The sequence below is a fragment of the Echiichthys vipera genome (genome assembly GCF_963691815.1).
Source record: "Echiichthys vipera genome assembly, chromosome: 15".
Lineage (NCBI taxonomy): Eukaryota > Metazoa > Chordata > Actinopteri > Perciformes > Trachinidae > Echiichthys > Echiichthys vipera.
In genome coordinates, this window is record NC_139840.1 from 6,174,002 (window position 1) to 6,295,865 (window position 121,864).

General features: G+C 42.2%; 3 protein-coding genes across 6 annotated transcripts; all 3 read right to left on the reverse strand.

The window, feature by feature from the left end:
• Positions 1 to 24,802: 24,802 nt before the first annotated feature.
• On the reverse strand, positions 24,803 to 38,645 carry LOC310957840 (uncharacterized protein; the record flags this gene model as incomplete). Its single annotated transcript, XM_083928574.1, has 8 exons — positions 24,803 to 26,197; positions 26,401 to 26,603; positions 27,293 to 27,788; positions 33,506 to 33,631; positions 35,100 to 35,205; positions 36,187 to 36,788; positions 36,995 to 37,197; positions 38,189 to 38,645. 8 exons carry the CDS (start codon positions 38,643 to 38,645, stop codon positions 25,589 to 25,591), a joined length of 2,802 nt encoding a protein of 933 aa, XP_083784700.1. The 3' UTR covers positions 24,803 to 25,588.
• Positions 38,646 to 42,347: 3,702 nt separating this feature from the next.
• LOC310957589 (supervillin-like) lies at positions 42,348 to 91,795 on the reverse strand. Of its 4 annotated transcripts, XM_083928218.1 has the most exons (41): positions 82,846 to 83,135; positions 79,759 to 79,822; positions 78,688 to 78,779; positions 78,524 to 78,581; positions 78,263 to 78,411; positions 77,336 to 78,161; positions 72,284 to 73,612; positions 71,607 to 71,777; positions 71,396 to 71,433; positions 71,197 to 71,258; positions 70,788 to 70,924; positions 70,452 to 70,550; positions 68,182 to 68,470; positions 67,548 to 67,613; positions 65,344 to 66,082; positions 62,944 to 63,460; positions 60,758 to 60,890; positions 59,539 to 59,595; positions 57,823 to 57,900; positions 57,165 to 57,312; positions 55,995 to 56,090; positions 55,726 to 55,806; positions 55,432 to 55,609; positions 55,144 to 55,334; positions 54,789 to 54,944; positions 53,996 to 54,132; positions 53,003 to 53,150; positions 52,314 to 52,459; positions 51,662 to 51,837; positions 50,757 to 50,904; positions 50,096 to 50,375; positions 49,373 to 49,524; positions 48,956 to 49,061; positions 48,302 to 48,509; positions 48,025 to 48,158; positions 47,376 to 47,534; positions 47,118 to 47,261; positions 46,710 to 46,831; positions 46,258 to 46,413; positions 45,575 to 45,596; positions 42,348 to 43,215 (listed from the first exon to the last, which is right to left on the reverse strand). In XM_083928218.1, the coding sequence occupies exons 1-40, from the start codon at positions 82,904 to 82,906 to the stop codon at positions 45,585 to 45,587; spliced, it is 8,043 nt and encodes a 2,680-aa protein (XP_083784344.1). In that variant the 5' UTR covers positions 82,907 to 83,135; the 3' UTR covers positions 42,348 to 43,215; positions 45,575 to 45,584. The 4 variants fall into 4 exon arrangements, with proteins under 4 accessions (XP_083784344.1, XP_083784345.1, XP_083784343.1 ...); XM_083928219.1 differs by lacking the exons at positions 45,575 to 45,596; positions 82,846 to 83,135 and adding an exon at positions 91,309 to 91,795; XM_083928217.1 differs by lacking the exon at positions 45,575 to 45,596 and having other exon boundaries at positions 55,162 to 55,334.
• Positions 91,796 to 99,834: 8,039 nt separating this feature from the next.
• On the reverse strand, positions 99,835 to 109,000 carry jcadb (junctional cadherin 5 associated b; the record flags this gene model as incomplete). Its single annotated transcript, XM_083928575.1, has 3 exons — positions 99,835 to 99,869; positions 102,935 to 106,803; positions 108,675 to 109,000. The coding sequence occupies 3 exons, from the start codon at positions 108,998 to 109,000 to the stop codon at positions 99,835 to 99,837; spliced, it is 4,230 nt and encodes a 1,409-aa protein (XP_083784701.1).
• Between the last annotated feature and the right edge of the window lie 12,864 nt (positions 109,001 to 121,864).

Sequence of the window (121,864 nt, forward strand, 5' to 3'; positions counted from 1 at the left end):
TGGTTCTGCACATTTTAATCCTTTAACATTAAACAGACTGAGAGATTTCTGTTTGTGTTTGTGAAAAAAAATGTCAGAAAAATGTGAATACTCTAATTTTGTTGGTAATCTTCATGCCTAAAGTTTTCGTTGAACAGGAATTCACTTTAAGCACTGTGTGATTTGAAGCCTTAAGTGCACAGAACAGTAATGCCTGTATGTCAGCGATAAAAGATAGATTTTACGTTCATTCATATTGATTTTCATACCTGCTGAAATGGAAACTATAGTCTGCCTGGAAAACACTCACAGACTAATATGGATCCAAGCCTGGAGCTGCAGTTCACCTCTAAAACTTCCTCTGATTCTCTCAGTCCCAACTGTAACAACAACCTGTCGTTCCCATGCCCTCTCTCTTTTCCCTCCATCTCCACCTTCATCTTTCTGTTTCTTTAATTCTGCCTCTCTCTCCGTTTAAATGCTGCTGAGGTGGAGTCTTCTGTCTTTACGATGTACTGGTTACGATGCCTCGGGGCGCACCGTCTCCATGTTAATCCTCTCCCCAAAACAGACACAGACCTGCATTGCCGAGCACAATATTTAATGGCGGTGCTGCATTACAATACCTGCAGTTAAATTCAAAACACATCAGCATGTAGAACGCTATCAAAAAGAAGGAGTGTTAGTGTAACGCTCAAGAGTTAGTGTAAGATGCCTGCAGCAAACAACGTGGAGGGAATTCAGCAACTAAACTTTTTATTCACTGTGGGTAATTCCCATGGGATAAACTTAACATTTTACAGGGGCAACTTCAGGCTTTTCGAAGGTGGGAAACAGACTCACAGGGCTGACAACACCACTGGCACTGTTCAATATTATGGTTTTTAATAATACAAAAGCATGATAACAGTTGAGATGAGAGGCAATTGAGAGGCAGTCCATACAAGTTGGTTGCACTGGAGTTCAGTTCAATACTGACTGCCTCTCAATATGGACGTAGCCGGCTGCTAAGGCTTGTAGCATTGTAAAACAGTCTTTTTTAATAAAGTCCGGGTTCACTAACTATGCTGTTGGTGCTTTGTTTCATCTGTAGGGACTGCAATCGTGCTACTGCGGTCTGGTGCAAGTTTGAGCAATATTAGTGGTTAAAAAAAGACGTTTTTTGGACGGTTCAGCGCTTCCCCCCGAGCTACTCAGTCAGTGCGTTTACATGCAGTTTAAATCCCGATTATATTTGGGTTAAGGGAATACTCCGGTTTCTCAAACATCATGAGAACACCCTACCCTCTCATACCCCACTTAACATACTAGATAACTCTGATTATACTACCCCGATTATTCGTGCATGTAAACAGCTTAACCAGAGTATTATTGGGTTTTGCGTATGCGTATGCTCCATGGGTTATAACTCCCCCTCCCCACTCTGCGGCAGTGGCTTTTGACCTTGAAATAGAATAAACCAGGAAGCAACGGTGCCAAAAACACCGTGAAAAAACCAACAACACAAGCTTTACCTTCGCCACGGCGAGTAACATCACTACCAAGTAGACCTGTTTCTGTCGTAATTCTGCCCAGAAGTCGCCCATTTCCCCCCTGCTTGTGATTTTGACAACAGTGAACTGAAAAAAAAGCCAATGTTGGCGGAGCACCACCTACTGTACCGGAGGTCGAGTTACTCCCGTCATTTTCCCATTCAACCCCCTCTCATGTCTAGGTGGGGAACTTCAGTTATCCGATTATCCCCTTAACTGTGGTAGGACCATTTTCAGGATACTGAAACGTATACGTAGCATCTCCTTCGGGGCCCGTTCTCTCAACTTGATCCAATCGTACTCTCCTCTGGGAGCCGCCATTTTGTTGGACTTTGACTCCTCCTAATTACTATCATTACTACTAGCACTGTAATACTGGTCATACTACTGTACTGTGCTACTACTACTCTTCTACTACTGTTATGGTTATGGGTACTACTGATACATAGTTAATGCTATTGCTACTAGTGCTTCTTCTACTGCTATTGTTATTACAACTGTCAACACTACTGAATACAACTGCTTTTACTACTGTCATTACTGCTACTGCTGTTTTTACTCCTACTATCATACTATTAATTACAGTATTTGGCACATTTTTATATGCGTATTGTTAACTACCAACATTTGTACTTCTACTGTAATCCTTTTACTGTTGTTACTACAACAGTCAGCACTACTATCAATACGGATACGACTAGTCTTGTACTGCTATGGTTAGTACTGTTATCACCACCTATTGCTAATTGCAAGAATAAGACAAACATAGCACTGCAGAATGAAGGTGGGTGTGAACACTGCTGCTCACTGATGGTCAATGTTTTGTACATTGAGCTTTGTGAAAAATGTATCAAAGAATCTCAGGTACAGTGGGAGGTGGGGTCGGGGGGGGCGGGGGGTGCTCTGCAGTAACACAGGGAATTGCCCTGCCTCTGAATACCTCACTCAGCTAAATATAGCCGGGAGATGCATGTCTCTCAGCCTCCTCCTCCCTCCCCCTTCACGTCCCCTCAAGCCCTTATCTTAATTATTTCCAGACCTTTCAAACACACACACACACACACACACACACACACACACACACACACACACACACACACACACACACACACACACACACACACACACACACACACACACACACACACACACACACACACACACACACACACACACACACACACACAAACACACAGCTGATTAAAAAAATAAACCAGAGTTGTGTTTACAGGGCTTCCCGCTGATCTAAGTCGAGAAGCATATGCATGACAATCTGTAGGATAGGATATTTCAATTACACACATGTACTGTACATACAAATGAGGAATACATCAAACTTTCTCATCATCTTTTATTGCTTTCCCTTCATCACCAATCACAAAAAAGCATGAGAAAATTCAAGTATTTTAAAGGACAATCTCTGTATGTTTTCAAGTTTTATATTTGTTAACTACAACTCGTGCAAACATGACATTTTCCTTTAACTTTCCAGTCACTGTCTGAGCAATTTCCTCTTCATATCAGCTATCATACTCTTGAAACTTGCTTGAGTTACATTACCCACAATGCAACCGGAGTGCCGACAGTTCAGTTGGAGATTCTTGCTATTTGCTAATGTAACTTCTAGAGCAGTGTTTTCCAACCTTTTTCTTTAAGGGCCCCGTTAAGTTACAACCCCTGACTCAGTGACTGACATCTTTCATGGATATTAATCCAAACAGAGTGATTTGGATGAATTTTAAGTATTTTAAGTATTTTCCTGTGAATCCTCCATCACAGATGAGTTTTACTTGTTCTGTTGTCACTACGGGCTTGTTGTTGCTAGAGCATGCTGATGATGTCATACGAACAGCACCGTCGAGAGGCACTGACGGAGAGTAAATCTCATATTTATTTACTATTAAAAGTGTTGAAATACATAAATATAAAGTCTGTCGTGATTAAATACAACGTGCAAATTGTTTCTATCGATACAATAGATTATTTTCATTGCAGATCGATTTTTTATTTCGATTCGTCCCCCAGTTAAGGACAACTTGCCGAGCACCTATCAATAAAGTTGGGTCGTAGGAATATAAATCGATACATTCAGAATCAGAATCAGAATCAGGTTTATTGCCAGGCAATTTTCATTGCAAGGAATTTGACTTGATTTGACAGTGCCTATATAAATATAAACATGAACACAAGCAAACTAAACATATAGCATTGAATTATATACATGAAATATAAGGGAGTGTGTTTGTATGACCAGTGCAGGTGGTGCAAGTTAAAGTGTCCAGTGAAAAAGGGGGGGTGATATAACACCTGTGATTTGGGTGCGTTAATATAACGTATGAGTTCCAGATGTCGTTAATATAACAAATGGCAGTTAAGTGATGTAGTAGATGCATCAGTACACCCCTACTTGCGACCTCCCGGGTAGCTTTGGCAACCCCTAGCAGGGATTGGAACCCCAGGTTGGGAACAGAGATGAGAAGTAAGCTACAGAGGTCTGCAAACGTTCTCTCCGCTCACTGTTAACATACTAGAGCTTTGCTGAAGAGCTGGGTCAAATATAAGACACACAGTGAGGAATGAGATTACTTTTTAAAGCAAGTTAAACGGAAATAAAAGAGGAAAGTGCATTTTAAGAAGCTGAAGCAGAATTTCATTGTGCATTGCGATGGATTACATAACTCACACCGTTTTAAAGTAGCAAAAATACAAGTAAGTTTTTCAGAATGGTTAGCTGTATTAAGTATTTTAGTATGTAAGTAAATAGCTAAAACTTGGTCTGGTCTTTTAAACTTTTAGACATGTTAGATATGCAAAAGGGTCGCAAGGTCTTTGTCAATGCTACAGCTTCCACCCCCATGCCTTAAGCACACTGGTACTTCCTGGTCATCTCAGTTAACATACTCTCATTATTCATTGAAATAACTAAATTCATTAATACTTTCCTACTACATTCAAATCATTTATTGGCCACATTTGACTTTCATTCACAAAATGTTTGTTAATGGGCTCCCACCTATGTTACCTGCTGGTCACGGGTTCAAACTGCAAAACCGGAAGTGACAGCTTCCAATGGACTTTAGAGGGAACTCAGGTTGTACCATGTTGATCAGAGTCAAATGGCGATCGGATTTTCCTCGCTTCAGGAAATAGTCTTGTGTTTTTACATAGAAATGTGATTTTATTGTCTTAATTTGTTAAATGTGGTTTGTCTGTAGGAGGAGCTTCCTGTTTTTAGTCAAGGGGTAGACGCTAGTGATGGCAGGATGAAGCCTCATAAAACATTAAAGCTTTCCATCCAATTGGTTGACTCATGGGCCGAAGCTCCACAGTGCTTCATTTGCTCTACTGTGCCATCAGGTGGACAATTAAGGTAAAACAGGCAGTGATTGTGACTCCATGGCTTTAGTGCGTGAAGCTTTGAATGACGCTTGAGTGATAATGCCAATAAACACAATGTGGGTAACTCATTATAATGTGTCTGTTTTTTGATTGAATGATGGCAGGGACATTGGGGAAAGTTGAAATAAATTGGAGAGAGGGTTGCGATTGAATGTGCTTGTGTCCCTAGGGACAAAGTTTTATTCAATTTTTATTCAAAAAACAACAACTTTTCCACTGTGCTGGGCTTGAGGCTTTTTATTTTTTGGGAGGATTTTGCCTGCTTTGGAAAATACCCTTTCACAGGGCACAGATAAAGCTGGGGTACAGAGAGCACAAGAGTAAGTTTGTACGAGCTGGGGTAAACATTCTTGTGTCTCTCCTGGTAGTCCAGGGGGTTCTCCAGTCTTCCAATGTTTGGCTCTCCCAGGTATGTTGGGACCTCCATGGTTGTGTCCGCAGTGACATTTTGGATCCTCGTCCGCATGACTGTGGTGTCCAATCGATGCCACAGTTTGCAAACTAGGATAGACAAACAGTCTGTAAGGGACTTCATAGGCCTACAATAACACAATTAGAATGTATTAATTACCTTGAGCCACAGGCTAAGAAAATTTGGATATGTGCGGTCGTGAGGATGATGATGATGATGTGAAGGAGGATGAGCAGCACATTCTGAAGTGAGCCTCTTTTCAGCATTTGCTGCTTTGTTGGGTCTGAAGATGCCAATCTTTATGAACCTTGGATCGAGCTGCGTCGTCAGCGACATGATGCTCATGTATTGGAAAGTGTACAGCTTCTCCTTTAATCGTCTCCTCAGACTCTCAGCCACTGCTGTGGTTTCTGGAGTTTGGACACTTGCCATTACCTCTTCCTCCTGTGCGTGGTGAAGCATTGATAACAGAGGGATAACTTTCGATCCTGTCACTCCCTTCTCCCCTGTGACAACTTGACTCTGGCATCATCATTAAATGGGGACAGCGATTTAAGACACCCTGCCGTTATTTCATACTGTTTGGATAATAGTGGAGCAATGTCAGTGCTTAGGCCTGCCAAAGCTGCTCCTACAGGTCCATGCATACGTTGAAGCATATGATATGTGCTGTTCCAGTGTGTATGCACCTCTTGAATGAGCTTCATTGCCGGCCGGTCTATTTGCTCCTGCAGGCTGACACAGGTGTCAGCCTCTCCTATAACATTAGGCAACAAAGAGTGATTGATTTAAGTGTCGCTGCAGCAGCAACTTAAACAAAACAGTGTCATTTTGAATGCTGCGATGAAGTAAGGGAACTCACATCAGCAGTGGTGCTGCTCTTGAAATAGCCCACTGTCTTGCTAGCTTTTGCCCGGATGCCCGAACACAGTGCTTTGATGAAGAGCCTTTTTAACAAGCAATTTGAGAGTATGCACCACACAATTTGTGTGACGCGACTGAAGCTCCCTGGCACAAGCACCCATGTTTGTTGCGCCATCAGTCACAAGGCAAGTGACTTTGCTTGTAATACCCCACTCTGACATAAGTGCTGCTTTTACTTGAGCCAAGGTTGCAGCAGTATGTGCCTCGGGGAAATGCAACACCCCTAAAACAACCGAATGCAAAGAGTTGCTCGCATCTATAACATGGCATGTCACAGCAAGATAGGCATCAGTGTTGATAGATGTCCACATATCTGGTGTTGAACTAACATCAGACAAGGACTTTGGCTTTCTCCTTGGATTCCTTGTATCTGTCCTCCACCATAGCTTTCAAAGCCTAAAGGAAAGAAGAGTTCCATATTTGCACTCTTGGGAGTGCAAATATGGAAAAATGGGGGAAAACTGTTTTATGTGCTCACATACGAACCTGCCTTGTGTGACAGTGAAGGGATGGAAATACTCAATCACCATATTGACCAAAGCCTCATCCACATCATTCTTCCCTCCTGATGACTAAAAAAGGCAGAATTCTATTACAGATGTCATTAATCCCACATTTAAAGTAAAATGTAAATGTATGTTGTTTCATACAAGCGTGCCATGTCATTTTACGATTGTAAGCTGTCTTATCATTGCATTCTAAAATGGCTTACCTGAGCTTGGTCCACATTGGTTGGCCTCCTTGTTCTCATGCAGGGCTCTGTGATGCCTCAGCATAGATGAGGTGTTATTGTTTTATCCCAGTTCTTTGAAACACAACAGACACCTCACCATTTAAAATACCAGAAGTTAGAAGAAATAAATTAGAAGGGATATGCTGTGTTGTCACATTTATTCACATTACACTAGTTATTAATATGTGCATACCTTCATTATGAGACATCAGCTCAAAATGTTCCCAAACAGGTGAAAGCTCCTCTTCCTTGCAGGTTCCATCACAAGAAACGAATAAGCTTGAATACTTGGCAAACAAACGTGCAACAAAGTCCCAAATCCACAAAATGGGACATAACAGGGCCACTCTGTTGCGTTTCGATGCACCTTATATTTCGAATGGTGCGCCAAACCAGGCTTCAGACGTCATCACATACGCTATCGATACAAGCCTCGATACACGCTCCACACAAATCTTCCTGGATTACTCGACGCACGCTTCGAAGCCTCGACACGGAAGGACACATCACCAGTGGACCTCTTCAAGTAGTTCATTGTTAGAGTTGTTTCATCTCAGGTGAAGACCTGCTGGTGGCTTGCTGCTAGCTGCCCAATAGCTTCTATTTTTTTTTCACCAAAACAGCCTTAACTGGTTGTTGCTGTTACTTCCAATCCTCACAATGAATTTTAAATATTTCGGTCAGACAGTGTCGGATCTATAAAGCGTGTGTGTCTCCAGGGTAACCACAGAGTGTGTGGAAAGGGACGTGTGTGTGTGTGTGTGTGTGTGTGTGTGTGTGTGTGTGCGCGTGTGTGTGTTAGTGATTCGATTATAACTACTGTACACCCAGGCCGACCTACACCCACCTCTGGAAAGAGCTCTGAGCAGTGAGGTGTGAGATCCACTTACCAAACCTGATTCTCCCAAACACCTGAGGAAACGCTCCAGCACGTTCAACGCATAATGTTGCAGAGTTATGACTGCTGCTGTGTCCAAACATCATGTCTGCAATACGGAGAAAATCAGCCTTTGACCAAAGTGCCTTCCAGCAGCAGGGGTGCACACTCAGATATGCAATTTCATGTAATTGTCTACTCATATTTTCTGAATACCCGTTGATTTTTTTCAATTATAAAATGCTTTTGAATAGCTGTCATCGGCCCCACTCACGGTTGTGTGTGTCTTCAGCTCCAGCAATAACATTAGATGAAACTTTAATGACCTCAGTGGGGAGATTAGGCCGCAGCAGCAAAGAATAAAACGATACCTAAAACACACAAAAAATATGTCAAAATGACTTTCAAGCAACTTTTGCCTCTGACAATTTTGGCAAATCCCATCAATAATTCATTACATGCAGATAATTAGCCACGCTTTTAAAAAACACTGTAAATGTCAAACACATTTGAATAATTGATACGTCTGTGTCATAGTAAATTAACACACAGGAAGTTCTGGATACTGAAAAATGCTTACAAAACCGAATGATGGAGGTAAACTCAGACTCAGACTCAGACTCAGACAACTTTATAATCCCACCAGGGGCAAATTAATTAGGGAATGAGTCCTTACCCCAAGTGAAGGAGTTCAAGTGCCTCGGGATCATGTTCACGAGTGAGGGGACGATGGAGCGTGAGTTTGGCCGGAGAATCGGAGCAGCGGGGGCGGAGCTGCAGTCGCTCTACCGCACCGTTGTGACGAAAAGAGAGCTGAGGAAGAATAAGCTCTCGATCTACCGGTCAATCTTGGTTCCTACCCTCACCTATGGTCATGAAAGCTGGGTCATGACCAGAGAACGAGGTCGCGGGTACAAGCGGCCGAAATGGGTTTTCTCAGGAGGGTGGCTGGAGTCTCCCTTAGAGAGAGGGTGAGAAGTTCAGCATCCGTGAGGAACTCGGAGTAGAGCCGCTGCTCCTTTGCGTTGAAAGGAGCCAGTTGAGGTGGTTCAGGATAATCTAGTAAGGAACTCCCTAGGGAGGTGTTCCAGGCACGTCCAGCTGGGAGGAGGCCTCAGGGAAGACCCAGGACCAGGTGGAGAGATTATATCTCCACACTGGCCCGGGAACGCCTCAGGATCCCCCAGTTAGAGCTGGTTAATGTGGCCCGGGAAAGGGAAGTTTGGGGTCCCCTGCTAAAGCTGGTGCCCCCACGACCCGACCCCGGATAAGCGGTTGAAGATGAGATGAGATGAGATACTGGCACAGTAGAAAAACACAATACACACAATAATACACAAGTTTGTTGGTCACAAAAACTGGTCAGGTCCCTACATTTAACTCCTGTGATCTTGGAACATGTTTTTATAATGCTGTACAAACTGTCATCTCTTACTGATTTCACTTGATCTTCCAAAGGAGACATATCGTGGACAAGAGGAAAGCAAATGAAATGAATACAGAGTTTTAAGATCTGAAATGGCTTGCTTGTGAAAACTTAGCAACAAATAATATTATTTTATGGATTCTGATTATTCCACTGTCATTCCTTCAGATGTTTACTGATTTCAGGTTTCATATAGGGCTGCATATAGTGATGATTAAATTATTTTAAATCTTTGAAAAATGAACTTTTTTATCTCTTAAACTGCTTACAGGAAAGTCGAATGTTGAAAGTGAGCAGCAAAGTGTCTCTCTAACTTCTAACATTGTTACCTTGTGTCCTGTGCGCTCGGTGGATGTGTAGACTGGATATTGCCAAAATGCTTAAGCCCTGACTTCGTGCTATCGTGGTAAGCTAGTTTGGTTTTACAGTAGACACGCTGTACAGAGTTTTTGTTTAGTTTTAGCTTGAAACGATCCTAAACTTTGGACGCTTTATGTTGTTTTTTCTGGCCCGTCTTATCTCTTCACCCCTCGTTATTTTCTCTCTTCCTCAGTTTTGCGATCTGTGAGCTCAGAAGTGTCCACAGCGTAAGCCTGTTGCACTGTTCAAATGAAGCTTAAGTTAAGTTACTTGAGTAACTTGAAGAATCATTTTGGCCCTAATATCTAACATAATATTTACTGTTTCATGAGGTCATTTATTGATTTCTCTGCCTATTAAATAGTTGCTAGGTTGATATGAATCTATCTATCGCTCTGGACCTGGATGTTCTCAAAGCCGGCCTCTCCAAATCACACATTTAGTGAAGAAACTGTAACTTTATAAAAATGTTACGGGAATCCAGGGACACTCACATCACACTCTTTCAGCTTCGCTTTTATAAAGCCAGTCAAGCTTGGGAGGTGGTAGCACCCTCCCTTGACAATGGAAGGAAAATAAAATGTATTCTTTCCACTTCCAATGATTCAAGTGCTTTGCTGCCCGCGATGGTTTTATCCTAATTTGTTCAAGAACACAAAATCCCAAAAGAGATTTAGTCATTTCATAGTGTCATTGCCATTGTCCCCCATTATGATCACATTATATAATGAAAGGTTTTTCTCTTGACACCTCCTCATCTGTCTTTTATTGTTGTATGACTCATTACATAACTGCTTTACTCCCTGTCTCTTTTGAACTCTTGCCTCTTAGCTGTCACAAGCTCTTAGAATGAGGCTAGAAGTTCATCTGAGGCTTCTCTACACAAACACACACACACACACACACACAGTAATGTTTTGTCTCATGCTGCTGTCTCATGAGATGAAGCTACACTTTGCTTCACTTACTCCATCTATTATAGTTGTCGTTTGTAGTAAAACGTTGAGACATAAAGGAAGGTAACACGCATAGAAAAGGCCAGTCCAAAACCCCAGATTTGTACCACACAGCAATCTTTGCTTGGATAAAGTGTCTGCACTCATGTTTTGATGTTTAAAATATTGCTTCTTTCTGATGATACCATAGGGATAAAGGGATGGTGTTCCATAAAACGGTTGCAACAGCCTGAAAGGCAGGGTCACGTCGGGTTTTATAACGTGTTTGAGGGACTGTGAGTAGCTTTTGATCGGATGTACGAAGAGCCCGATTAGTTGTGTTAGGGAGGAGGAAGGTCAGTAATAAATTGGGGGGTTTGACCATGCGACGCTCTAAAAGTTAACACTAGTGTTGAATGTTGTTTTCGGAAACCCAACAGCAGAGCGTCATATATGTAATGTGTTTCCAATACAGTTATTAGTTCTGCGGCAATGACTTTTTCAAGCAGTTTGGACAAAAAAGGCAGTTTGGATATCATTTATTGGGAGGGTGGGGTCTAAAGCTTTTTCAGCAGGGGCTGAACTATTGCGTATTTTAAAAGGCTAGGGACGGAGCCAGTTGAGAGGGAGATATTGATCATGGCTACGATAGTGGAGCCAATAGAATTAAAAACATTTAAAAGCAAGGATGAGGGAATACTATCAAGGGGGGCAAAAGTAGGCCTAATTTTATACATCAATTTAGAGTTCTCCTGCAAAGAAACAGAGTAAAAGGAGTTCAAGATTGTGCAGTCGGGTATACCAAAGGTATTGCGGTTTGCTTTTAGGGGGAAATTTGCTCTGATGTCACTGACTTTGTCCACACAACATTCAAGCAGGTTATTGTAGTCATTGTTATAAAACCAGGCACATGTGGAGGTCCAGGAGAGACGACTTTGTTAATGGTTTTGTTAGATGAGATCAGGTTGGCAAAATAAGAGGAGGATTCAACTCGTGACAAAGGAGAGCCTGTCTGGGAGTGATTGACATTCTAAAGCTTGAACCAGGAACTGCCTCAGCAATATTGTGAACCAATCCCAACAACTCAATGAACTTTATTGCTGTATCAATTCTTTGTGAAAAGAATTTACCTAGGGGTGGTACGCTTGCCCGCCACGGTCCGTTTTGGAGAGGTGGGCTTTTGTAAAGCACGTTTGCACATGTACGAGCACAAGCATGCGCACGTGTCGGAGCACGAAGCCTACGCCGGTTCTGATGTCATTTTATGTGCGCCTGTTTGGACATAGAAAAAAGAAGGAGGGACCATGCGCGGACATTTAAAACAATGGCGGTGAAAGGTTCACGTTGGTGTGATGCGGAGGTGGAGTGTTTACTGCAGATTTGGTCGATGAAAAGATTCAAAAACAGTCGACAAGACGCCCAAAAACTCTGAGGTCTACGGAAAGATCTGGAAACAAAGCCACGCATCGTGATGACGTCAATCAATGCGTGTGACGTGTTACGGCGTGATGACGTATGGACAGACAAGAAGCATTCGCCGAGGACCAGGCAGTGTGAGTACAAACGGGCCTGGGCCGTGGGGGGAGAGGGAGGGGGGATAAGTACCCTAAAGCACGGGGCACGGTACAGATGGACAGTGTGAGAGCGCCCTCACATTCATTTCAAGTAAGTATTAGGGCGCGGTACGGTTGCACTCACAGTGGTCAAACGAACTAGACTTTAGCCGTGAAACGTGCTTGGGCACGGTACGGATGGACAGTGTGAGTGCGCCCTTAGATAATGCCCATATGCATGCATATTTAAACATAAAATTTCACAAAAACTTTAAACACAAAAATAATTGTCTTAAAAACGGGGGTTTGTTCATGTATAATTCAGCCTGATTCATACAGAATTTGACTTCTAAAGACATAGTTTTAAAAGCTGTTGCCAGTATTTTCTTTACAGAATGAAACATGGCTTTTGAACTAGGCTTTACTCAAATATCACATTTCTGCTCTGGAAATGTTTGCAAATTAGTGCAAATTCAAACAGATAAAGCCTCATTTCCATACATAAAAATTCAATTTCAGGAAACTTTTAAAACAAAAATATCTGTCTTAACGCAGGTAATCAACTGGGGTTTCATGTTAATATCATGTTAATTTGTTGCCCTCTTCACCTGTAGGTGAAGGTATAATGTTGTTTCTCATGCTCACCACCATCTTAGTTTAGCTATTTAACACTAAACACAAAGTACAGCTGAGGCTGAGTTTTTTTAGTTTTTGCAGGTATTTGGTAATAAAGTATTGGACGAACTAAAATTTTGGTCAAAGTGATTACAATTAATCTTGTGGGGGACAATGCTCAAATTTCATGGAAACATACCATAGTTGTTACCAATGTGCATGCAGGGCGGTGTCGCAAAATATCCTGAACGTAAATATAGCCTATTGTTCATTTAACATACTGTGAGGCATCAGTCACCTTCATTTCATCTATACATGTGCGCGCATTAACACATTTTCTTTGAACAGCTTAGTGCAGGGGTGTCAAACTGATCCAGTAAAGGGCCGTGTGGCTGCAGGTTTTCATTCCAACCAATCAAGAACACACCTGACTCGACTCATTCAATCACCTGAACTGTCTTCACACAGTTGATTTGTTGGACCAGGTGTGTTTTTGATTGGTTGGAATGAAAACCTGCAGCAACTCGGCCCTTTACTGGATCACTTTGACACCCATGGCTTAGTGCAAATGCAGAAAGATGTGTTGTGATGTCAATCTTTTTGCTCAGGGAAATGGTGAGTGAATCAACTCATTGCAATCAAGTGTGTGTGGGGCACTGATTGGCGTTGATTAAGCCCAGGTGTGGGGAGGCTTCATATACCCTGAGTCTCCATTGCTCTGTGCTGACTCATATTCTCACCATCAGAGGTAGTGAGAGGTTCTCCCTGTTGTGAAGTGTTTAAACAAACACTAGCTCAGAAATGTGTGTGTGTGTGTATTTGTTGTGCGTTCCCGTTGCTAGTGTATAGCAGTGGTGCTGGAGAGTTTGTTGTGTCTCCAGCCTTTTGTTTATCGAAGGTCTCCCCGGAGGCCTTTGTCTTTATTTTGTGTTTTCTGGGTCTCCTGGAGAATTGTGGTTTTGTCAGCTGCTTGGCAGCGCTGGTTGAGTTTATCTTCTTACTTGTTTTTTTGTTTTTTTCTTTGTCCCACAGGAAGCCTGTAGTGGCTCTTTACATTTTCATAGTGATGGGTAGAGGAGGCCTCATGAAGCGTTGCGGCACATTGACCAAACTGTACTGATACTGTGTCGGTACTGTGTTGCTTAATACTGACACCTGCTGGATCTTAGAAGTCATTACAGGCAACCGAGTTGACAGACCCAACTGACATGCTGATCTAATGACCTAATATACTGTATATAATAATTCAATTCAAGTTATTGTATTTTATATTGCATTTCATATCTTAATTTAAGTTTAATTATCTTTACATGCTGTCAATAAAAGTGAATGTTTGTAATAACCAATGACTGTATAGAGTATAAGGTCATAACGTGAAAATCAAAATGAAAGTGCTGTGAATGTGAGGATGCTTATGTACTTTTCCTTGAGGCAGGGAGGGGACTACATATATATATATAAATATATTTAAAGAAAATCAGATGTTCCACTGTTTTGGCATTCAGGCGATTCCTTTTTTTTTGGATGCGAGTTGTCCAGCTTCCGAGAACACCCGCTCAGATTGCACAGATGATGCTTGTGTGCAGAGAAATTGTAGGGACAGCCAGATGAGGTTTGAGTAGGTACTTTTTTTGGTTGTCCCAATATTTCAAAGGATCCTGGAATCTTGCGATGTTGCTCTCTGCCAGGGATCTCTGAACCTCAATTATGGAGTCTGCTGTGACGTTGGTGGTCTGCCTGGCAACTTCATTGTCCAAATGCTGCGACAGGTTATCTATAAAACAACAAATCGGCATTTTAGTTCATGATTTGCAATCAAATAAATTCACAACTAAAGCTGATTAACATGCCTGAAGTTGTTGCAGACCGCAGATGTGACGAAGGTCCAGCCTGTGGCTCAGTCGATGTGCGACCAATTACAGCAGCACATTCTACTGACTTGCCTCGCTGCATTTGGAGGAACTGTGAAACCTGAGTGATTTAAATCTGGGCTCTAGAAGTGTTGATGGGGTCAGCGCTCTCAATGACTCCAGATTGGAAGCACTGTCTGTGCTACGTCGCCTAAGGTGTTCGTGGAGATGTGTTGCTGCCTCTGTGTGCACATTTTGAAGCGTTACGCTCAAGTGCGTGATAGAGCATTTTCATCATGGGGATGACCTTTGACCCTGAAACTCTCTTCTCTTCAGACAACTCCACTGTGGCTTGATGGAACTGTGCCTCTCCTATGATGGTGTACTCATCAGCTGTTAGTGGAGCTATGTCTGTATTTAGTAAGGCAAGAGATACCCACACTGGTTCCTTCTCATCATGTAGCCTTGCCATGACTTTTTTACTAATGAATTCAGAGTGTGTGCAATGCAAATTGAATGGCAAATTTGGAAAGTTCTTGTGGATGCAATCATGTTTGGTGCAAGACACTTTACTTTATTGGTTATGGCCCAATCATCCATCATGCCCCTTTTGACTCGGGCCAAGTTGTCAGCAGTGTGACTTTGTTGAAAGTACTGCACTCCTGACGCAGATGTACACAACTGCATATTCTCCGTGATGTACTGACGGGTAAGAGCCAAGTAAGCCTCCGTGTTCACAGATGTCCACATCAGCTGTTCTACTCACTGCCACAGCTTGCTGTACTTCCATTTTCACTTGTTCACGTTACTCATTTTTTGGCCACCATTTCTTTGACAGTCTGAAAATTAAACCGAGTTAAACCAAAAGTAAATCAATACATTAAGATTACATATTAGACGAATTAGATATATCAACTACTTCTGTAAACATTTTCTATACAAACCTTTCTGATTGGGGAAACATATGATGGTTCAAAGACCTGAAGCAGTTCCCTGAACCCCTCCTTCTCAACAATGCTGAGGGGTTGGCACTCCTTCACAACGAAATTGAGGATGCCTGGTCCAACACTTGCTTCCTGGAAGCTTGATGGTCAAAAATAAAGTAATATGAATTAATTATCAATAAAGCAACCATGAGTAAGTTGTAAAATGTCTGTATAGGCCTACCTGTGTTATAACATCCGTTACAAAGTTGGACCTTATGAATGCCTACAATCTTGTGCGCATACGAGAGGGGGACGAGTGGAAAACAGCTTTCAACACTCCACAAGGGCACTATTAATATCTAATCATGCCCTTTGGACTTTCGGATGCCCCCGCAGTTTTCCAGGAATTTGTTAATGATGTCCTCAGGAGATGCTTGAACATTTTGTCTGTGTATTTGAAGTCCTATCTGGAGCATGTGTCTCATGTTGAGAGGGTTCTCCAGAAGTTGTTGGAGCACCAACTCTTTGTTAAGGCGAAAAATGTGTTTTCCATGACCCCACAGTCAGGTTTCTTGGGTACATTGTGGCACAACAGGGCAGTGTCAGAATGGACCTAAGCAAGGTCAAAGGGGTGCAGGAGTGGCCTCAACCTGACTCTGTCCAACAGGTTCAGCGCTTTTTGGGGTTTGCATCCGGGGCTTCAGTTCGATTGCCATCCCAATTTCAGCACCGGTAAAAGGTCCTCCTTCACTTTTCCGTTGGTCCCCAGAAGCTGAGAAGGCATTTACAGAGCTCAAGAGAGGGTTTACCACTGCACCGGTCCTGATTCGCCCAGACCCCTCAATACCCTTTGTTGTTGAGGTTGATGCCTCTTATGTTGGAGTTGGGGCAGTTTTGTCCAACGTTCTCCAAAGGACCAAAAGCTCCACCCCTGTGCATTCTTCTCTGGGCACTTCTACCATTCGAGAGAAATTATGATGTGGGTAACAAAGAGCTGCTCGCTGTGAAGTTGGCCTCGGAGGAGTGGCGCCATTGGCCAGAGGGCTCCGAGCATCCGTTTCAGGTCTGGACAGACCATAAGAATCTGGCTTATATCCAGCAGGCTAAACGCTTAAATCCTTGCCATGCCATGTTTTTCAATAGGTTTAATTTCAACCTTTCATACCGTCCGGTTTCTAAAAATCTGAAGCCAGATGTCCTACCTCGACGATAGCCCATTGTGCCCCTTGCCCACACCACTTCCTAAAAGGTACAAAGTTTCAGGGAAATTGATTAATTTTTTTTTTTAGAAGAAGAAGAATTCCTTTATTCGTCCCGCAATGGGGAAATTCAATTTTCACTCTATTTTATCATATTACACACACACAGGCCCGAAATACACACAAATGCACAGAAAGGACCTATATACATGCAACTAATGGAGAGATGTTAGAGCAAGGGGACCAGCCAACTGCCAGTGACCGGCACCCCGAGCAGTTGGGTGTTCGGTGCCTTGCTCAACAGCACCTCGGCAGAGCCCAGGAGATGAACTGGCACCTCTCCAGCCATCAGTCCACGCTCCATACAGGGACTCGAACCAGCGACCCTCCGGTTCCCAGCCAAGTCACCTATGGACTGAGCTACTGCCGCCCAATGAATGTCATCACATCTATGCAACTGCAAAATTGCATTTTCTCATTTCCATCTGATGTATGTATTTATGCATTTATGCACAGAATTAGCCATCAGGACTCAGAAAACTATCAATATATAAACTTCCATAAAGGCCTGAGCTCAGACGCATGTGGATCTTTGCAACTCATCCATTCCAAAGTCTCAGTGAACCTTTGCAGGTCTCACTGGGATCAGTTTAAACGACTGAACCCATGGGAACGACCCAGACATTTTTATGCTTTTACCAGAAACATGGAAGTCTTTGATCCGCTGTTTTCAAAGCCTGGCTCACACTGTTCTTCGTCTGCATCTTGGCGAAGGCCTGAGGAGTGCTGCCAGATACACAGGCCACTGAACCGCCGGGGGATTTGAATAAATGTTTCTGGAATCACTGCCTCCTTATGTCCTGGTTGAATTAATTAAATGGAGATGATACAGTAGCTTGACTTGTTTTGGATGCATGGAAAGGGGAATAAATGAGGGTCATAGATAGAAAATGTTTAGAGATGCTCTTCATTGTGTGAATGAAAAGGCACCTAATGTTGCTAGATGAATATAGTGGATCTGAGTGCTCTTATTTTCATGCTGATGCCCATTTATTATGAATTCAAAGGCGACAACAGGGATTTTCTTTATGGGTTAGTGCAGTTGCTGAGATAATGACCATGAAAGATAAAAAAGAAATCCAAAGTTGCAGCCAGGGCCATACAGTAGCTACCAGAAGCCACCCTGTTTCCCAAGAAATTGAGGTTTTTGGTCTATTTTCTAGACCAATTCCAGTATTTATTTATTTATATATTCTTTTTAGAAAAATGACATTTTCAAATCAGTTGATAAACAATAAGGATTCAGTGTTCCCCCACCAATACTGAATTATTTGCGGTGTGGAGAAAGCTGAAAGGGAATGCATTTAAAGTAGATTTTCAAATTAAGAAATAAAACCAATTCAATCAGTGACTAGTTTTGTCCGTGTTTCTTCAGTACAGGTTTGCTGCATTCATGTCATATCATTTAAACTGTGATTACAACTGTGTGAAAATCAAACATTCAAATTGGCCTCGAAGTTCGAACTTGGGAATACTGAGCAACAATGTCTCTCACTATCAAAGTCAAACTTTCTAAGTCTCAATGAAACTTCCTGCAAAATAAACAGCTAAATTAGCACACTGGCTAATCTGTGTGACGACAAAGCTGGCAGTATGAGTGACCATGTTGGAATGACAGGAGCTGCAGTCATCATGTCTTTAGCCTTGCTTAGCATTAACACAGGAGGCAGAGGGAAACAGCCAGCGTAGCTTCAGCAAAGGTGACTTCTAACGACTGTAGGTACTTTGGGTTTAATTGGATCAATAGTGACTATCAAATGAAATATTTGATAAGGAAAATTAATAAAGAAAAATTACTAAAAATTAATAACTTCAATTTATTAAAAACGTCACACGGAGAACCAATCAAATATAGTGCCTTGACTCACGGTCAGATTATGAGATTGAGTATTCTCAATAAACTTACCGTTAATCAAGTAAATATTAGTTATCACCAATAATTATCAAAGATAATAATAAAAATGACTCTAGTTAAACCAGAGTTCCTCGGGGCACCACCGTCATAGACGGAGTGATAACTAATATTAAAGTCTCATAAAATATATTAAACTACTAATTAAGGGTTAAACACCGATAAATGTAATAGTTTAATTAGTTGAAGGATTTAAAAGTTCTTTTCTTAGTAGAAGCTGGCTCATTCATCTTTGTGTAATATTAAATAATCAGACATATGGTAAACACAAACATTTATTAACAAATTAATAAATGCAACAAACAAAACACAATAAACTAACTAAAGCTAACAGCAAACGTATGTTTGTGTGTATGTGTGTGTGTGTGCGTGTGTGTGTGAGAGAGAGAGACAAAGAGAAGAGGTGGGGGCTCGGACCCCTGCAGAGAAAGTGTGAACACTTAAGTTACATGAAGCACCAAAAGCCTGATCTCTCGGTTCTTATAACAAAGTTACAATTGTTTCTAGCCGTTCATAAAGTCCTATAACATGTAGTAATGCCCAGTTGGTGATTAGTTACCAGTCCATGAGACGGGAGATGTTGCGTTGCTTGATGCCAGCGGCTGGGTGAAGAAGGGAAGTTGGAAGCTTGTCTTAGTTGCTCTTAGGCAAAAGAGGATCGCTCTGTGCTGTGTTCAGTTGAGGATAACCGGTTGGTTAACCTTGGTGGTGATCCCACACCATAGGCCAGGTCCAGGGCCGAGGGGACAGCGGGCAGCTGGTCTCCTGGATCTGCAGGATCGCGTAGAGTTGGAGAAGAGCAGGAGGAAGATCCGGTAGAAAGAATCCAGTAGAAAGAGAGCGAGAGATTGTGTGCTTCACTTTATATAGGCCCGGATGATGTCATCACCTGGGGGTCAATTCAGCCAATGAACAGTTTGGGTGCCTTGGAGGATTCACACCTGGGTGTGACCTGTTGTGGGGGTGAAGGCATTTTGAGGTCTTTGTTCCAGCAGGCTGTGGGTTCTACGTTTAATCAAACTGACAGTTCGAGTTAATCCAGAAAATGAACAATCATCTTTGGGCGCCGGTTGCACCTACACGACTAAAAATAAATCATTTGAAGGCTTTTTTAAAATGTTCTTATTTATTGGCCTGGGTCTGGTGACCACGTGCAGCATCTCTGAAGTCATGTGCTTTGGTAATGCCGACTTTGCCCCAAAACTCTGACTCACCCTGGCATGTATTGGAAGTTAGTTTGCTAACAAGTGCAAAATGTACACAACAGAAAATTGTAGAGCTGTTGCAGGGCTAAATTTCCTTTTCTGGTAGCAGCTAACTGCTTCTATGCTAGCTGATAACATCCTCCCTGTGATAGACTGGCGTCCTGTCCAGGGTGGACCCCGCCTCACGCCCGATGTCAGCTGGGATCGGCTCCAGCCCCCCGCGACCCCGACAAGGGACAAGCGGTTGAAGATGAATGAATGAATGAATGATAACTTCCTGGTTAAATTATACACAGATCCTTTAATTTAACTCAGCAAGTGACTTCATGTTTAAGGGATTTTTTTAATGTTGTAAACAGAACCAAAATGGTACATGCTTTTTAAACAGTGTGATCAACACGTGATCAAGGTCAATGCTGAATCTAATAATCCTCCAGTTGGACTATAATAAGTTCTTCCTTCCTCTTCAAGATAGGCTAACAGAAGCTGGAAACCAAAGGCTTGCTTTAAAGCAGCTTGAAGTGTTGAAGAAAAGGGGGGTTGACACGTGATGCATTATTGAGCAAAGTGCAAGAGATTCTTCTTAAGTTTCAGATAAAAGAGTTATGGCTTTCAAGAGTTACAGCCGTCTGGATATAAAGCACTGTGGAGGCTTTTCTAGTCACCATGTCCCATATGTTGATGCTTACATCAGTTCCAAAATACAGGATAGATGGAAACATTCACAATAATGCCTTTTTTATCTTATACAATCACTAAAGTAAATAGATACCATACATTTGCTCCACATGGGAACAGAGATTCTGCTCCCATAATCTCTATTCTGTAATATACTAAAATAATTACACAGTGTGGACTACATGTAGACAGCCTAATACATAGGTGATGTGATAGCCTGGTAATCTTCACACAGCTTAAACCAACATCGCTCTGCATCGCACCAGTTTCTACACTGCACTACATTCATGAAAGTACAGGAAGCTCCAGGACATATTTCCTTAATATTTTTATGGCATTTACTTGACTTGCCACTACCAGACACATATCTAGGCAGCCATAATTTAACTGTTTGTATTTTTAAAGCCCAGAATAAAATGAGTTAAAACAGTTGGAGGGACCCCTAATTAGTCATAGGTAAATCAAGATGTGATGTACAACTGTATTTCAGATATAGAGTGGCCGTAAACAGTTGACTGGTGCTTTCATTACATTGTGTTGCTTATTTGAATGTTTTAATGTTTTAATATGTTTGTCATGGCTTCAGTGGTGTTTAGGGGAGGATGATTATGTTTAATATACCTATATTTTTAGCTGATGAGTCATGATGAGGGAAAAGGGCCAGTGGGTACATCATAATGATGTATAAATATAATATATAAAAAATATTACACAGAAGAAATTGTGCTCACAAACTGTGCTGCTTGGTTAAACAAGTGCATATCATCATTATAAAAAACAACCTTGTTACAGCATCAGGAAGTTTGCGCTTTGATGATGTTTCTCTTTCAGCAATGCTTCCTGCTTCTTTGTCGTTATTGCTCATTAAAAAAATACAGCAGTTATAGCCTGTGTACACACGGTGCCTGCAGCCACAATCACAAAACACAGTGTCATGATGGATACCCTCCCAGAGAATGGACCGGCATTCGTTCTCAATCACAAAAGAAATGTCAGGCTCCTGTGAGCTTTAATGAGCTTCAACAGTGAGGTTATATGAGTGTATAGGTTATTTTTATTCTGTTCATGCTGTTGGAGCGGCGAGGTTTATTATGCAGGTGTAGAGCACCACATTTTCCTAAACCTTCCTTATTTCTCTGTCTCTGGCAATAGTCACAACTAAACACAATGAGGAGATGAACAAAGTGAGTTAGAAGTTCAAAAGTGGGGCTGTAGAGAATAAGGTGCTCACATTTTACGGTTAAGTACAGATAGTTTGTTTAAAAATCAAAATCAAGTTAATTTCACAAATAAGCACACAAGTACAAGAATTTGACATTAGTTTTCCGTAGTTCTGTGTTCTTTTACAAAATACAAAGGATAAACTCATAAGAGACCAACTCGCACATACAGCTCAATAAAGAGGTAGGTAAACAATATAGAGCAGTAAATACAGCAAGTAGGTCAACAACAAACTCACACTGAGTTTAGAATATGCACTTAAAAAGGGCTGAACTTCATCTCTATAGAAACAAAACACATCCGCGGCACCAGAGGCTGCAACATGGGCTTTTAGGCCCGTTAGTCTCATCTTTAAAGGTCTTTAAAGTGCAAATGTATATTATTTCAAATTGACATTATGATACACGTACAGCCTACTTCATCAGTATAGTTTTGAAGTTTCAATGTGTGACACAAATCATGAATTATAGCTAGTTCTGAACATATACTTGTTCATTTTTTGATTTTGATATACAGTACTCAACCTTAGCAACACACCGTATAGTGCACATGCTTTATACAATAGCCTGCAGCTTGAAAAGTGCATATATGTAAGAGTGGGCATTTCCAGGCCTTTGTATATCTCTGGATTTACACATCTGTCCGATTGCTCCAAAGCAAGAAATGATTGATGAAATGAAATGAGATCAGTGTCGGATTTCATTTGTTTTAATGGTCTTAGCGCTACCAATACAACACTGTATGGCTGTGACTCTGAATAAATACCCCAAAGTAATCATATTTACATTCTTTCACTCAGTTTATGATATTACAACATGCAGGTTTGCAGTGGCAATGTCTATTACAAGAAAAAACACTTTATGACCAACATCAGGGACAAAGCAAAGCAAACTTACAAATCACAGTTCTTCATGTTACAGTTTCTATGCTTTTGCTCTGTTGCTATGCCATCACCCTGTATCACACAGATATAACGCAGGAGCTCAAATACAACCTCACGCTTCTGCTGCAGTCGTGGAACAACAAAATCCCAGCCTTTCAAAAGCCAGAGGCTGATGAGAGCTCTGTCGAACTGAAATGACAGAAAGGGAGCAGTCGTATTCATAAACCCAAAGAACAGAGGATGAGCAGGGAGAGACGGCTTCTTCTGAAATCCTGTTCGATAAATCGAGGAGGCAGATCAAGGCTGGTTCTGCTATTTGGAAGAAATCGCACTGTGAAAGCCTGCTAGGAACAATGAAATGCACAGGATGCGAATAAGTCTTGTTTTGTTCCCTGCTTCTCAATGCTCTTATTTTATACGGTTGTTGCAAAGTGACGATCTGCTGGCTGTGGTGAGCCTGAACGAAAGGTTGAATGATTCATTTTATTTATTTATTTTATGGCATGGAAAACAAGAGCTAACTTTGCCAAAGCAATTACATAAAATAATCAAATAAATTCAATAAACATAGTGTGGAGTTTTTGCATGTTCTCCCCGTGTCTGCGTGGGTTTTCTCCGGGTTCTCCGGTTTCCGCCCAAAAATCCAAAAGACATGCACGTGTTCGGTTTATTGACCACTCTAAAATCGCCCGTAGGTGTGAATGGTTGTCTGTCTCTGTTCGTCTCTATGTGTCCTGTGATAGACTGGCGTCCTGTCCAGGGTGGACCCCGCCTCACGCCCGATGTCAGCTGGGATCGGCTCCAACCCCCCTCGACCTCCACAGGGACAAGCGGTTGAAGATGAATGAATGAATGAATAAATTGTTTATATGTACACATACAATTACAAAACTAGGAATATAAACTAAACAACGTGTGGTCCTCACGGGCTCTGATCAATTTTGCTGCTATCATCTCACAACCCTGTTTTTCTTCCAGTAAATATGGGAATTAGTTTGTGTGAGTGTGTGTTTGGGTATGTTTAAACTAAACTAGGACTGTTTTGGAGTGTTTATGTTTACCTCTTTGAAAAGGTTGATAGTCAGGACTTTTTTTAAGCTGACGCTTTCAACAGTCCTCAGGTAATCCGCCATATGTATTCTCTATATAGGGCCAAATAACATTTTCATTTTCTCTGTTTTTTAGTTGTTTTTTCTAGTATTGAATGTACTTTTCTTTTTGTTAGTTGATCATTTCGTGTGGTCGTTAGGTCGTAGGGGGGCGCTGTAGTCCTGAGGCTGCCCGGGCCTGGTGATGTAACGTGGGTTGAGCCTATGGAGCAGCTTGTTGAGGGGACTTTTGTCTGGCTTTAGCTCTCTGCAGCTCAGGGTGGGGGTGTGATGGTAGGTCTGTGGGTCACTGGTTTTTAGGTGTTGATCAAAGTTGAGTGCTCTTTTTTTAATTCTGAATATGAGGGAATATTGGCTAAATTCTGCTTTACTTACATTTGTTCGGGTCATTCTCTGCACATGTAAGAGGTTCTTACAGAACTCGGTGTTAACAGTTTCTAAAAAAAATATGTCCCATTGGTCCCAGATTCAGTTTTGCGCCCCATATTTCACTGCCATACAGAATAAATGGTTCTAACGTGAATTTGAGATTTTTTAACCAGATTGTAACTGGAATGTCAAATGTACTACTTACTTACTGTTGAATTCCATAGAAAGCCCTGCTTGCTTTGTCTCTCAGATCTTTTTACGGCCACGTTGAAGAGTGTGGAGCTAAAGTTCAGGCCGAGGTATGTGTAGTTTTTTGTTTTGTAATTTTGAGGAGTTTTTTTAGTTGTCCGCCGCAGTAATAACGTTATAACGATGGGTAATCAATTAGATTACTCGTTACTGGGAAAAGTAATGCCCTTAGTAACACCGTTATTCCCATCACTGCGTGAAAAACAACTTATCAAATGGCTACAAAAATGAATTTGTTGTGTTCGCGTCCGGTTTTCAGTTTTCAGAGTAAAGTGTTACACAACCAGGCCCAAATACCAAATATAATAGATATGGAAATAAAATGAATTGCATAATATCCACAAAACTTTTAATTGCTGAATTACTGAATAAAGGTATATCTAGTTGTTTTTTTTTTAAATGGCAGAGATTCTGAGAAATAAGGCAGTGTATAATTTTATTTATGTTAATAGCACTTTTATTTTTGAAGTCACTGAGAATTGAGATGTACTAAAAACAAATTTCTAAGTTAATTACATTTGGTCATAGATTTGCCTTTGTGTGTTTACATTGTTGCAGGCAGTTTATACATTTGTCATCAAATCTTACACCCAAAGATTCCCACCCCAAGTAAATACTAAAATAAAATCGTAATTGGTCACACACAATGAAGGTCCTAAAATTCACTGGTTTGTCTGAAATCACTCCTTGTTACTCTTCCCTTTCCTAATAAACATTCAATAGCTTGCCCTGTGGTAAGCACTACATTTAGAGTATGAAAAAAAATAGAAGAAAACAAATATTGTACAGTAAGTTGTGGATAATATATGATTTAAAAAAACACTTACATATGACCTAGATACGATGTTACAAATACACGATGTCTAGACCACAGGTGTCTCAGATGTGTTTTTCGCACATCAGACACACTCTCGTTCACCCGTCACCGGCTCCGTCAGGCTTGTGTCTCGAGGGTGTAAACAGGAGTGTTTATTTCAGCTTCAAGTAGATTTTTTTCAACAATACAGTTCCTTCCAGAACTACTGATTACACTCAGGCGCCGGATCATATATTTGTCGGAGCAAGAGAGATGGCGACGTTAGGCCTGTGGTCAAGACATGCGGTTAATTCCAAAGCATTACATCAACTTAAATCAGCTCACTTTGTTGCAGTGTATGTTATGTACCTGTATTTTAATTGTATCTACAACTTGGCTTTAGTCTGTGTAGCATCACAGCTCAGGTGAGTTCGGAAGAACTCCTGGATCTTCTTCCACAGGAGGACTTCAGCTGCTGCATGGGACTTGGCCTCACCCCCCCACAGGAGTGGTTTTCCCACCACCCAATGAAAACTGGAGGGGCAGTAGGGTCCATAAGGTGGCTCTAGGTAATGTCCCGCTCCAGAGTAACACACACTCTCAAAGTTGTCCTTCCCATGATGCTGCAGTCTCTCCACCATCACATCCATATAAGTCTTGCTGTCCCAGTTGAGGTCGTCCTCTGAAGCCACAAAAAGGAAGCGTCCCTTGGCTTGTTCAATGGGGACCAGGGTGGCCTTGTTCTCCTCTGCCAGTGGATCGTGCATACCATACTTGCTATTGAAGGCCCCTGACTCGGTGGGGATCATCTTGCTGAGGTCAAACATTAATGGAGGGAGGATTTGTCTCTTCTTATAGTGGAGGGGTAAAAGTGTATTGGCACAGCAGCCGTTGATCCACACTGTGGCCCCAACATCTGGCAGGTAGGAGGCTAATGATAGTCCAACATCTCCAGTTTTGGATAAAGACATTATACCAACTCCTTTGCTGCTCACCTGTGGAAAAAGAAACAAAGTGAAATGGTGATGTCATGCAGATGGGCCTTTCTGCAGATAAACATGAATTGCACTGTATCTGAGGCTTCCAGCCAAGCCAGACTGCACACCAGGGCGTGTGCGTTGCCAAACCTGTTTATTATATTACACTGTCGCAGACACAGCCAAACTATTAAATGTCATCAGACTTTCAGTAAACTCACCTTATCTTGTTTCTTTAAAAACTGTATTGCTTCCTCAAAATGATCCAGATGGACCCTTTCGATCTTCTTCGGCATGTCATCATAACCAAACACCACTACGGTCAGGACCACAAATCCTCGACTGGCGAGCAGAGCGGCCCTATTCTCTGACAAACCTCCTCCTAATATGTACAAATCCAACACGGCCGGAAATGGACCTCTTCCTGGTTCAGAAGACATTTGAGGATACAAAATGACAAACATCACATGCATGCATATTTGAATTAAGTTTCAGTTTACTGATTAGGAGAAATACCACCCAGTCTGTGAAAACAGCTGTATAAAGTCTTCTGTGCCTCTGAAAGCCACTTTCTAAAGTCTGAGTTTAAGTGTACCCTTAAAAGCTGCATTACAAGCTGGGGCTGGAGTCTGAAAGACAAGGGAAGGGAGGAAGGGGAAGATTTTTCTTCTCTTTCTCAAAATATTATGACTATTCATTGTCCAAATCTCAGAATGCAAATTGGATACGTTATTATTGAACATTAGCAGAGATCTGAATGTACATAAAAACTCTATAGAAAGCAGGAAATAGCATTTAATGCTCAAAACTTGAAGGACCCACAAACCCCCCCATTCAATATGTTGCAACGAAGACCCACACCCTTGACTCATGCTAGGAAAGTGAAAATATCTATGCACTATAATATTTTTTTGGACATTGACGTGAATCATTGGCCTGAATCATAAAACCAAATAAAATGAAACATCAGAAAACAGCTATATGACCAATTCATTGTTGGCTTGTTTCACTTTGGTGCACATTTTTGATCGAACGAAAAAGCATAACCGTAGCATTTTATTTAACTTTGCAAAGGAATTTATAACTGACAAAGAAACCAATACAACAACCAACCTGGGGGAGTGAACAGGACTCCACGGATATTCCCCTCTTTGATGGGGACTCGGCTGACCCCATCACCAATCAGAAGCCTCTCATTGGTCGCCTCTGCCAGCATCCTGTCCTCCCCCTCCTCCGCATGCACAGAGAACTTCACCAGGTTGGGATTTAGTGATTTTGTTTTGTGAAACCTTTTGTGTAAGGTGTCTGCCCTCATTGACCACAGCAGACCCATGGGTTCAACCCCGATGTAGCTCCCGCTGAGTGAGGGGTCTCTCTCCAGGTCGATCTCACCGCTTTCATCAGCCTTGTAGGTGGCCGAGGAGCTGAATACCGCTCCCTTCTCATCAGTTGATCTGGCTCTCATGGTGACCACCTGTCTGGACCTCAGGCCGGCCACCTTCACCTGAACGGGCTCATCAGACATGCATCTGGCTCTCGGCAGCAGCCTCAGTCTGACTTGGGAGGACATCTTTTCTGAAACTACTGTTCTTTTCTTCACAAGGATGTACTGTAATTGTAAAAGAATGAATTGGACAGTGGCGATGTTTCAAGGGATTTTGACATTGCGTAATTAATGTTAGTCGTGATATAATCCTTAAATATCACAGTGAGCAATTGCTTTTATAAACCTGTTACCAAGTAGAGCAATATTAAAATGATGGTCATATTCCAATTCCTGTGGGCGCAGATGTGCTGAAGTCATTCAAAGCTGTGGCCGCTACCCTTCCTGTTCATTTTGAATACTATAGCTCAAAGAAAACACTGTTTCTCTTCTGAAACAATGGTTACTTTAATTTTGATCACTGTTTTTTTTTCACAAAATAAAGGTTTTTGTTGAAGTGCCTTGGTTATTTAAAAGAAACATGCTACGACAGCAGTGGTATAGCCACAGAGGATATTCTTTCAAGTTTTGAACCGTGAAAAATAACAGTATTTCAAAATAAATCAAGTATTTATAAAAATTTGATCTCCAGTATATAAATAATTGGTCTTAAAACTCAGAAAGCAGTACAAATACCAAAATGGTCCTAAGTAGCCTAGGCTACATGGACTTGTCACAAAATGATCCGGCGACCTCGTGTTTTCAAGAGGTCTATGAAATATGTTTTACTAAATTAGGGTGACAGGTACATGGATAGTGGTGCACTGGGCTTTTGACTTTCATTTATTTACCCACAATGGCAACCTACGTGACACGTGTTTCCTCAAACAGGTTTTCAAAGACAAAAAGATTTATTTAGAAAATTAATTAGAGATAGATTTCATCAGGAAGAGCAACTCAATCTCTTCCTGTTGACTGTAACAAAAAGCAACGTACAGAATGTGACTGGTGGCTTTCTTTAAACAAAGCTAGAAAGACTGATCCGGTAGGTAACCACAGGTTATCGTCTACATTGAAAAACTAAAGATAGAGGCATACGCGTTTTCTTTTTGTTTTCTTCATCTGCCTTCACTACAACAACCGCGGACCCACTCAGCAGCAAGTCAACAGTTAACAGGGTAGGGTTACTTGTTAAACCGAAATGCTGGCACAGCTGATTGACATTTACAATAACAGAGAGCCTCGTAAGACATAAGGATAACCAATCACTTTATACATATGTTATATGTAATATGTGTTATATATAAATAAGACTTACGAATCATTTTATAAATATGTCAAAATCTTCTGCAAGTTTAAGTGCCTATGTAATCAAAGATGAAAGAGGAGTAATATAGAACTGTGACAAGGAATTGGACTTCATAGCCGTAATACACAAGAATTTTATCACTGCTATCAACCAATCCAGAAAAATCTGAAACATAGAATTCATAAAGGTATAAATGTGACTTACCTGCTCTGAAAATCACTTGTTCATGACAGATGAAAGGGATCAAATGTGTGTGTAAAAGGCATGGTTGTTTAACTGCCGCCTCGTCCTGTTTTATCTCGCGTGCCTGCACAGGATGTTCCTCCAAGGAATGTGTGTGCCAATACACCAAACAAACTAGAGCTGCAACTAACCATATTATAACTATATAACTATAAATGTACTTCCTGCAAACGTAGAAAGGCTTAGAGACTGAAGCTACACTGCAAAGCTACACTGCAAAGCTACTCGAATGTAAAAGAAAACAGTGAAAGTACAGAAAAAAAAAGTGAAAAATGGAAAATAGTGTGTGTGTGTGTGGGGGGGGGGGCTTAGTAAAAAGTGGAAAAAATGTAATCAATGTGAAAAAAGTCACAGTTAGTAGTGGAAATAAATCATAGTAAGAAAAAAGAAAAAGATTGTAATATTTTAGAAAGTATAGGATTCTTAAATGAACAGGAAGTGTAGAGGCCACAGCTTTGAATGACGTCAGCACATCTGCGCCCACAGGACATCAGTAGCTTCTCACACTACTCTGGTTTGATCTTGGTCCGTTCTTTCTTCTCTTATTCTTTTTTTTGCCCCTCAAACACATTTTATAGGCCTTCTGAGATTGAATGGACCCCCATTAAGTTCAGACTGCGTTAAACATTAAATGGTATCAAATTGACATGAGGGTTAAAGATCAATATTAGCTAAACAACTGTTGCTTCATATTGAAGTGAGGAACAATATGTGCCAGGGAGGGAGGTAGAAGAGGAGAGTGTATGACTACACATATAATTAAAGTTGGACATGCACCTGTGTGGATGAGCGTTTTGAGATTAAAGGAATAATCCAGCGGTGGACACATTTATCCGTATTGAAAGTGGGTCATATATATGTATGTAGTCGAAATGCAACATACATTTCTAATTTGGTGCCTTCATGGCAGAGAAGAAGCAGAAAGTGACTTTATAGCGCTTGTGGACTGAAAACAACTTTCCCAAAATGCATCACACTGCACACTTAGGCCGGCCACTCCCACTGGTCTAAAAAAGACAAACAACATAAAACCTCCACTGCCCCTTCTGAAAACTCATTCCTACCACCCAACTCCATCTCTCTCTGCTCTTCTGGGACACCTCCAGCTGTGACCTTTTCAGATTCTGCCACTGCGGTGTTTATACTGTGTATACTGTATACATACTGTGCAGACTGGGCATATACTATATATACACACACACTATATAATAATTTATTTTTAGCTAGTTTATATAAGTATACACATTATCCCTGTTTATTTGAACTTGTTTCTACCCATTACACGATACTTTAATTTGCGAACAATAAAGAGGAATGACTCACTCCTGCACTCCTGTCTGTCTACCCCCCAACTTCCACATTACAGCTTGAAAGGAGGTTATTAACTTACATTGCAATTTAGATTTGCAAAGTAAAAAATGATGTGGGTGTGAACGTTATTCTGCTATCATTGCCATCTAAGGCAGCAGTAGTTTAGTAGCTCCACTTTTTCTAATAACTATTTCTCTATTTCGCCTCACAGTGAGAAGGTTCCAGGTTCGCATCCCGGCCTGGGCCCTTCTGTGTGGAGTTTGCATGTTCTCCCCGTGTCTGCGTGGGCTTTCTCCGGGTTCTCCGGTTTCCTCCCACAGTCCAAAGACATGCACGTGTTCGGTTCATTGATGACTCTAAATCACCCGTAGGTGTGAGTGGTTGTCTGTCTCTGTTCGTCTCTATGTGCCCTGTGATAGACTGGCGTCCTGTCCAGGGTGGACCCCGCCTCACGCCCGATGTCAGCTGGGATCGGCTCCAGCCCCCAGCGACCCCGACCCCGGGATAAGCTTTTGAAGATGAATGAATGAATGAATACTTGGAGCAACACTACTAAGAACTACAACAACGGGAATTTGAACCATTTATTTAAAGAAATAACAACAACAACAACATAGTTGCTCCTGAGCTTCTTGGTGTCCGCAGTGCTGGTGTCAGGAGCTGGATATTTCTGTCGGTGGGCCTGCACGACGCATGCAGGTAAAACGACACGATGGCCTGTGCCCAATCTCTCGCCCTGCAAGACCCATTCCAGAAAGTGTAGATAGGCTGTTAGGCGATGTTTACAAAACATTGAACACAGTTAGCCATGCATGGTCTATGTTAGTGTGCCACAGTAGTTAGCACAACTGCTACGCAATGCAACCGCACATTATTTGTTCATTATTAGCTCAGATAATGCTGGAAAACACTGTGTACATACGCCAGGTTTGTAAGAGAAAGGAAATAGAACTCACTTAACAGTGAGACATCCCTTTGTCCCTGCAGGTTTTGGCTGACCGTTCCAGTTCACCTTGGGGATTCTGAAAAATGTGTCCAGGACGCCGCCATCCATTGCTGGCCAAAACTAGCACGCTCGACAGCACATACGTCCGGGGACTCCTCTGATTCAGAGATTGCGTCCAGCGATACCCAGATCAGATATTAGCTCTGATGTTGACTAACTAGCTGGATCGGATATCGGATGAATGAGGCCGATCCACAGTTACAGCGTTATTGTCACTTCAATTCTATGTTTGCAACACCGATTATGGTTTTATATTCCATTTTAAAATATCTGTTTGCAGTGCACTTTACATGGAAATATTATTTATTTTGATGCTATGAAGTGCATTTATATTTGTGTTCATTTGTTACCTTTTTTTAACAAGGCTAAATGTTTATGTCAAGCCTGATGCCTTCACTCACATGGCAAGGTATACGGTTCATCCATTCAACAGTAGGATCGGATCGTTATCAGGTATCACCAATACGCTCAGCCCAGGTATCGGTATCAGGTATCACCAATACGCTCAGCCCAGGTATCGGTATCAGGTATCACCAATACGCTCAGCCCAGGTATCGGTATCAGGTATCACCAATACGCTCAGCCCAGGTATCGGTATCAGGTATCACCAATACGCTCAGCCCAGGTATCGGTATCAGGTATCACCAATGCGCTCAGCCCAGGTATCAGTATCAGGTATCACCAATACGCTCAACCCTGGTATTGGTATCCGGTATCACCAATACGCTCAGCCCAGGTATCGGTATCAGGTATCACCAATACGGTCAGCCCAGGTATCAGGTATCACCAATCACCAATACACTCAGCCCAGGTATCGGTATCAGGTATCACCAATACCCTCAGCCCAGGTATCAGTATCAGGTATCACCAATACGCTCAGCCCAGGTATCGGTATCCGGTATCACCGATACACTCAGCCCAGGTATCGGTATCAGGTATCACCAATACGCTCAGCCCAGGTATCGGTATCAGGTATCACCAATACGCTCAGCCCAGGTATCGGTATCCGGTATCACCAATACGCTCAGCCCAGATATCGGTATCAGGTATCACCTATACGTTCAGCCCAGGTATCGGTATCAGGTATCACCAATACGCTCAGCCCAGGTATCGGTATCAGGTATCACCAATGCGCTCAGCCCAGGTATCGGTATCAGGTATCACCAATACGCTCAGCCCAGATATCAGTATCCGGTATCACCAATACGCTCAGCCCAGATATCGGTATCAGGTATCACCTATACGCTCAGCCCAGGTATCGGTATCAGGTATCACCAATACGCTCAGCCCAGGTATCGGTATCAGGTATCACCAATGCGCTCAGCCCAGGTATCGGTATCAGGTATCACCAACACGCTCAGCCCAGGTATCGGTATCGGATCAGAAAAAAGTGGATCGGTGCATCTTTAGTTCAGAGACATTAATACTAATTCAAACTAGTCCTGCAACTATTCATACTACTTCATACATACACATTCAAGTCACCATTGCAGCGTAGTGTCAGCTATTTGGCACTCATCATTTACACCACAATTTCTAGTTTTTAATAATACATAAATACAACAACATAAATAACAAAATATTTTACTGTACAGTTTATATCGTATAAGTGATTTGATTCAAAAATTCCACAGTGAAAAGTTATGTGAATATCATGCAATTATGATATTTCCATTTCTGGTATTTGGGCCTGGCTTTATTCTGAAAATGCAATTTGAACATTTCTCATGGTGTGTTGATGTTAGGTTAATACTTCACCTCCTCTCTGCAGGGGAGACTTTTACACTGCAGAGAGACAGTATTACGGTAAAGTTCCTTCATGTTATCTCTCTCTGAGCGGTTTCAATGCTTTTACCATAAATATCACATTAAGGGCGCACTGCAAATTTACAGGGGCGGCTGGTTTGACTACGAGAAGCGAATGAAGGCTCACTTGACCGCAGTCGCAGACGCACACCGGGTGTAACGTTAAAATAAATGTATCTACACAAATCAAATGCTACTTGTCACCGACCACGAACAGTTGCGCTTTACCTTAGCGATGATCTGGTGCACACAACACAGTGTGCGCCCACTTTTGGACCGGACCCGGATCATTCCTCTGGCGTTTCTGTAAATCCAAAGAGTCCTGAGCGTGAAACCAAAGAAACCAACTACAAGATTTCATTCGGCGCAAAAAACAAACTTTGGGAAACGGAAACAGCTGATTCTCGCACAGCGTTCTTCTTCTTCTGTGGAGTTTTATGGCAGTGCGGCATTTGTCATGACGCACTGCTGCCACCCTCCGGTGCCAATGCATTATGGTCCCATCTTCATATTAGATTCATTCATCTTCATTCATCTTCAACCGCTTATCCCGGGGTCGGGGTCGCGGGGGGGCTGGAGCCGATCCCAGCTGACATCGGGCGTGAGGCGGGGTACACCCTGGACAGGACGCCAGTCTATCACAGGGCACATAGAGACGTACAGAGACAGACAACCATTCACACCTACGGGTGATTTAGAGTCATCAATGAACCTAACACATGCATGTCTTTGGACTGTGGGAGGAAACCGGAGAACCCGGAGAAAACCCACGCAGACACGGGGACAACATGCAAACTCCACACAGACATCCTTCATAGGCTACTTCTCTTCCTTTCCCTCCTCACGCTAGCATTTTTTTTACTGTACTCATGCATGTCAGTTTTATGGAGCAAATCATCCAGTTGTGACCATTTTTATAAATGTTTAATTTTTAACATTTCATATCATGTTGGGCTCAAAGTAAAGTAAAGATGGAATCAGCTGCAGTATGAACCCCCAATGTATTCCTGTAACAACAGCAGTATCAGCTCATACATGGTGCACAGTTAGAAAGGCTAACACTGCTATCTAGTGGCCACAGTGATGATTGACAGGCTCCAGAGGAAAAGCTCCTTCATGTGACAATTCAGGCAACTAATAACACCATATAAGGAGTGTGGGACAAAACAAATGTAGAGAGACCAACTTCTGCTGATATTCATTAATTAATGTAATTATGGTATATGATAGGGACAGATACAATATACACAGACAGACTGAAAGTGTTTATAGTGCATGCTGGTTACCCTGAATCAAAAGTGCAGAGTGGCGTTCACAGTTTGGCTCACAAACAGTGGCTCTGCACCCCGGCGAAGAGTGGAGCAACTGAGGTGAGTCAGTTTCCCCTGGTAAAGTGTAAACACATCGATTTAACTAAAAGTCACATTTGTAATGAATGTTGTATATGCTAAAGGTGAGTTCAGCAATACTAATATGACATAATAACACCACATCTATTAATTATCAACAAGTGTATGTCCCTCGTTCGTGATTTGTAAGAGCATTTTGCCCTTTGATTAGTTCTTCCTAAAGCACGGGGCACAGTACGGATGAACAGTGCCCTTGTTCTTTGAGCAACTAAAAGCCTCTAAAACAGCATCAATTCTTCTAGGTTCACTTGCACACAGTTTTTGAAGGAACTCGGCTGGTAGGTTGTTCCAAACATCTTGGAGAATGAACCACAGATCTTCTGTGAATGTAGGCTTTCTCAATCCTTCCGTCTCTTCATGTAATCCCAGACAGACTGGATGATGTTGAGATCCGGGCTCTGTGGGGGCCATACCATCACTTCCAGGACTTCTTGTTCTTCTTTTCTGTCCAGACTCCTCAGGGCAGTAGATGGATGTACCTGGGTCCCACTGGTTTCTGCCAGTTCTGAGCTGATGGCACTGCTGGACATATTCCAATTTTGAAGGGAACTAAGCTTGATGTGTCTTTAATCTGCTGCAATACGTTTCCTTGGCCGATCACTGCGTCTACGATCCTCAACATTACTCAAAAAGGTTTGAGCAGCACATCTTGAAAACCCAGCCTGCTTTGAAATCTGTGTTTGGAGGGACTTTGCTGATGCAGTATAACTACACTGTATCCTGCTGTGTTCACTCTTGCCATGGTGTATGACCTGTGACATTAAACTGTCTCACACAACCTCACCTCAGTAGCCTAAAACTTTTGCACAGTAGTCTAGCTATTTGGACTCTGGGCTGGCCATTTCTTCTAGAAACTGCATAACCCGTTTTGCAGTGTGAACGAGGCATTGTCTTGCATGAAAATTGTGGGCTAATTATTGCAGTTGAGAAATTGCCAAATATATTGAATATTGCCAAAGGAGGTTCACATAAACATTTGCATTCACCCTGCCATGTAGCTGTACAAGAGGCCCAACTCCTGCTGCAGAAAACATCCCCCAAACCATGACACTTCCACCTCCAAATTTAACTGACTTCTTTACACACTTTGGGTTCAGTCTTTCCCCAGTCCTACACCAAACATAATGTTGCACATCAGACCCATATAAACTGAACGTCCTCTCATCACTGAAGTGAACTCTGGACCAATTCTCCTCTGTCCACACAACATTCTCCTCAGCAAAGGCAAGTCTAGTCTTTTTATTCTTTCTGCTGATGAGAGGTTTTGTCACTGCAGAATGGGCTTACAGTCAATTGTTTTAAACGATGAGACACGTGCCGAGACAGATCCTTTCCCTATTCAGGGAATTATTCTTCCATACTTTCACTGAAGTAGTATTTTCAATGCAAGGTTGTAGTAAGGTACTTTTACTTAGGTAAATGATCTGGATGCTTCTTCCACCACTGCTGGTGATGTATCAGCTCGTATGTCTTCTATAGCATGATAATTGTATCTATAACTTGGCTTTAGTCTGTGTAGCATCACAGCTCAGGTGAGTTCTGAAGAACTCCTGGATCTTCTTCCACAGGAGGACTTCAGCTAGTGCATGGGACTTGGCCTCACCCCCCCACAGAACTGGCTTCCCCACCACCCCATGAAAACTGGAGGGGCAGTAGGGTCCATAAGGTGGCTCTAGGTAATGTCCCGCTCTCGAGTAACACACACTCTCAAAGTTGTCCTTCCCATGATGCTGCAGTCTCTTCACCATCACATCCATATAAGTCTTGCTGTCCCAGTTGAGGTCGTCCTCTGAAGCCACAAAAAGGAAGCGTCCCTTGGCTTGTTCAATGGGGACGAGGGTGGCCTTGTTCTCCTCTGCCAGTGGATCATGCATACCATACTTGGCAATTAAGGCTCCTGACTCAGTGGGAATCATCTTGCTGATGTCAACCATTAACCCAGGGAGGATTTGTCTCTTCTTATAGTGGAGGGGTAAAAGTGTATTGGCACAGCAGCCGTTGATCCACACTGTGGCCCCAACATCCGGCAGGTAGGAGGCTAATGATAGTCCAACATCTCCACTTTTTGAAAGGGTTATTAAACCAACGCTTTTGCTGCCCACCTGTGGAATTATATGCACACTGTTAGCTGCTTTTCACTATTGCTTGTGATGCCACAATTGGCTCTGTTCGAGCTAAACATTTTAGCCTCTAAGTGCAGAACTTACTAACATTAGCACCCCTAGTGATGGTTTTAAAGACGACACTGGCAAAAAAAAAAAAATCAAGATTGTCAAGAGATTGGAACTGTACTGTTCAAGCAACTCACCTTATCTTGTTTTTTTAAAAACTCCACTGCTTCTTCAAAATAATCCAAATGGACCTCTTTGATGCTCCTTGCCATGTCATCATGACCATACAGAGCTACAGTCAGAACCACAAATCCACGGTTGGCCAGCAGAGAGGCCCTTTTCTCCGACAAACCGCCACCAAAAGTGTAAAGATCCAACACAGCAGGGAACGGACCTTCTCCTGGATCAAAAGACACATGAGAACACAAAATGATGGTATCCAAATGATGGAAATTCTACTAAAACCAAAAGAAGAATTGAGTAAAGAGTCTACACTACCATGTATTCACACATTTTAACACTGTCAAACATCGTGGTGGATGGGTCAAATAAGGGTGTTTCTAGGGGTGGCCTGGGCCCTGAAATCTGATTGGCCACCCCAGGTGCCACCCCAGTCAGGGACCCGTGGGGTCGTCTTAAGAGGCTGTGACAGGGTCTAGCTTAGGCATTGGGCCTTGTTACTGGATTCAAGGTATACCATGGTTTAAAAAAGGTAATCTGCTGTATGAGCTGTTTTTGTATGAGTCGTCAAGGACAGAAAGTGCAGGTCAGGAATCCTCCTGCCTGCCAGTGTGCAGGGTACAGTATCACAATCATCATTGTGTTGTACAGCGAATACACACACACTCACTCACTCACTCACTCACTCACTCTCTGTCCATATGTGTATGTGTGCATCAACATTGAAAAAATATTAGATATATTGCAGCATTATTTAATATCATTGATAGGAGTAGTCATTGTAGTGATTTTTTTTATCCAGACATTTCAGAAATATTGCTGTAATTGCAATACCGCAATACCGTGATATTTTATAGCCGTGATATTTTTGCCAAAGGTTTTCCATGCCTTGCGTAGCTTCAAGTTAGAGTGCATATATTGGTATCGTAAAAAAATGTAATGATTTAAAGAATCCATTGGTACTAACCACCTTGTGTTAGCTTGTCTGAAAAGGGGCTGAATAACACTCGACAGTTGGGCTAAATGCTGGCGAGGGAGAGACTGGCTTGGCCATTTTCAAAGGGATTCATTAACCTCTGACCTCAAGATAACCAAATTAAAATGGTCCTATGGGTACCATTTACAGATAGGTCCACTTGATGCTTATGATGACAAGTTTGGGGCAAAAAAAATCCAGAATGACCTAAAGCGTCGCAGAGACATAGACCAACCTGGGGGAGTGAACAGGACTCCACGGATATTCCCCTCTTTGATGGGGACTCGGCTGACCCCATCACCAATCAGAAGCCTCTCATTGGTCGCCTCTGCCAGAATCCTGCCTTCCCCCTCCTCAACATGCACAGAGAACTTCACCAGGTTGGGATTTAGTGATTTTGTTTTGTGAAACCTTTTGTGCAAGGTGTCTGCCCTCATGGACCACAGCAGACCCATGGGTTCAACCCCGATGTAGCTCCCGCTGAGTGAGGGGTCTCTCTCCAGGTCGATCTCACCGCTTTCATCAGCCTTGTAGGTGGCCGAGGAGCTGAATACAGCTCCCTTCTCATCAGTTGATCTGGCTCTCATGGTGACCACCTGTCTGGACCTCAGGCCGGCCACCTTCACCTGAACGGGCTCATCAAACATGCATCTGGCTCTCGGCAGCAGCCTCAGTCTGACTTGGGAGGCCATCTCTTCTGAAACATATTTATTAATTTATCATATTATTATTAGGCTTGTGAAAAGCTTGTGAAATATAATCATCATCATTTAAAATTGAACCAGTGGTTCCCAACTTTTTAATCTCGTGAGCCTTTATGACCTTGTTTGTAGTGGCCTACCTGTGACCATTGCATGTAGCTTTATATAGTATTTTATTCTATTTTAAAGAGCAGCCCATAAATACTTTCGATGTTGGAAAAACAATATTTTCAGCATATTATTGTACAGTTAGAATTTCCCTACAGTATCAGTTTGCTACATTATCATAGACAGGGTACAAGTATAACAGAATAACAAGTAGTGCATTTGCCACAAGGACGTTTTATGGGCTAAATTAATGAATGGATGAATTCATCTTTTTGTACAGGGATCCAGCCTAACGTTTTTCACTAGGAGCACTGAGGCCCCTAACTGAAAATTTCAGGGGCGCAACCAGACATTTAAGAGGCACACACCGTTAATCAACATGTTAACAAAATATATATTGTGGTGTCGGGGGTGGAGGTGTGTAGAGGGAAGAAGGAGAGATGGCTGCAGTGAGGGTGGGGGTGGGGGGGACAAGGGCTGGTTAAACCTGTTGAAGAAGTCATTCAGTCGAACACTCCCAAATGCGATGTCACAGTCTGGAGCCCTGATTTACATAAAACCATCTCTGAGGGCGTACTCACACTGTCCTTCCGCACAGCGACCCGGGCTTTAGGGTACTTGTCCGGCCAGAAGGACAGTGTGAGTGCGCCCTGAGAGGTTTTGCAAGCACACTAAAACAGTAAATCTAAAAGTAACAGGCCTATGTCATGGAGACCCCTCTCATAATATTTTCAGCACCACCCAAAATAGCTCCAACATCCTTGTTTGCTACTGACCACTACTGTGATGGAGGCCATGCATTGACATCCCTTTTCCTGTGATATTCCTACTCAGTGGAAAAACATCAGAGGGGTAAACATTCTTTTGAAATAGTTAAAAATATGTGAAAGCCATCAGTTGGGCATCTGTGGACTGTGGAAGGTGTGTCGACATCTGGTTTCTTGTCGCTTAGTAGGCCTATGTATGAATGTATTGTTTGTATTGCTGGACATTACATAAGTTGAGGTCAAATTCCACAGGGCAACAATCAAGACCTTGCATTGATATCTGGAGTTGAGTGGACTGAATAAGAAAATCATATCCGGGTGTAGTGTGAGTAAAGCACATGCATAAGATCAGTGATCTCCTAAATAGACGTGAGTAGTTTTCCAGATCTTCTGACAGTTTCCTGCTTATCACCAGTGATACATGGCATGTTGGGGCTTATTGTACATTGCCCTCTTGTGGCAAAAGGGACTAAAAACAGGCTCCTGAGAGCCGGCTGAATATTGTCTATGTATGCAGACCTGTTTATTCTGTGCCACAGAGATCCATTATCTAAACACATCAACTAGATGCAGCATTGCACTGCATGTTCCAAGTGTGTGTATGTGTGTGTGTGTGTGTGTGTGTGTGTGTGTGTGTGTGTGTTAGTGTGTGTGTGTGTGTGTGTGTGTGTGTGTGTGTGTGTGTGTGTGTGTGTGTGTGTGTGTGTGTGTGTGTGTGCCTGAAGAGAGAGAAAGTGGACGAAAGTGCACAGTGCTTTCCCTCTAATCTTGTTAATACAGTAGCTCGTGTTTAATCCCTGTAGGACCGGAATTATTTTTGTTTTTTCACTGTTTTTGTGTAATTTGATTTAAACTCTAACACGTGTAAAAGACTAATGTCTAATGTCTCAGTATGACGTCATATGATCATAACCGAGATAAGGCTCATAAACGGGATATTAATGCCCATGTAAATGCGCTGTAGAGATACAAGAAGAAACATGCCACATTAATTAAGACACACGAATACTCATTTGCACAATAAAAAAAGTTAATTAAGTAAACAATTACGTTTGTATTGTATCTCCAATAACAGCCTCTTGGTTAAGCGCACGTCACTTTCTAATATTTACTTATACAGGTTCCCCCTGCTCCGCTGCGCCTCCTTATAACGCACCTGTAGGAACCAGCACTGTGAGTCTGCTTCTGTGATTTTTTCCGTACTAACTACATCCATCCTCGCGATGCTTCAGAAACAGCCAACATGTCGCCTACCTTCGCGGTGTCGGGTGCTGATGTTCGCCCGGGCGCAGGTGCGTGTGGTCGGCTCGGCTGCCTCTCGGTCTCCTCATCTCACGGCCTGTTTTACTGATGGTCCAAAGGTAAGGTGGTTATATAAGTGGCGGACATGGATGTAGGTCAAATTCCACAACAGACCTCGTGTGGGTCTCTGGAGTTCAGCATTAAGAGTGGATTTAAAAAGGACAAATAAAATATATAATAATAATAATAACAATAATAATAATATATCTACCTGCAGTGTGACCAAAGCACAGGAATAAGTTGAGTGATCTTAACCTCTTGATTCTCCTAACAGTGTTCCCCCTGTACTGTGTTGAGCACCAGTGACACATGGCATGTAGGGGCCTTACTGTACATCACCACCTGGTGGTAAAAGGGAGCAATGACAGGCTCCTGAGAGCAGGCTAAATATTGTCTGTGCCTTGGTGAACAAAGAGAAGTAGGGATAAACATACATTGTTTTAGCACTCGAGGAAAACTGCAAGTCATAGAGTGAACAGAACAGTTGTTTTTGAGCATTACACTGAAATAACCATCAGTTTTAATCATCAACGTCAAATGCAAGTGGTTAGTGTGAAAACTGTTGACAACTGTGATTGTGGGCGGGCCAAAACAAGATATTTGAGACAAATTTGAATCTTTTAAGAAGAACAAACTAATTGCTTCGACATTTAACATAGGTTCATTGAGTTCATCCATCCATCATCTGCAACTGCTCATCCCTGATGGCATCGTGGGGGTCCTGTGGGAGTTCATTAAGTATTTCTTCATATTCAGTTGAGGCAATTCAAGAAACCTAACATCCCAATACAAATGCTGTCTGTTTAGTCTTGTTGTCATTGTTATTGAAATGTTTTAACGGATTGCTCAGTGCTCCAATGACCTAGAACAGATAATAATATTGTTGAAAATATAAGTGTTAGAATTCAATTCAATTCAATTTTATTTATAGTGTCGAATCATAACAAAAGTTATCTCAGGACACTTTACAGAGTAGGTGAAGAGCACACTCTATGACTTATTTATGATAAACATAGACCCAACAATTCCCCCGTAGAGTACGGTGGCAACGAAAACCTTCCCTATAACAGACAGGAACGTCAGACAGACCCAGCTCTGTGGAGGACGCACATCTGTCTGCACCGGAGAGAGGAAGAGAAGGAGAGAGAGAGAGAGAAAAGACACACAGATGGACAGAGAGAGACACACTTCCAGAGATGCAAGCAACAGTAACTATAAAAATATCTATAGTAATGTGAATATGACTCATATGTTAAGACAGTTAATGCAACAGAATAGTAGAAACAAGCACAGCTGAGGTGACAGAATATGACAATGATAATAATTATGGTGGCAAACGTGATCAATGATGAGTAGCGGCAATAGCAGCTACGATACAGCGAGACACACCACTGATGGTGTTTTTATGGTTACAAATGTTATAGTTTATTAAACTAGTGATAGTATATATGAGTAACAGTGATACTAGCAGCAGGAAGCGTCATGTAGGAATCAGGAGACACAGAATGACACGAGGTTTGATTGGAGCATTGTTGTGATTTAATTCACTATGTCTTATATCACAAAGGAAGTCTTTAAAAATGCAGACTAGAATTTCTGTATATAAACTGTACACAAAAAGCAAGGCACTATACATTCAGAGCTGCTGTTTCTCTTTTCTCGTACAAGCCAAACCTTTAAAATTACAACTCTTGCGCCTCAGTGAGTCGAGAGTCACTTCGGCAGTTCGACGCGGTGGAGCGACACGAGTTCCCTACGTGGCCTGACAGCATCCAGACACTGTAGACAGATAAGAGACGACTTTCCTCACAACATCTGACATTTTTACAGAGATACGCGCACATTTACACAAATGAACGTTACACACCAACATTATATACAATCACACGCGCATACATACACAACCACAGCGTGGCACTCCAAGCGTCCTCGTGTGCGCATTTTTCACTCGGAGGTCCGGGAGCAACTTTAGTGTTAGACTTCAGTGTTTGGAGGAAACTCCGAATGCACACAAACACCATGTATGAAGCGAAGCCAAGGTTGTTGTTACCTTTTCTGAACCTGTTTGAATTTCATTTTGTTATGTAATGACAAAGTTGAAAGGTAAAACATGACTATAAGCAAGGCGAGTGCATCTCCAGTCAAATCCTTCATGTACCTTTCCTTCGGTTTCAGATACCTTCTATCCCAATGTCCTCGCGTGTTTCCACAAAAACAGGTTCATGTGACATTTCCTGTGTCTCCATCTCAACTGTCTACTTCTTTATCCGCTTCCGATCTTCGACTTAAAAACGTCCTTAAAACAGTCCTTTGGCCTTCTTCACGTTCACTTGCTTCCACCCTGGTAAACCTTCATATTCCTCTCTCTTCATTTCCAAAGCTTTCTGCAATTCAAAAGAGAGACACGTGATAATTATCAGAAATATGACGACACAGGGAATTGGATTTAAACGCTGTTTCAGGGGGAGGTATTGATGTTTTAACTGTCAGTAGCCGCGGAGACGCCAGCCATTGGTCACTGTAAGACACTATTTAAGAACAAAATGACACAAAAATGCATTTTTTAGATTTGTAGAGATGTGTCCTTCACCTCAGAGAAGCTGTAATCGTTTCCAAATTGCAGTTAATCTTGTTTACTTATTTCAAGTGAGGATTTTTATGTTAAACAGCCTTTAAAACATGTCTGAGTGTTTCTCGATTCAGCACCAGAAAGTCTTATTACTGGGCATGTTGGATCCAAAAACTGACTGTAAAAGCACCACGAAATATCACCTGGTGATGAAGGTCTCAGGGCTGAAACGTGTCACATAAAGTAAATGTGCTTTCTTAGTCCTCCAACAGTTAGACACCATTGCTTAAATGTAGTTTCAGAGTCTACGTTCATAACTAAGTTCATAAAATAAAGCAATGTGACTTTTCTGGTACACATTTTTGACATTTACATCTGTTAATTCACAGTTTCTGCTGTCCGGTCAATATAAGATAGCCCACTCACTGGCGTCATGTTCATAATGTATCCGACTCTCTCTCTGTTGTTACTGTCGACCAAAACCTCAGCAAACCAATTCTATCTCACAAGGGAAGTTTAGTTGTTTCAGTGTTTTCATGCCTCTATTTTGTGCTCCACAGACAGGTGGTGAGTCAGACTGCAGTGTTGCTGATGGTGAATCATAAGTGCATCTATTTGAACAAAAAGGAAAGTCTCAGGTGTGTGTGTGTGTGTGTGTGTGTGTGTGTGTGTGTGAGTGTGAAGAGAAAGCGAAGCAGTAGCAAAGAGGTTTACAGGAGTAAGGTGTAGTCGTAGGTCTTGGAGAGGACCAATGGCTGCACAATTAAATGTCTTGATCATCACAATATCACAAATTGGACAAACATGTTTAAACACCTCATTTACAATCTCATTTGTTCATATTAGGAAGTGTGTTAAACTGCTCAACCCCAGTCCAATATTAAGGGCCCATTTCTGCTAAAAAAAATACTAGATAACTAGAATTAAAGAAACTCTGCCAAGCAGTCAGCGTACATACAGGTCTGTCCAGACTTACATAATATACTGTATGTAGTGAAGACTTTGAAGGAATTTAACGGAAAGGATTTAAGTGTATTTTTTGGTGAAACGTGGATGATTTACACCCTATTCAGATCTTTGCAATCAACACAGTTTGAATATTATTGCACCAACTCAGTATCAGACCAAATGTCTCCCCTTCTGTTGCTGATTTATGGTGTTGAATAATGGACAGAAACATTATGATGTCACAGTGAAGTCGACCTTTGACATTTTGTACCCGTAGGAATAAGCGGGCCTTGATAAATGCGGCGGCTGACTTCGATCGTCATTAACATGTTACGCCCTTAAATATTCCTGGTCCGGAGGCCTCGTCAGGTTTGCCAGGAAATGGTCGTACGCACGTTTTTCTGCAGTACGTTCGTTTGATAAATGAGGGCCCATGTCTCCAGCCCCGGCTATCGCCAGCACAGAGGCATAATAAAACATCTCCTAGTAACTGAACATGATGTAACAAAGACACGTTTTTGACTCACTATAGCCACAAATATCTACCTACTGATCAAGTACTCATTTTGTCTGTAAAAGTCTAATTTCACAGATGTGAAGTCTTCAGAAAGTCTGCGTCAAATATGTCAATAAAATGATACAAACAGAGAAAAGCAGCAAAGCTCACATTGGAGAAGCTCGGGCCAAATAATATTTGATGTTACTGCCTGATGAATGAAAACAAATTGACTATCAAAACAGATGCTGATTCATTTTCTATCAAAATGATGAATAGAGTCAAATAGTCAGGTCTTAACACAAATAAATAAATAGTGGTTGTAATATTTAAACACTGTATCTGTTTCTAATTTGATCATTCTTAATATTTCATCTGTTTTTTCCAAGCAGGAACGGGATCTAAGCTTTGGTCATGTGTCATTTGATGTTTGTTATGTGCTGTGCGAAGAAGCTGTGGACGCTAAATCCTCTGTGACTGCAGCTGATATGAATGACTGGAGAAAGTCAAATGTCCAACAGAGTAATCAGGATGATCGTTCTTTAGACAGAATTGTGCAGCCAAGTGTAAACTTTCCTCCTCACCAGCCCACACTTCAGAGACAGGAGTGAAACAGTGTTTTAAACCCACAGACAGAAAGAAAGAAAGAAAGAAAGACGCAGTGCTGACGTGCTGGAAAGAAGGACGGGTCGCCTGAAATGTGAGGAATCACACGAGTGGCTCTTCTTACCTGAATCCACCTACAACTTGCTCTGTGAAGTGAGAGTTAGATGGAGTTAGGATGGATGTTATGAATGAGGAGCTGCAGCTTTAGAGGAAAAACTCACCTTTGAAGAGTCTCACTATTTCATATGTAAACTATGATCACTTTCAACATGAGGAACTTATTATTTTGGGATGACTGTTTGCCATGTACTGCTCTTGATGTACAGTTCTCAGTCGTCGTGTATCTCTGCCTCTGACTGACTGACGATGGATTGCCTACAGTGGTGTTGGAGCAGCTTCCGGAAATATCTGGATGCAGCATTATATATTGCTTTGTCAGTTATCTATGAAATATGCCACTGAGTAATAAACCATCACCAGTCAGAGTTTTAAATGTCCTGCAGTGGATTCTTCCTATAATAAAACTAAAACTCTTTACCCTTGAATCACAAACCTCTTAATCTAATTTGTCTTAAATAATAAAACAAACGCTCTGTCAGCTAAAGTATTTACTGCAAAACAAAATGTAATATTCCTTTGGTGAGGAACTCAGTTTTATGCATGTGCATCTTTTTAAATTGGCTCTTTGATTGACCAAAATGTCCTAAAAAGGGCGCCAAACAGCCTCTCTAATCAAGGTTTTTTTTTTTTAAACTCTAAGTATTATTTAAAATAATCCGTTTTTTTGCAGCAGCTTTGTTTACTGACCTCAAAGTCCTGGTCGGACAGGTAGATCTCCAGGCGGAGCGGGTCGACTCCCTCCGGGAGCGGCCGGGCCTGCAGCTGAGCCAGAGGGAAGATGTTCTGACAGAGCCGGGCCAACACGTCCTCCACCAGGATGATCTGGTTACACACCTCCGCCTCCTGCAGCCAGAACAGAGGACACGGCGTAAAGTCATTTTCTAATGACACCAGCTGTTTGGACAATTAGGTTATAAGAATGTGTGTGAATATTATAGGTAAAGGTAGAAGCTGTGGTTGTATATATACGGTGTAATAATAGACGTGTCTGATTGAAAACCCTCTTGACTGTCTACTGACATCATGATTATATGATACAAATCAAAGTTTAGCTTCTGTAATTCAACAATATGCACAATCAACAGTGTGTGTGTGTGTGTGTGCGTGCGTGTGTGTGTGTGTGTGTGTGTGTTGCTGACCCTCTCGGTGATCTCAGCCACGTCCTCTCTGTGCTCCCAGCTGGGAAACATGTTGGTGAAGGTGAGCGGCTCCAGCCCGGCGTGAATCAGATACGACTTCTGAGGCTTCTTCTCATTCTTCTCTGAAGGAGAAAATCACCACGAGAATTCTGACCTCAAGTCGTGAAAGCGATCGATAAAAAGACTAAAATTTGCACCACAGTTGAGATTATCTAAAGTCCTATGTCCAATTCAGCTGTTTGATTAAAATGCATTCACTTCAATAACAACTTCTAAAAATATCCAGGTCTCTCTTTGACTGTTTTGTCTCCATTGTGCCAAAATCTGTTTCTTTTCCTGAAAAATTAGTTTGAATTACGTCAAACTGATTTCTTACCTCCCAGAACCATTACCTGTCATTATTCTTACCTTTGCAGTACTGCAGCACCGTCTCCATCGCACACTTTCTGTCTGCATCCCAGCGGATGCGAGCCGAGCCGGTGCACTCGCTGTCCTGAGGCCACCAGCCCTGCCACAGGTAAACCTCATGGAAGTTATCCACCAGGAACAAGGCTGTCAAGGAGAGGAATGATTATGTCACGGTACGATATATGCCAGTGTAACACATGCACACACCTCACTTTATTGTGGTGTATTCATTGCAATGAGTTTGTGTCCAGGCCTAACCAGGTTGTTGTGGTGCGTTGTACAGGTCTTCCTGCAGGAAGGGCAGTGAGCTGACCAGGTCTGGAGCTCTGGACGGGTGGAAGAACTCACTCGCCACAAACTCTCCAGATGTGCTGCCCAGCTGGAAAAGCCGCGGGGTGAAGTTGAATTTACCTGGATCTGAGGGAGGAAGTCAGAAACCAACGTGTGACAACATAAATCAATCATTTAGGTTTCGCCTGACAGTGTAGCACCGAGGTTCAGAGCTGTGTCTGTTACACCTCAAGACATTAGATTTGTTTGTCTAGGCCTTGTTCATTTGTCCATCACACATTGTCATAAATAATCAATTTTGTTATCTTTATAAAATATTGTTTTGGGGCGAAGTTTTTGTCCTGCTGTTTAACACAACATCGAACAAGAATAGATTTGAGTCTTTTCATAATGGTGCCATGTGTGCAGTGTACTATTGACACCAGTATCCATTCATACTAGAGGCCTTTCAATAGGTGGACATTTGACTGCCATCACTTTATCTGGCCAATTTTAAGTGCCATAAAATATGATCCCTCAGATCTTTATCAAATGAATTACAAGCTGTATCTTCGGTTAGAGTAAATGTACAAGTGCATATCATTAAGTAACCAAAGTACATGGGTAACGACCGTACCTTGCAGCATACAGTCGTAGGCCTTCCTGTCTTTCCCTCCCAGTGCCTCCCAGAAGCCCGGCGGCTCCACCCCCTCATCACACTCGTGGATGGTCACCTTACTGCTGCTGTGGAGACCTGCCTCCAGAGGACACCTGAGAGAAACAGGAGGGAATTCATGTTACATGGCAACCAAAGACCCCACAGCACCCAACACAGTGTGAATCATTTCAATATTTGTTGATTTATTAAATAGTGTCTCTATAGCCATCCTAAAATGTCCTTTATAAAAACTCACTGTTCTTTGATCTTGAGTGCGGCCGTGTTTCCCACACTGCGCGTGTGTAACTGCGTCTTGCAGCCGTGCCACAGGTAGATGATGGCCTTGTTGATGTTGAGCAGGATCATGGAGGCTCTGGAGCGCAGACTGCTGGAGTGACACGCCACTTCCAGCAGGTGGCCCTCCACCGACACCTCACCCCGCACACAGTACAGACGCCACTCACCTGGAGACACACGAGCAGTTGAATTTATCGCTCAGATACTCCATATTAATAACAACACATAACATAACATAACATACGCTTTCATAGCAGTAAGACTTAAAATAATTTACAAATCTCTTTATTTTAATTATCAAGAAAATGCCAAATAAGCGCAGACTCAAGAGCTGAATTATTGCTAAAGTTTACAAGATAAGAAACTTCAGCAGTTGATGTTTTATAAAGTCTTTAGTTTTAAACTGCTGCCTAAATTCAAAGCATATGCATGAAAAATACTGTTGGCATACAAAAGCAAACATTTGTGGAACCTATTCTGTTTAAAAAAAAATATTTTCCTGGTATAATAGTTAATACTTTGCATCATTAACTGAACAACCACTGCGCCGTGTAGAGAGAAATGTGATGAATCAGGAATAGCGTTAGATAAATAAATAGAATAAAATGTTTACTCTGAGTGTTCTCCTCCTCCTCCTCCCTCTTGCCGGCGTGGACGATCATTCCTCCGTTGAAGCACTGCAGGAAACATGGAGGTTCCTTCCCTTGCTGCACCTGCACCTGTAACACAGACACGGGAAACCAGTAATGAAGCTAATGCAAACGTAACACTACTTCACTGACTACATGTAGAAGGATGCTCGTAGGCATCTGGAGAATCTACCGCAAGAAACCAGCATTAAAAAACATCTGGAAATCCTCATTAACTTAAGATGCTACAAAATCAGTATTTAGATAAAAAATAAGGTGTTTCCCTCGATTAATATGAGAGTGATTGGGTTGTACAGGGAGTCTGCTGTGCAAGAGTGAACATGTCAGATAAGTCACATCACTCAAACAGTGAATGGTCCCCTGTTGACTCTCTCCTGTACCTGCGCCCCTCTTTCCTCGTCCAGCTCCACTGTCATCAGCGCTGATGTTCCTTTCTCGCTGACGGTGGAGTGTCGACCCTGCCAGAAGAAGTAGCAGCATTTCTCCTTCCCTGGACCGCTACTCCTCACCTCGGGGTTCTGCCTACGACCAACTGGGACACACATAGAAGAGAAAAAAGAAAAAAATAACAAATGTGCTATGTGAATAATTTATACGTTTGGCATTTGGGGCGTTTTTTTAAACTGAATTTAATGAACACAATCAAAACTAATGGTGCAGCTCACTTCAAGGCGGAAGTAGACATTGACTAGTTTACCAGGGTGATATACTTTTTGTTATTACTGCAGTGATAAGGGGCTGATTTGGTACAATGAGTATTATTACATTTAGATAGAAAAAATTATTTCAAATCCAACTGAGTTTACATCGCTGTCATTAACTTGTTCTTGACTCTCTTGGATCGTCCACATGTGGCAACCACCTGCTATCTGTGATAAAGTAAAGCTTTTGATTTAGTGAAGACTCCTTTAAAATATAAAGTTTTTTAATTTAAGTAATACATTGTTATCACGCTCTGAAACAGATACATTTTTATCATCTTAAAATGTCTACTCAAAACAATTTACTGTAAAGTTGATCCTAATGCATCTTATCTCCTTACAATAGAGGTCTTAATTTGCATCTACCAATAAACACAGGTGTTGGAGTCCACAGTGACTGACCTGAGGTGTTGACCATGTACTTCCACTTGACCACGTAGGCGTCTCCCTCGTGGAACTGGCCGATGCTCTGGCGTGGCAGACGGCTGTAGTCGAACTCCAGGATGTGCCAGACATCCACTGACGCCGTGCTGATCTCCTGAGTCCTCATGTGGTCCTCGGTCTCCACTGGGCCGTGGCCGCGTCCGACACTTACCCCGTCCAAGATGGTGGAAATGGAGGACTCGAGGACGGGCAGCATTAGGGTGGCGTCGTAAGGCTGGCACTCACGCCTCGGAGCCTCCTGAAAGAGTAAAGGGACAAAGATTAAAGATAGGATTTATAATGAAAGTGCATTTTAAGAAGAGATAATTACAGCCTGATCCAACAGGTTGAATAAGCCACTCCTCCTACAGTGCCATTTCATTTGTCAGTGGTAACACATGGACTCATTCTTCTCTCTGATGCTTTGTACAGCATCCACTCAAAGGCGTGTGCTTTTATTCTTGTTTCGGTCCCAGTGCGCAACAAAATGTCCCTGGCAACATTTACTGAGATTGAGTCTGATCCACAGTCCAATAAATAAACAGATGGGGAGATGGAGAAAACACATGAAGACTCTCTGATGTGTGTGTGACCTGTGTGAGTAATGAATTATCCTATGTAACAAGTGTTTGATCTTCACCTTCTGCTCGGGGACGAGCTCGCCGCCTTCCTTTGGTGTTGGCAACTTTGCTTCAGTCCAGTCCACGAACTTCTCTTTGAACAAGATCGTCTCGTTGTGCTCTGTCAGCCTGCCAAATATCGCCCAATCAGGACGGCCCTGGCCCTTCCTGTCAATGAACACACACACACACACACAGATGTCAACAATGTTAAGGGAATGTTTTATAGTAACGAGGATCCTGACAAAGTATAGAAATACAAATGTGTTTATGTGTGTGTAATAGTCATTCACACAGTCCCATTGTGGGGTCAAAAAGTTAGTCCAAGTGAGACAACCAATTGCTCATGGGTTAAGACTTGCTTTCAGGGTTACGTTTGATATTTGGGCTAGGTTCAAGGGGTAGTCAGGCTTTTTAGAAGTGGGGTTGTATGAGGTCCTCATCCATAGTCAGTGTGTTAGCATGCCAGCAAAAAGAAGGCCCACATAAAAAAAAAACATCAATATCAGTTTAAGTGTGCACTATATTTAGAATATTTTCACTGTGTACAGAAGAAGAACTTTTCCAGAGTGAGACTGAATGAGCAGAAGAGAGAGAGGGAAAACTTCTGAGGCAACTGGAGGAGGTAAAGTGGTGAAAATGTTCTAAATATAGCATACATTCAAACTGAAATGGATTTTTCAGGTGGCTAAATCTGTTTTGCCGCTGCCCCCCTCCGCAGCAGTACATGGCTTAGCTTCTATGTCAGTACTCCTGTTTTCTTCTCCAAAACGGTGATGTCCTAAGGGAAATACACCGACTACTGATAAGTAACTCATACAACCCCACTTAAAAAATCTGGCCTATCCCTGTACGGCTAGAGTAAGCATTTAGAGGGTGACTGAAAGTCAGTAAAATGTCATCAAAACAAGTGTGTGACTCCCACCTGGGAATGAGTTTGTTGCAGCCTCCGGGGTCTAGCGGGTTGACGTCACAGCAAGTGTAGTCAAATGTCCCGTTCCATAGGTGTTTGGCGAGCTGGAAGGCCACTTTCCTCTGGGCCAGATTCACCTCTTTACCGTGCCACACATACACCTCACTTCCAAAGTCAAACACCAACACCTGCACAATAACAATGTGAAAACATAGTTGAGTGTTTTTTATGCCGTAAGACTGAAAGATGCTCCATCATGTATATGCAAAATACGCAATGTAACTGCAGTGCACCCCTTGATGTTGGTCCTTGAGACTATTTATTTTTCAGCAGCAGCAGTGCACAGATGGATGAAGGAGGTGCTTGCAGTGGCACCTGCTGTTGCTAAGCAACAAATTAAAACCAGCTTGAAGCACAGAGCTCCATCTTAAAAACACTGAAATGTTATAAATATTGATATTCAGAGTTTAAAGGAGAAGTTTAGCATCAGATGCTCTTCAACCTAATTATATTATAGTATGATGTAAAGTTACATACTGCTGCCAACAGAAAAACAGTTAGTTCACAGTTAGTCAAAGGACAAATGAGCAGTGCCAGATTAAAGGCATCACTCCTGCTTGTAGTATATCATTTGATTTATCTAATCCAGGTTCAAAACACTGACCTCCTTGGATGCCAGCAGAGAGCTGCGAGGGACTTTCCCCCACTCCTCATCATCAGGAACCAGTTTGTCATCCAGAAGTCTGAAGATACAGTTAGTTTCCACAATGGCATTCTCAAACTGCTCGTCATCCTCTGGTGGACCCGCCGCTATAAGCACAATTAGACATATCAGTATGAATAAAGCTATAGCGAAAGTTCAGACAGAGAGTCTATCCTTTTGCATTCTCAAGCCTGCCGTTTATTTGCTGCTCACTAATACTCACTAATGCTTTCCTTGCTGTCATTGTCCGGCTGTTCTCATCAGCTGATCACATCTAGCCTATCATCCTGCTGCTGCTTCCTGTTTAAATATGACTTTCTCTCTCTGTCTTCAGTACGTTCATGCTTCTGTTATGCGTACCCCTCCACCTCCTCAGTCTTGATTGATTGATCAACTTCATTTCATCAGACTCAGCGGAACAATCAGCCACCAAAGAACCAAATACTTTCTGTCAAGACTTAATTATCACATATCATCTTTTACACTAAACAATTTACTTCATTTAACTTTCTCTCCTGATTGAACTGTCTGCATCAGAAAGTGACACGGTATACTCGTTTTAAGACGATCAGGACGGACTGCACGCAATTTTGAGAGCATTATCTATTACCTTTCTCTTCAAATCTGAATATTAGGGGCTCATGTCTTACGTTGGTAAGCAGTCTGTCCTCCGAGGATCGTCCAAAACTGCTGGGTATCCGGACCCTGTGGGTCGACCCCTTCCTCGATGGTCTGCACCTCGTTCGCCCTGCAGCCCATGTCCTTCTTTGTCTGGATGAAGGTGGCCATATCTATTGCCTACAGGCAAGAAACAAAGATGGCAGAGATAGTATGGATGTGTCATGCTCTCATGCTGTGTCATGCTCTCATGCTGACTTTTATGTAAACAACAAATTCAACTTTTCTTGATAAATCTAGGACTGATGAACTGACCTCTAAAATATTCTACTTAACATTTATACACACATTCTGAGCAAAGGTGCAACCTAGAAACTCAGTCACACACTGAAGAGGCGAAGAGATTTGGCTGAATCATGTTAAGGTTTTTATGTAAATTATGTAATAATAAAATCATAATAAAATCAGTAAACAGAACGAGGAGGCGGAGTAGAACAAACAAATGTTTATTACAAAGTGTCTAGACAGACATCCTTTGGGGAAATGGAAGAGCTGCAGCCTGAAAGAAATCTGTTTGATGAGGAGCACAGATGGGCATATGTGCCAGCGTGCATCAGTGTGTGTGTGTGTGTGTGTGTGTGTGTGTGTGTGTGTGTTTGTCTGTGTGTGGGGGCAGGAAATGGAAATGAGAGGCAGAATCATCAATGAATCAATTTACTCAAACGACAATATTACAACAGCCTAGCCTTGAGTCTTGACGTCCAAACCTACAGTAGAGTATACAGTAAGGCACAGTCTGTAATCACTTATAATGTACAAACTTACATTTCACTTCCTTGCTGCCAGAGGGGATTTGAGGATTTCTGAATTTGATTGCTTTATATTTCTACCGTTAAGTTATTAGTTCTCAAACAAGTGAGTGTGACACATTTACGGCTCCACTATTGTGTTGAAACAACCAACAACAATTGCCATTTTCTCTTTAACGAGTCAAATGATCCCAGCGGGTTGAGTTGAGCGCTCACCTTAGCCTTCTCGATGACATTCGAGAACTCTCCGATCCAGACGATGCAGTGATCTGAAGTGACCAACAGGAAGCAGTCGCCGCTGTTAAGTGATGATGCCCTCGGCTCCACTAATCTGGTCTGAACGTGGCGACGACCTGGAAAGAATAAAGGTATTACTTTGTTGAGTCCTAGCCTTCAGTTAAAGTTAGTTTGTGGGAACTAAGCATTTTAAAAGTAGTACTTCGACAACAACACTCTTTCGGGAAACACACTTTTTGTCGGACATGTAGATGAGAAGATCCACTCTCATGTCTGTACCTTGTAAAGCCAAAGCCAGCAGCCAGTTAGCTTAGCTTAGCACAAAGACTGGAAACAGGGGCAAATGGCTAGTCAAGCTCTGTGTGAATCTCACAAAATCTATTCACTAGTTCACTGATTACATCTTGTTTGTGTAACCAGTAGAAAAAACAAAGTGTGAAAATATCTATTTGTTGTTTTATGGGAGGTTACGTGCCCGAGTATTTCTGGACTGGGAGCAGAGATTTCTTGAAATCTCCAGTGGTTGCCTAGCAACTGCAACAAGTCAAAACTTCAAAACCTTTAAATTGTAAATGTAGTCTGTTCCTACCTCTATTTTCCTAAAAAAAGAAAATGATTAATCAACATCAGTGACAGTTCCCTGGCATAAGTCCAAGTTTAATTCAAACTAGGTTATAATCAAACTTAACTTTGAAAGCACTGTAAAAGCGTCAGGGAAGGAACTTCATACAGATAAAACCAACCACACAATACAGCCCAAAGGGTTTTTTACCTTTGACCTGCATCAGCATGAGGTTCTTGTACGGCACAGCGCTGTTGTTGGACATCTGCTCGGTGATGTTGACGCTGCGCAGACTCACGCTGCTGAAGTTTTCTTTACTGGCCAAACCTGCCCGAGCAGCCTCAGAGTACTCAGAGGTTTTATTCACTGGAAAGAGAATGAGCACACAATTTATTTAAAAAAACATCAACCTACAGGGGGTAGAAAATTACCACAAGAGCTTCATTAAACTTTAAAGTAACTAAACCCCTACTGTACGCACTGCTACAGAAGTGGGTCATATGAAACTGCGTTCCAATTAGTACTGTTTAACCAATAAAACGTTGTCTCTTTCGCAAACACACACCGTCATGCTTCTGCTCACTCTTCTCAGCCTTCATCCTCTTGCTCTCCAGCTGCGCCACGTTCAACCTCTGCTCGGTGTACTCGTGTCTGATGTCCTTTCTGGCTGCCAGCATCTTCAGAGGGTTTCGGGATGCCTGGACGTTCCTGGACGGACGCACTGACCGCTTATGTTGCACCATGGCCGAAGTCAACCTGGAAAGGGAGAAAAGCCTGTGAATATGCATGTATAAGTGGTGTATGCCGTGTGTGGGTGATACGCAGCCACCATTTGGAGCTTGATTATTCTTACTTGGGACCCTGGGAACCAAAGATGGTGTCAAAATCCTCATTGAGCTCGATCCTGGTAGGCATGCGTGGAAATTCAGCGACACGTCTGTAGAACTTAGAGAAGATTTCATCATCCAGCTTCATCACTTCCTTCACTGCCTTCTCTGTAACTGTTATGGTGGTTTCCTGGAGACCTGCCACTGATCACACAAGGAAGAGAAACTAGATTAGTTCACAACATAATAATAAACACATCAAGGCTATTTTACATTGGTATTTATAAGATCTAGTGCAGGTGAAGATGACAAGCACGTACCTTTGCTATTCAGACGTCCCAAGAAGCTCTCCAACTTGTCTAGTTTCTTATCCGATTCCATGTCTGGTCTGGCCTCAATTTCTATCAATTAAATAGTTCAGCCTTATTAATAGTGACATAAAAGATTAAACTATATTTAACCTACTAGAAACCGTACATAATTTAGTCTGTCTATTTACTCTATTCCATTGAGTATTAAACCACACTGGTTGATAAACTTCTCTCTTTAGCTGACATGGCAGTGGCGATACAGGACAGAGCTTCCTCACCCTCTTGTGGTTTGTTGACAGGAGGCATGTTGCTCTTGAGTTTGGTGGAGACCGGTGACAGGATGGGACTGATAACGGAGGAGGAGGCAGCAAGGCCTGTGAACAGAACAGACAGAAATTCACATGAGAGAGAGCAAAATATCTGAGATAACCTGCTGTCTGTACCAGTGTACTTCAGTGAGTCCTATTATCATTTACATGAAATAATAGAAGAAGAAGAATTCCTTTATTAGTCCCGCGAATGGGGAAATTCAATTTTCACTCTATTATTTTTCATTTTACACACACACACACACACACACACACACACACACACACACACACACACACACACACACACACACACACACACACACACACACACACACACACACACACACACACACACACACACACACACACACACAGGACCTATATACATGCAACCAATGGAGAGATGTTAGAGCGAGGGGGCTGCCAGTGACCGGCGCCCCGAGCAGTTGGGGGTTCGGTGCCTTGCTCAACAGCACCTCAGCAGTGCCCAGGAGATGAACTGGCACCTCTCCAGCCACCAGTCCACACTCCATTCATGGTCCACACAGGGACTCGAACCAGCAACCCTCCGGAACCCAGCCCAGTCACCTATGGACTGAGCTACTACCGCCCCAAAATATGTATTTCAATTTACAACGGTGATTTAGTCATGTTGTATTCAACATCAAAACATGATGATTTTATTTTTTTAAGAAATCATTACCAAAAATGTACCAAAGATAATATAAATGTCTCGTCTGTGGCAGCGTCAGCAGCACCAGATGATCATTAAGAAAATGATCTGAATGTTAACAAAGACCAGGAAATATTTTCATGAAAACTAAAGCTCTGTTAATAAGATGTGTATCTCCTTTCCGGATATCCGTTTTTTTCTGCACAGAGAAGCTGTTTAGTACTAGCAGACAGAAGAAACTTCTGCATTCCACTATTTTGATTCCCATTTCCACAGGTCACCAATGGAAATCTAATTCTGGGAAGCACGCCTTATCTAAAGCATGAGTCAGGGTTAAGGAAAGTGCATTATGGTCACTTTTACTCTAATAAAATGGGTTTATCAAACTCATGCCCAGTGGCATTTTTTCAAATGGTGCACACATTAGTGGAGATGGGTGGCTAGTAGCAGCTTTGCGCACTGACCTTTTTTGACCATGCGTGCAGCCACGGTGTACTGCGTGGAGTCATTGGCTGCTCCCTTGCCTTTTGTCTTCCAGGCATCCTCACGAACCGAAATCATCTGTTTTCTCTCCTCAATGGACATCTGGGCTTCGATCTCTTCTCCCACCTTCTGCACGGACAAGAGGAAATAAAACAAAAGTTCTAAAATATTTTAAAGTGCAATAAGCTCTGCACTCAGCTATAATTTCAGATTGGAGTCATTTACTTCACAGCTCTAGGAGCTGCCTTAAAACGTAAAACGAGATCATAAAGCCAAACCAAAAAGCTTCCAGACACCACTGGATCTAGAGAAGTACATCCCCTCTCACACAGCTTCATCATAACTTTATGCAATTCCCTCAGGAGCAATTATTCACGTAGTCACAGTATCAAACCAAGCAGATATAAAATGACTGGTTGCGCTCAAGCGTGATAGGTGGTGTTCTTTCTACTAGCATATAAACTACTTTGTTTCACCATTGGAGTGATGGCTGTACACTGAGTTGTACTCATGCAGTCAGAACCAAATAAAACTCAATAGCACCCAAAGCACCCCTCTCACCAGTACCTGCAAACCAAGCAGAAATATAAGAATCCAGGACATGCAGCGTATTCGAGCGTGCCAGGTGCACGTCCTTACCTGACTATGCCGGTCAACATACTGACACTTTTGGCCGAGGGAGATAGTGGGAGAAAAGGTGGAAGAGAAGACAGGTTCCTGAGGATGTAGACGTGGATTGAAAAGTGAAAGACAGGAAAGCAAAGGAGGAAATGAAAAAAAAAAAAAAACGACAAGCGTGCAGGTGAAGGAAGATAAGGGTGGGATGCAAAGGAGAGAGAAAGACAGAAACTGGGAGTGCAACATGACGGCTCTTCAGCTTCCAGACCTAATCTAAAACCTAAGACCTTACCTAATTTCCCCTTGGGGATAAATAAAGTTATCTATCTATCATCTATCTAAAAGCTCAACAACAACCATTTGGTAACAAAGTAAACTAACCTTCGTGTTTGTAGTTGTTCATTGTTGCTTTTAATATATACATACTGTATGTACACAAGTGTCTAAATATCTCCGTTCAGCTTTGTTGTCATTGTTTTTTTTGTTCTACGTCTACTGAGAAAGCTGGTATGTTTAAGAAATTACAAGACTATCAAAAGGTAAAATTGGTTGCTTGTGCATTAAAAGACCATGGTTTCCCAAAACACAGCTTAAAGTTTAAAGGTGAAAGTAACGATAAAGTAATAGTTGGTAAGTGTAATATATCTTCATCATTTATGCATATAATCTAAAGCAGTGGTTCACGACCTCTTGCCTCTAACGCATGGGTGTCAAAGTGATCCAGTAAAGGGCCGTGCGGCTGCAGGTTTTCATTCCAACCAAGCAAGAACACACCTGGTCCAACAAATCAACTGTGTGAAGACAGTTCAGGTGATTGAGTAAGTCGAGTCAGGTGTGTTCTTGCTTGGTTGGAATGAAAACCTGCAGCCACACGGCCCTTTACTGGATCTGTTTCATGCTCTAAGGTCACATATCTTTCAGTTAAATAATCTTTAGAGTTCTAAAGAGTTAAATTGATCCATTACTTTATAGAACAATAAATGGCCTAAAAAATAAACATAATAGTTTGAAGCATGTCCTAACCTTCCTGACCACCTTGTGACCCACTGATTGTATCTATTTATTTTTCAGAAATGTATTTTTCTGAACAGTATTCTTGCTTTTGCATTTTATTTCATTGTTTTTAGGTGAATTTAAATATATTCTATAATTATATTGTTGCATATGTTTTCAAAATGTATTTGAATATTTATTGATAATAATTTAGAATTATTTTTTTATTATCTCATCGTCTTGAAGTCATTTTGTGTCCATACGAAAACAAAACAAAACAAAACAATGAAAGGGCATTTCTATATATTTTCTAGCATTAACTCTTATGAAACGGGACATTTTTCTGTGACTGTGAAAATGTATTCCTTAAGTATTAAGTACTGATGTTGCTGGCCCTGGTTACCTAATACATGTCATTTAAAGTTCATCCGATTGCTACAATGTCTGGAGAAAGAGATAATTTATATTTATATTAAAAATGAATTGATTACTTGATGCCCCTTTAAGACAGAATCAGCAAAAAGCTAAACAAACTTAGAAAAGTTCCAGCATCAGCAACTTTCCCACCACCATCCCACCATTTCAGTAGCATTAGAGACTGCAAGTAAAGGACAGAGCATCCACAGAGCCAAAGATTCAAGAAAGCAATCACACTAGGTTCACACAAAGCTGTGATTGGACAACACAGGTCCCACACGAAGCAGATTGGTTTAGGGTTGGTGTGCGGCCCACACCGGGTCTTACCCACAGCTGTTCAGACACAGACACAGCGGAGTACTCTTGAACGACCACCCCTTCCTCCTGAGGGGTTAAACACAGGGGAAGTTCTCGGTCAGAGAGAGGAAGGCGGGAGGAGAGGGGGGCATTGTTTTTGTAATGGGTTTAGGGGTGAGACTGCCTGGAGGATTACCATCTAAGGTTTAGGCAGGCAGTTTCACCGCACAGAATACTAATGTGCAGTAGATGAACTGCAGGGAGAAGTGTAAATCTAGGATCTAAAGCGACTCTAGAGATGCATATAAATACATATTAGAGATTCTTGAACCATTTTCTTCTGTCGAATAAGCTTTCAAAGTCATAATTGAAACTTAGCCTGAAGCTTATCCAAATCTTACCCTGAAAATAAAGAATTTATTCCCCAAACCCCCCAGACTGCTGATTCTACAGAAGGAGACTGTCCCACATGCTTCCTGGTTTACAGCCTATGGGGGCTGGATGCTGCACTGATCTGGACCACTGGGCTCAGACAACAGATGGACTGAAGGAGGAAATGAAAGGGGCACTTGGCTAAAAGAGCGGGGACGGGAGCTGGCATGGTAACCATGAAGGATGGGGGGTGAAATGTGGCACTTGTGTTTACTCTGGCTACTTTGGTAAAGCTATTTGATCCAGTGTAACCAGAAATGTCACTTTTTGGAGAAATTGTGTGTTTTTTTTAAATCAGGATCTGCAAATTATCCACATAAGCTCCCACTGAGTTAGTTCAATAGGAGATCAATAGCAGAGGGTGAAAGGCAGAAAATAAATTTCAACCTGGATTTAATTTTCACTTTTTTTGTCCATCAAAATATAACAAGCTGTACTGCAGAGATTTCAGGCTTTAAAGTTACAGTAGCAACTCTCAAACACATGTAATAAATGTGACATAATATGATTTATGTTATCCATTATTAAAGGAGCTGTACTTGAAATATTAAAAAAAAAGAAATCAGATTGTGATTGCCTCCACATGGCTCTCATAGACCGTCCCCCAATACGGGAAATTAGGTTGGTTTTTTTCACAGCACCTGCACTAACATGCACGCACATGGAAACTCGGATGATAACTAACAATGAGGGAGAGTGACTTCATTCTCTGCTCAGGACGTCATTACTCCACTATATCTGTCTTTAATTATTTATTTATTGAATGCTCTGGATGTTGGTACAGCTCCTTTAACACTGGTGTGCGGATCAGACTGACCTTCTTCTCGCAGGTCTGCTCTGTCTCCCATAGCTGAGCCTGCTGCTCGGTGGTCACCACTTTAACCACTTCCTGTTTCTTGTTGATCCTGTTCCTCCAGTCCTCCTCACCACTCTTCTTCAGCAGTGCCACTCTGACACAAACAAAAAGTACATTTTAATAATAGGAGTATGCAAACAAGCTAACTTATTACCAATCCTGTTTGATATTTTCTTTTCTTGACAGCCATTACAAACTCCAATCACTGCTCAAACCCACTGAACTTTCCTTCAAATTCTGGTTCAAAGTTTCAAAAGACACAAAAATCTGTGTATAAAATAACAGATGAGACATCTAGGATATTTCCATTTGATGGAACAGTGCAGCAATAAAAATTGTCGTATACAGTTACTTAATTTGAAGCTACTTTCAAACGCTAAAAGGGCACTGGTCAAAGCGTGTTCAGAGCTGAAACTCAGCAACAGTCAAATTTATTTTCATACCTTTTAGCTCTTTTTTTTTTTTTTTAAATGACTAAAAATAGAGTCAGCATATTAATGCACTTAACAGTGAATTTTCACCGTTTCAAACTAGTTGCAAATAGTATTTTGATGTAATAGTTCGGACCTCTTGAATTGCTAACAAGACAAGCTTTTCTGTTATTTCCAGAAAAGACATATGAAAATATTCATTCAAGAGTGAAAAACCAGGTCAGAAATGTGTGCATAAAGCCAGCAAATGTGACTGTTGTAATAAGGCCTCCAAAGCACTGATAACGGATGGCTGAGGGGTAAAAGAAAGTATGTCATCATCTCCTCTGCTTCAGTGTGGACAGGGCAGAAATGAGGGCGTTGGTAGGAATCGGCTAAATCTCAGAGGATTTCTCCTCCAGCCCACAATCTCTCTCACCTTCAAAAAGTGTAATAGCGAGTAACAAACCTATATACTGCAAGGACAGGCGTACGGCGACTTGTTCCTGATTCTGTCAAATGCTGCGGATTTATGAGGCACACTAGCTCAGTGTCTGATCTATGGTTTGTGAATGGAGTCATGGTAATTTGTGCCTGCAGCTTTAGAAGGCATTCAGTTTTAAGGAGCCTTTATTTGCGGAGATCGACTCCATTGACTCATTCATTCATTCATCTTCGACCGCTTATCCCGGGGTCGGGGTCGCGGGGGGTGCTGGAGCCGATCCCAGCTGACATCGGGCGTGAGGCGGGGTACACCCTGGACAGGACGCCAGTCTATCGCAGGGCACATGGAGACGAACGGAGACAGACAACCATTCACACCTACGGGCAATTTTAGAGTCATCGATTAACCGAACACATGCATGTCTTTGGATTGTGGGAGGAAACCGGAGAACCCGGAGAAAACCCACGCAGACACGGGGAGAACATGCAAACTAATTGTTCTCCACACCCTATTACAGTTGTATGCCCAGTGGAGGAAAAAGTTAAACAGGGCGTCTAACCTATTAGTCTGTTTGCAGCCCTTTTAGCCTCGGTCTTTCAATATCTCAATGTATCCTCCCAACACACATACTGTTGATACAAGTTAGAAACTAAGAGGCAGAGGGAGAGAGTACATAAGAGAGAACAGACAAACATTAAAAAAGAACTAACACTAAAGTCCTTACACAGATCAATGCTAAAAGGTTTTGTTGAGGAACTGGTTACCTTCCAAAAGGTTGGCCTACTGTAACTCAGTATATCTTTGTTAGGCGCATGACAGTGAGCGAGGAAGAACAAAACAGTACAGACAGACTGTTCCACATTTAGAGCAAATACAGGTAAAAATAGCCTAGACTCACATTAAAGTTCATTGCTATTGTTTTTTGTTTTTTTGTTTTTTTGCCAAATCATCTCGTTTTACTCGTCCCCTGGTAGCAAATGCTCCTATGCCCAGCACAGATCTGCAACCCAGGGGTTGGGATAGTGGAGAAAGAAATGCTATCATAGGCCAGAATTCCATTACAAGGTCAAGATTAAATAACAACAAACAAACTAAGCCGTGCATCGGGAGGTACAGTGTCAAAAACTGCTGTAATCTCGGAATTATGTTAAATGAGTGTTTTTAGCAGCTGGTGTCAGCCTCTGGAAACCCTGCCAGTTTGGCTCACAACCTTAATAGTGGCATTAACCTGATTAATAATGTGTTTTTAACATCTACAATCCATCCCTTTAAAATCTGCAGCTTTCACTCACCTCTCCTTGATGGACATTTGTTTGGCGGACATGCCGTCAGACAGTAGGTCTCCGGAATCTGTGGGAGACAGTAGATCTCCAGAGTGGACACTGTGCCTGCTGAAGTCCTCGCTGTTGTCCAGGGGCAGAGACTGGGATTTGACGAGCGCCTGGGGGAAGGCTTGAGGTTTGGGCGGTGGCTGTGGAGGCACCTGGGATTTGGGCTGAGGCTGGGGTACTGTCTGTGAATAAGGCTTAGGGAGAGGCTGGACAAATCCCTGAGGTTTGGGTTGTGTTTGTGGGGACTGAGTGAAAGGTTTAGGGTACGTTGGTGGGGGTTGCAAGTATGCCTGGGGCTGGATGTCGGCCTGAGGTTTGGGGAGTGTTTGAGGAGGCTGCTGTGTCAAGGGTTTAGGAAGGGTTTGAGGAGGCTGGATGTTGGTTTGCTGGTGCGACTGGCTGCTTGAAACGTGACACACTGTCCTGGATGACACTTTAGCTATCAGTGGCCTCAGTGGCAAAGGATGATCTGGCAAGTCTGAAAGAAAAGTACACAGTATATACAGTAATCATGTGGTTACAATGTGTGAACTTTTACTAGTCCCCATGATTCACGTATTATCAGAGACACCCACAACATTATTGGTACTTTTTTTCTCTCTTTCTTTGAATGTTTAGAATCAATTATGAGTAAAGCAACCCATAATTTGTTTTTCATCATGTTGTATCGTATTGCAACAAAAGTCAATACAACCAAAGCTGAAACTGATTCTGCTTTACATAACATTTATGCTGGCAATTTACCTAAGAATACCAAAGGTTCTTTAACCTCCGAACAGGCGAACACTGTTTTCAGTGCATTAAGGCTAAGCAGCTCTGCACACTTACACAGCTATTTTGACCAATTCAAACTCTTTTAGTTTAGAAGTTGGGTGAGTATTGGGTGCAATACTGAGAGTCTGTTAAGGCCAATCTTATCCCACCATAAAATGTACAACAAAACTAATGGGAGAGTCAAATAAGGTCAATCAAGAGCAGTTTGCACACGCCCACAAAGTCCTGAAAAGAAGATCAGTCAAACCAGCCAAAGTAAAAAGACCTCTGGGGTTAGGTAACGTGGGTGTAAAGGACCATTAAAATCTAATTGAAGCGAGTTTAAACTCACTTGATATAATAAATCACAGGAAACAATTTGGCACCACTGGTTAGTCAGTTAGTAAGCACATGCACGGATGCTCCAAAATTTGAGATTCATTTTGTTTTTGTTGGATGCAGTGACCTAATTAATTTTTCCATTACACCCATTTTTACCCATTGTTGAATCACCATAAATCCCCTGTGTAACCAGTACTCATCCCTGAAACGCATGCATGCACATGCACACTTGCAGCTGGTTTAGTAGGGATGAAATGTGATTAGTATCATACAAAGCCTGCTGTGTACAGTACGCTGGTCACAGTCACTTTCTGGGTAAGGAACACTAGTCCCTACAAGGAGAACCACTACATCTTAGGCTTACGACTTGTCTTTTGTCAGGGTCAGTGTAAGGGTCAGTGCTAGGCATGTAGTGATAAGTCCTCAGGGAATTAGTGTATGTCAATGCAAGTGTTCTACCCCAATTGAAACTACAGTCTAATAGACTAATACAGTAGTGAAGATCTCCCCATGCTAAACTAAATAAAGAGTAGAGCCTGCAGGCAAAGCCTCCATTGTGTCCTTCTTGTCCTCTACCTGCTTCATGTAAGTGGCGGCCAATTGTTCAGCACTCTCTCACTGAGTGCTTTCATCTTTCTGTGAACTGTTTGTGTGCATGCATGGGAAAAAGACCCCCCCTGGACACATTCTGCATTAACACATAAAAAGAGGTCAGGCCCATTACAATGTAGTATGGGCAAGGCTAACCCACAGGCGTCATATAGTGCATGGGGACCTCGGCCCCTTTACAGGCCATGATTGAGCACACACAGTTTGATTTAAAAATTGTCTATTAGTCTGCAAACAGCATGACAGGAAAGGGCTTCCTCTTTCCAGACAAAGAGAGCCACGAGGCAAATGCATGGAAAAATATGCTAATTAGATACAGCTTCAGACGTCTCTCTCTCTCTCCATCCCACACTCTCTCGCTCTCTGTATCAGCCAAATCAAATACCCCCAGCTGGGACAAGTGTGTGTGCAGCCAGCAGAAAGCAATCGTGTGTGGGAGCATTCTGCATAAGACAATGAGGATAATGAGAACATCCCCTTCCCTAGACATTGCTTCCTCTTTTTCAGTCACAGCCTTTCTTTTTTTTCTTCCACACCATTTTTATCTCTCTTCCCACATCCCTCCTTTTTATCCTCAGCTATTCACATCTCTTTATTATTCTTTTCCCTACTCCTCTCCATCGCTTTTATGTGTAAGTCGTTAGAGAAGCCTCCTACCTGAGATGCCTGGCTGGCTCCGACCGCTGCTTCTCTCCTGCTCCTGTGTGGAGGAGCCGTGAGTTGCCTCTCTCAGGTACCCTCCTTTTCCTCTTCCTCCTCCCTCTGCTCTCTCCCTATTCTCCTGGGAGTGTCCGTCTGCGGCTCTCAAGCTGGGCAGGGGCTCTAACTCGCCCCTGCACAAAGAGGGCTCGGCATAGTGCTGAGGCTGGGGATGCTGCTGCTGTCTGCCGTCCCGGTCCCTGTCGGGGGAGTGCAGCTTTCCCTTAATGCTGCTCGGGTCTTGGATCTCTTCTCTGGCTCCTCCCTGCTGTTTCCCCCTATCCTCCTCCTCGTCCTGACGCTCTCTCCAGCTCGTCTCCGCCACCTCCCCCTGCTGCCTGAGACCAGCAGAGGAGATGGGAGCAAGAGGAGCCCCCACTCTCTGCCGGCTGTCAGGGAGGAGTGGGGAGGAGTTAAGTTCAGGCTCAGGGTGGCCTGGGTCCCCACTCTGGGTCATGGAGAAATACCTCAACGCCCTCTCCTGGTGAGTGCTTGTGGTGCTGGAAGCCTGTTGTTGGGCAGGGATATAGGGGGCTGCGGTGGACTTCCCTGGACGGAGACCGTCATCATCTGCGACGCCACTGCTGCCTGGCGTGATGGTTACTGTGGTGACGGAGGCTTGGGAGGTGACGGCTGCCACAGAGCGGATCAGGGAGGCTGACAGAGGCTCTAGTTTGATCTCACCTCCGTTTTTCAGCTGCAGGAACAGCACGAATCATGTCAGGAATTCGGAATAGATAGAATTGACAACAGGAGAGCTGAAGGGGTGGTGAGGAGAAGGGATGGGTTAAATATGTTGGAAGCAGGAGAGTTAGAGATTAATGGAGGTATGCGTGAATGTCGCAGAAGATATTTGTTGATGGACGGATAAAGTGTGAGGATCAGAGGTAGGAAAAAAACAACAGATGATGGGAAGGACAGCAGCAATTCAAGCAAATTAGAGAAAACAACTGAGGAGTTCGGGTTTGCTCATAAAGCTGCAGTTAGAAAGCAATTCTGTCATTCACAAAATGGCAACAGGAAGCACAGATGTTAACACAACCGAATCATGAAGACAAAACAGACAAAACATTTCATGTCACGATTAGCATTTGACACGTGTAAGCATCTACAATCAACAACCTTGCCTGGATCTGTTACTTTAACTTTTGTTTGCATTCATATTTTCTTTGTATTTGATTATTAAAATGCATTGAATTGTGACTATGGGTCATAATGTCAGGGTCAGGGTCTGGACTGTCTAGATCAGGAAAGTGAATACAAAACCCTGACATCTACAGTTGATGTACCCATGAGCAAGGAATAATACCTAACTTCAAACTAGAACTGGGTAATAGCTACAAAACAATACAATACACAACACATTTTCATGACCAAACATTCTGTGATGTGAGTTTTTTTTAATTCCCATTCCAGACAGGTAGCAATCAGACATGGACAATGTAACTACTATTCATGCTTACGGGGAAATACACATGCATATATTGAAATGCACCATTTTCCTGTTATCCCCTTTAGGATAGAAATGAAAGAACAAAAAAGCATTTGGTTGCAAATAAATGAAACCAAATTCCGAGACTTCTCCGGTTTTTCATGGCCCTAGGAACCATGATATTATAGTGTTGTGTATTGAAAGGCAGCCTATCACCTCTTCAAACAGCTTGAGATGCTCAAACTCTATACCAGACTACTGCCAATTGATTTAGTTGTAATACAAAGTCTTTGTATTGACCCTCACACATTTTTGCACACGGTCAACATCAAGGCCAGATCCATCCAATTATCTTTTTCCCCAGATAATCTTTTTAAAAATACTGTTATGCTAGTTTATTATGGTTGGGAAGAAGCCTGAATAAACTGTGAACCATGCTTGATATGCAACGAACAAACATGTCACAGAAGCTGCTTGTGTCCAAAAATGAGGAACCATGGAAACAAACAAGACACTCTAAACATTCATCAATTCCTCATAACAAAACAACAATTACCACTTTGGCATTTCAAACTTAGAAATACACACTGGATTGCATTTATGGACATCATCAAGCTCAGCTGAGCTCAGCGAGTGTAAGCAAGACAAGACAACGCGGACCAATCAGATCGATCAGAAGCAGGATCGTTTGATGCAGCCAATGAGAAACTCCAGGCAGCAGGGGTCTTACATGTTCTCCCTGATTGGCCTCTAAGTCACCGTTACACACCGCAGAGGTTACCGGTGGCTCAGCTTCCTGTGTGGACACCAGTGATTGACTATTGAGAATATCGTGGAGGTGAGGTCAACCTATTACGAAGCATCTGACACTGTGTTTCTTGGGACAACACGTTTAGGTTTCAGTGCATATAGAGTAGCTGAGTAAGTAATACCAATTCTGATTTTACTTTTGCATTTATCTGTGGGTAATATTTCCGTGTATGGTGGTGACACATCAGAACTATGCCATCATCAACAATGACAAAATGAGATCAAAGTTCATATGTTTCTTTAAACGGTATGATGCTTCGTGATTAAACTTACAACATTTTGCTGCAAACTGACTAACAAAATGGTTTCCCTGTATACAGTGTTTCTGAGCTTCCATGTGTGAATTGTTGGTCATTTGTGACATCTAGAGGCCACTGTGTTAGAAAGCCATAGCAGAAAGAATTGGCCTGCCAAAAAGATGTTTTTCCTCTCTTTAAAGCCTTATCAATCATTATTCATTTTGTGGGGACACTTAGGATGGTTGGTGAGTGGGTGTGGGATAAGAAAACAATTGTTATTAATATTTTTAATAAGAAATAAGCAATTTACTTTACCTGATCCACCTCCCCCTGGGTAATGGGTTGAGTCTGAAATCGGGCATTGGCCCTGCGCTGGCGGGTGTCTCCTCTGGCCCCCTCTGCAGTCTTGCCTGGCTGGGAAAGGCGGTTGAAAAGGGCCATCTTTTCAGCTAAGGTGAGGGTGGACAGGTCCGGCTCGTCAAAGAAAGGCACCTGGATATCTCCCTCAGCCGCAGCACTGGGATCTTGAGCTGGCTTACAGTGCTCCTGGGTCTCCTTCTCCTGATCCTGGACAGCTGAGCCTGGCTGGGAGGTGGCCTTGATGCTGGGTAGTGACAGCGGGATGTCAGTGTGTGAGGGATGGGTGTATGTCTTCTAATGGGCGCTAATAACCATTTGATTTAATTTGAATTTTGAAACAAACACGACTATAAATGTCTGGTGATTTATTTTATTTTTTTACTGGTGATAAAACTTTTTTTTTATCTCCAACCATTAAAACATGCAGTTTCATCACCATCTGGCAGAAATGTGGGTTTCTATCTAATATGTAAAATATGGCGTTTGTAAATTGTAATAGAGGATAAGGTGAACATGAGACTACAGTGAATATATATGAGGCGCCAGCTATTGCTATTACTATTGGTATTGACTTACTACTTTTAGTTCTATGACATGGATGACAGTAAATCTTCATGAATAAGTAGATTTGAATATGTTACCCAAAGCTTAAATTACGGCTTTAAATGAAATAACTGCAACTCGTCTATATTCAAACAAAACAATTGCTGTCAAAGGCATCAAAAACAACTGTATTCTTCCACTTGTTATCAGAGAACTGAACATGCATACAAATCCCAGCTAGGAGGTAAATAATTGTGACAGCTCTGACAGATTACAGGCACAGCAACACAGACATAAGCAGATCAGCACACATATGCCAGATAATCATATAATGCACTTGGATGTTTGCAGGGGTTATGGCGATCTCGCAGCAGTGTGCTAAGTTAAACCACGAGTTGCTAAACAAACTGCAGGACATGTGAACCCAGAACATGCAGAGGAGTTTAAGTGGCTCAACCTCTGACCTTTCCATAAGATACCGTATGTAACCTCTCTCTTCACTGACATTTGTGACATGCATGTGAAAAACACTGCCTGAAAAGTGGGCATGGAAAGTATTGAATGAGTTATAGAGTAAACACTGACTTCCTTCCCCTATAAGGTGCATGCTGCTGAGAAGCAGCACACAAGGGGGGCAAAAATAAGGAGGTAAGATGAGCTGGATGAACAGATCAGCACTGCAGCCAGGAGAGGGAGGTGGAGAGCAATATGTCTCTGTGGCACATTCACATTGTTCAGAATCAGTACTCATGACAAACTACATTCATAGGAGAAAACAAGTGCACAGAGACTGGCTCAGGCACTAATTTCAGTTGGTTGCAATCAACAATTAATGGTAGAATTATAATGTATAGATGGCAAGGGAGGGATAGCTTTGTTTATAGCTTAATTGAAAAGTCATCTCTAGGTTAACAGCAATGATTCCACTCAGTAATGCTTTAATTCACCCATCACGATACATCTGTGATGCTTTAATTGCACTTTTATTGAAATCATGTAAAGTTGGATGGTTTTTCATGCGATAGAGACATCCTGTAGGTAAAAGTATAACACAGTCATGCGTATCCTACGTGGGTACAAACAAGCCCCCACCAACACGATTTCCTGGTTGATCCGATATGGAAGTGCCACAATTTGAAGTTCGCAGAGTGGCCACTAGGGGCAGGTTTCATAATAGAGCAATTTCTCATTGACCCCTATGTTAAAGATGCCGTTTTCACAGCATAATTTAACCCATTAAAGGCATGGTACAAAAAACATCCAAGTCTGTATGTTTAGGTCTTAACGCCATGACAACACAACAATGCAATTTTTTTTGTACCAGGCTAGTTTTTATTGTGTTGGAGGTTAACGTTTCTGAATAATTAGGGGCGCTCTTGAGTGACAGATAGCTGCTGGCCCTCACTTCGCATCAGAGGTGTACGGACCTCCATCCCCCCAACGTCACATCAATGCCCCTTTTTGGTGAGAGGAAATGAGGCAGAGTCAAAGTCTGACAAGATGGCAACTCCCGTAGGCGAGTACGATTGGATCAAGTTGAGTGAGGGGACCTTGATGTAGAAGCCACGCCCATTTTTTTTTCATTCTATGGGTACAATCAGTATAGCCACCTGCAAGTAAGCAACACATGCCCACTCACAGATACAAAGCACATATAAGTAAGCAGCCCAGCCCAGCTGTACCTGATGTTGGCCACACTGGTGCTGATTAAAGTGGGGCTGGGGACACGAGTTACATTGGAGTGGATTCCCAGAGGTTGTGACGATGTGGCAGCAGGATCACTTAAAAGTGGAGAAAAGAGAGTATAGATGGAAGAAAAAGTATGAAATACAGATAACACCAGGAAAATCTGATCACTGAAAAGTTCAGTAAAGACTTGAAAGATGTTGACATAACAGAGGAAAGGATAAGAGATGAACAGATATAGATACAATAATACAATAAAGAAGAGGGAAAGGAAAAGAGAGCTATTTTTTCTGATGCAAAATACACCTTTACAATCAATATCTAAGACCTACCTGGAAGCATTGACCACCTCCTTGTTGGTGACGGGTTGTGTGTGTGAACGATCCTGAACTCTTCTCAGACGCCTTTCTACGGCAACGTTTCGAGAGCGCGGTTTGGGAACGCCTCCATCTGATGCCCTTTCCAACTCCTGGCAAAATATATCAGGAAAACTTCAGTGCTTTGGTTTAGTAAAGTTAAGGCCATAACAGTGATATTTAAATTAAATAAAAAAACATCCTTATAATATGAGTTAACTTGCTGTAACCATCTGCTGTAAAACTAAACAGAGCTCTAGCTTTTGGTTTTGAGATCACCATTTTGAAACAATACTCACATATTATATTATATATAATATTCACAAATATACAGTGTTAATCAACTGTCCTTATGATTGAAATCTACATAAAATAAGAAGTGTACCCTGAAGAGAGACCTCTTGGCAGCCACACTCATCTTGGCTCTGTCGTCCAGTTTTTCTTCATCTAATGAAAAAAACAAACAGATTAATGATATTACATGGCATCATCTGCATTTAAACATATGGGAAATGTCCCTGAATGTCCTTAATTTATTTAGAAGTATGTACTTATTGTGTATATATGCAGCAGACTGAACTTACCTTCAGGATCCTGTAGCTGTGATGGGCTTAGACGAGACCTGCAGAGAACATTAATATATTAGACTACATTTTTTAATTTGAGGAACCATGATCTGAATGCTAACCTAGAACCATGCTCTGCCATCCAATTCAGTGTATTAAATAAATAAATCATGTAATTAAAATGATCCTGAAGAGATCCTGCAGATCGCTACAAGAGCCCCTCCTGTACCTATCTGACTCCAGCCGCTCTGCAGAGGTGATGGGCTGGGTCCTAAACCTCTCCGACAAGCGACTGTCTCCTGGAGTGATGTAGCGCCGAGGCCTCCGAGCACCTCTGTCCCGATCACTGCTGCTAGCCGGATCTACCTCCATTGCTGACAGATCTACTTTAGTAGGCTCACTTTTAGCGTGACGTATAGATTTAGAAAGATTGACAAGGACAACAAAAAGGAAAGGTAGAAGTAAGAAAACTATTAAAACCAGTTGGTTTGGATGTTTTAGTAGACTAGCAGTTTACCAGAAACTGCACTCAAGTTAGAAAAACAGGGTCTCACGCATTGATACTGGTGCACACGCTGAGCACAATCTACTTTAACTGCAACCCAACTGTGAAGAGCCATTACCCAATGTTAACATGCAGCAGCAGACAACTTCCAAGGGGCAAGAAATAATGCCAACTTGCCAAGTAAGTTAAGCTCGCAAAAACTAGATTTGCAGACATTACGATGAACATGATAATGGTAGATGTCAAAGCAACACTCCTTGACACATTTCATGCCACAGAATTACATTTTATCAGCATTATTTTCTGGGATCATTGGATTATTTATTCGCAATAGCTTACTGATGCAGAGTTAGACGGAGTTATTTAGCGATGCAACACAGAGCCCATGCCAGTGGACCTACAACTCTGGTTTCCGGTTGGCATTCTCCAAATAAGAGTGCCGCAGCTGTGCTACTGACACCCTGGTGTCCAGGGCACCCATCTCTCCGTTGGCAATCGCTGATGGAGGGCAGGCTCTCGATGTTTCTCTGCTGGCCCCTGCCCTCTCCATACGATACATGGCAGAATGCTGGCTTATACCTATATCTGACATGGAGCGGGTTCGTGTCTTGGGTTTGGGGGCTACGCTCATCTCCATGCTTCTGTGTTTGGCCTGAGGCAAAAGAGAGCCCTTCTGGAGATAGATTGCTGAGTCAAATCTCTGGTGCCCTGATGGATCCAGCTGCTGCTGCTGCCTCTGAGTCTCAAAGTCTTTGTCTAGTTGGGGCTCTTGTTGATTTCTCTGGGAGTCTTGCTGCTGATTTGGAGGTTCTTGTCTTTGAGGCTCCTGTGGCTGCCTCAAGTGGTCATAATGATGCTGCATTTGAGGATCTTGCTGTTGAATTTGAGGATTTCTCTTAATGGGTTCAAGGGGTTGATGTTTTGGGACCTCTTGCTGTTGAATTTGAGGATGTCTCTTTCTGGGCTCAAAGTGTTGTTGTATTGGGGCCTCCTGCTGTTGATTTTGGGGCTCTTGATGGTCTGAGCTGGGCTGTTGGCGTACAGAGGTGTGAGAAGGCTGCATTGATCTTAATACTCTCTCCTCTTGGCTGTTATGGCTAGAGAGATGCTCTCTTCCTCTTTCTCTGATCCTCTCAACATTTCTCTCCCTCCCCCTCTCCCTTGGCCTCTCCCGATCCCAGTCTTCCTCACCTCGACTCATCCTCCTCTGTTCTGGACTATAGGTCTGCCAGTCCATGTCTTCATGCAGGCCCCTATAAGGATCATCCACACTCTTTTCCCTTCGGCGGATCTCTGAGGGCAGCACAGCTTTCCTGCTCTTGAGCAGGCCCTCGGTATGGGCCTCTTCCTTCAGGGCCTGCCTGGCCTCCGATCTTGCCTCCCTGTGGGCAGCATGGATTTGGTCAGCACTCACTCTCCTTCGTGGTACTTCAGGAGGTCCAGGAAGTTTGGCAGTGGCCACTGGGGCAGGGATGGGCAAATAGGGCTGAGGGTCAACAGCAGGGCCATAGTGTTGGTAATCAGGGGCTGAGAGAGGGTAGGCTGTTTGGCCGTGGGCAGGATGGTGGCCTGGACTGGGCTGAGGCTGAGATACAGTCCTTTGCTGGGTGGGTTCTGAGCGTTGTGGCGTATACTGAGCAGTGTGCCCATGAGTACGGTGCCTGTCTGGACTCCAGTCGGGGGGCCTCTGGACGGTTTCATCCCTGGACAATCGTTCCCTTACTCGGATTCTTGGGGAAAGGAATGGATAAGGGACTTGAGATTCCAGTTAAATACCTGCGGCACTCCAAACTCAACACAAACGGTGGGACTAATAAGCATATACAAAACTTTTTTTCTATTGGATACAAAGGATGGTAAAAAATAAAAAACAAGCCACCATTTTACTATCCAACTATATTATTTTGTGTAGAGTGGTGCATTTAAAAAATTATCTGCAGACACACTTAAAACATGCCGCTCAAATCTAAATGCAATTGGCTGATTATTTATTTGCAAACACTTGATTTAATTCCCACAAAAAGATTGTATATTGTGAAACATATTGCACAAAAGTTTATGACATGAGACTATCACAGGACCAACTTCGGCTCCTGAATCCTACACTAGAATTGGAACAGGGTCAAGTAGCAGCATGCTCTGGGTTTGAATTTGTGTCTTAGATCAAACAACTCTCTCTCTCTCTCTCTCTCTCTCTCTCTGATGTCTCCGTGCCAAAGAAGTAAGCCAAACTATTTTCGTCTACAACCTTCTGACCCCTGGTAGCAAAAGGTTGCTCTAATCTCGTTGTAGAACGCTAAGCCAGACATAATTGATGGGCCTCTGCTTTATCTGACATGGCATGAAGGACTTACACAGTGCTCGTGCTACATGAGTGAACACAAATGCTAGCTAGCGTTCAGCAGCTGATAAGACCACAAGAGCAGTACGTGGGACAAATATACCAGCGAAAAATATCAGAATGTCCCCTTTTGATACGAATCGGAATCATTCAATTTCTGCAAATAGAGCGTCAGAGTTGTTTATGTGTACCAATAAAAACAATCAAGCTTTACTAACGCTCTCTTTGAATGTTTCTCTGAACATGCCAGAAGTTGCCTCTATGACTTTCACCTGTCCATACAGCTCAAAAAGACTGACCATGGGCCGTTATCCTTTCACAGGCAATCAGTAAGACAGCTATGTGACGTATCTGGGCCACCGTCCAGTCCAGAAATACATGTATACCCAAGCAGTTTAACGGCAAACTAAAAAAAAAAATTCTGGTAATCTGCTTCTATCTAGAATCCTTTTAGCACAAAACTACAGTATATCGGGTGATTAAAAAACACCCATGTAAGCACTCAAGGCAAAATGCATGTCTTATCTTATGCAATAGCATCAAAGTCACTCACAGGGTACAAGATTCAGATGTAATTTCATAGGGGTTACCAGGCCAGAATCTGAGGAGGGGGGATATGAGTGCAGCCTCAGCTGACAAGTGCTGCGTCAGTGGGTCTACGACTGACTGGGTCAGGGCCTCGAGCTGACTACTGTTGTCACCACATCAACTCTGCTTCACTAACACCACTCAACTGCTCATGAAACCCAGGCCACACACAGCCACAACCTTAACAAGAACGATGGCATTGTGTTGAAGAGCAAGTGGTCAGTTTTACAGAGTTCTGGGTATGTTTATAGAACGTGATCCGACTTATGTGACAGAAGAGTTGTTAGTGACATGGGTCAAGAACCCATGTTTCCTGCACAGTCTTTAAGGGACAGAAGTATTGAATAAGCAGAGACTGTTCTTCTACCATTTTCAAGAGTACAAAAAGGGCAGTATGGCCTACAATTTAGTGAAACAATAATTTAACCAGAACATTCAAGGTTGAATTCTCAGCTGGGATGTAAAGAGAATGGAATAATCTCTTACTTACTTTGAAGCTGATCCTGACAGTGATTTAAAAAATGGTATAGGATTATATTATAAATGAATTATGATGGTAAAAAGGTGAGTCTGCAAAAAGCTGATCCAGAAAAACAGATGAAAATGAGTCTATGTATTCAGTAAATATGTTGGTGAATAGATGTTAAGTTATAGGACTAAGTAAGGAAAAGATTGTCAGTTTTTTTAACCTACTAAGATCCACAAACTTGAAACACTCGTTAAATGGAAAAGGATGACACCGGTTAATAAGGGAAGTACTGGAACAAGTTAGCTGCATCTCCACCCAGGTCATGTTTTTAAAGTGCTGGGTTATTGTCTTGTTACTTTCCTTTTTTAAGGTGTTTCCAGGAGTACTATGACAGAGTATCTCCAGAATATTCAGAATTCAAGATATTTAACATTAGCATTAACTTTTTAAGACCCATAATAATGTTGTGAAGACATTTATAACCTCTTTCCGAATTTGTAAAGACCCACAATTACTTTGAGAAAGAGATTAGAGTGCAGGTAACAACAATTGTATTTTATAACAGAATGAATCAGCACTTCCCTGAACATCAAGTGAATGCAGCCAGCTTAAACACATGTACCTGGTGGACTATGGGTTTTGTAAGGTCTTTTTACTGATGGCATCCAGAGCAGACAGTACCTTGAAGGACAGCTGATGACTGTCTGTGTGTCACTCTCTGAGTCTGTGTTGAGAGACCAGTCGCTCTTTGACAGTGCGGCCAGGCTACAAGATGATGTGGTGAGAGAAACTTCTGATAATTCTTTCAAAGATCAGAGCAAAGTGAGCCGCACTGATTAGCTGAACTGCAACCAGGAATATTTTCAGATGTTGAGCAGTCTCATTATTGTTTAGAGGAACAGTTTAAAGGTTGCTGTGTTGTGCACTTTGATTAATAGTTTGCTAGAGTTTGACTATTTTGCTGAAGTCACTTCAAATTCCGTTCTTTACTTCAATGCTGTCAAGACAATTCACTTGACAAATATTAAGATTATCATCCCTTTTGTGGTAACGTATTTAAGTTTATAATAGAGAGTGAGTCAGAGACATAAAATATCTGCTAATGAACCGAGCTGCTGTTAAATCAGGGTTACTCTGCAATCTACCCTGCTGCCCTGCAACCTTTCCCTGATGAGCTCCCCAGAGCACCTATCCATGTGAAACTGGAGCAGGGCAGGCGTGACAGAGCTGGACCAGAGTCTAGAAAGATCCTGAGACTAGCAAACAGGTAAAAGCAGCAGGCTAGTTAGCTCAGCAGCAAGCTGAAACTGCAAACTCGTGAATTTTTCCTCTTTTTTTCCGACTTTTCCTTACTCAGGTTATCACACAAACCGTGAATGATCATATGACCCACTTTTTTCTGAGCGTCTGTGGCGACATTAAGTTAACAAAGGCCTTTAAGACTCTAACGTTTTGTTCTACGACATAAAAAACGTGAGTAAATACCCCACTTGTGAATTTTTCAGCTTCTTTATGATAACAAGCTGCTGAATGACACGTCATCACGCCGTACAAGCGAAATCAGTTGGCAGCCAGTGCCTTTTACTTCTGGTGATGGCATTTACATTTCAAAAATCATAAAAGTGGTAGTCATTTGCACAGATTATCTTGCTGAACAAAACTTTTGTTCGTGACAGAGCTTTTTTTTTTCAATGGAAAAATTCCGTAGGCTTTTAGTTGAGGGAACCCAGTCTGATGCTAACTTTTGGGTTGGTCTACAAAAATACATCGTTACTGCAGTGCTCTATAGGAGAATCATTTATAATGTTGTGACATAGATGTGTCTTAATTCTTGAGTCATGATAGATTTTAAAGGTGTATTCATTTTTTTTCTTCAAAGGAAATAAAGTAGCCCAAAATCAGGTATGCAAGTTCAAAATTTGGGACTATATTTGTAATATCACATCTTGAGTTAGAGTTATTTACTGTATCAGACCCATTTCTTGAAGTATGTTAAGTGGTCGGTATCAGTTAATGTATTTTCTGAATGCTGTAACCCGTTTCTTATGAACTCACCCCTGCCTATTAAGGATGCTCTGGGCCTGCTGCTCTATGAACAAATCCCCAGGTGAGATGCCGTAGCGAGTCGAGGGCAGGGAGTTCCGGCGGGCAGTGCGAGGGGAGCTGGGCACCGCTGTGATGCTGTAATCCTTGGTGGAGGCGGGGCTTGGCTCCTGATGGGCACCGTCCTGGTGTTGTTTGGGGTGTTGCTGCTGCAGCTGCTGGGGCTGCTGCTGAGGCAGATGTTGCTCCTGAGTTCTGGTTCTAGAAGTCACTGAGTGCTCTTGAGCCCCACCACGCCGGTAGTTCTCCATGTTCAACGCTCTTTCCCGCTCCAAAAGTCTTTTCTGTCTTTCTTGTGTGGGGGGAGGGGCTTGGTTTGAGTGGGCACGGCTGGAGGTGGGAACAGGGGCAGGATCTGGGTGAGTCCTCATGTAAACCCTGCCCACTCCAGAGCGATATGGCACCCTGGGCTCCCGTCCTTGTTCCTCAGCTTCCTGTCTGTCTCTTTCTCGCCTGGCAGTCATTTTCCGGTCAGAGGTGTCTGTATCACGCCGGGAACGGTAGCGTGGTGTGTAATCGATGTCCGCCTCCTGATCCAGGAGGATTCCATAACGCTCTGACAGCTGACGCCGGCGCTCGGCTTTGTAGCGGGCGATGCGTTCAGCCTTGGAACTGAGGCTGGTGGAGTCCGTCTGTGGGCCAGATGTGGGCGTGGAGGAGGTGGATAATGATACTGGGTCAACATACACCACCATAGGCTCTGGGCGGCTGCTGCCAACCCCACTTTTGACCTGCTGCTTCCGGGGTGCCTCCAACTCCTCTCGACTGTAGCGCCTCACTGTGGTAAATATTGGAAATACTCCATTTTATCAACAACAGTCTTTGACTTCCCACAAGTATGCCACATTCATGTCACGTGGGAGTTAATGTAATGCTTACCCATCACACAAGGTTCACAGGGATCTGAGGCGCGGGTGTACCGCGGAGGATCCTCCTCTAGCATTCTGTTGGCTACCAAACCACCAGGCACCAGCACAGGTGGAGCCTCACTTTCCATCCCCTCCAGACGCCGGGCTATCCTCTCTTTCCTGCCAGAGACAAAAGCCGGAGGGTAAAGGTCGGCAGCTTTTAAGCTAAGTTTTTATGAAAATATTTAGATATGTTTATGTGACAATGCAGTGTAGTGAGCCCTGGAGATACCTGTTCATTCCTAAATCGGTTGTGACAGGTCCCTCAAAGTATTTCTTCAGCTCTGAAACTGAAGATTAGAAAGAAAATGTAAATGTAGTATCATAAAAATGTCAAAAGTAACAAACTATTCGATTTATTTTGAGTTAATGTGTGTGGTTAGAAACAATGCACACCCTTGGGAAGCACGGCCAGAAGTTTGGCATCTGTATCTGAAATGCTCTTGACCAAGGTGGTCTTGTCACCCAAGGAGAAGTCACTCTGAAAACTGAAACAACAGAGTCACAAACTTGTTGTTATCAAGATGAAACTTGTTTTCAACTTTATTTAAAGTAGTTGACTAGAATGGCTTCCCTCCCAACAGTAAACAGTAATTATTGGAGGATGAGCAGCTTCTTTATTTGAATGTACTCAGTGATAAAAGAGATGCACAGGGGTGATGCTGAAAGTAGCAAACCTATATTGCTCTACAACTTGTTCAGATAAAATGCTGACATTCAATAGTTTCCACAACTCTGCTTAAAACGCCTTGTCTTAAAAAGTGTGATGGCAGGTAAAGGTGAAACTCAGCTGGTGCCACTTCCAACAGGATCCAGCTTAAGAAATAGGTCATAAAGCCCTGCCCCTCCTCCAAGTGGAAACAGACAACCAAGGTCTTCTCTTAATGTCTTTACATGTCATAGTCAACCAGTCACACAAGCCAGGATAAATAAATTCACCTTTTTTTCTTTCCAGAACATTCGCAATCAATTCTTTTAACAGAGGCGTACAGTTTGTAATTCTCATTTCCCAACTACAGAAGACTGAACTGGTGAGGCATGTTGTCTTCAGTTTGTATCAACTAACTGTACTGGTTAGTAGATAAGATTAAAGTTAAAACAGCTTGTTTACTGTACGTTCACATTGATCAAAAGGTTGTGAATTTTTGTGCCAGATGGCTAAAGAACCAGAGGAAACAATGTTAACTAGTGCAAAAAGGGGGCTGTGTGCAAAGTCTTTCTGAAGGAGGTAATATAGCTGTAATGTCATGTGAACAAAAAGTGCCTTAGGATAAGCTGTTCCAGGCATCTCCAGCTTTAAATGCTTACTGTGCATAAGCTAAAGCGCTCTACTGTCGTTAAACCTATATCCTTACATATCCCTATCTTGATGACTGAGCAAAATTGACACACATGTAAATACTCTTAGAGAACAGAATATGCTATTTGTGTAGCTCCACTACTGCTTGGTGACTGCAAAAAACTCACCTTAAGGCTTCTGTTGGCAATGAGGCTGAGCTGCAGAGCTTGGTGCGAGCTTTAGATGCAAATTCTAAAAAGAAAGATAAGACTCAGTCAAACTGGAACAACAAAGAAAACACACTTTTTACATATCCCATATTTCTGTACTGATATTGGTAGTATTGGAACATGTTATCCTGGTAAAAATGAACTGTGCAGTAGATCTACATTGTAAAATAGCTCACTTTTTGGATTGATGGATCATAGTACAACTGTTAAGACAGCATTCAGATATGTAATGATGAGTTTCCGTTCGGCTCATCATTCTTTTTTTCATACTTTTTAAAGGGGTAACTATTCCTCTGAGAATATCGAGCAGACATTGTGCATTAATACCCTTCCTGTCACTCACGAAAGTATCGATAAAAGCATGTGTGCTGTGTTTTCAGTTGTCAGCTGTCTGTGCATACTCCAGCCCGCTGCTGATGTTGTCACTGTCACAATGACAGGAGGAGGTAGAAGTGCCACAAAACGCTTGTGGCAGCATGAACTTAGCACTGCGGATCTAGGGTAGGCAGGGAAATTTGATCACAGCAATACAAATAATGACTCTCAAGTACAATTCTGCTTGTGCAGTGTTTTAACCAATGGTTTTCAGGAAAAAGGACGCTCAGCACCTCGTCACACTGCTGCAGTTTATTAACTGACTTCGCCAGATAGACTGATTTGCATTGATTTGGGAACTCTCGGTTTGAGATCTTTTAGGAAGGGACGGAAATACTGGTTGCTGATTGGATAAATCATCTGTCTATCACCAACATAGGTGGTGATAGACAGGCCAAATCAACCAATCAGATCAACAAAGCTCAGAAAGTAAACATGTCTGTAAAGGATATTTGTTGTTTGTGTAATGTGAATTTACGGATAAAGGCACAATTTCAGGTGCCCGGTCCATATTCCAACAGAATGATTTAAGAGAAAAAAGCGTTAGCGTGCGGCTTGCTCGATAGCTGCGCTCATCTCATCCACAGAAGCCACTGTTATTGACACTGAACTGTCGCTTCTCATTGCGTCACACTTCGAGCCGCCTCAAAACCAACCCTGATTGGTTCGGTCGCTTAGGCAACCTTTTCCGAATTTTCTCTGCCACAAGTTACCAGACCGATCTGCATGTAAAATACAATGGGGCTAGACGTTTATAATATTGATTAAATATGCAGCACACCTATTAATAATCAGAAAAAAACACTGTGTATTGAGTGCACTTTTTCCTTTCGGTTCATTTCAAACTAATTTCCCACCATTGAGATATGGATTGGTTGAAGAGAGTAGAATTTCAGCTGGTTGGCAAAAAAACTACTTTGACTGCTCTTCCTGAGCTGTGTAATTCTACTGATTACAGATTGTAAAGATGGAAGATATATTGCAGCGTTGATTGTTGCAGCGATAACTCTCCAGGGTTGTAAAGTCCTATCTATAAGTATCATAAGTGTTGTAACTGTGAAGTGTTTCAGCATCAGATAAGCCTTTAAACTCATGGATGTATTAACCAAACTGGACCTCCTGAATCTTATTTCATTGTCCTTAAAGATGTCCTCAGTGACGCAGCCCGTCGTGTTTGTTTAATACTGTGTTATTTTTTGATCAGAACACCCAGTACTGTCCCTCCTAGTGATTTGATTCCCACTCAGGCTACCCATGCAAAAAGTAAATGCACTGTATACTCTCATGATACTGCATGGTGTCCACAAAACAACAGGTGTTTGACAAACCTCAGCTTATAAATAAATGTCTTTTATGCAACTGAAAAGTTAACTAAGAGAAGCAACAGTGTGCCGTTTGGTTTTGACAGGACATTTCCACCCTCGGTATGAGTCACTTGTGTAAAAAGGTTACTGGGAAAGTTCACATCCAGTTCCCAGCTGATAGTTGCCCCTCTCACTCTCACGTCACAGCAACAGCAGCATGTTGTAAAGTTGTATCTCAGTATAGGAGACGGATCGTGTTACTGCTCCAGACGCCTCCAGAACACCTCCGGACTATTTTGGCCTCCAAAGACAGCGTGGCTGTGCGGTACGGAACGTTTCGCAGGACAGACATTGTGGAAGTAAGTGGTTGTGGTGGTTGAAGTAGAATCATGAAGCTCATCAAGTTCAAGGGCTTCTCAGTGTTTTGTGTAGTGACCTGGTGAAACTCAAAAGCTTTTGATGTAGTGGATGACACAAGTCAGATTTACACACAAGTGGGACCATATCTCTGGGTAATTTTGTCTTAAATCCACAATGATTTAAGATTTTTCTTGTGTAGATGTATCTGTCTACTCATCTGTCTGGAAAGTCCCTAGTACATTAGTCAGTCTGCGTCCTTGGAAACGCCTGCAGGTTGTCAACAAAACAAGCAGCACAAGACTCAAGGTTGACAGCGCCAGAGAGCAGCTTAAGCTGCTGACTGTCCAAAAGTGAGCGCGGTGAGGAGAGGGATTTTCTATAAATATTCAGAGGTGCAAAATAGACTTCCTGAGTGAACTGGGCCTTGCACACAATATTAAGAAACGTTGCTGGTGGTACATGAACAGCCCGCCTCAGCCTCATCAGCAGGCAATGATAGAATACACTGACATGGTAGAACACCAGACAGGAGGAAACGGGAAAAAAACATAACATAGCACATAGCAGCATACACCTGTTGAATACACAGCACCAAATGTTAACAAGTGTAGTAAAAATGGTTCGCTCAACCACACATTCGTTCTAAGCAGCCTGATGCTAAAAATCATGCCCACAGAAACACATACACTTTTAAACATTTCGTAATATCCCCAAATTCTTAAACTTATTACACAGCGATGAATACCTCTTACACACGTCATGAATCCTCCTCCACCAAGCAAACATAGGAAAAAACAAGGAGTCAACCAGGAAACCTCACAGCCTCTTGCCAAGTCCAATCCCCCTGCCTACTACAGTGACAGCCACCGAACTGTCGTTTATCTCAGTAAGGAGCTAAGTTGCATTAGCAAAGTCCCCCAAGCAGTCAGAAGAATTAAGGGTATTGAGGTGGGTTAAGCAAGTCATCCTATAGCCAGACCAAGCCTTCCCCTTTCAAAGGCCTTACCTTGGCCACCTGGCTGCTCATGGTTCACATGGTAACTAGAGATCCATGGGTTTCGAAACATGTTTAGGGAGAAGAACAGAAGGATGCTCTTCTGCTAAACTCCCCTCCGGTCACAGAGGTAGTGACAGTGGCAGATAGCAGGAGTGGCAGCGTTGGAGGCGAAGGCTGCTACCAGCAAGCAGACAGGTAGGGATGGATGTGGTGACCCAACCACACACACACAGACAAGCATACAGCCACAGCGGAGTGACTGCCCCTGTAACACAGCAAGCTACAGCCTACACAGACCGGCTGTCATACAGGATGTGTGTGTCTGTGTCAGTGTGTGTGTGCATGCGAGGGAGCTGAGAGAGAGAGACAACGCAGCAGGGTGCTAAAGCAGCTCAGAGCCCTAATCAGATTACAGGCAGAAATTAGCCTTGATGATAAAAACTCTGCGACAGGATTGGAGGAAGGTGCCAGGGCAGCAGGGGGTGGTATGGAGTCTGGGGCTACTGTAAGTCAGATGGTGTCCTTAACACACGCACTCATGAGACATGCTTCAGCCAGGTGCCATCAAACTTCCAAAAACTAAAGCCAGATATCGCATTCATATAAAAATCATTATCAAGCTGTCAGATGATTTAATGTGTTTTTAAATGCAGATGGAGCCCACCGGATCACAAAATGCAGTGTGCCACGGGGAATATTACTTATCATGGTTGTATGGTTTTTACTGACAGCTTTGTCTGAAAGCCAGTTCAGCCAATACGAATGGCTTTATTAAGCTGTCATATGCAATGCAGTAGAGCATTATTCATAATTCCCTGCAATAGTCTAATCTTTTCTCATTAAACGCAACACAACTAGCGAGGATTACTGACAATGTTGTTCAAAAATCTTATAAAAATGACTGAAACTTTACGGAGTCTCTCTACCTCCTCGCTCTCTACAGTACTGCATGCACAAACAAAGTATAATTAATACAAGCTTTAACTTGGTATCACACTCAGAAGTACAGACACAATCACACAGAGTGGGTGCAGACGCAATCTCATCTCATGGACGATAAAGCACACTTGTCTGTGTCACCACATCAGCTAGTGTGAGGTGAGTATGAGAGTTGGTGGTGGCGGTTAAAGTCAGTCAGGAGGGGGCGTAAAAGTCTCTACCTGACATTAAATGTTGATATTTTTAAATGAATTACCAATAACCATCACCAGCTGTTTACAAAAGTATGAAATCTTGACTGACAACTCTGAATCCATTCACTTATATGGTGTTTTTTAAATGCTACAACCACACATAATGAGCGAAATGAGAAGTCAACACCACGGCTGAGCATTTCTGCCACGAAGCTGCCACGTACCAATGACAGTCTCTAAATTCTTGATTCAGACAGGCAAAGAACCCATCCCAGACAACTTGTGGCTAGGGCATTACGTAATGATGGCAGAGGTGGTGGGTGGGGCTCCAGATCCAGAATTTCTGAATGAGGGAGAAAAGTAGATGTGCTTCCAGCCCCCTTTTCAGAGGTGTTTCTTACTGTTTTGTAGGAAAACCACAATAAACAAAATAGAAATCCTAGCAGAGTATTTTTTACATACTTTAAAATGTGCCTGGAGGAGGACTTTAAAGGGTCTTGGGTCAAGAATTGTCTTTCTAAACACCAAAATATATGTTTACTAAGTTTTGCATCACACAGATGTAGGCAAAACATTTACAGATACGTTAGCCCTTAGAGGAAGCACTCCCTAGAAGAAGAAAAATGCATCATCATTATAAAGAGTTTTAAATCTTGGTTAAAAATAAATCCTATACTTTAATGTAGATTGTGTTGCTGCTCACCAAGGTTGAGTTGAGCTCCGTACACTAAATAATTCCCCCAAATCATCATCACTCTGCCAATTGTTCATTCTGATTCTCTCTGTACTGGCAACCAGAGATCTATTAGTATAAATAAACACTAGCATTTACAGTATAACCTCCGACACGAGGAAAGATTCGATTTGATGTGTATTATGACTGTGCGATCTACTGTGGGCCCTGTGGCACTGTGGACAGATGAACGAACTTCATGTTAATCTAAAAACCCTTCTTTTACTCTTGTCACACACTTTTGGACTAAGTCTTACTCACTTGCACACTTGTCTCCTCTGTCTGCTGCTTATTCTCACCCTTACACACAAACTCCCCCCATCTTGTTCGCCTCTGCTCCCTGTAGACGCCCCTAATAAGGCAACATGTGTTGTGAGTGGCTGCCTTGGAGAGAGGGGTCACCCTGTCAGCCGGCCTGCCGTGTTTACCAGGGGACCGTCTCCACGCCTCCTTGTTTTCTTTCCCACTCTCTTCTCTCTTTCATCTCCCAGATTTGTCATCCTTGCCATCCATCTTGCCCGTTCCTCTGGCTCCTCCAACTCCCTCTCATTTGTCATCTCCTTTTCTCTCCTTTCTTTCTTGCATTTTTTTTGGTTTCATTTGTTTTATTCTATTCCCTTCTTCACCTATATCTCTCCAATCTCACTTTTTATCTCTCTGTTTACCCACCCTTCAACGCCAGCAACAAACATGATACATTCTCTGTCGCTCTTTCAAAACAGGCCACATGTCATTCATAAAGCTTTTCTTAGAAGTAAACCACACTGTGGTACGGCATAATACTTAAAACCTTCCAAGTAACCAAACTGAGATTGACTATAGTTGAGCCAGTTGATGACAGCACGGGAATTTGTGTCATCATCAGGACCAGAACACAGGTATAAGATCTGGATTTGCAGCCCTCCTTCACAGTCCAAGTTTACAATCATTTGTTGACGAATTAGCAATTTAATTTTGAGGTTTGATGTCTTTAAAAGCCCTTTAAGACTCGCACTTTCAAAATATGCAACTTTCCCCTGCTGTTTTATACATTCTCAAACCTTGTATGTACAATACATAAATAGTAAAGGTCATAGTTTGAATGAAATAATATTAATCATCCTCACCCAAACTGAGGCTTTTTCTTCCTCATGGGAAAGGGAAAGTTAATAAAATCACACTGTGACAATAAAGGTTTTTCATTAAAAACACTACCACTTTCCTTTTTAAATGTAGAATAACATACTGCATGGTGAAACTCCTGCAGCCTGATCATTACCATTGCCTCAATGATCATCAATTCAGCTGTGGGCTCTATCTGACGAGGAGTTGTTTTCTGATCTTGACATGTTAGGAGTTGCACCAATAAAACCACTCGTTCTCTTTAGACACATAAAAAATATGAAACCTGGCTCAACTATTTCATCTTGCAACACAGGATGTACAAATCAGTCAATAAAACTTAACACCCAGGACAACATGTACACACCACGAGGTGTGTGACTCAACATCAAAGCATCTCTCTGCTAATCAAACTTTAAGCTGAGGAGCTCAGTGGCACACTGGTCATACAGGCTTTTTCCTATGGAAATCACATGATCCTTTGTTTCAGTCTGTGTTAATGCAGCCTGAGCTTTACTGAGCTCAAGGCTTTCTGTGATCTACGTTATGATCGGCTGGACTTGAGCAGACTTCGGTTTTAACAGGACACAACTAAAGCCATGGTTGAACTCACAAAAACAAGTCATCAACTTTCACACAATGACCGTCATCAGTGCAATAAATGTCAATCAAAACAGTAAAGTAAACTTACACCACTTCACCAGCCACTTAGTTAAACAATTTCTATCCGGAGAGAGTAGTTTGGCCATTTTGGGCATTTTTCAAATGAACCAGATAACCACGATATTAATCATATTCAGGTTAATATTCACATTAACACTGGACACCCTGCAGTTATTGCACACACTTGAACAACAACTTTACAATGAACATAGTCATGTTATTTTGAATAATATATTATCATCACAAACAATAGACTGTCATCAATATGTAATGTAATGTATTTTGACAGTGCCAGGTGAGGATAATGGATAGGGATGGGAATCAAGAACCAGTTCCAGTGGAGAATCGGTAACACATTGAAATAGGAACTGGAATTGTATGCCTCAAAGCTTATCAATTAATTTTAGCAATGCTGCAATGCATGTTTTTTTGACAGCTGTGCGTCGCAAAAACAATGACGTCAAACTCATGTGGCTACTCTGCTGAAAAAAACAAGAAGGAGTCATGGCGGAGAGGAAGAAACAGTCCAAAGCTTGGCTTCATTACACAACTAAAGGTGACAACAGTGCAGCTTGTAATGTCTGTAAAATTAGCATTTCAAGTAAGGGTGGAAACGGCAGCAATACACTGAAAGACCTTTCTACTTTTTTTCCACAGAAAATGAATCGGGAATCAGTCAAGGGAATTTATAAAGAAACAGACCGATGCGGAAAAGATACTGGCATTGGCATAAAATCTTATCAAATCCCATCTCTAATAATGGATAAATGAGACAACTCATTAGTGTAACTGTGATGTACAATATTCAGAAAGCTTAACTGTGACCAGAGTAACACCTCTGTCTCCCCCCACACAACCTGTTCACTACACAAACAAGTGCTGCTACTAAAGCTGGAGGTAGTGATATTTTTCTTTTCGACAGTATTCATTTTCTTTCAAAGTCCTCCTCAGAGGAGAGTTATACTTGCTCATTTGTGTGTTGAACGTGTGCATTCAAACCTCCATTTGTTCTTAAAGGAGCATGTCCGTATTCCAAATCATACCATACTGCACGTAGCTACTACTACTCATACTAACTACAACTTCTTGCCTGTGTTTTTAACAATAAATAAAATGGCTTCCTGTGTTAAGAATAGCAAAGTGGGACTCTATTTATTAGGACAATTATCATTAATTTAGCAGCTTCTTTGAACTTTAGCCAGTAGCAGACACCTCGCTCCAAGCTGGCCTGCCTTTATTGGAAGAAACTTTCTCTGTTTAGGTTAACTTGTACAAATTACACACACACACACACACACACACACACACACACACACACACACACACACACACACACACACACACACACACACACACACACACACACACACACACACACACACACACGCACGCGCACGCGCACACACACACACACACACACACACATACACACACACACACATGCAGAAGAAGGAGATGATCCGAATTCTCTCACACACACATAAATACATGGGTCAAGTGAGAGCCTGAGGCAGCAGAGCAGGAACCGTCCTCCTCCCTTAAACATTTACTGTGGCCGTTCTCTCTTTAGATCCAGATCCGCGTTCCTCTCTGCTGCCTTGCATCAACTCTGCCTGACACATGGCAACAGAAATCTGCCTGCTCTGCTCTTATATGGATATCAATGAGCACAAAGCCTGGTGCTGAGGAGAGACACTTAAGAAGTTCGACAACTCTTACACAGAGCAGGAGAGAGAGGGGGTGGGGGGGGGATGAAAGAGAGGCAGAGTGAGAGAGAGAGTGAAGGAGGAGGAGGAAGAGGAGGATTTCATACCAGAAATGGTTACTTGAAGATTTGGCTGTCTTTTCTTAAACGAACGTCATCCACGAACATCATCACATTTTGTAACATGATGATGGAACTTAAGGCAACTCATGAGAAGACAAAAGAACCACACCGATGCATGCGTTCAATGTGACACAATGCTTAGTCCTGTAATGTTTCAGAATCACTGCAGGGTCCGCAGCTTTTCTACTTTCAGCTACACCAAAAATTAAGATGAGAGAGAGAGAAGACAATATGTGACATAAGCCATGGCACTGATTATAATCCATGCCCAAGTACCTTAATGCTCTGAGACATTCAGGTGTACAGCTGTTTACAGGAATACAATACTATGGTAAATCCACCCTTGTTTTTATCCCAGCAGCTCTAAAATGGACCATCATATACAAAATTGATTCTTAAGCTATCCAAACAATACCAATTTACCGTTACCGCCATTTATGCACAGCACATTTACATACATTTACATGTGCTCATATGCCATGTACGCAACCTGCTGTGACACCTTACTTCCCAGTGTGTTAGTTGCTTTTCAAAAGGAGACCTTAACTGACTGCATTTCCTTTCAACTGAAATATCTCGTGAACATCCAGAAAGTCCAAGTACTACTTATTATAATAAGGCATGTTCCTATATGTAAGTAAAAGCACACATAAAATGATGCAATAACATACAAGAAACAGATCGTCGTCAGTTGTACAGGATCCATTTAGGTGTTGTGGCCACTGGCCATCATCACTGATTCGGGTCACATGTAACCAAAACAGCAGTGATACATTCAGAGGCCAGCATGTTAGCAGGCCAGCAGGAGTCTGTGGATAGCTCTCTGCCGACAGCAGACAGCAGGGTGCTGAGTGTAAGCTACAAATTAACTGGTGCATGAGACTAAATTCAACAGGTCACACACCTGTTGAATACAAATACAAAGGAAGGTCTGTGTATGTGTACTGGAGTCAGTTTTGTCATGACAGTTTCTCCTTTAGAGGTACTGTATCATTGCTGTGTTAAAATGTCTAAAAACGAGTAGACCTATGTTATATATTTTGTTGAGTTATGTAATCACATTATCCCAAATGTTTCCAACACTGTTCGCACCCAGAGAATCTTTAATTTCATACAAAGTGCATTTTATTTGTTGACCTGTCAATTACGTCATATCACCTTTAACCCCTCTAGGTGCCCTAACTTCCAGGGGGATCATGGGAAACACCAGACGACACATCAGAGAGTGAGGGGAGTAGGCGAGCCAGTCTTTTGTTCACTATGGTTGGTATTGCTCACTCGTGACGTAGCAGAATTATTTAATGCCTTTTGCTGCGCATTCTGTCACCAAAGCACAAATGTACAGATGTGTACAGATAACCCTTTTGACCAGAAACAGCGCTGAGATACCACAGTCACCACATAATACAGTAGCTACAGTAGTAGTCGACTCACCTAGTGGTCAGTTAGAGAGTTAAAAGGATGGTATTAACATTACTTGCGGCTATTTCCTTAGAAAATAAATGACAATGTGAATAAATGTGACGTTGTCATCCTGCAAACACCAACAACGACATAAACGAGCAGCTGTATTTCACCATTGCCAAGAGTAAAAAGTGCCAGAATCTGTTTTATAAAGTTGAATCATACATTAAACTTTGTATAAAGCTTTTTTGTTCTTGCAATCATTTGCTGACCAACAAAGAAGCTTAGAAGTCATAGAGTGTGGTCTAAACCTGCTCTGTAAAGTGTCCTGAGATAACTTTTGATTTGATTTGGCACTATAAATAAAATTGAATTGAACTGAATTGAAGTGCAAACGAGAAGACATAGCAAAGTTTATATGCATTTGTACATATATATCTTATCCGATTTCATGCATGTAGCTGTATGATGACGCAAATGTATCTACAGCATTTGGAGATCTGTATTGTTTTATGTTGATGAACCTAACCCAGTGGGTCAATCATGGGGCCGGCCAATAAACCTGTCTGTTCATTTTGACGGGTGCAGCAGGTGCAGAACACCAAGCAACTGCCATATGGAGTCGCACAAACACACACACACACACACACACACACACACACACACACACACACACACACACACACACACACACACACACACACACACACACACACACACACACACACACACACACACACACTATAAAAACAAAACTGTGGAGAAATGACGCCCAGACGTTGTTGGAACAACATACCAGCCCAACACATATCTGACACATCAGCTGCACACACATACCAGCATGCAGCCATAAGCTGGAGGTTGGAATGCTAATACCCATGTGGTTACTTGAGACAGCCCAAAGCAACAACAGGAGGCTTGGTTGGGACACTACATTCATTGCTCCAGGGAAGAAAATTTAAACCAGACTCCAGTCACGCGCTTTGACTTTTGAACCAAAGTTTGCATCTAAGATAATAGAGAGCAATACTAAATGAGTTTCCCCATCTTAAATACACTTCAATGGGTACAAAACTTTGATTCTGCAGCAATATGATAAAAATAAATAAATATAGTGATTTTCATTCTGACTGTGACCTAAAGTGACCTATTTCAACATAAAATGGATGCAATGGATTGAATGTCTGATTGGTTTACAACATGCATCGGCTATTACCTACTTGTACACCAGAATGTATAAAAAAAAACAACCAAAGGCTGGTGGGCAATCAAACTGACAGAAAGCAAAAGCAGGTCAGGTGTGATGCAACGTCTGTGCATTTAAATCTCTTGTTCTCATTCAGTAAATGTTTTGATTATCTGCCAGACGACAAGTTGTGTTAACAGCCTAACATCATGATCAAACATCCTTTTATTGATTTAGCATACACCTGAGAGTCTACAATTTGCAACTCAGCAAAAAGCTGAATCGGGAAAGGTTGTCAGATTCATCATAAAATAACTATCTGCTCGCTTGTTGACCTAATATACATCTTTGTATATACTGTGTATAAATACAGTATATCATAACATGCAGGAGATCAAACTAAGAAAGAGAAAACAATACTTACAATGTTTTAGCTCCAAAAATAAGGGACTGAGAGAAACTCTTCACAGGTGAAGTTAATTTATGCAGAAAGTAGAGTTCTGGGATTTTAAACTACCAAACAAAGGCTCTCCCTTGTTCCTTATTCAGAGCAGAGCAGGTGCTGGGGAGGCAGGAGGTGCAGGTGTGAGCAGGTAAACCCAAACAGAGCATCCAAAGTCATCCACTATGAAGCAGGTCCAACCTCAGCAGACGACAAATATAGCCTGGTGCTTTCCCACTTGCTCTGCTGCCCCGGACCAAATAAATCAGTCTAAGAACAGCCGAGTAAAGAAGAAAGAGAAGAAGGGAGAGAGAACGAGAGGGAGTGTGGTATGCACAAGAGGGAGAGAGGGATGAAGCTGAGGAACAATACAAAAGAGGGGTGCTAGAACGGACTGATACTCCAACAATAAGTGGTTCTTCAAACTATTCCAAAAGTCAGATCTGTGGTTCTTAATATATCCATTCTCGTACACCAGGTTTGGGACCCTGGTCTGATAGTTTAGACTGAACAGTGAGAGGTGACACAACACTGCTTCCAAAGGGTTTGGGGAGTGCGTGCCAAAATCGGCGTGGTAACCTCATCCCACAGCAACCATGTATGGGCTGAAGAGAGCGGCCTTGATAGAGGAGCATCTGCCATAAATAGCCAGGAAGCGTCGGGCTCCCAGCGCAGGGGGATCGAATCAGCTGTTAAACTACAATCCAGCAGCACAGTGGGATCCAGGCTGTGCAGAGGCTGCTGTACTACAACACTGGGGTCTTACGCACACAATGCATGGTTCATCTGCACATTAGCTTTACATGTGTTATATTTACTTTTGTATTCATTTCAGCCAAATATGTACAGTTAATATGTATTCAAGTGTAGGATTAAAATGAACATTTCTGGTAAAACAGCTTTGTAAACATAGCACTGTGTGGTTTTAAAGACCAAAGCTGACACAAACTACAGAGTTGAGCTTCAATCTGCAGTATCTCCACTTGACGATTGAATGCCTTATGACCATAATCCTTGCAGAGGTACAGCTGTGAGTCACACTAAAGACGATCTCTTCTGTGCTGGTGCACGTGTTTACGACAAGCCATGCAACAGTTGTTAGAAATGCGAATGCAGCACGCAAACAGTTTTCTAAACATTTTATATCAGAAAAAAATAATACAATAATTTGAAGAAGTAGGTGATAAAGTCAACAAAATCCTTACAATAGTCGGTGTAAAAAAAAGGGTGTTTATAGAGTCAACGTCAAAGGTAGAGTCTGCTATTCTGGAGAAAGATTGTTGATACTCAACACCCAAACAAATACACCCCCTCCCATCAACGCCCCTTTTTTTTACCATCCCTCCCGCTCCGTCTGCCTTCCTCTCATACATCCATGGCCTTTCACCCATCCTTTGCAAGAGCATGAACGCGGAGCCTGTGGCTGTTTGTTGGGAGAGTGTTGCGTGGCTCGGTCGGAGGTGTTTGCTTCCCATTTACAGATTCAGGGCTGTGCATTAACACTACATTATTTTCAGCACACACACACACACACACACACACAGAGAACAGACAGCTAATGGACCATGAGAAGATATTCACTTAATTCAAGTTGCACACTCCACCTTTAAGTAGGGACATTAATTTTCACATGGGTGAGAGCATATCTGGTTAGGTAAAAAACATGCATACATACTGCACGTGCCAAAGTGACAATATGTATGCTTTATCTAGTGGACTAGAATAAATGGGCAAAGGTGTGGTATGCCTTCACGTCCTCGGGTGGAAGAGAAGCAGGGTCAGTTTAGATGTTTGGTATTGTACTATAATAATTTGGCTCCATCTTGTGGACATACTGTAAGTACATAACACCACATCCAGTCCCTTGCGTGTCTCATTATTTCTACTATAGGTCTTTTGCAACATTCATTCATTCATTCATCTTCAACCGCTTATCCCGGGGTCGGGGTTGCGGGGGGCTGGAGCCGATCCCAGCTGACATCGGGCGTGAGGCGGGGTACACCCTGGACAGGACGGCAGTCTATCACAGGGCACATAGAGACGAACAGAGACAGACAACCATTCACACCTAAGGGCAATTCTTAGAGTAATCAATTAACCTAACAGACACATTTAAATGCAAGAAGTAATCTACTACTTTAAGTGTAATCTTCTTTATAGGTTGTGGTACATTCGAGAATGCAGTCTGTGTTCAAGGAGGACAACTGTCGCTGTGCCATTAATCGAGTTAGTTATTCCCCGAGCAACAGAGGCGAGCACGCATGACAGTAGTGCAAGTGTGCATGACAGATATGTAGTTTACTTACAGTGGCCCAGCTTGGAGACTTGAGGCAGCTGTGGTGGAGGGGCAGCTGGAGATTAATGGCAGTGAGCTCTGAAGAACAGTGGCAGTGGACACAATACATCCACAGTGAAAAGGGGTATTTTCTAATTACTTGAACATTAGAAAACACAGACAGTTGCATAACCTCATGTGTGATGCTGAGTGAGACTGTATCACAATAACTCAACAAACAAAACATATTTAAATGGTTGATATTTGACTTTGGAATTAAACTAAACACCATTTTGGGAAAAACTGTAGGTGGAGGGGAGCAACCTAAGGTCTGGACCCATGCAAGGTAAACTGCAGTATTAGAAGCAGAGTGGGAAAACGGGGAAATTGAATTTTTTCACTCTTATTATTTATCATGTTACACACACACACATGCACAGACAGGACCTATACATGCAATTAAGGAGAGATGTTAGAGCGAGGGGGCTGGCAGTAACCAGAGCAGTTAGGGGTTCGGTGCTTTGCTCAACAGTATCTCAGCAGTGCCCAGGAGATGAACTGGCACCTCTCCAGCCACCAGTCCACGCTCCATACATGGTCCACACAGGGACTTGAACCAGCAGCCCTTCGGTTCCCAGCTAAGTCACCTATGGACTGAGCTACTGCCGCCCAATAGCAGTAACTGTTAGTTGTAGTTAAAGTAAGTAGCATTATCTTGTAGCAGAAACAGTATAGTGATAGTTGACATTATCAAAGTAAAAGGTGGTGTCCTAATTAATGTGTTTTGTTTTTTTAAAGTGAAAATGTAACACTTGTAAACTGCCTTACTTACTTACTTTAACCTGCTTTCTATGGCAAACTGGAAACTATATATATTTTTAAATAAGAAAACCTGTTCTGCTTTAAGGTTAGCAAAAAGGTAAGAGCACAACACGACACAACAAAGCTAGCTTAACCCACTTATGTAGCTATATAACGTTGTTATCTACGAGCCTAACCGTCAGTTACAGCACTGTTAGCCCAACTAGCTCACCTTAAATGCAACAGTTAACTAGCTAGCTGTATCTAACGTTAGCATGCGAAATACAACTCACCCTTTAAAGTTGTGAAATGTGTAAGTGTGCTGAATGAAAGCCTCTTCACTGTCACTTACGGAGGTATATTATTATTTAAAGTTGTGAAATGTGTAACTGTGCTGAATGAAAGCCTCTTCACTGTCACTTACGGAGGTATATTATTATAAGACAGCAGGTCCAAATGAAGCACAATGACTAAAGCAGTGAACTTAGGTGCTAACAGGCTAACTAACAGACAACTGGGGCTGATGCAGTGATTATGAAAACATGTATTTTATTAAAAATAGAAATGTTCAGAACATTTATTTAAAATTAACTTGATAGCTGATGAAAATAATAATTCAATTAGCAATCATAGTTACTCTCAGCATGTGGTCCCAGGGGCCAGTCATACAATTACTGTGAACAGGTGTGTCTACATACATATTATTAATCACATTATATGGATATTATATGACAGTGCATATGAATAAAGTATCATTTAAATAGAACATTTATGTTGTGATGCAGTCATAGCTTCATAATGTCTCAATAAGTCGGCTTTATTATGTTTTTATCACTATATCTGATCAGTCTCCATTCAAAGTGAGTTGCTTGACTTCTTCTAAGTTTTATTTTTGGGGGATTTATCTGTGAATATACATTTAAAAAATACCTTTTCATGTTTATGTAGACATCGCTTTGTAAAACATTGTTTCTTTACCCTCCTGTTGCCCTCAAATTTTACTAACACCATTTATTCTTGGGGTCAATTTGACCGTAGCAATTTAAACATCTCGAAAATGATCATAATCAATTTGTGACTCAAGTAAAGTCGGGTACTTTATGTATTTATTTAACAGAATGAAATATACTATATATACTTACTGATCTTAAATTGCATGGAGGGATTTCTGCCTGTGTGTTTTAAAGTAAGTCTGTTATTTTAAGTGCTATTTTGTGTTATTTGTAACATCTGGAAGGAAAGTAACGGCCGTTATCAACGACAGTAGCATGAATTTGACCTCATATAATATTTGAATTGTAAAATAGACAATAATAATAATGATTAAATCATCCAGATTATCAAATTGACCCAAAGGAACACCGAACACAAGTACATGTACAATGTGAACAATAAAACAATATATATAATCATGCCAATTTTAGGTTTTTTATGAGTTGTCCCCACAAAAATTAGGAAAAGTCATAAATAAAAAGCAAAAAAATGTCATTATTTAGAGATGTTAAACATTAAATGGGGTCAAATTGACCCTAAGGATAACAGGAGGGTTAAATATGCTCACTACCACTGACAAACTACATGTAAGTGGCAACCTATAATGTTATGCTAGTACATGACCCCCTCCTCCTTCTTAGCCCCCTGCTGTCTCGAGCACTTGCCAATGTGCCTTAGAGCAGAGCAGTGGGATGCTAGTATTAAAAAAAGGTACCTACTTTATATAGGGATCAATAAAGTATCACATCAAAGGAAGTACTAATCAGCCTTCTCACTCTCCTTTTAGGAAAAGATGGCACGCAGAGGATGGACGCCATCCAAGCCTCAGAGAGCATGCTGGGAGGTTTTTACAAGGTTCTGCTCAAGTATTGTCTTTGCCAACGCTTTGATGGAGCAAGTGGAGCTCAGTGTGACAGTCTGGTAGGGTAATTGGGCTTAAATTGCCTGTACACAAGTGCATGTGTGAAAACACACATACGCCCCTTTTTTATATCGCCTTAATATCACTTTCAGAATAAAGGTCAACAGGAGTTTAATTTGAAAAGAAATATTTATGCTATATGAGAGCAATTGTTACGGCATTCCAGCTGCTGTTTAGATTTACTTCCTTGTGTCCTTCCCATACACAAAATGCCTTTTAGAGAGAGGACGTTGCACATTTCTAAAATATTTGACATGGAATAACAAAAGTATTGTTTTACCCAGTGGATGTGTAAACCTCGTACATTACATGAAACAAATCCTGGGCAAACCCCTTGATTGATCACAAACACAACTTTCATGCAAATCGTTTATTTATGAATCAGACTGCAGTATCATACAACAGTAGCACAATCATATGACTATGGATTATGCTCATATTTATAGGTACAAAGATAAAGGCATGTCTTAAAGAAAGAAATGAATGAGTTCTCTTTTTTATTACTCTAAAAATAGCTTTTAAATACTTGGCATAGTTTTGTAAATTAAATTATGAAACATAATGTTTGCCCACTGGATTTACTATTGGAGTACCAAATGCAAATATACTTTATGAAAAACATTTTTCCTCCTCTCTCTTGCATTTCATGCAAGGAAGAAAAAAAGATGTCAGTGAGTACAAAAAGCACTTAAATCTCATATGAAAATAGAAAATATTACAAGTGTGCATAATCACTTCATGTTGCACGTAACCTGCAGTACAAAAAGTCAAATGACACTATGTTCAAGTGTACCTGACATGCCAATTATTGGGGGGGTGGGGGGGGCGTATGTACTGAAATAGCTATTTAAATGTTGTTAGGGGCAGTTTACACACAAGACTGAGGCAAAGCCTTTCAGTCCTTAAAATGGATTGAAAATGAAATGTGTCAGTAATTATGGGCGTGCCAGCTTGTCCTCCCTGTGATGCTGTATGGGCTTGTCTTGAAACACTGAATCTCATCCTGTACTTTTTAAAGTTCAGCTTTTTGTGTTATATTTAAGTTCACAGTTTTGATTCAATGTTTCTACAGATAAACGGCATGAAGAGCAGGAACTATCCACAATGCTACTGTACCTCTGCAGCCAGAGTGATGGCAGAACAGTATTTTTTCCGTAAAAACCTATGGTATGAAACAGTGCTTAGTAGGTTAATATTTGGCATTGCCTGGAGTATAATGTAATGCACACATAATAAGGCGACATGATTATTCCAAATTTACAAGAAATGTTTGAAATACCGAGACAAAGTTCTGAGTTGATAAAATGCTACAACTGTAAAATGCTACATAACAATTAAGTGGTACCTGGTGAGTGATTGAACAGTGATGGTTTACTACAAGTCCGTTGATACGTTACACCAATGCAGCGCTAGTGTTGTGGGAAAAATCACGTAACTGCAAACTCGTTTTTATCCACAAGGACACAATTTAGGCTTTGAGTACCGATTTTAAATTTATTAAAATTTTGCGTATTTAAAAAAAAAACTCTTTTCATACTATTTGCAAATTCGTGGTTTTTAGCCAAAGTAGCACACTGCATTGTTTCCTTTAGTGCAATAAGTGTTAGGGGCGGCAGAACATTTGACATAAAACGAGCACACTGTGGATTGAAAGAAACAAAGGGAGAAAAGAGGAAGTCAGGACGAGGAGGGAAAGAAGAAAGAGAGGATGAAAGAAGGAAAAGAAAAAAAAATTACCAATTTTATTTCTAAACAAGTTTTCGAGGAACCAACAACAGAACAATACATGACTCAAATTGGAAGACATACAAAGACAAAAATAACACACAGGCCGTGTCTGACCAACAACATAGGATATACAGCTGAGATGGATTGATGTATCAAATATCACAATGAGCGTTCAACGTTGACTCTGTTAGCGTGTGAAAAAGCACTATCAAATAGGAAATCATGGCACAATCAGAACGTTTCCATCACGTCAACACTGGCAATGATGAACCCTATCACTTACTGAAACCAAATAGTGTGATCAAGGCACACCACAGGGCCACCCCTACTTATATCACTCTGATAGATTTTAAAGCACTAGAAAATTATGTATACTCTCAGTGTGATACTATACCGACATATGATACTTTCAGCTTGATATAAGTGTTGAGAAATAAAATTTCATGGTTAAATACAAAATATCTCTTAAAATATTTAAAATATACTTTATTTTGTACATTATGCAAACTGATTAACAATTCGATGATAACAAAAATAAGTTTTCCGTGAAATGTTGTCTCTTTGCGATACAGACGTATGAACATATATATATATATATATATATCATGGAGTAAAGCACCCACCCTCTGTTAAGCGCCCATATACCCTGACACTATTCCATATCCCTGTAATATGACTTAAATGACATGTTCACATTAAAACTCCTGACAATGGTTCCTACAGGTAGATCCACTACACCACTGAGTTGTTTGTACAACAATAATATAATGCTCTACCTATATATTTTTTTTGTTCTTTGTCCCTATATCCATCTTCAAAGTTTATCAAATTCGCCAAACACCACTTCAACTCAATCCGTGCCTTTATTGCTTCCTGAAATTACCTGGAAATGGGAGCTATACATCGGATTGATCAGAGGACTAACACACATCTGGTTAAAGAAGGCAACTCTCCAGCGTAGAACCAATGTAACATATAATAGGTCACTGGTCTATCATGTCATGTGGTGTACAGTCACTCTTCATTGAAGAGCTCTATGGGTTATGGTTGCAGTGTGTACAAAAGCAATGAAACGGCACAATGTCGTTAAATTTAAAAAAAAAATAAATAAATTAAAAAAAAGAAAGGCTGATTTATCTCATCTGAAAATCAAAACAGTTCTTAAGCCAGAGACAGTGATGTCCAGTTCTAAAACAGCTGTCGCCTCACCACGACAATCAGATATTTTGGTGTAGTTTAAATGCAACGTAACAGGTTTGTGACAATAACCCTTCTAAGTCTACGTTAGGTTAAACACATACATTCATATCCTTAACAGCTCGCCTGTAAACAAACAGATTCGTTCAGTATGCAAAAAAATGTCTAGACTGTATTCAATATGGACATTTCAGAAGTTCTAGTATGCATGACAGAATTGCATAATGTCTGCCAATGAGAAAAGCATAGGGAGGATAGAATAGAGAGGACAAGCCGCTACAAGAAGACTAACTAGTACAAACCCTATAAGAGGATGGGCTTGGGGATGGAGGACCAATGGGGTAGAGGGAAGTCAGTTTGGGAAGGGATTTGAAGTGGAAGTTGCCCCACAAGTTAAAGGGGCACCTCCCTTTGGCAGTGGAACAGCACTCTTAGTAGTCAACGCAGCGCCGAGGGTGAGGGTGTACACAATGCTCTTGTCGGACAAGAAGGCCATTTCAGTGTCAAGATGAGATGAAGGCATTCTAGTAGGCAGCCAGGTCACAGTGTTGGAGCTAAAAACCTCAGATGGAGATGTTGGACGCAGTCTTTTCTACACTGTCTTCACTCGGCTGGGATCATGGGGTTCTGGGATGTAAAGAAGAAAAATATTTATTCACAAAACTGTATTTTGATATCACTATAGCTAGTATTGTATTGTATAAACCATTTCACAGTCGTAAACATAAACATGCCAAATGTGTCCCAACTCCTGTTGCAGTGTAAGTGAATGACATCAAATGATAAGAAGGTTTAAAAGGACCCAGGCTGTTGCCTAGCAATGGAATTATGTTGAAAAGGTATTTTGTCTGTCAACATGATCTGAACCAAAGAAGGGTAATAAGGTAGCTTGATATCAGAACAGAATTGTCAAGTAGTTACACTACGTTTCCATCTTCAGTCTAATGCTCTGACCATGGGGGAGGGGATTTGATTTTCCCTCACCAATCACAATGTTCTTCCTGTTCGAGCTGATTGATTCCAGTTTAGCGCTGTGCTAACTTGAATAGGGGTAAAATAATTAAACCTTGCCGCTCTCCTAGACTTTCAAAGTCATTTTGTGGAAGTTGCAATGCCCAATAACAATGTATTGTATCCATCGTTTTACAGCTCAGCAGTAGCAACCATGAACTGTATGGTAGCAACAGAGTAGGCTATGGCGGAGCCTATGACGTAAGCATGTTTAACTAATTTGGTTGGGATTTGCCTGTGGTGTAAACCACATCTTGACAATGGCATTAGTCTGAACCATGGCACTGATTGGCTAATCGTTAGACCCCCAAAGAGGCTCATTGGCTAGTCTGTTTTTAACCAACTTGGTTAAAAAGAGTTTAAAGAGTTTTTAACCAAGTCACCAATCAAAGATGGCGGTGTTTTCATGTTTTCATGTCAGGATGCCAGACCAATCAGTCAACTCTAAATTCTAAGGTCTGGACCCAGGCAATTAATAAGGTGCAAGGTGCAAAAAAAAACATGACACAAACTCCAACATCTTTCTTTCAAGATTGTTCCCTTTTGGCAGGACAGTAAAATATGTATTCTCAAGTGTTCTTTTACATTTATTCAGTTTATTTCAGTTACATAAATGTCAGTGATATTTTAATGGATTTAAATTCACTGAGGTAGGTTGCCTTATCTTCTGGCACTGACACCATCTTGTGGAGATGTCGTCAACAGCAAGGCCATCTCTTCAATTTTGATCATTGGCAAACTCCAGCTTTTGTGCACACGTTTTCCCTTACACACACAAGACTATAACTTTTCATTTTTATACTGTTCCTATTATGCCTGTAGCCATTGCCATGTTCGCCTTCGTAAACACTGTTGTGGCGTGTTGTCATCAATGATTAACTGTCATGCGGATCACTTCAGGATCGTGAGCAGTTCACACAGCAGTCCATAGACAGGCCACATTAAAAGGCGTAATGTGAACAACCAAACAAAAAATGGGATTTGAGCAATAAATCAGAATTATGCATTAAGACATGCGGTGTGGACGTAGCCTACCATGGCGGCTTGTTTACATCTAGCCCGGGAATGTCGCCAAAGACACACAGATTGGAGTACTAAGGCACCAAGTGCTTTCATTAGTGGGTCATATGATCAGTCACCATTAGGTGTGTTTCCATTATCCCTATAGAGTGGCCTCCCGAAGAGTTTCAGTGCAAGCCCTCTCAAATGGCCTTTCACTCGCCGCGTTTCCATACAAAAAAAAGGCCTGAGATGGATTTAGGAGACTCTGGAGGTGACGTATCATTCTGAATGGGTTTGGATCACAGTTTATCAGCTGATCAGTCATACGGCGGTGCATGCACTTCCTCTAAGTGAGAAATACAGAATAGTTGTAGTTTGATTTAAGGTGGTTTGTATGATTCACAACGTCAACTTATGTACAAATAACGTGAAAGAAAACACTCCACCTTAAAGATTCAAGGCGCTGTAAAAGTGTTTGTTGACAGACAGGCTGTCACCCTGCTGCAGTACGGTGTGTGTGCGTGCGTGTGTGTGTGTGCTCGCACGCGTTTGTGTGTTATTGGGAGAGAGAGAGAGAGAGGTATGGAGCATGCAGCAAGGGACCACAGGTCGGAAATGCAATCCAGAATCTGTGCACAGATCATTTTCTGCACTGTATTCTACTATACCACTGGATAAAAGTGTCTACTCTACTGGCATCTGTATAGCCACACGTCACCCCGGGCAAATCTCAGGGGACAAAAGAGGCCCCGCTCTCCGATAGGGCCATTTTCTACCTGGTCAAACGGCCTCCTGAGCAACTCACATGCAAATTAGGGGCTTTTTGGCGAGATAGACCCAATTAAATAGATCTAGATAAATAAATCTTACGGAGTACATCTTTCAATGCTTGACAAATGAAACACACTGAGTACTTCTATCATCTATCATTTTATTATACACTTTGTTGCAAAAATTTTATATTTCAAATGAAAATATAGATAAAATAAATAAATATAGACCACATAGTTTCCGCATTTGGTACCCTACATGTTAGCAAACCGGTAGCTAAGGTTCACTTTGCTCCCACGTACAAGGGTAAGAACATTGAGCGTTGTTCAAATTATGTTATTATTGACGTAATTTGGTTTGGTCGCTTGTTTTCCCATTTCGATGGAAACTATATGGAAAAATATGTGATAGACTTTTTTTTATATAGTGTCAAACATCATGGAACAGTTAGATGCGTCCTTCACAGGGTAAAACCTATATCAAAATGACCCATGTAACATACATACATCACAATGACTCCATTTTCTAAACGGTAATGTGCATATAATTTTATATCAATGCCAATAAACAAAGCAAGCAATCTGTCAGCATTTAAATGAAACTATCACATTCACTCATGGTTTAGTCTGCAGTCAGCCTGAAGCATGCATAATAAATCTGTGGATGGGGACGGCACAATTGTATTGTGCACTGAACAAATATTGCATTAGTATTTTCTTTTTAGATTTTGTAGTCTACTGCATCTGTGGGTTACCAAGAACCACACAGGAAATAAATGTTTTATTCTTGATGTTACCATTTAAATTGTTGGTACATTTGTAAAGCTGTACAGACAGTCCTCTTAACTTAACTAATTCATTTTTCCACAGGAATCCTCAAAGTAATTGACTCAAATGTTCTTATCTTACCTGAGAGAGATGACTCCTCCTCATCTTGCAACACTGTCTCCTCAGAGACCTGCTGTGTATGGGTGACCTCTTGAGCTTGATCGTTCTCCTTGTCTCTCGGAGGAGCAGGGTGGGGCTCCTCCTCTTGTTCGTCCTTGCCCTCCCCCTCTGCCTCTCCCTCCCCAGAGTCATTACTCCTGATACTGAGGCGCCTCATACGATACATAACATCCACCTCCCTCATCCGGGCCAGGCGCTCAACTGCCACACGACCTGGAGAAATAGCCAGCTTAGTCTGCAATGCTTCCATTCGGTGGGAGGGGCCCTTGCTCCTCCTCTCCCCCTCCAGGCTAAGAGATAGCCTGCGGTCTAGGTTTGGGGGAACTGAAAGTGGCAGTCTATCTGGAGGAAACTCTGGTAACCCTGGGTGGTCTCGCCCCAGATGAGTCCGTAGACCGAGTCTATGCTCTGGAACAGCACATGGCTTCTTTTCTTGCTCCTGCTTGTCATCAGGCATTGTACTGTCTTGTCCCTCACACTCACTTTTCACTTCAGCAGTCTGTTTGTCTGCACCACCCTCAGGTGTTTCTCCTGTAATGGCTTCCTTCTCTCCTAATAATACTTCCTTAGTTGCTGTTTCACTAACACTCTGTTCCTTTGTAACTTGGGGGTCTTCTGGCACATCAGTTGCTAATATTGTGGATGCCCTGTCTGTAGCTCCATTCGCTGCGCACAAATCGTCCAAGTTTTCCGCCTGAGCATTGTCTATAATTTCAACCCCTTCTGCATTTTCCAGTGTCATTGAATGCTGCTCCCTTGTTTCAGCACGGAGGTCAGACTTTGACTGATTCAAACTTGAGTCATTCGGCTCCTCTGTTTTCATATCTTCTGCTGGACTTTCCAAGGCAGCGCATTGTGGTGGACTTCCATTTTGATTGGTCGAACTGTCCGAGCTGTTCTCCTCGTGAAGTGGAGGCAATGGGCCCTGTCTCATCTGATTCTCAAGCTCTCTTTTACAAATAGGGCACTCCTCCTCTGATTCAGCACTGAGATCTTGAAGAGTCTCTGCGTCATTAGGTTTAAGATTGCCTGCGGACGCTTTATTGACATCCGCCGGGTCTCTAGAGTGACGCAAAGTCTGGCATATGTCCTCATAATCAGGAGGACTAGTGAGCGTAGAGGCATCCTGCATAGGCTGTCTATCTGCCCATGGCACCTCAGCTGCTGCAGTGTTCGTTGTTGGACTGAAGTCACAAAGTGGCGTCTCAATAGGCTCATCTGGCAGGTCTAGTTTTACTGTCCTGCCATCGTTGCTCCGTCTACGTGAAAGATGTGTAACAACCCTGTATTCTCTGAAGCCTGTCTCCCGAGGTGGGACGGGGAGCTCTTCCCTAAGCTGCTTGCTGAAGGTTACCGACTTTGTTGCAGGCCTGGAGAAGGCGCTCTTGACTTCCCTGTATTCTGGGTCAACAGACCAGCTTACTGCACTGCGCCTAAGGCTGCTGGGCTTGTTGAGAGGTTCTGATGTCAATCGGATTTTGATACGCTCAGGGATTTGAACAGAACCATTTGGGACTTTATTGCTGGCAGTGCCTAGCTCCAAGATGTCTTTGTAGGCCTCGTTGAGGTCCTCTATGCACTTATCAACGCTGGGCTGTTTGCTGCTCTGCTGCTCCTGTTGATCCTGGACTTCTTTTTTGATGGTCTCCAGCTCTTTGACAGCATCCCATGGACGCTGGATGGCTGGTTTCAGCAGGAACTGTTCAAATGCCTCCTGCCCACTATTTGCTGCTGGTTTGGTCTCCTCCACATTTCCTGAGGGTGGTACTGCTGGCTGCTGAGCTGTGCTCTTGTTCAGCTGGTTGGAGAAGGTGGCGGTCAGGGAGAAGGCGCTGTTGCTGGACAGTTTCAGGCTCTTCACTCCCTTTATAGGAAAACTGAAGGCAGTGCCTACTACACCACTGCTATCAGGAGGGACTTCAGTGCCAGGAGGGACCGGATCTTGTTGTGCTTCCTTGTTTTCAGAGGCAGGTTTTTGGGCTTCTGGGCTAGTTTGTGTCTCCTGATCTCGATACTGGTTTGCAGGCCAGGATCCTGACAGTTTCATCTCCTTGTAATGGTTTATCTTAGGGGGTCTACAGGGTACTTTTTTAAACATTTTGCTGCTTGCTCTACTGCTTGTTTTGCTGCTCGCTATGCTACCAGTTAGTGCTTGCAGCTCAGCTTCAGCTGAAGATGTGCTTTGGAGACTTTGGTTTGTTAAATGGCCGGTTTTGTTGTCACTAGGACTGTCCGCTGGGTCTGGTGACTTCTCGTTGTTGTTATTCTGATCACGGATTGTCCCACTGAGCTGCGGAGTGACAGGGACAGACACCAAGCAAAAAATTGTCTCACTAAGTCTCTTTTTTAGGTTCTTGGATTTGTCTTTCTCTGGGGGTTCAGATTGTTCCACCTTTTTTACTTCTGTCACAGTTTCAGAGACACCCTGGTCAGCCGGCTTGCATGGGGGAGGTGGTGGTTTACCCAGAATAGATGAAGGAAAAAACTGAGTACGGTTTTGTTCAGGACCTACACTGTCACTTTTTTTGCTTAATCCCCTGTTGCACCATCGATTACTGCTGTCGTTGTCATTAAGAGCTGTTTTGCGGCTGTCGATATTGAGAACTGACCCCTGTTGGGGAGGAAAGGCACTATCATGGGTAGATTGTCCTATAATCTTAGCAGACGGAATCTCTTTGTTTATGTTACGGATCTTGTCTGAGTCGGTGAGAGAATTTCCGCTAGGCCCTCCTGAGATTTGCTTCACTCTTGGGTCTTCAATGGATAATTGACGGGTATGACCTTGCTGTTCTTCATGTCCAGAATGTACCTGTTTTCGATTGGACACACCACGATCTCCATAATGTTCCAGCCATGACCCTGCCTGTCTATAAAACCACCTTCCAGGATCTGAGTTCGGCATCTGCAGAGCTTCCGCCCTCCATCTTAGGTTTGCCATTTCATTGCGGTTGATTGAAACTGATCTTGGGGGTGGGCCTCTTCTATAAGATGGGGGTGGGATGTAGCCAGGGGGCTCCATTCCAGTGATGGCAGAGTGTTGTGCGAAATAGTCTTGTCTCAGCTCCCCACCTCTTTGATAGTAGATAGGCCTTTCTTTTTGTTTGGCACCCTGTTCTATAGCAAGCATTTCTGCGCTACCCCTGGTCTGCTGGTGAATCTCATATGAGGGAGGCTTTAAAGGCCTGCTGAACCTGGGCTTTGGTAAAAGTGCAACATGGCTGCTTGGCCCTGCATTCCTACCCCACCGGTCCCTGACAACAGCACCACTATAGATATACCTACTATAGGGCCCAGAGAAGACAGTGCTGCTTATCCTCTGTTGTCTATCAGGTAGGCTGGGCCTGGATGGAATGAGCTCTCTGCTGGCAGTTCCATCAGGTGACAAAACTCTGGGAAGAGACTGAGACTTTGCTTTAGTTCTAGGGTGAAAAAAACCCTCAGGTGTCCTCAGGCGGTACTGGTCGTGAACCCACCTGTCCCCGTCCCCATCCGACAGCTGCCTTCCCAGGCCCACAGCAGGCCTCCACTCCTCTGTACCAAGGCTCTGACACTTCCTCTCCCCAGTCACCCTTAGCTGACCAGGGGCTGCATCCAGGTCCCTTAGCCAGGAAATGTCCTCCCATAGCCGCTGCGCTTGCCTCTCTGCTCTGTGTTCCTCTGCTGCAATCAGGGCCTGGGGCCTCCATGCGCCAGCAGAGGCCCTTAGCTCCCTGCCATCAGCATAATCCAGGAGGATGCTGAAGTCCTGGCCTCGCCTCCGCCAGTAGGAAACATCCCTGTCGTCATGGCTTAGTGGATCGGAGTAAGTCAAACTGGGAACATCATAGAAACTATGAAGACAGAAAAGCTCAGTGTAAATAAGACATTCAGAGTGTCACACAATGTGACTAAGGTGGACTCTGAAATCAATCGTATATGATTGACAGTTTGCTGGTATTACATAGTTTAAAAGAAACAATAAAGCTACATCAATCAATTGTATATGATTGACAGTTTGCTGATATTACATAGTTTAAAAGAAACAATAAAACTACATCATTGATACATTAGGCTTAACTATCTGCAATATACATACTTTTCCAACACAACTTAATCAAGGAGAGCCAGCACATGTGAGACAGAAGTGCGATAGTCAGCGGCTCCCAATTCCCTTGAAGAAACCATGAAATTGTGATGCTACTGCAGTATGATCTGCATATTAAATTGTGCCGACCTTATCCTGGAAGCTGGTCATCTGGACAGCAACTTTGGCTTTTAAAGAAAGTCTAAGCAAAAGCATGCCATTACCTGATCTGACACAATAACGAAAGTCCCTCTGATCCTCTGGATAACTGATCTCATAACTCAATTAGCAAGATCAAACTGTTACTTTTAAGAAATACAGTATGACCTACAAGTAAACAATAAACTTTAAAAGCTGAAATAAAAAATGAAGGACAAAATCAGAAGACAGCGTTGCTGAGGCGAATATGTAATATCACAAGCATTAATATCCTTTTTTAAATGCTTGGTGAATTTAACATAAAATGGTGGGATGAATGACTGTTGGCAGGCTCAAAACAGTGGTTCCACTGTGATAAAGCTGATGATTTTAGCTATGCTTCCAAATTTACCTCCTAGGTGCAGGATATGTGGCAAGTTGCACTGCCAAGAACAACTAACAATGTTAGAGAAAGCCTACTGAATCATTACAGACTGGGTCAAAAAGAAAAGAAAGAGTTTTACTTCTCTATGTTCAAAGAGCGTTATTTTGTTAAATTACACTGTAATAATAATAATTTTTTGAATTTTCTCAGTCGGTTATAATGGGAAGAGGAAGTGTGGGTTTTAAATCCCTGTTGAAATATAAATGTAACCATCAGGTCTTGCCCATAACATAAATCAATAATTGTATTTTCTCAAGCTAGTTGATTCATATTTCTTATAGTCACATAATGCTATAATTTAAAGTTATTAACAGGTAAAAATATAACCATAAGATATATCATAAATACATAATACAATATTATTTTGTAAAATATACAGTCTAAAAAATACTAAAAGATAGTTCAAAATGAATTACAATTACCCTGCTTAAGAGCTTCATCTCATATCTGCACTGCACTAAATCACTGTGTTAGTCACCATACTCATTTAAGCAGCAAAGTCAATGTATCATCCTCAGCAGCATATGCTACTGTATGGCTGAGAGGAGCTGCACTGTGCACACTTGCCCAGCAACATGCTTACATCACAGAGCACGTGCTGGGCGTGATTCAGTGTGCCAGTGTTTACAGTGGAGTGATTACGCGCCTGTCTTGAGGCATGTTCAGTCCTCCTCAGTTTGCTCACTGTCTAGTGCTGGTGTTTTCATCTGCCTGCCTCATGGAGGCTTCAGAGATGATACCAGTGCATGGGTGGTCTCCACAGAGACGCAAGCCACATCTCTTTGCAGGCATGTAAACAACTCAAACGAGTGCAAAGGCACCTTTCTTAATTCCTCATATCCCAGCATAAGATATGTCAGTGGTGCTGCTGCAGCCACAGTGTTCTGCAGCTCTGGAAGGAGGGGAAAAGGAAGAGGAGGGGGAAAAAAACCTGCGCAGTGCAGACTCAGTTTTGCATGCAATACCAAAGGGCCCCAGTGAGAAGGAGGGGAGAGGAGAAAAGGGAAGGTAAAGGGTGTGGGGGATCGCAAAAGAGAGGGAAAAAAAGCACTCACCCACTATCTGTGGCGAGAGAATCACCCAAGGGCTGAGCGTCACCTAGGATACCGATGCCGAGTTCTTTTCTCCTTAGGATCCTTTCCCCACTCTCTGTGTCTGTTGCGGGGTACCCCTTAACCAGTGCCTGCCTGCTACCATAGATGCCTGTGATAGATGCGCCCCGGTCCGCCTCATACCCGTTCAGTGTCCCCCGGCCAGCTCGGTTGTCCACAAGTTCGCGCTGGCAATCAGCAGGGCGCTTGTCATAAGGCGTGGCAGACGGTGGGCCACTCTTGGGCAATTTATATCCGTGCGAAATGAGGAGGTCCTCCACACTGTACATGGTGTTGTCTCTCTCACTTCTGGGCAGGAGGGCAAAGGTGGTTGTGTTGCCTTATGCGCAGTGCTGCTGGTGGAAGCTGGAGCACGGTGGCTCAGCAGAGGCCATCACTAAGGGGAAAACAGAGGAGGGAAGAGGTAACATGAACAGATGATTTCCGCATGCAGTCAAATTAATGATGTGTCATTTTCAACACACTGAAAATGTCAGAAAATACAAATGTTTGTGTTAACTTTACAGAGATGTTCAAATGCTTTTCTGTGTGTTGTCCTCAATTGAAATGAACATGTGCTAAAGATAACACAATCTTTTGTGCAGACATTGTCGTTTCTCCATGATTAACTCTGGAACGTTCAACTAAAGTTCAACATGCACACTGCAGAAAGACCCCATGTTATAATTAAACATTTAGTCCCCCATGTTTTTTTAAGCATTTAGTCCAGTTTATTTTCCTGAACATGTGCAATTCTCTCCCAAATCTAGCCACGCCCTTCCTTCCTGCCAAAGACAATGTATCGTCTTTCCAAATTGTCTAAAACCATTGTGTAATTTAAAAATTGCTACACTTCAAGTTAACTTTGGGCATGAGTTAACATTCTGGGATAGGGGAAAAGCTCCAATCGTCTTGGGCGGCATTAAAGCCCCGGATGCAGCGACGGTGCCCTTGTAAATTAGAGTTAAGACTTAAAAATTGCTAAACTGAGAGTTGTTCCCATCCATTAAAGCACTCATTACATAAAGATTCCCCGAGCCTTGTGATTTAACCTAAACAGTCGAAGCAGGATCTACAGTAGGCTGGAACATTCGTCATCGGTCAATACAATCACAGTTATTGTTCTCCAAGCACTCAGAGCAGCATTTTGAAAGCTTCTCTAATCTATGCATGTGGACAATGCTGTACTTCCTCCGATAGACAAGAATGCACATGTTAACAGAAACTACAAAGTAATTCTTCCCCATTAGGTAAAGAGAATAGATTAAATGCCTCTCCATGACTGTCTGTGTCAGATACTCTTAAGGTAATCTCCTCCAGTACAGTTTGCATCATACATTTGCTCCTCTGGTAATTAAATACAGCTTTCCCCATGCATGTATGCCCACATGCATGTATGGGGAAATTGAATATACAATATAAATTGCTGCACATAGACTAATGTATACTGTATACTGTACTATACCCTTTGTCTCCATGCTCCGTGTCACCTTACATAGTGCGAGTTCCTAAGATGTCGGTATTTCTTCTGACTTAATGGCATCAGCAAAAAAATATGGTACATTTATTACATGTCATTAAAGTGACTCAGCTCTTGATTTACAATATCCAGTTCAGAGTTGAAGTCTAACTTGCAGTGTTAACTAAAAAAATGAACACATTTAGGTGAAAAGAAGAAACTGGAAAGAAAGTTTAAGTTAAAATAATAAACTAACTCAGTCAACATGGATCTTGATTTGTCTTCGGTTAAGATTTCATGTCATATTGTGACACAATCTTTATTTGTTTGCTTGTTTTGTTCAACCATCCCTCAAAAACTCAAAGGAATTCAGTTTACGATCACAAAAGACCAGGGAACTAAGAAAAATGTACATTTTTGTTTAAAAATGACTTAAACATCAAAAACAATCATCAAATCCTTACGTAATAGACTTAATTCAGCACTTAGTATACTAATGCAACAAGTAGGTAAAACACAAGAAAAGTGGGTGCACCAAATCAGACCAGGGTTAAGTGGGAGAGCAATTGCCCCCTCCCTATTTCCTACCCCCGTACAGGCATCACTGCTCAGACCACACCCATCTTTAACTTGGCCGTCCTTTTGACCTCAACTACAAACCTCTCAAGTTTCCTGACTGTATCTTGCACCGCTGAGATGCTATCGCTGTGACAAAATCTGGTGGCACACAGAAATACAAACACCTGGCAAAATACTGAAAAAAACTTTGTGGTAGTTCCTGTCACACACACACACACACAGAGCCTTACAAACTGCAAATGCCTTGCTGTTGCGGCTGGTAAATATTGTTTTATGACTACTTGAACACAGACTTAGGTTTTTATGTGAAGAGTCTATTCTCCTAAGTCCCGCCGTTTGTGTGTTTGTGTTTTTGTGCGTGTGTGTGTGTGTGTGTGTGTGTGTGTGTGTGTGTGTGTGTGCATTCGAATGCAATAGCAGCCCTCCATGTCTAATATATTAAGTAGTGGTTATACCCGTCTGTCCTGCCTAGAGATGACAGTGGATGGCTTATAAAACAGTAACACAGTGATCAAAGGCTTTGCACACATTAGCATTCTGGCTAATCATGTTTGGACTTGAAATAGTGTCTCGCTATTCATTTTTTATTATGAAGGTGTCACAAGTACAGTGTTGAATCACAGACAAGTGTTAAAATAGACCACAAACCACTACTCACTTTAAGGTAGGGTGATGCTTTGCCAAATCTGTTCACAGCAAACACCTTTATTTATTTATTTGAACTGAAAGTACATTCTCCATCTTCCAATTACAGGTTACAGTATACATCATGGATGGATCTATCCTGTGATAGAAGTGATTAATATCTAATACCAATCCATCACAGACTGAAGACATTTAATGGTGCTACATATACAAAAGTTTCCCAGAGCAGAGTTCCTGTGGTCACAGTACAATGTGTGTACCTCTGTATGTGAAGCACATGCACTGGTTTCATACTGTCATAGGTTCGCTTTACCATGAGCAACAAGTGGGATCTTAATAACAAACTAATACATTTATCATTTATATAATATATGAGACATGCTCCTGCCCCTTTTCATGTTTTTGGCTTAACCCAAAAGCTATTCAAAAGTAATTTGCTGTTTGCTTTTCTGTGAAATCATAATTATTATTGAACAATACAATGTATTGAATTATATTCACATTCGAAACACATCAAAAGAATAACAACCAAAAAAATATATTTACTGTTTTTTTGCTAGAATCAATAAATTCTGATGTAATAATGAAAAAAAACACTTTGTATTAAACTGAATCTAAAATAAATTCTGTTAATGCTAATTAACATTAGCCAGACGACAACCAATCAATTTCATTATTGATGAATCGACCAATTATGTACATGATTAATGATTCATCATTTAGTGAAAAACATTTTTTAAAAAGAAGTGAAACATGGTCATCACAACTTCCCAAAGCACAAAGTGACTTTGTTGCACTGCACATTTACTTCATATATGACGACCGTCCTTCCGCGAGAAGCTGGAACCAACAAACATGTGTCATATTTGCATTAAAATGAATTACTTATAATTATCCAAACAGTTGCTGACTAATCTTCTTTATCAATTCATCATAATTGTTGCAGCAAAGGACACATTTCCCCAAAAAAGTTTACCTTAACCCAGAAATCTGCCAGTGAATTATTATTATTTTTTTCTCCATTTACATCAATGATGCAAAATATCGATTACATCAAGTACCGTTTCGTTCTAATGATTTGGAAAAAAGATTCCCTCCTCTTCTCTTGGCCTTAAGGTGACCTTAACAATTCTTCCTCCATAACTTTATCCACTTTGCAGTTAAGAGTTGCCCCTGGCCCGGGAGCTTAGTTCATACTGTATGACTCACTGTAACACTTCAGATGTAGCCTGGAGATAATTAACAGTATCCAGATGTAAGGCTCAGCAGAAAATCTCCATTCTAAGACCACACTGTGTGTAACCACAATTTGAAGGACATCTGAAAATGGATTATGTCACTGTAACTTCACTGACTAGGCAAGCCCCCTCAAGCATACCAAGAAAACATTAACAATCTGCACGTTGAAATCAGGGCTTCTGATTCTGTAGAAGTCCTCCAACTATCCCTGGCTCTTCAAATGGAGTAAACAGGCAGGACGGTAAATGCAGCAAAAAATCAACTCAAGGGCTTCTTGAATTAGCCAAATCCAAGAGCAGTCGTGCCCGGAGAAGGTGGACTCATATGGAAAAGTAGCTTCCTTTAACGCAGAGTTTTATCAGAGAGAACCAGAGCGAACCAGACACACGGTGGCCCTTTTTGACAAGGTCACAGCTTCAAGTGATTGCAGTAGAAATATAGCACGTGAGCCTTTTTTTTTTTTTGCATAGCAACAACAAAAGTAACATTTACAGCCCAACCAGAATTTTAGATGAACATCAATAACATGTTAAAGGGTATGATAGTTGTGTGTGTGTGTGTGTGTGTGTGTGTGTGTGTGTGTGTGTGTGTGTGTGTGTGTGTAACTAACAATAAGGTCAGCCTCTGTAAAAGTTGCTGTTGAGGTCATTCGTTACCGCTGTTAGGGTCATTTTTCTGCTTTGGGAACACGGATCAATGCTTATGTGAGGAGCTTTCATTGATAACTTTCCTGTGCTGCCCTAAAAACTTCCACTTGGAGGTTGAGTCATAATGTATTTTAAACTTTTAGAAATGTTCTTGTATTGACCACCACCCATCCATCCATCCATCCATCCATCCATCCACCCTCCCAGGTGCGATGGAGGGAGGCCAGAGATGTACAGCCAGGCCTAGCAGACTGCATGCACAGGTAGTGGCCACTGTAACACATCAGCACTAGCAGGCAGCACCACCCTAACTGCCAAGGGAGTGTACCTATATCTTACCTAGTGACAGGGAAAACAGCGCCACAGACCAGGCGCATCGTTAAAAAACTGCCTATGTGAACTCATTTAGGGCTCAAGTTTTAGCACGTTTATAACAAAGAGCACTTTGCGTTAACTAAGTCCACCTTATTGTGTGAAAAACACCCGCAAAACCATGTCCCCTGGGTGATAACTTACGGTATAAATGAATAATGATTTGAAACGGATCCGCTGTATCATAACACATCGCTATCAATAATGTATCACTGTTGTAGGGATATCTGTCCGTGCACATGACCTGCTATAATAGCCTACTGCGGTGTTATATGGCACAGCCTACATCAAATTGACTGCTATGAAATGATTTTTTTCCAATCCGCTCCCGATACCTGCTTCGCCCGGTGACCGCAAGTCCCCCCCCCCCCCCCCCAAAAAAAAAAACCCTGCACGCGCTGTAAGTTGAAAATATAGTCAGCGGTCGTGGTTTGACCAAATCATGGTCAAATCATAACCCCGTTGCAATTTTCCCCCCAGAAAAAGCACGCCGCGCACATCCCCAGCCTCGCCACCAGCAGCGGCGGCGGCGGCTCGGCACCGATCCGTCGAAGGGCGAACATTTTTTGAGGTGTGTGCAAGTTGACGCGCGGCTAACCAGGAGGGGTTTTTTTTTTTGCAGATGCGTCTCCGCTGAACGAGTGTTTACCGAGACCCGCTGCCCTGCGCTACAGCGGAGCCACCCAAAAAAAAAAAGACAGACAGCAAACCCCTCCCTAGAAATAAGACAGGGTGTCGACAGAGCGGGAAACGGCATGCAGCACGGACACCGCGACAGTGCGAACACGAAGAAGGGCGTAGGGACGGAGACGCATACCTGGGAAGATGCTTGGCGCGGCCGTCGCAGTTCCCCCTGCGCCCAGCTTTAGCTGCTGAGACTGAGCACTGCACAGAGCCTGAGCCGAGCATGCCTATTGGTAGGCAGAGACGCGCTGGTTGCTGGCTGCCTGGACTGGGCTCTCCTCACTACAGCTGAGGTGGGGTGGGCTCCTCACATGCATGCAGCTACAGAGAGGGATGTCAGAATGGTTTCTTCCAAACTCTTTCTCCTAACTTTGCTTTTTTTCATAGCAACAGTCATTTTTTCCAGTTTAATCGGCATATTGACTACTTGAATGATAACTGCCGACATGTGGAGCACTGGGGTCCATGGATCTCCTTGTATCTTAATCTGGTAATAATCTGCCACACATGATCCGCACATTAGAAGCTTATAGGAGCACACCTCATGTGTTTCTACATGAAAGGTCGGCCTCTGCTTGTGCTCCTTTTTGCTGCATTACTGCACTGATTTTCCAAACAAAAGTCTGTCTCCCTGTGACAGGTTTCCATATCAACGCCCATGCGTCTCTTTCCCTTCCTGCTAAGTTTTAGATGTGACGGTACGGCAGTGAGCAGCACCGCGCCCTTGGTGATGTTGATGACTCGTCACTGTGTGTGTCCCCCCTCCCATCCAATGCCAAGACAGCTTGGCTAATTAAATGTGCTGGGCTCAGGCCTTCCTGTGCCAACTGTGACATGCTGCACTCTGAGGGATCCCTCGTTCGGAGGAGTGACAGGGCAACGCACACATCCCAGAGATCCACTCACTGTTGTTGACCTCAGGGGTTCCTGCAGACACCATGTAAGCCTTTCACTTTTTCATTTATTTAGAGAAGGCCTTTAATTGACTTGCACGCACGTGTGGGAGCTGCCCAGTGCAACCAGTGCTGGATGCCCAGTGGCTCCGTAGCTACTGAGCAGTTCAACAAGTTATGGTCCCCATAATTAATTAACAAATGTTCTGTTGTTACTTTATCCACCTGATGCCTGGGGAGAACGGAGACAGTGCAGATGAAATGATCCCAAGTAGACGAAATGCTTTGACGCAATTTGGACCTTATTTTAGGACACCCAGTTGTCAGACTGATGAGAAATGGCTGACACGGGCCTAAAGCTGACCTGAGCGCTGCTAATGTCCACATATTCAATACACAGCTGAACACGGAAACCATACGTGGACCAGGGCCGGCTTATATTTTGTGCCATGACGCTCACCGTCACCGTCAGGCCGACTGAGCTGGCTGTACTTGGAAGGCAATTCACACAATCATCACAGCCACTTAACAACTTACCTCCAACCAACTACGGCATCTTTGTTGTTCAAACATGATTTCAGTAACCTCTCTGTGCTCGAGAGGCAGGCGATGTGCGGAAAGTTATGAATTTTACCTTTAAAAAGCTCTGATCAAGGATCGAACAGTGTTTAATCAATACCCAGTCCAGGTAACTGATGACCTTTCTGTGTTTTATCTGCCCCCTGTACTGCCCAACTGATCACTTCACGACAAAAAATATGTAACTGAAAAACACCTAGTTGGTGACAATGTATGGTGGGAAGGAGGGGAGGGAAGTAGGATGGGTCGTTGAGGAGAGTGATGGCCTAACAGCTGTAGCCCTGGTGCTGATGGAGCATCTGGGGCTGGATGGGAGCATTCTGAAGAGGCAGCGAGCCGAGTGTGCAGGGCCAGCCGCTGTCCTGTATGCTCTTGTGTCTTTGTGTATTTTACATTCTACATTCATACTTAAGTGAAACTCGTGATATGGTTGGTTAAATTGACTCACTAGCTTTTTTTTAACTTTCAATACTTTGCTGATAAAGACTGTGAGATTAAGGGAGTACTTAAATTGTGATTCTATTTTATACTGATACACGTCAGAGATTGACCTTCAAGACTTTCTGCAGTTAACACCAAGCACTTCAACAACAACCATTATGTTTGGTGTAGGTCTTTTCCCAGGTCTACACCAAACATAATGTTTCCCCTCAGGCCCAAATAAATTCAATGTACTCTCATCACTGAAGTCACTCTGGCCCAGTTCTCCTCTGTCCACACAACATGCTCCTCAGCAAAGACAAGTGTAGCCTTTTTATTCTTTCTGCTGATGGGAGGTTTGGTCACTGCAGAGTGGGCTTTGAGTCCAGATTGTCTTAAATAACGAGGCCCTGTGTACCTGTTCAGCAGTGAACTGGACCAGCCTTGGACGACCAGCCTCTTTGGGGGACTTAAATTAATCAGTTTCATTATTCTTGAAATCACAGACTGAACGCCCAACCTCTCTGTGATGGCTGAGAGGATCATCCCTTTGGCCTTCATCTGGACAACTTGCTGTCTCAGGGTTTTAGTCTCCTTAGAGCAGCTCGCCATCTTGGAAAGTAACCAGGAGAGCTGCCAGATAAATAGGGTGTGTCCAACAAATACGTCATTTGTCACCAGGTGCCCGATTAACACCAATAACTGGGAGAGATCTGAAAGTGTACTCTTTTTTATTTTGCTCACGGCTTTTTACACCAAATGAAGGTTTTTGTTGTAGTGCCTTGGTTATTTAAAAAAACATGCTAGTACAGCAATGGTATAACCACTGCGGATATTCTATCAAATTCTGCAAAATAAAAGATAATAGGATTTCAGAATTAATCGAGTATGAATAATTTGTTCTCTAATTTTGATCCCCAGTGTATATATCAAATCCAGTATGCTGCAAATAAGGTGTAAAGTATGTGAATAAGTCAGGGGGGGTTTGACTCTGACCTCCATGGCATCATGGAGGTACGTTTTGTGGCAATCGGCATTGATAGGCAGATAGATCAGGGGTGCCCAATCTCGGTCCTGGAGGGCCACTGTCCTGCATGTTTTAGGTTTCCCCCTACCCTAACACACCTGAGTCTAACAATAATCAAACTGTGACGAGCACCAGCTGCTTGATAGCGAGCAAATCATTAGAATCAGGTGTGTTGGAGCAGAGAGAAACCTAAAACATGCAGGACAGTGGCTCTCCAGGACCGGGATTGGGCACCCCTGATCTATCTGTTTCAAGTGGTAATAAGTAATCCATTGGCTTTTCAAGTGATGATCGCACATTCACATGATTAGAGCTTTTGGTTAGTACTTCGAAAACATGTTTTATTAGATTTCCACTGTCTCTGTTCCTCTAAAACTTATTTTGACACTGCACAATGTTGGTATAAAAAAAACCACTTCTGTATCTTGCCCAACAGAGCATATGCACATACATCTTTGACAGTTTGTATGTAAGAATCAATGTATACAATTAGAATATTAAAAAAGTATTGTTACAAATTTCTCTGTCTCAGTTATTAAAACACATCAGAAAAACTGAATCCCACTGTTCCACGCATTAGCCTCGTGTTGGATGCCTGGTCACTTTAAATACTGCCAGACAGGAATATCTGCTGAACGCAGACCACTGTATCAGCTCTTCTGACACACTGTCAAGCCACTGCCAGCAATACCCATCTCTATGGCAACATAACATATGCCATTTGGTGGACGCTCGCGTATCTTACAGTACTTAAGTGCTTCGTTTTTAGTACTACTGCCCGAAGGGAAGTAAAGGCCTGATGTCATCTGAGCACGGGAAGGGTCAATATTGGTATTGGAATATTTGACCTGAGAGACACTGAATTATTCATTATCAGCTTGTAAAGCGCTAATTTTCCTTTCTTGAAAAGGTGTTTACTACGGTGCCACCCTTGCTCACTTGTGATGATGTTTTTAGTGGATATGTATCTTACTGAATTGACTCTAAGATGGTTTTATCATGACCTCTAAGGTGTCTTTTGTGCGTCTTGGTCTTAGTCTTGATTGAGACCTGCTTTGCTCTGATCAGGGTTTGATCTGGATTTCTTGTGCACCTGCTCGCGTGAGGTGTACTCCGAAATAGTCTGGTTTGTATCTGCCTGCCGAGGCGGTGTGATGTAGAATCATGTCATTTGGCAGACGAAAGATTACTTTGCCGTTTTCATGGCTCGTCGTGTAGCCTGCTGCATGCTACAGTGGGTGGTCTAACACCTATATCAGCTCTGCTCTACTTCACATGGCAGGCTGACTTTTACTGAGTGGAGGCCTTTGCTTCTAATTTATTGCTCTAAAGTATTCAACTAAAAGACTCATAGACACAAGAGAGCTGTGGAAGTGAGGAGTCCTCTGCTAGTATCAGTTCTATCAGGAGAGACTTAATGATTCCCGTTTTAGATGTGAAAATAAAAATGTGTTACAAATGAAAAGAGGTCTTTGGCGATTAGACCCCATCGTGACATCACGTTAGAGGGGTAGTGAAACTAAGGGTAGAGCAGGGCACCCCCCCTGATGGAGTCTAGACACTGGTGGTGGTGAAGAGGAGATGACTGAGACTGATGCAGTGGAGAAGGAGTCCAGATGATGGCGGTGATGTTTGCCATCACCTCTCAACCTGGAACGACAGCTGACAGAAAAGAGAGACTACTTTTAAACGTTTGACGGCTACAGCCTGATTGGCTGAGGACATCAAGGTGAGACATGATAGGTTAGGGTGAAGTGGTGACCCACCCACTATGAGCTGACGGTTTAAGTGCATGGATGAAAAGTGACAGAACGAGAGAGATGTGAGATGAGATGACGAGGGACAGTCTTCCTGTCTGAACTCCGACTAAAGCCCGTTCTTCTGTTTAACCCTCCTGGAAAAATGATGCATTGGTTAAACAATTCCATGCATTGACTGAACGTTGTGCTCTCATTGTGCTTATTCTTAGAGCATCTGTTACCTGGAGGTGAATATCTCACTTTAGATTGAACTCATTACACATACAGGAGGTGTTGCGGCATGTTTTTCCCTCAGTGATGCAGAAGGAAAGAAAGTCTATAGGTTATTTGAGACCCGAGGAACGTTGGTGGCCATGCTATGGAGCTATTATAAGGCAGCCTTGGGGTTTATGCAGTACATTAGAAGCATCAGGAAAAATCATCTGTTCTGTACTGTGAATTTAAAACTAGTTGTGCTACAATAGAAGTCATTAGTAGACAAGGACATTCCCATTATGAATTTGAAAACAATAGTGTGCTGAAAGGACGGCGTTTTATTGTAGGGCAACCCGAAAGTTAGCATCGCCCTGGTTCCCTCCACAAAAAGCCAATAGGATTTTTCCATTGGATTTTGGATTATTGCAGAAAACAAGCTTGGTGTTTTGTTTATCTTCATGAATGAACACGGCTATTATGGTTTTTGAAGGGTAAATGCAATCTGCAGAAGTAAAAAGCTTCACAGCTTTGCGCCTCTGGTGTCACGATGTTTGACAATCTCATCTCGTCTTCATAATCTCTCTCTTTGAAGACACGCGTAAGCTTCCAAATTCACAGGTTTCTGCCACATTTTATGTCCTAGGTGAAACTTGAAGATCTGTAAAGCCTGTGTTATAGACCTTATTTAAAGCATCTAACCAAAAACGCTTTGAAAAATACATTTATTTTGTTTGTTTCGATCTGGCAGTTCCAGGGCCGGGTTTGAACTGCATCAGGAGATACTTGTAGATTGCAGACATGTACTGCATGGACCTGCTGTGTTGTTTTGAAAATACTTTTCTGTGGTTTATCTAAGCTTTCTTGCAGGTTCACCATTTAGAGTAACATACAACTTTCCATATTTCTGTATTTCCATATTGGGCTGTTTCCATTCTTATAAAGGGCTGGATGTCGTTCTAAAGCTAAATCCTATACCATGACTTTGATACCGGTTCCCAAACGATACTTTCGATACCATGTTTAAAAAATATGTTTTAATGAAAATAGATGACAACATTACACATCTTTTAAAACAAGGAAATGCACACTTTAGTCAACAACACACACACACACTTGAGCCCTGTCTGTGCGTAACGTAGTGTTTCTCCTGCACGCCTCCAAGACGTGTAACGTCACACAGCTCATTTGCAAATCCAGAAATGTTAACATTCAGTCGTAGTTGTGTTTCTGGCCTCTCCTTTTAGCTCTGTTTAGGTCTTCACTGACTCCTGAGGGAAACATCAGGCTGCTAAATGCTTCCTCTCTATGTCCACCACCAGTCGCTAACTTTGTCTGTTGGTTTGTGCTGAACTGGCCGTTTACAGTGAATGTATCTGAGCTGCCTGCTGCTGCTGCTGGAAACAACACTGACACTGACACACAGCTAATGTAATCGACGTTAAAACACTCCATAGAGCTCAGATGAGGATTCTTTGTCTGTATGAGTGATCCCTTTCACATAACACATAGTCATTTGATCCATAGTTAATCCAAAAATATTGATTAGAGAAGCTTTAACCAACATTATTTAGCGCCGACTGCCGTTAAGCGTGTTTTAATGATTCTCAATTTGTGTCAGACTTGAGTTGTTGACTCTAATATCACAACACACTGACGGCCCAGTGTTGAAGAACTGTCTTTGTTTGTCTTCTTCCCCGGCGTGGCAGTAAGGGAGCACTGGCACACAGAGAACAAAAAGAGATTCAGATGAGTCTGGATTTATTTATTTTTCATTTGATACATTACAGGCTACAGGTGCACCTGTAGGCTGACTGATCATGCGTACACTGAGGGAAGTTCAACATGGATTAAAACCTTTGCCCTTTTTTTTCAACATCACATGTACCAAACAGAAACATTTTAGATTTTCAGATTTTAGTCTGCATCCATTTTTGTTCTGTGTGAGTTTCCCCTTGTTGCACAATACAAATGCCAGTGCCATAGACCTTCTCATTTGAACGTACATAGTGCATTTATACATACATGCATTAAGATCGGATTCAAAAACAACTTTTCGCTTTTACGATTGGGTTCTGCATGGGCTCATTTGTGTAAAGTTTTCTATTTGTGTTGAAGTGAATGGTGGTCAGTGTGTTGTGTATTTTATTTCCTCTATTTAAAAATCCCCGTCTCCTCTTTTTGCTGTCTGCCTAAACTGAAAACAAGACTGTCACGACTTCCTTCCATGAAGAGAAACATTGATTTCGGCTCAGCGGGGATCATGCAAAACGGCCTCTCATTAAAATCATAATTAGAAGTTGGGAAAGGCACATGGGGTTCAACTCTGGGGCGATCTGAAAAAAGCACCGGAAACTATTACACTTGCACTGAGCCTTTCACTTCCAAACAAAACATGTTTGATTCCGTTCATGACATCTCACACAAGGTGAGGGGAAAGCTTAAAGCAAAGTCATGTCTGATGAAGATGTTTACAGCATTATGTCGAGGTACGATGGTTCGACTCCGCTGAGAACACGTTGATGCTTCAGCCTGTCCTCTTTCATCATTTACAGTGACCGGAAAATGACTTTTTTAGATACTAAACTCAACATCTATATCTATGTGATGTTTATTTTATTGTGACAGATTGAAAAAAAAGGAGAAAACATGTCATTA

Coding starts and splice junctions, on each gene's coding strand:
- LOC310957589 (XM_083928216.1), bottom strand. CDS start 82,906: ATGTTTCGAAACCCATGGATCTCTAGTTACCATGTGAACCATGAGCAG. Junction 48,159..48,301: donor GCACTCAAGATCAAAGAACA/GTGAGTTTTTAT, acceptor TGTTTCTCTCAG/GTGTCCTCTGGAGGCAGGTC. Junction 46,832..47,117: donor GGTGCTGCAGTACTGCAAAG/GTAAGAATAATG, acceptor TTTCTCCTTCAG/AGAAGAATGAGAAGAAGCCT.